This window comes from Dendrobates tinctorius, unplaced genomic scaffold, assembly GCF_039654945.1.
Source record: "Dendrobates tinctorius isolate UK_male_01 unplaced genomic scaffold, ASM3965494v1 ptg000065l, whole genome shotgun sequence".
Classification (NCBI taxonomy): domain Eukaryota; kingdom Metazoa; phylum Chordata; class Amphibia; order Anura; family Dendrobatidae; genus Dendrobates; species Dendrobates tinctorius.
This window is the reverse complement of record NW_027361733.1, coordinates 4,671,179-4,815,357: the sequence shown is the minus strand read 5'-3', so window position 1 is coordinate 4,815,357 and position 144,179 is coordinate 4,671,179. Positions and strand designations below refer to the sequence as shown.

The 144,179-nt window shown below is 44.1% G+C and overlaps 1 protein-coding gene across 1 annotated transcript; it reads left to right on the top strand.

The window, feature by feature from the left end:
- Window positions 1–30,419: 30,419 nt before the first annotated feature.
- Window positions 30,420–97,812, top strand: NCOA3 (nuclear receptor coactivator 3). Its single transcript, XM_073580544.1, has 22 exons — window positions 30,420–30,819; window positions 85,370–85,477; window positions 85,870–86,042; window positions 86,243–86,343; window positions 86,690–86,864; window positions 87,049–87,237; window positions 87,355–87,456; window positions 87,534–87,674; window positions 87,877–88,024; window positions 88,162–88,550; window positions 88,803–89,677; window positions 89,853–89,988; window positions 90,737–90,925; window positions 91,011–91,244; window positions 91,584–91,707; window positions 91,823–91,994; window positions 92,084–92,386; window positions 92,668–92,772; window positions 92,970–93,198; window positions 93,308–93,473; window positions 93,923–94,061; window positions 95,818–97,812. Exons 2-22 carry the CDS (start codon window positions 85,389–85,391, stop codon window positions 95,827–95,829), a joined length of 4,191 nt encoding a protein of 1,396 aa, XP_073436645.1. The 5' UTR covers window positions 30,420–30,819; window positions 85,370–85,388; the 3' UTR covers window positions 95,830–97,812.
- The last annotated feature ends 46,367 nt before the right edge of the window (window positions 97,813–144,179 follow it).

Genomic DNA, 144,179 nt, shown 5'->3' with positions numbered 1-144,179 from the left:
TAGGTTACGTCTCCCAGCTTCATTCAAGATTTCCAATATGTTCCACAAGTCCCTTTTAAAATCCTTGCGGTCTGTTGAGGAGGGTTCGGTGTCAGCTGTTCCCCCGTTGTTGGTGGAGGGTCACATGGAATATGAGGTTGGACACATTGTAGATTCTCATCTTGTACACCGCACCTTGCATTATCTGGTACACTGGAAGGGGTATAGTCCAGAGGATCAATCTTGGGTCCCTGCCCAGTCTGTACACGCTGATCGTCTGGTTTGGGCATTTCATGCCAGGCATCCTGGGAAGCCTTGGGGTCCCGTGTACCCCCATTGAGAGGAGAGGTACAGTCATGGTCTGTATGGAAGTTCTTGTCTAGTGCTTCAGGCGTTAATGCTGTTGTCCTCTCTCTGGCTGTAGGAGGGCTTTAAATAGCCTCTTTTGGGCTCTGAGTTCCTGATCCTCGTGTATCTGAGGATACTGTCTGCTTGTGTGTGATTGCTTGTGTATGACCCAGTCTGTTCCTGTTTCTGCGTTTGCCCCCCGATTCTGTACTTTGTTAGGGTCCCGTTACACATAGTGACGCTCCAGCGATCCCGACAACGATATGACCTGGTAAGGATCGCTGGTATGTCGCTACATGGTCGCTAGTAAGCTGCCAAACAGGCAGATCTACTCAATAACGCAGCAACGATAAGGCGATCTGTATAACGACCTCGGCGGTCGTTGGGACCTTGTCACACAGCAGCTATTCTGACAACTCAGACCTCGTTAAGCGTGCTTCAGCGTTGCCTTCTCCACGCCCCTCTGCTCCGATTGGTGGCCACTACTGTGCTATCACTACATGCTTTGCTTCAGTGTCCCTGTCTGTGTGGCTAGTGCGCTATTTATTCGTTGATCCACAGAAACTGACACGGGGACACGTGATTATTATAACTATACATGTTAAATGTTATGATCGCATATAATTGATAGCTGACCTATAAAAGGAAACGCTACAAAGATCATAATTTGAGACCACCAATCGGAGCTGAGGGGGCGTTGAAAAGATAAAGCAAAATCACGCCTGCGTCCCTGAGTTCTGAGTCGCCAACGAGGTCGCTCATCGTTGTTATGGCGTTAAACACAGCGATGCATGCTGGCCAGCGGGACACCAACGATAAAACAATGGCCTAGGACATTTGAGTACGATCAGCGATATTGCAGCGGGGGGCCGGTCGCCGTTATGTGTCACACGTAGCGAGATCGCTGGTGAGGTCGCTGTTGCATCACAAAACCTGTGATGTTTCAGCAATCTCGCCAACGATCTCGCTATGTGTGAAGTACCCTTTAGTTTCTCAGTTTTGACCTTTGCTTGTCCCTGACATTCCGCTTTGTGTTTCCCGTGTGTTACCACCCTGCTACCTTCGGCTTTCTGACCTTGGATCGTTGTTGACCACGTCTCTGTCTGTTTCCGTCTGTACTGCGTCGTCTCCTTGTTGACCTGCATCTGTCTTGCATCCCCCTTGGCTTTTCTAGCCCGATCTCTGGTCCCCGGAGTCCGGGGCTTGTCTCTGCCCCCTGACACTCCCCTTGCGGTCACGTGCTTCAGGTCCTCTTTACCTGAAGCACGCTTCTCCACCGTGGTCTTCCCATTACTCTGGAATCTCTGGGCACCATTCGCTCCACTCAGGACGCACGCAGTGACTCGGTAAGCAAGGGCAGTGCGGTGTCCTTTACATGCTTCATCCAAAAGTCTGAGACTTTCTCAGGAGACTGACACGCAATGAATCTACTTCCTGGTTCTTAGAGAAACACTGCAGGTGCATGTAATGAAGCACTGCAGAGCCACAATTTAACCCTGTTCTTCTCAGCTATGCTACACGCCCTATAAACAGACTAGAGGACCCCCTAAATTACCACTCCCAACTATGCACCTTAAGGTACCACTCCCAACTACGCACCTTAAGGTAGTCTTGCTTCCAGTGCTTCCCCAATTACCTTCCAAGAAAGGTCCCTTTTTCTACCCTATTAAGTTTAGGTGACCCCACAAGGGCACTGTAGAAAAAAAGCTGCAAGAATAGATGGTGCAGTTGGTTATAGGTGCAGTATAGTTCTTTCTTTGCGCAACTCAGATCCATCTCCATTTCAATTTGTAGCTGCAGTATAACAATTCTTAGTAATAAAACTATGGTCATTTTACAGCTCCTACACTTAATGTGTTATATATACTGTATGTATATTTTTATCTATGCTCTGACTGCCTTTATTTGCAGCACATTTCTCCAGTGTTAGGGTGGTTTCACATTTGCGTTTCCAACAGCAGCGTCGGCCTGCGCACGGCCGCCGCTAAGTCCTGCCCCCTGCCGCGCCTCCTCCGGTAGCTCCGCCTAGGGGCGCATGACGTTGCATACGACCTGCGTCCCCTATCTTTTGCACTGGGGATGCAGGCTGTGCGCAGGTATGCGTTTGGCGGCGCATGCGCCCTTTTGACGGTGCGCTGACCGGCGCCAAACACAACCTGTTGCAATTTGGTGCGCTCAGAAAAACGCGTCTTTTTACATTTTGTATATAAAATAGTGGCGGTTTCTAAATGGAAGATGCCAGAAGAATGGAACGGCCACTTCTTTTAGCCGCTGCAAGGCTTTTGAAGCCGGAAGTGGTAGAAGCAACAAAAGACGGAACATTTGCACAAGTCGTCTTGACATTGCTGTGCATATTATGTTCATTCTTTTAGCGCTTTTTCAGGTGGATTCCAGACAAAATCTGCCTGAAAAAGTTGTGTGCACATACCCTAAGATGTGTTCCTTTCATCTAATTGGATCTTCCATAGGCTCACTTGCTACATCACTATGCCTCTATGTGCCACCTCTTGCCATTGGAAATCTTTTGTTAATACTCTCATTTTAAAAAGAAAAAAAAAACAGTTGAAAAAGAAAATCAGCTGAATTTGATGCTTTTGATTATCCCAAAATAGGTAAGAAGCCTCTGTGAGTGTTTTTGTTATATGGGCACTATTTAAAGAGTAACCATAGTTTTACATTTTTATTTCATACATCAATAGTAGACATGAAAATACATAAGTTTGTGATATATCTTATAAGAGATAGCTGCTTCTTTCTCGTCTTTATATTACATAGTTGCTTATATTCCTGTGTACTATTGAAATAAAAATTAAATTGACGATTACTCTTTAAGGAATCACTTAGATTGTCACTTAAGACATCCTTGAGAGAGCAGCCGCAGCTCTGACTTCCTCTAAATGTCAGCTACGTCTCTAGGAGAGTGAAACCAGTGCTTATTGGGTGCAGGGATCGTGTGACATAATGTCACGCAATCCCCAAGAGAGCCAGTGCCAACACCACTGGAACAGCGCCGGAGATGAATATAAGTGTGATTATTTTACTGGGGAAAAACTGATTCAGAAGGAGATGGGTTGTCCTAGTAGTCAACAACTCCTTTAAGATGTTAGTGAAACTGGTACCGTTATGTAGACATTATTGAAAAAGTCATTGAGGCTGGCACTAATAAGAGGCCACTATTTAAGATATTTGCTAAGACTGGCTCAACTATGGGGTTCCTATTTAAGGAGTCATTGGGACTATGGGGGCACTATGTGAGGAGCCACTGAGACTGGATTGGTAATGGGAGCACTATTTGAGGAGTCACTGGGATTGGCACTATTATGTAGGCACTTTTCATAGTGACTGAGATTGACAGTGTTATGGGGCATTATTTGAGGACTCACTGAGACCTACACTGTTATGGGGACATTTTTTCAAGAGTCACTCAGATAGAGAATGTTACAGGGACCCTTTTTAAGAATTCACTGAATAGTGCCACCATAACATTGCTAATTTCAGTGACTCTTTTACTTGTGTCCACATTACTGTGCCAGTGAATCTTTGAATAGTGCCCTCAAAACAGTTCCAATTTCAGTAACACCTTGAGTTGTGCCCCCAAAAAAGTGCCAGTTAATGTGAATCTATGAATTGTACCACCATAACAGTGCTAGTTTCAAAGATTCACTGTGACTGGCACTTATATTGGGGCACTTTTCAAGGTGTTACAGTAACTGGCATGGTTATGTGGACACTATCTGAGGAATCACTCAAACTTTTAGGAAGCACTAATTAAGAAGTCACCGAGACTAACTGTGTTATGGGAGCACTATTTATGGAGTCTGGCACTGTTATGGGGACCCTACTCAAGGGGTCACCGAAACTGGCACTGTAATATGAACAATTTTTAAGAAGTCACTGAGGCTGGCACTGTGATGGGGTATTATTTAAGGACTTACTAAAACTGGCACTGCTATGGGGGCATAATTTAAGATGCCACTGAAACCTGTTATAGGGCATTAATTTAGGAGTTGCTAAGACTCGCACTGTTATGGGTGGAAATATTCAAGGAATTGCTGAGGCAGGCACTGCTATGGGGGGTATTAGTATTACTCAGTGAATAAGTGCACCTCTCTCACTTGCTATGTTTTGTAGTCCTGACCTGACATCTATTATTTCAACCCTTATATTTAGTCATGTGAAGTAGGAGCGTGTCATGGAGATGTTTACTGAGCAAATAATCTGTGAGCCAGAACGTGCCTTATTCTTCTACTCTGCTGGAAGGTTATTAGCAGTCATCACAGCTCAGTCCCAGGCATTGGGGAGAATTGGGGGAGCCCTGCATTCCTCCCTGTCAGAACTCCACCCTGGTGATTGTATTGTTCCAGCAGGAAGTGGCCCCGCAGGGCTGTAGAGTGTACTGAGCTCTAATCCCCAGACACTCAGGTTATCTCCTGCATAGTCAGGGTCCAGGACCTCACAACCCATTAGTTATAGCAATTGTTTGCTTAGTTGCGAAATAATCTGCCATACTCTCAAGCAAGTGACCTGCTATTTCAGCTCGGTATCTGTTTGGAAACTACAATTCTCAGCATGTCCTGAAAGCCTGCATTAGATGAAAACTTTCTTTCACATCACAAAGTGCAGTGTCTTGACCACTGATTGACGGTATTCCCTCTTGTGATAAGCTCATACAAATATGGTTTAGAAGGTAAAAGGGGTTTTCTAGTCAAAACCAATACGTCTGCAGTCACTCTGTGTGACTGTAGACTTATGGTGATCCACCGATTAGAGATCGGGGATAGCAGGGTATGTATGAGTTATACATACCCTAGGCCAGTGGGCACTGCCTCGCTTCCATACACTTGTATGGAGCAAGGCCGTGCCCTCTAGTTGGCCTCGTCCACTGGCCGTCCAAGTCACTGGTCGGGGTGTAGCTTCGGATCAATACAAGGGTATGGAGCGAGGCCACCCTCACTGGTCGGGGGTTTGTATAACTCATACATGCCCTCTGTTCCCGGGTCAGAATCGGTGAATCACCACAGCTCACAGTTTTTGACTGCACAACCCCTTTAACGATCTTTTTTTTCCTTTATTTTTCATAAATCTATAATACCCCTGAAAATAGGAAACTTTACAATATAAACCATTGTAGAAATCCGTTTATTTCTCCTGGACTGATTTTTCATTCTGTAAAAATGTGTCTTCAGTGAATACAGATTTTCCAGAGATAAATGACAGTTGGTGCGCATAAAGTTCTGTGGAGAACTGTAACTGTCATTTCAGAAAAACCTGCAGCAGAATGTCTATGTCTAGCTCAGAGGTGGAACACCTGTGGCCCACGGGCTGTAATACCATTTTTTCTGACCCTCATGCAAATCAACAGGACCATAGTGCTTGGACCACTGGTCTTTAAATTCTTCCTTATACTGTGTACGCACGCAACATTCACTGCTCAACACCTCAGCGCACACAATGCACCAGAGCTAGTGTTAGGACTTTCTTTGTGGGCGGATATAGCACACTCCAGGCTCCTGACTCGCTCCTATGATGAGTGCAGCAGTCGCTGATGTATGCAGTAGTGCCACCTATGTAACGTATGCAACAATCACAGTGTCGCCAGCAAAAGGTCACTGGTTCGAATCAAAAAGCAGCCATGAAGGAGATTTCCCAAAAAAAGAGAAACGGCATCATCCAGGTCGTCGATGGTGGTCTCTCGGCCAAAAAAATTGCCAAACTACATCATGTGAGTGCCACCACAGTTGGAAGAATATGAAATGAAGTTTGTCAATTACTTCAAAAGCCAAGAGGTGGACATCCAGGCAAAATATTGGAGTCAACAAGTCATCTCATCACAAGGTCTATCAGTTCTGGTGCGACAAACCACAACAGTGGAGGTGGCTTGTTTGCTTCGATAATAGTGAGATCACAGATATCCATGAAAGTCTGGAATGGTGGCCCGAAAAAAGGTGAAGAAGCCTTGACTTCAATATTGTCATAAGAAGCGTTAGCTCGAGTTTGCAAAGAAGTAAGAAAAGTAGACAGTAGAATATTGGAAATCAGATTTGGAGCGATGAGCTGAAAGTCAATAGACTAGGCTCTGATGGTGCAAATGTGTCTGGAAGAAACAAGGGGAAAAGGGGCTAGCGGATCAAAAATTTGAAAGAACTATCAAGGTCGGTGGAGAAAGCCTAATGATATGGGATTGTTTTACAACCAAAGGCGTTGGACACGACCAGGATCGATGGTGATCTCAATGCTGAGCTATGTGTGAGGATCCTAAAGACGAGTTACTTCATACACTGGAGTACTATGGGTATGAAAAGGACAAAATAGTGTTCCAGTAGGACAACGACCTGAAGCATCTGTCGAGATTAGCAAAGAAATTGTTAAATGACAATGAAGTAGAGGTGCTGATTAGCCCCCACAGTCTCCAGACCTCAGCTCAGTCAAACATTTGAGGGTAGAGAAGAAAAAGCTGTATACATACCCAAGTGAATTAACCAGTATGCACCAACTTTGGAAACATGTAGAAGAGACCTAGGATCAGATTTCGGTCCAGACATGCTTGAATCTGATAGCATGCCCAGAAAGCATTCAAGCAATGTTTAAAGGCAAAGGTGGATTTACAAAATGCTAACAAAATAATACAAATTTTGATTTTTAGGAGCGGAAGAGGACTAGAATTCTAGCACCACCTATAGGAAGTAACAATCCTAAAAGTGAATATTGACTCTCTAACGAGCCCTGACACGACTTGGGATAAAAGCCAAAACCTCAATTTGCAGACGCTGTGTTTCGGAGTATTGCCCCTTATCAGTGCAAATTGTGAGATCTAGTCTGGCTGGGTGAGAGGCGTCTGACCAGGATCCAAGGGGTAACGTTAGGCTGTTTTCACACTAGCGTGTGTGTACGCAGTGTATGGCTGCGTACTTCTTTCCTTAGAATCCGCATAGATGCGCATGTGCCTTGCGTACCTATATTTAATATTGGGTATCAGGGACATGCGTTGTAAGTGGATGCGTCTCCTATGTGATGTATACAGCAGTTTTAGTGTCTCCTATGCAATGTATATACAGCAGTATCGGTGTCTCCTCTATGATGCATACAACAGTCTCAAAGTTTCAGTGTCATGATCCAGGCCGGGTTTTGTATCCTGTCTCTCTTTCGCGGTCTGATCATGTCAAGGGTTAACTTTTCTCTGCCTTGTTCTGGCTTCAGGCCAGCTATTTCTCTCCACTGCATCCTGCAGGCGGTGTCAGTTACATTTTCTGTCTACGGCGTGTGTAGCTGACTCTGCTTGCACTGATTTGTCTTGCTGCTTTTGCTGACTGTACCCATGTCTGTTTATTCCTCTCTTCCTGACCCGACTCTGTGTTCCCCTTCTTGTGTTTTGATTCTCTGGTATTTGACTTTGCTTGAACTCTGACCTGCTGTTTTGTCTCTTGTCTTTGGCATATCCGCTCCTGATCGGTACTGAACCTTTTAGCTTGTTTCCAACTCTGTGCTTGCTTATTCCTTTGGTACTGCGCTACAGACTAATATCGACAAGGCTTGTTTGACTATTCTGCTGCCACCTGGTGAAGGCCTCGCGGCTACGCTGCAGATGTGCTCTTGCTGTGTGCAGTCCTCCCTCCACTCCATTGCCATCTAGTGGAGCTTTTTTCTACCTGCATTGCAGCAGCGTGACATTCTTGGAACCAGGTCGAAAGGTGATGTAAAAATGAAAGCGTGCAAGAAAAGTGACCACCTCGCCTGTCTAGGAGTTAAACGTTTAGCAGACTCAATGTGGGACAAGTTCTTGTGGTTCGTAATCACCGTGTTCCCATGAACAGCCCCCTCCAAAAAGTGCCTCTATTCTTCAAAAGCCGGTTTTATGGCTAATAACTCCCGATTCCCGACATCGTAATTTCTCTCAGCAGGAGAAAATTTCTTAGAGAAAAAGGCACAAGGTCTTAAATTAGTTAAAGTGACGGGTCCTTGGGACAACACTACCCCAACTCCCACCTCCGATGCGTCCACTTTGTCAATGAATGGTTCAGACGGATTGGACTAAATCAACAAACTGTGGCAGACATAAAACATTCTTTTAATAAAGAAAAAGCCGCCACTGCTGGAGAAGACCAGTTTTTGAAATCAGCCCCCTACCGAGTGAGATCAGTGAGGGGCTTGACCACCTGAGAAAACCCCTTAATGAATTTACGGTAATAATTGGCAAACCCCCAAAAACGCTGAAGACCCCTAAGGTCTCTGGGTTGTACCCAATCAACAATGGCCTGTACCTTTCCAGGGTCCATACTAAACCCCTTGGCAGACAAGATGAACCCCAGAAAGGACAGCTCCTGGATGAAAAATTAGCACTTTTCAGGTTTAGCAAACAGAGTTCTCCCATAACCTCTGGAGAACTGCATGTAGATGTCCCATGTAAGCTTGTTTGTCAGATGAAAATACAAGAATATCATCTAAATAAACCACCATAAAGCACCCAATGAAGACATGGTTAATAAAATTCTGGAAAACTGCTGGCGCATTCGTGAAGACCAAAGGGCATGACATAATTTTCAAACAAACCCTCAAAGGTGAGAAATGCCGGTTTCCACTCATCCCCCTCCCGAATACGTATAAGGTTATATGGTCCCCTGAGGTCCAATTTAGAAAACCACTTGGCCCCAGATAATTTGTTGTACAGATCAGGAATGAGCGGGAGGGTATAGGTAATTTTAATTCCCGGAAATCGAGGCACGGCCACAAACCACCATCTTTTTTTTTTACCAAAAGGATCCAGCCACCACAGGAGAGACAGAAGGACGGATGTGACCTTTACTTGGGTTTTCTGAGATATACTCCTTCATAGTGGTTTGCTCTGGGCCGGAGAGGTTGTACAGACGGGCCTTAGGCAATTTAGCACTCGGAATCAGATTAATCGTACAATCAAAAGAGCGGTGTGGTGGGAAGACAGCCTCCTTTTCAGAAAATACATCCTCAAAATCCTTCAGGTACTCAGGAATACCCTCCAGATTAACGGATGACACAAGTACAGTAGAAAGGCAACCCTTAAAACAATTAGGACCCTATTTACAATATTCCGAGATTCCCAGTCTATAACAGGGTTGTGTAACTGTAACTTGTGTAACTGTAACTAAGGAAATCCCAACATCATTCCCGCTGGAAGATTGTCCAGGGCATAACATGAGATATGTTCCCGATGCAAGGAACCCACCTTGAGGAGGAACTCCTCAGACAAAATTAACAACATTCTTAACCAGCGGTGTTTTGTCAAAGGCAATAATATGAATTGGAGTCTCAAGCCTAACTGTCCCTAACTTACACTTGGTCATCAAGTTAGAGTCAATAAAGTTCATGGACGACCCACAATCCACAAAAGCTGAAGTGGGCATGTAGCAACTCCCACAACAAAGTTCCACCTCCAACAATATTTTTTGAAATGAGGAAAAAGGTACCTGAGAGTCTGGACACGAGAATGGGAACACAGAATCGGGACGGGAAGAAAAGAATAAACAGACATGGGTACAGTCAGCAAAAGCAGCAGGACAAATCAGAGCAAGCACAAAAAGGAAAAAAAAGTGGGCTATATAAGCCCTAGCCAGCTCACCAACCACAGCCGGAGCACGGAACCTCGTCTGGACCCAACGAATGTTGATTGTAGACAAAAAAAAGCAGAAGTGTTCCAGCTACTAAAAATGTAAACTTTATTACAAAATTAAAATTGAGTACATCGGCTTTCTCCTCACAAGCAAATGGAAGTACTGTCGGGCACTAGACCATCAGCTACGCGTTTCGATCCTGAACGGATCTTTTTCACAGCTGGTGCATCGCTAAATGTAATGGGACCTTAAGAGAAGAGAGCAGTAGTTTCTTAATTCCCACAACGCGTTTTGATGGTTTACTATTCTTCTCTTATTCCTGGCGCTCCTCTGACCATTTACTCACATCGTCCTAATTTTTACCATAAGTCTCATCAGTTTTTCTCGTATGAAAAAAAGAGTTCAAGGATATTTCTCCAACCTCTCATATCATTCTATGAAAAACGGACAGCATATGGATGGCATCTAAGTGCTGCAGATTTTTTTTTTACATACCAATAGACTTACATTGACAAGACTGATCTGAGACTCGGATCAAAAGTGGTCATGTCTATCTAACTTGTGTCTATAGCACTAACAAGCTATAAGGCAATGTGTGTATATATATATATATATATATATATATATATATATATATAGTGGTGTAGTGACCACTGTGTCCGCTAGGGGGCGCTGTGTGGGTGTCTCACGAGAGAGGATGAGTGGCAGGATGCTGAATGATCGTTATGTATCCCAAGGTAGGTGGCCTTGGGATAGAAGCTTGAATATGTGTGTTGATCAGCAGAGGTACTGCTGAGCTTTCGTTACACTGTGTCAGGGAGAGCTTTCCAGGTAGCTGGTGAGACGTGCGGGACCAGCTACCGACAAACCCACCTAGGAACGGGTATCTAGAATGCCATAGTAACGTATATGTGTGTGAATGATTGAAGGACCTGTGATGAGGTGATAGCCATGTGATCCAGTGGGCGTGGCTACGGACCATATAAGGTGGCCAGGGTAGGTCACATGAGTGAGTGCTGGGACCCGGTTGGTCTGTATGGAAGGTCTCGCCAGACCGACTGTGCTAGGAAGATGAGTCTGCCTTCCTGAGTGCCCGTGTGTATAATGGCTGCATGTGTCTGAGAGTTCCCAGGGGAAGCAACCATGAGGTAACCCGGCCACAGGGTGAGATAACTATGAGGCTAGAAAGCCTGCGTATTGGACATTGCATAACCTGTGTGACTACAGGGTTAACAGAGTGGAGCTCTGTCATGGATGCTATGCTGTTTGATATGAACTTTCTATTGCTTTGGGTTTATGATGCCTGAATAAACCGCATGGGCTGTTAGTGTTTTATGGAAAACCCGTGCCGCATCTGGTAATTTGGCTGCAAAGCGAGTATCCCTAACCTTAAAGACAAGCGCTACCTTACTATATGTATATATATATATATATATACACACAGTTGTGGCCAAAAGTATTGACACCCCTGCAATTCTGTCAGATAATTCTCAGTTTCTTCCTGAAAATGATTGCAAACACAAATTCTTTGGTATTATTATCTTCATTTAATTTGTCTTAAATGAAAAAACACAAAAGAGAATGAAGCAAAAAGCAAAACATTGATAATTTCACACAAAACTCCAAAAATGGGCCAGACAAAAGTATTGGCACCCTCAGTCTAATACTTGGTTGTACGACCTTTAGCCAAAATAACTGCGACCAACCATCAATGAGTTTCTTACAATGCTCTGCTGGAATTTTAGACCATTCTTCTTTGGCAAACTGCTCCAGGTCCCTGATATTTGAAGGGTGCCTTCTCCAAACTGCCATTTTTAGATCTCTCCACAGGTGTTCTATGGGATTCAGGTCTGGACTCATTGCTGGCCACCTTAGAAGTCTCCAGTGCTTTCTCACAAACCATTTTCTAGTGCTTTTTGAAGTGTGTTTTGGGTCATTGTCCTGCTGGTAGACCCATGACCTCTGAGGGAGACCCAGCTTTCTCACACTGGGCCCTACATTATGCTGCAAAATTTGTTGGTAGTCTTCAGACTTCATAATGCCATGCACACGGTCAAGCAGTCCAGTGCCAGAGGCAGCAAAGCAACCCCAAAACATCAGGGAACCTCCGCCATGTTTGACTGTAGGGACCGTGTTCTTTTCTTTGAATGCCTCTTTTTTTCTCCTGTAAACTCTATGTTGATGCCTTTGCCCAAAAAGCTCTACTTTTGTCTCATCTGACCAGAGAACATTCTTCCAAAACGTTTTAGGCTTTTTCAGGTAAGTTTTGGCAAACTCCAGCCTGGCTTTTTTATGTCTCGGGGTAAGAAGTGGGGTCTTCCTGGGTCTCCTACCATACAGTCCCTTTTCATTCAGACTTTTGTCCACCCTCTTTTTTATGTTTTGTGTTTTGAATTATATCCAATTTGGCTTTAGGACAATTCTTTTTGCGTTTTTTCATTTAATACAAATTAAATGAAGATAATAATACCAAAGAATTTGTGTTTGCAATCATTTTCAGGAAGAAACTGAGTATTATCTGACAGAATTGCAGGGGTGTCAATACTTTTGGCCACAACTATGTATATATATATATATATATATATATATATATATATATATATATAGTACCCTTAAATAAATATTCTTATTAAAAAAAATTTAAAAATAAATTTGGTAACGCCACGTCTGGAACGACCCGACCTATAAAATTTCCCCTCTAGTTAACCCCTTTAGTGAACAATGTAAAAAAAATTTATAAAAATGTGGCTTTATCATCATACTGCCGAACAAAAAGTGGAATAAAATGCCATCAAAAAGACATATGTAAATAGAAATGGTATAGCTGAAAACGTCATACAGCCATACAGCTCCATCAGCCCCCCCAAAAAAGTAATCGTTCCCAGAATAAAGCGATACAAAAATAATTACTTTTTCTATAAAATAGGTTTTATTGTGTAAAAGCGCCAAACCATAATAAAATGATATAAATGTAGTATCACTGTAATCGCACTGACCCGAAGAATAAAGCTGCCTTATCAATTTTACCATATGCAGAACGGCATTAAAAAAAAAAAAATTCCTGAATTATTGGCTTTTGTTTATACTGCCTCCCAAAAACGGGAATAGAAAGCGATCAAAAAATGTCACGAGCCTGAAAATAGCACCAATAAAAACATCAACTCGTCCAAGAAATAAGTCCTCACATGACTTTGTCAGCAGAAATATAGACAAATTATAGCTCTCAAAATATGGTGATGCAAAAATTAGTTTTTGGAAAAAAACGTCTTTTAGTGTGTGACAGCAGCCAGAAAAAAACTACAGGGTGGGCCAGTTATATGGATACACCTAAATAAAATGGGAATGGTTGGTGACCCAGATCGGCACGCTGATTTTGCAGAATGGGCAAAACAAAAATTGGAACAGGACCCTCAGTTTACACAGAACATTATGTTCAGAGATGAGGCAAACTTTTTTGGGTGGGCCATTTATATAGATACACCTAAATAAAATGGGAATGGTGAGTTTTCTTACGTAGGCTGTCTTGCATTGAAATCTGCGGTAATGGCCCAGATACTGCATTCACCAGACATCAACACAGTTTCTATCCGCTCCTCACGTGTTAACCTCTGTGATATGTCAATGGCTGTAAACAAAGGGAAACTTGTAAATAACTCATGAAAGAATAAAGTTACGTTAAAACCAAGCACAGCATTTTCTTGTGAAATTCTCATTAAGATTGATGTGTCACATGACCCTCTTCCCATTGAAAAAAATAAAGTTGGATCCAAAATGGCCGACTTCAAAATGGCCGCCATGGTCACCACCCATCTTGAAAAGTTTTCCCCCTCCCATATACTAATGTGCCACAAACAGGAAGTTAATATCACCAACCATTCCCATTTTATTTAGGTGTATCCATATAAATGGTCCACCCTGTATATAATTTTGATATCGCGGTAATCGCATCAACTCGGAGAATAAAGTCGTCTAATCAGTTATACCACACAAGGAATTGAGTAAAATATAAACAAAATCAATTCTTCACCTGCTGTTGATTTTATCATTCTGCCTCCCAAAGATCGCAGTAAGGCTCAGCATATCTTTATCCTATCCTCTACGCTGAGCATTTACATCGGGGATTCCATGTAAATCTCTGAAATACGTGATTCAGACGGAACCCCTGGTGGAAGATTCCCTACAATGAGGCAGATAGAGGCTCTGTGGACCCGTCTGACCTATGATCCGGCGGTGTCCTTCTTTTTAGGCTTCATAAAAGCGTGGAATGCCACAGTTTTGAGCACCTCTGAAAAAAATTACAAAGCTGAACAGAGGCCAGATAGAGTCCAGAGTATCTCTGCTGCCTCATTATAGTGAATGGATCCCCCAGCGGTTTCATCTGAATTATGTCACACAGAGATTTAAAGGGAAACACCAAAGTAAATGCTCAGTGTAGAGAGACGGATAAATGTTATACCAATATTTTCCCATTAAAAGCTTCAACTTAATCTACAAAAAAAGCAAGTCCCCACTCAGGTCTATCATCTGTTAATGGAAATATATGGGGCTTCCATGTTACTGATAGCACAAAGGCTCTGGAAAAGGGAAAATGCCCTCACCCCCAAAAGATATTCAGCAAATTCTGTGCTCCCAAAGCCCCCTCCCTTCTGAGCCCCACAGTGTGCCTAAACCACAGTTAGTATCCACATGTTTGGCATTTCTGTAGCATTGAGAGCCTGCCTAATGTACGGGTGCATGAGCTGGGCAGAACGTACTGATCACTACAGCGTAATGGTCACTACAACGGCAGTTTGTAATTTTCACTCAGCGACATCCACTGCTGCTTTTTTCTCAAAAACACCCATGGAGTTAAATTTTCTCTATACCTGTAGATAAATTCCCAAAGGGGTATTATTTCCTAAATGGGCTCACTTGCATGGGGATTCTGCTCTTCTAGCACTTAGGGACTCTGTATAAGGAGTCTGCAAACTATTATACAAAAATTGTACGCTCTAAGATGCCTACTGTTTAACAGTGTGGCTTATCCATATGGCGAGATTTGGGAGGGATGTCCCTCCTGAGTCTTGCCGTATGCCTAAGCAGTACTGTACAGCCACATATGGGGTATTTCTACATTCAACAGAAATTGTTGAACACATTTTGGTGCCATTCTTACCCATTTCCCAGTGTGAAAATGTAAAATCTGGGGCTAAAACAAAATTTTGGTGGTAACAATAATTATTTTTTTTCTTTGGTGTCAATATGATCACTGCACCCCTAGGTGAATTCATTAAGAGGTGGAGTTGTAAAATGGGGTCTCTTATGGGGTTGGGTTCTACTGTTCTGGAACCTCAAGGGGCTCTGCCAATATGACATACTCAAACCAACCCAGCAAAATGTGAACTCCAATATAGAGCTTCTTTCCTTCTGAGCTTTGCACTGTGCCTCAAAAGTAGTTTTCAACCACATATGGCGTATTGGCATACTCAGGAGAAATTGCACAACAAATTTTGGGGTCAATTTTCTCCTATTACCCTTATGAAAATAAAAAAAATTTGAGGCAAAAATAACATTTTTGTGGGAAAAATGTGATCTTTTTTTATTTTCAAGGCTTTACATTATATACTTCTGTGAGGCAGGTGGGGGTTCAAGGTGCTCACCACACATCTAGATACATTCCTTGAAGGGTCTCCCAAAATACACTAGTGTCACTTTTTTTTCACTGTTTAGGCACATCAAGGGCTCTCTAAACGAGACACCAGCAGACCATTACATCAAAGTCTGCGTTCCAAAACGTCACTCCTTTTCTGAGCCCCGCCGTGAGCCCAAACACTAGTTTACACCCACATATGGGGTATCGGCATACTCAGGAGAAATTGCACAACAAATTGCATGGTGCAATTTCTCCTATTATCCTTGTGAAAATGCAAAATTTGGGGCTAAATACATTTTTGTGGGGGAAATGTAATTTTTTGATTTTCACGGCTCAAAGTTATAAACTTCTGTGAAGCACCTGCGGGGTTCAAGGTGCGCACCACACATTTAGATAAGTTGCCTCAGGGGTTTAGTTTCCAAAATGGTGAGCGGTTTCCACTATTTAGGCACATCAAAGGCTATCCAAACGCAACATGGCGTCTGCTAATTATTCCAGCAAATTTTACATTAAAAAAGTAAAATGCACTCCTTCCCTTTCAAGCCCTGCAGTGTGCCCAAACAGTGGTTTTCCCCCACATATGGGGTATCGTTATGCTCATGATAAATCGCACAACAAATTTTGGGGTCCAGTAAAATTTTTGTGACGAAATGTTCATTTTTTCCTTCTGTTGAGGGAGGGCTAAAGTAACCCTTCACGGTTGATCCAGTGATTTCCAAATTAGTTCACAGGGCGTTGCTAGCAACTGGGAATGACCACACGGAAATGGGGGTCTCTTTACAGGAGGATCAAGACAGATCACTAAGCCCATTTATTTTAGTCACTTCTTTTATAATCTTTTGCTTAATTATGCAAAGTTCTCAACTACCAATAGCATCGTCGTAATACATTCACTTTATAGGCCAATAGTATTGCAAGAAAATTGGAATATGTCCCTAGTTACGTGACGTAGAGAATAGAATAGCACATTCTTCAGAATTTCATTTCTTATACCTTGTTCAAGCTGGAACAGTCTAGTTTCATAACAGCTGCGAACTTTCACCTAATTACAAAACTTATCTTGTAAACAACAAAATGGCATCGCAAGCACAAAAATGGATCCTGGAGAACGAGATGTCCCGTACATCTGAATACTGTACTTCACAATTTCACATTCCAAAAATTCCTGTGAAGCACAAATTTTGGGATCAATTTTTTCTTGTTACCCTTGTCAAAATAACAAAAAGGATCTGAAGTAATTTTTTTTGTGAAAAAAAGTTAAATGTTTCATATTCCAAAAATTCCCATGAAGCACCTGAAAGGTTAATAAACTTCTTGAATGTGGTTTTGAGTACCATGAGGGGTGCACTTTTTAGAATGGTGTCACTTTTAGGTATTTTCTGCCATATAGACCCCACAAAGTACCTTCAAATGTGATGTAGTACCCAAAAAAATGGTTTTGTAAATTTTGTTGGAAAAATGAGAAATCGATGGTTAACTTTTAACCCTTATAATTACCTAATAAAAAAAAAATATGTTTAAAAAATGTGCTGATGTAAAGTTGACGTGGAAAATGTATTTTGTGTGACATAGCTCTCTGATTTAAGGCCATAAGAAATAAAAGTTTGAAATTTGCTAAATTTTTGCCAAATTTCCATTTTTTTCACAAAAAAACGCAAGTCACATTGAAGATATCTTACCACCATCATGAAGTACAATATGTTACGAAAAAACAGTCTCAGAATCAGTGGGATCCGTTTGAAGCGTTCAAGTTATTACTTCATAAAGTGAGTGGTCAGAATTGTAAAAATTGGCATGGCCATTAACATGCAAACAGCCTTGTGGGGTAAAGGGGTTAATGTCGTTATTTTACATGACAGGTTCCCTTTAAGACTGGCATTTCATACACCAATCTTGAGCAAAAAGTCTACTGGAGTAAGATTTGCCAAATTTTTATAGAGGCACACAGCAGAGTTGGTGCGAATTGATTCCCATAACCCGGGCCATTGTCCACGTTAATAATCTATGACCGATGGACACAAGCTGTGAGAATATCACTATTGTTCTTCAACCTTTCACTTACAAATGATGTCTTTCCCTCATTCTTCAAACATGCCTCAATCACACCTATCCTCAAAAAGCCCTCCCTCGACCTATCCTCAGTGTCTAACTATCGCCCGATATCTCTTCTCCCTTACGCCTAAAAATTACTGGAACAGCATGTATATCTTGAACTGTCCTCCCACCTCTTCTCCTGTTCCCTCTTTGACCGGTTACAATTTGGCTTCTGACCGCATCACTCAACTGAAACGGCCCTAACTAAAGTCGCTAACGACCTACTAACCGCCAAGAGCAAGCAACACTACACTGTCCTCCTTCTTCTGGACCTGTCTTCTGCCTTCGACACCGTGGACCATTTCCTCCTGCTACAGATTCTCTCATCGCTTCGCATCACAGACTTGGCCCTATCCTGGATCTCATCATACCTAGCAGACCGAACATTTAGTGTCTCCCTCTCACACACCACCTCCTGACCTCGCCCCCTGTCTGTCAGTGTTCCTCAAGGCTCAGTCCTAGGACCCCTACTCTTCTCCATCTACACCTTCGGCCTGGGACAGCTCATAGAATTCAATGGTTTGCAGTATCACCTCTACGCTGATAACATGCAGTTCTACCTATCTGGATCTGACCTCACCTCCTTACTGACCAAAATTCCACAATATCTGTCCGCTATCTCAGCCTTATTTTCTGCTCGCTTTCTCAAACTGAACATGGACAAAACAGAATTCATGAACTTGCCCCATCTCACTCTACCCCTCCACCAGACCTATCCATCAAAATCAATGGCAGCTCGCTTTCCCCAGTCCTGCATGCTCGGTGCCTTGGGGTGATCCTCGACTCTGCCCTCTCTTTCAAACCACATATCCAAGCCCTTGCCTCCTCCTGCCGCCTATTTCCCGGATCCGCGCATTCCTCAACCATGAAACCACAAAAACACTAGTGCACGCCCTTATCATCTCCCACCTCGACTACTGCAACCTCCTACTCTCTGGCCTCCCCTCTAGCACCACTCCAGTCCATCCTACACTCTGCTGCCTGACTAATCCACCTGTCTCCCCGCTATTCCTTAGCCTCCCCCCTATGCCAGGCCCTTCACTGTCTTCCTATTGCCAAGAAGCTCCAGTTCAAAACCCTAACCATTACATACAAAGCCATCAACAGCCTGTCTCCTCCATACATCTGTGACATGGTCTCCCGGTACCTACCCGCACGCAATCTTCAATCCTCTCAAGATCTCCTTCTCTACTCACTCATCTCTTCTTCCCACAATCGCATACAAGACTTCTCCTACGCTTCCCCCATACTCTGGAATTGTTACGAGTCTGATTTCTTCCTTCCCTATGATGAAATCTAGACCCTTACATGCTGCAGTCTCCTGCGTTTCATCTGCGGTAGAGGAGATTGCAGAGGAGAGTGCCTTGCGGCAACTCTCTCCAGAGGCTAAGTCCTCTGTTCCCTCCACTGAGCATGCTCATGGGACGAGCTCCCATTGGAGGTCGGGAGTCACATGCTCAGGTCCTGTGTCTAATCCTATTGGTTCCTCCTGGAGCCTTGGAGACTTCCGGAAGGTCCTGTTTGGTATAAAAAGCGTGCATGGCTGTTCCACCATGCACTAGTATTTCTTACTTGCTGCTGTATGTAAGGTGATGGATTCTTGGACCAGTGACTGACTTATTAAGAAACCCCTTCCCTCTGATAATACGATTGTGTGTGTTTGGGTTCAGCCAGTAGCAGCGCTAGCACCAGCGCGCATATGCTCCATCTTGCGCAGCAGCTTAGCGTCTGCATTGCACCAGCGTTATTGCAGCGCCTTGCCAGCGGCTCAGTTCTTGCCACGCTGCAGTTGCAGCTTTTCCCTGCGTCCATGGTTGCGACGCATCGCACCTTATTTGACGGTAGGTCTAGATGGAGTAGTCCTGCTGTTTAAGGCTACTCCTGTGACTGCGAATACCGCGACTGTTTCGCTGTGGGTCTGTGACTCTGAACAGACTCAGCGTTTAATTTGAGCTTATTTGCCTGCAGCTCTGTGAGTATAACAGAGCTTGCTTTAGTGCACTGGGTGCCGTCTAACCCTTGTGCACATTACCGCGTTAGTGCTCTGCCTCTCTAGCAGCGGTTTTTCCATCCACCGCACGGTGGACACCGGGTGGCGAAGGCACTTTATTTTTTATTTAGTGTCTTCCGCCACTCCTAACAGGAACTCTCTGCCGCAACACATCAGACTCTCACCAACAATGGAAACCTTCAAGAAGAACCTGAAGACCCACCTGTTCCGCCAAGTCTACAGCCTTCAATGATCCTCAGTCTACTGAACCACCGCACAACCAGCTCTACCCTCTCCTAGTGTATCCTCACCCATCCCCTGTAGACTGTGAGCCCTCGCGGGTAGGGTCCTCTCTCCTTCTGTACTTGTGTGTCCCTTGTCTTATATGTTTATTGTATTTGTCTATATTTCCCCTTTTCACATGTAAAGCACCATGGAATAAATGGCGCTATATAAATGTATAATAAGAATAATAAAATGTATAATAATAATAATAGTTGTAGCGTGACGCACATGTGACATCATCCCAGACCTGCTAATCAAGAGCTATGGATGCCGTAAGGAAGAGGCGGTTTTCACGGCTCCCAACCAATTGTCACAAACCATTGTCATGGCTGATGGACTGGGTTGTCCAAATCAATTCACACAAACTCTAGGCACGTTATCTTTTTTTTTTAAGGTAGAAAACTGGCGAATAAAAAATGCTCATTTCCCCCAAAAGTTCTGACACATTTAAAAGAGTTTTCTTTTGTATTTTCAGCTAGTTGGAAAACTGTATTAAGATTCACTTAAGAATACCAAATATTTGTATCCTCCGAAAGTGGAAATTTTAAGCTACACCCATGATCCTCAAGAAGAGACGTCAATCAAACACAAGGAGGTGGCACTGGGCGTGATATGTGGAAGAATGGTGCACTAACTGGGAAATGGCCCGCCTTGGGAGCATTCATTGCCCTCGGTGAAGCATGGTGGATGATATAATTCTCAATACCAGAGCTGCTCCATATCTTCTGCCATTGGGCTGATGATGTTTGGCCGCTCCTCTCTTGTAATCGGCGTCATTTTACTTACCTTTCCTGCACATTGTAAATCTACCTCCCAGCGTCAGGTTTTGATTATCACTTAGTGAACATGGTGACAGTTTAGCAGCTGCCTTCATTAATATTTCAGACTTCTTCGGGAGATGAAATGAAGCGTTGCCTTAAACAATTGTCATGGATCATATCATTTTATCTGTAACCAAGTGGTAAAGAGACTGGCAATTCTGCAGTATTACAGGATGCAGACCAATAAGGAGGAAAACAAGAGGCAATTTAGACAAGGCATCATCACGATGATCCAATATAATATGCGGCCAGAGTCGTATAACTGGATCCTAGTCAGGAACCGGATACACAAACATGTCATTAATGTAATAGGACAGAGAAAGATGAGCAGCTCCTGGGTGACAATCAGAAGGAAAGGCTAATATCGTCTCACACACCAAGAAATGTCTTTAGTTCTTATTATATTGTATTACATGCCAGGTCTCGGCTGTAGATCTTATAATATTATAGTAAATGCCAGGTCTCATAATATATTACATGCCAGGTCTCGTTTTTAGATCCTATAATATATTACATGTCAGGTCTCACCTGTAGAACTTACCCTATATCATATTACATGTTAGGTCTCACCTGTAGATCTTATAATATTATATTACATACCAGGTCTTTTCTGTACATTTTAGAATATTATATTACATGCCAGTTCTCATCTGTAGGTCTTATAATGCATTACATTCCAGGTCTCGTCTTTAGATTTTATATTATATTACATACTAAGTCCCATCTGTAGATCCTATATTATATTACATGCCAGGTCCCATCTGTAGATCCTATAATATTATATTACATGCCAGGTCTCGCCTGTAGATCCTATAATTTTATATTATATGCCAGGTTTCGTCTTTAGATCTTGTATTATATTACATGTCAGGTCCCTTCTGTAGATCCTATAATATTATATTACATTTCAGGTTTCATCTGTAGATCCTATAATATTATATTGCATGCCAGGTCTCGTCTGTAGATATGGTAATATTATATTAAATAACAAGTCTCATCTATTGATCTTACATTACATGCCAGGTCTCGTCTATACATCCTATATTACACACCAGCTCCCATTTGTAGATGTTATGTTATATTACATGGTAGGTCCTGTCTGTACATCTTATATTGCATGCCAGGTCTCATCTGTAGATCCTACAATATTATATTACATATCAGGTCCCATCTGTAGATGCTATAATATTATATTACTTGCCAGGTCTCGTATGTAGATTGTATAATATTAGATTACACGACAGGTCTCATCTCTAGATCTGATATTATGTGCCAGGTCCCGTCTGTAGATCCTATAATATTATACTGTATTACACGCCAGGTCTCAGCTGTAGATAATATATTACACGCCAGGTCTCAGCTGTAGATTTTATATTATAATATTACACGCCAGGTCTAGTCTGTAGATCATATATTATTTTACACACCAGGTCTCATCTATAGATCTTATAATATTATATTACACACCAATTCTTGTCTGTAGAACCTATAATATTATATTACATGCCAGGTCATGTATGTAGATCCTATAATATTATATTACATGCCAGGTCTCACCTGTAGATCTTACAGTTGTGGCCAAAAGTATTGACACCCCAGCAATTCTGTCAGATAATACTCAGTTTCTTCCTGAAAATGATTGCAAACACAAATTCTTTGGTATTATTATCTTCATTTAATTTGTCTTAAATGAAAAAACACAAAAGAGAATGAAGCAAAAAGCAAAACATTGATCATTTCACACAAAACTCCAAAAATGGGCCAGACAAAAGTATTAGCACCCTCAGCCTAATACTTGGTTGCACAACCTTTAGCCAAAATAACTGCGACCAACCGCTTCCGGTAACCATCAATGAGTTTCTTGCAATGCTCTGCTGGAATTTTAGACCATTCTTCTTTGGCAAACTGCTCCAGGTCCCTGATATTTGAAGGGTGCCTTCTCCAAACTGCCATTTTTAGATCTCTCCACAGGTGTTCTATGGGATTCAGGTCTGGACTCATTGCTGGCCACCTTAGAAGTCTCCAGTGCTTTCTCACAAACCATTTTCTAGTGCTTTTTGAAGTGTGTTTTGGGTCATTGTCCTGCTGGAAGACCCATGACCTCTGAGGGAGACCCAGCTTTCTCACACTGGGCCCTACATTATGCTGCAAAATTTGTTGGTAGTCTTCAGACTTCATAATGCCATGCACACGGTCAAGCAGTCCAGTGCCAGAGGCAGCAAAGCAACCCCAAAACATCAGGGAACCGCCGCCATGTTTGACTGTAGGGACCGTGTTTTTTTCTTTATTTCTCCTGTAAACTCTATGTTGATGCCTTTGCCCAAAAAGCTCTACTTTTGTCTCATCTGACCAGAGAACATTCTTCCAAAACGTTTTAGGCTTTTTCAGGCAAGTTTTGGCAAACTCCAGCCTGGCTTTTTTATGTCTCGGGGTAAGAAGTGGGGTCTTCCTGGGTCTCCTACCATACAGTCCCTTTTCATTCAGACGCCGACGGATAGTACAGGTTGACACTGTTGTACCCTCGGACTGCAGGGCAGCTTGAACTTGTTTAGATGTTAGTCGAGGTTCTTTATCCAACATCAGCACAATCTTGCGTTGAAATCTCTTGTCAATTTTTCTTTTCCGTCCACATCTAGGGAGGTTAGCCACAGTGCCATGGGCTTTAAACTTCTTGATGACACTGCGCACGGTAGACACAGGAACATTCTGGTCTTTGGAGATGGACTTGTAGCCTTGAGATTGCTCATGCTTCCTCACAATTTGGTTTCTCAAGTCCTCAGACAGTTCTTTGGTCTTCTTTCTTTTCTCCATGCTCAATGTGGTACACACAAGGACACAGGACAGAGGTTGAGTCAACTTTAATCCATGTCAACTGGCTGCAAGTGTGATTTAGTTATTGCCAACACCTGTTAGGTGCCACAGGTGAGTTACAGGTGCTGTTAATTACACAATTAGAGAAGCATCACATGATTTTCCGAACAGTGCTAATACTTTTGTCCACCCTCTTTTTTATGTTTGCTTTGGAATTATATCCAATTTGGCTTTAGGACAATTCTTTTTGTGTTTTTTCATTTAAGACAAATTAAATGAAGATAATACCAAAGAATTTGTGTTTGCAATCATTTTCAGAAAGAAACTGAGTATTATCTGACAGAAATGCAGGGGTGTCAATACTTTTGGCCACAACTGTATATTACATTACATGTTAGGCCTTGTCTGTAGGTCTTATGATATTATATTACATACCAGGTCCTATCAGTAGATCCTATAATGTTATATTACATGTTAGGTCTCATCTATAGAGCTTATTTTCTATTACACACCAGGTCTCATCTGTAGATCTTATATTCTAATACATGCCAGGTCTTATTTGCAGATCTTATATTATATTACACCCCAAGTATTATGACATATCTTATATTATCACATACAGTAGGTAGGTGGATTGGGGGGGTATTCCTATAAATTTAGCATTTCTGATGCTGAAGTTGCAGTTCCTGACATATAACTAGAGATTAGAGGTCGGCTGTACTTGTTGCTGTCCTGTGATGGAAGAGATGTGAAGGTTTTAAAGCAGAACATTATCTACAATCAGAATGATCCCTCAGAAGAGGCCATAGACGGCTCAGCCCAATGTGATGTGAATAATATATGCAGTTATCTGAAGGGCACCGAGCAGATCTTTTATATTAGCGGACTAAATGATGAAGTCAGCTAAGGAGTAAGGAGAATATTGGATGAAATATAAGGATGCAGAAACTACCAGTCTCTTTATGCAATAAACTCTGTGATCTCACTGCCTAATATTTGATCCTATCCAGGTGTTGTCCATCTTCAATCCTGTCATCAGATCCACAACACTCACACACCCTAAAGTCATAGTTGCCAACTCTTGTAGGAATCATAGGGATATTGGTGGTGTAGGTGTTCCTCCTTATAAAAGTCAGTCCCCCCTCCCAAACACAGATTCTTCACCTCCTTCATAACTTGATCTCACTTCTTTGGGTCACAGGGCAGATAATATGTGTGTTTGCATATACAGTGTTAAACATGCAGTACAAGTCATCCAAACCCACTGATTTATGTGGGTCACCTGAACATCTAATATTATTTTGTCAAGCTCAGCCCACAGAAGGTTAATTTTCTAAGTAAATATATTTCTAAAGGTGCTATTGACATGAAATTCTCACCAGATGTCAGTGACAGCCCATCCAATCCACACAGGCAAAGAAATCAAACCATAGCTGTCCAGAAATTAAGCTATGTGTAATAATGAGAAATGATACAGGAAAAAGTATTGAACTCGCTTACTGAAATGTATTTAATACTTTGTACAAAAGCCTTTGTTGGGGATGACAGCTTCAAGACGCCTCCTGTATGGAGAAACTAGTCGTAGGCTTGGCTCAGTTGTGATTTTGGCCCATTCTTCCACACAAACACTCTTCCAATCCTGAAGGTTCTGTGGGCTCATTCTATGATCTCTGAGCTTCAGTTCCTTCCATAAATTTTCTATTAGATTCAAGTCAGGTGATTAGCTGGGCCATTGTAGCAGCTTTATTTTATTGCTCTAAAACCAGTTGAGTTTCCTTGGCTGTGTGTTTGGCATCATTGTCTTGCTGAAATGTCCACCCTTGTTTCATCTTCCTGGTAGATGGCAGCAGATTTTTATCAAGAATATATTGGTACATTTGTCCATCCATCCTTCCATGAAAGAAGTTTGTCAGTGCCGTATGCTAGAAAGCAGCCCCACACCCAATGTTCCCACCTTCAATCTTCACTGTTGGTGTTTTGGGATGATAGACAGTGCCTTTTAGCCTCTGTGCGTATTATGGCATCCAAAGGGTTCAATTTTGGTCTCACCTGACCAGACTATATTCTCTCAGTATATCACAGGCTTGTCTAAATGTTGTTAAGCGAACTGTAAACCCTCTTGAGCATGCTTTTTGTTCAGCAATGGAGTCTTCCGTGGTGAGCGTGCATACAGGCCATGGGGGTTGAATGCATTACTTAGTTTTCTTTGAAATAATTGTACAAGTGTCCGAACCGCCTCAATACCCGGCACTGCCGCTGGCGGTTCGGACCTGAACGTTCAGCTGTATAGAAAGATATGCAGCCACACACTCCAGTCCTGAGTGCCGGGTATTGAGGCAAGAGATTTGCGCAAGTTTCTCGCATTGCAATCGCAAGTGTGACCCCGGCCTTAGAAATATCTTTATCTAAAAAATTGGTGATGGTCAATACTTATTTCACCCACAAAGACCTTCAAGACCTTCAGTCTACGTCACAAGAGATGATGCTTAGGAAATAAGGATTGGGCCTGCTGGATGTAAATGCCCGATCCTATTGTCCTTCAAAAAGATAATCCCTATTCAGAAAACAGGCACGCTCAGCTAAACCAAGCACACATGTGTATGGGGCTGCGAGGAAGAGCTGTCGGATGAAAGAGGTGTATAGGCAGCTTTATTCTCTTGCCTTATCTATACAGCAACCAGTGCAATAAAGCATTAAAGGGGTATTCTCAAGTTTGGAAGTTTTCCCCAATCCACAGGATCGTAGACAATTTCACGGTCAATGGGGGTGCACCTGTTGGGACCCCACATACTGTATCTGAAGTGCCCTGTGTGATTGGAGCGGTACTCAATCATGCCCACTACCGCTCTATTCATTCTTATCAAAGTGTTGAAACCAGTTGACCTGGCACTCAGCTATCTCTGGCGGTTCCATTAAGAATGAATGGAGCAGCAGTGCGCATGATCGACCACCACTCCATTCACATGGGGGTCTTTGGAGTCTTGGTAACAGTAGGAGTCCCAGCAGTCAGACCTCAAGTGACCGGGAAGTTATCAGACTAACTTCCCAGTCACTGGATGTCTGACTGCTGGGGACCCCCTATCGATCCCAAGAACCAAGACTCCAAAGACCCCCATGTGAATGGAGTGGTGGTCGATCATGCGCACTGCTGCTCCATTCATTCTTAATGGGACTGCCAGAGATAGCTGAGTGCCGCGATCAATTGGTTTCAACACTGTGATAAGATTGAAGAGAGCAGCAGTGAGCATGATCGACCACTGTGAAAACGGAAATATTGGGGGTCTCAGCTTCTAGACCCCAAAGATGATATCCTATGATGTGGTTGCTTTATGTGAAAAGTTTACACAAAGACAACTTCCCTTGAAAATATGTGAATGATGGGTCGACAGCCTGACTCCTGGCTATAGTTTTCTACGGAGACTGCTGATAAGCGGCTGCCAGGCACCTATGTAGCTGCTTATTATAAGGTTACACAATAGGATGGGACAGATTTAATCCCTCGAGAAAGGTCCATATTATCCCAGCTGAGTATCTTGAACCTCATGGACAGTGGCCTCTTCTTATGTTTTGCAATTTTCTACATTTTTCTGGAGAACGATGACATAAGTAATCACGCCCCAGCAGGAAGGTCAGTGTGAGATACAGCTGTGTGGTGTACAGGGCCCCTGTATGGAGGGGATGACTCATGAACAGAACAGCTTCAGCACAAATGCTGTACATGAAGCCAATCGGATTGGCTGCTTTGAGGTCCATAAAGACCCCATAAAGTTGTTCCCATCTTATATAGGCTTATGGCCTCATAATTTGGTGTCCCCTAACCCCCGATGCCTCTACAGTCTCTCTTTGTATGAAAATGTCTTAAAGGTAAGGGCGGCATGCCCCACCGTGATGCATCGTTCTGTATATGGACGTGCCAACCCCGCTTGTTACCAGTGAATAGAAACATTCTTATTTAATGCTTTTCACAGCTGAGGGTTTGTTACAGTAGATGGATGTTTTTAGTGCTCTGCTCATCTCTCTGCTAGTCTGCAGACTCATTTTAAGTGTTGAGTTAGAGAGGAATATACAGGAGAGAGAATAGATGATAAGCTCTGGTGTACAGCGCTCAGTACAGTATAGTACATAGTGCGCGCTCTACAGGATGTAATACCCAGGACAGGAAGAGTTATCAGAGTATCATCGAGGGCTGCTCTCACAGGATGAAACACATGGCGGCAGCTCCCTCAGAACACCTTTGCTGGTAATATAGGGTATACGGTCATTATATATAAATACACAGTATAAGGCTGCAGCTGCCTCAGAACCTCTTTGCGGGAGCAGCTGTCTGCAGTCATGATTGTACCAATATATGGCTGCAGCTGCCTCAGAACCTCTTTGTAGAGAGAGAATTCAGTATAGGAACTGTAGTTATGATTATACATACAGTTTATGGCTGCAGCTGCCTCAACACCTCTTTACAGTGAGCAGCTCTAGGTCTATGATCTGCAGTCATTAAGTACATATACAGTATAAGGCTGCAGCTGCCTCAGAACCTCTTTGTAAGAAGCATGTCAGAATAGTATTATATAATCTAGTATATAAAGCTCAATGTGGGTGGGTGTGTATATATACAGTATATGTGTGTGTGTGTGTATGTCCGGGATTGGCATCTGCACCGTCGTAGCTACAGCCACAAAATTTTGCACAGTCACACGTCTGGACCCCGAGAGCGTCATAGGCTATGTTGTGAGGCGAAATTTTAACCCCGCGCGTTCCAATTCACCAAACAATTTTGCCCCTATCTACATAATGGGGAAAAAGTGAAAGGAAAAGTGTTGGAGGCAAATTGACAGCTGCCTGATGTGAACAAGGGGGACTGAAAGAATGAGAGCGATGGCGCCAAAGAGTATATACCGTACAGTTGCTAAGGTGGGGCCGTGACATGGGATAATCACCACACACGGGGATATGAACACACACAATGCGCCACACACTACCACGTGCTTCATCACATATACCACCCTCAGTACACATTTCACCACACATACACCAACCTCGCCACATAAAAGTCGAAACACAAAAGTCGCCACTCAAAACTCGACATGCTGTCCCAGAGCTGTTTAAAAGATGAAAAATGAGCTGTGATTGGTTACTATCAGCAACAGTTTTCTTTGTAGACAGCTGTGGAACTGAGGCCTATTGTTCTTATCACTTCTATGGTGTTATCGTCATTCTGTAAAGATGGAAATAACACAATTTACTACCGTGCCAACACAGACCACCCTCTGACACAAACTGCAGGGGGAGCCCAGTATCACACAGGATAGGATTAGATACACGGCTCAGCAGTCAGTATCACACAGGATAGGGTTAGATACACAGCTCAGCAGTCAGTATCACACAGGATAGGATTAGATACACGGCTCAGCAGTCAGTATCACACAGGAGAGGATTAGATACACAGCTCAGCAGTCAGTATCACACAGGAGAGGATTAGATACACAGCTCAGCAGTCAGTATCACACAGGAGAGGATTAGATACACAGCTCAGCAGTCAGTATCACACAGGAGAGGATTAGATACACAGCTCAGCAGTCAGTATCACACAGGAGAGGATTAGATACACAGCTCAGCAGTCAGTATCACACAGGAGAGGATTAGATACACAGCTCAGCAGTCAGTATCACACAGGAGAGGATTAGATACACAACTCAGCAGTCAGAATCACACAGGAGAGGATTAGATACACAGCTCAGCACATAGTATCACACAGAATAGTATTAGATACACGGCTCAGCAGACAGTATCACACAGAATAGTATTAGATACACGGCTGAGCAGTCAGTATCACACAGGATAGGATTAGATACACGGCACAGCAGTCAGTATCACACACGATAGGGTTAGATACACAGCTCAGCAGTCAGTATCACACAGGAGAGGATTAGATACACAACTCAGCAGTCAGTATCACACAGGAGAGGATTAGATACACAGCTCAGCACACAGTATCACACAGAATAGTATTAGATACACGGCTCAGCAGTCAGTATCACACAGGAGAGGATTAGATACACTGCTCAGCAGTCAGTATCACATAGGACAGGATTAGATACACGGCTCAGCAGTCAGTATCACACAGGATAGGATTAGATACACTGCTCAGCAGGCAGTATCACACAGGATAGGATTAGATACACAGCTCAGCAGTCAGTATCACAGAGGACAGGATTAGATACACGGCTGAGCAGTCAGTATCACACAGGATAGGGTTAGATACACAGCTCAGCAGACGGTATCACACGATAGGATTAGATACACAGCTCAGCAGAAAGTATCACACAGGAGAGGATACTTGGGTAATCATTTAGTTAATTTGTGTTGCAAATCTGTAGTGTTGAATATATGATGTGAAATGTTTTCATGTGCAATATAATCATTGTAATTTGTTATAACTAACCACAGTTGGTTACTGTGCCCAGGCAACGCCGGGCTCTTCAGCTAGTATGTATATATAGTATACGGAAGCAGCTGCCTCAGAACCTCTTTGCAGGGACAGGTTAATAGTATAAGGACTGTAGTTACTATACTGTATCTGGCTGCAGCTGCTTCAGAGACTCTTTCTAGGGGCAACTGTCAATATAAAGCCTGCAGCCATTATGTCTATACACAGTATTTGGCTGCTGCTACCGCAGAACCTCTTTGTGAGGAGCTACTTTCAGTATGGGGACTGTAGGTTATACTATATAGACACAGTTAATGGCTGCAGCTGCCTCAGAACCTCTTGCAGACAGCAGCTGTTAGTTGGAGGGGGTGGTAAAACACCAGAGAGAAGTAGCCCCTCTGTCCCTTGTGACCTGCAGTCAGCTGGTAATCCTCCTCCCTTCCCCCACCCTGCATTCTGCCAGCCCTGGCTGCGCCTTCATGTCCAGCTCGCAGCCTGTGCCACGGAGCCCGGAGTTCACCTGAGGGGAGCCGCCCGCACAGCAGCCCCGTCCTCCTCCCCCTCTATCCAGCCACCTACTATAAATAGCCCCCCAGTGCTGAGCACCAGGCTTCATTGTCCCCCTGGTGCTGCGGGCGGCGCCGCACGGCATGCCGGGGGATGTAGTCCACGACCTCGCCAGGAGGGGTTGGCTCTGTAGCTTGGCGAACTACAACTCCCAAGAATCTTCGCAGTAGGACGGAACTCTCCCTGCCCGGGGAGTGTTTGCCATTTAAATAAACAGCGAGGAAAATGGCGGAGTGTTCGGTGCTGGGATAAAGGAGCCGAAGACCAGAGGGAGCGGCGGCGGCTGAGTGAGTATAGTGTCCCCGGGGCTGCGCCTTCCAGACGGGTGTGCGTCCTATGGCCTAGGACGAGTGCGGGCAGGTGGGGAGGATGGGAACCGGAAAGTTCACGGCTTGTAACGGGGGTGAGCTGTCAGAGCGGCAGCTCCGGAGCAGTGTGCCAGCTTCATACACTGTGCTCATATACATCCGTATATAGAACTACCCCGATATCTATATTATTACACTCTGTATTATAACCACCCCATATAAAATATTATATACACTGTATATACAGCCACCATATATATACATACACTGTATATACCGCCACCATATATATATATACAGCCACCATATATATATATACACTGTATATACAGCCACCATATATATATATACACTGTATATACAGCCACCATATATATATATACACTGTATATACAGCCACCATATATATATACACTGTATATACAGCCACCATATATATATATATATATATATATACACTGTATATACAGCCACCATATATATATACACTGTATATACAGCCACCATATATATATACACTGTATATACAGCCACCATATATATACATACACTGTATATACAGCCACCATATATATACATACACTGTATATACAGCCACCATATATATACATACACTGTATATACAGCCACCATATATATACATACACTGTATATACAGCCACCATATATATACATACACTGTATATACAGCCACCATATATATACATACACTGTATATACAGCCACCATATATATACATACACTGTATATACAGCCACCATATATATACATACACTGTATATACAGCCACCATATATATACATACACTGTATATACAGCCACCATATATATATACATACACTGTATATACAGCCACCATATATATATACATTGTATATACAGCCACCATATATATACATACACTGTATATACAGCCACCATATATATACATACACTGTATATACAGCCACCATATATATACATACACTGTATATACAGCCACCATATATATACATACACTGTATATACAGCCACCATATATATACATACACTGTATATACAGCCACCATATATATATATATACACTGTATATACAGCCACCATATATATATACACTGTATATACAGCCACCATATATACACTGTATATACAGCCACCATATATACACTGTATATACAGCCACCATATATATATACACTGTATATACAGCCACCATATATATACACTGTATATACAGCCACCATATATACATACACTGTATATACAGCCACCATATATATATACACTGTATATACAGCCACCATATATATACATTATATACACTGTATATACAGCCACCATATATATATATACACTGTATATACAGCCACCATATATATACATACACTGTATATACAGCCACCATATATATATACACTGTATATACAGCCACCATATATATATACACTGTATATACAGCCACCATATATATATATATATATATATATACACTGTATATACAGCCACCATATATATACATACACTGTATATACAGCCACCATATATATATATACAGCCACCATATATATATATACAGCCACCATATATATATATACAGCCACCATATATATATATATACAGCCACCATATATATATACACTGTATATACAGCCACCATATATATATACACTGTATATACAGCCACCATATATATATACACTGTATATACAGCCACCATATATATATACACTGTATATACAGCCACCATATATATACATTATATACACTGTATATACAGCCACCATATATATACATACACTGTATATACAGCCACCATATATATATATACACTGTATATACAGCCACCATATATATACACTGTATATACAGCCACTATATATATATATATATATATATATATATATATATACTGTATATACAGCCACCATATATATACATACACTGTATATACAGCCACCATATATATACATACACTGTATATACAGCCACCATATATATACATACACTGTATATACAGCCACCATATATATATATACACTGTATATACAGCCACCATATATACATACACTGTATATACAGCCACCATATATATACATACACTGTATATACAGCCACCATATATATACATACACTGTATATACAGCCACCATATATATACATACACTGTATATACAGCCACCATATATATATATATATATATACACTGTATATACAGCCACCATATATATACATACACTGTATATACAGCCACCATATATATACATACACTGTATATACAGCCACCATATATATACATACACTGTATATACAGCCACCATATATATACATACACTGTATATACAGCCACCATATATATATACACACTGTATATACAGCCACCATATATATATACACTGTATATACAGCCACCATATATATATATACACTGTATATACAGCCACCATATATATATATACACTGTATATACAGCCACCATATATATATATACACTGTATATACAGCCACCATATATATATACACTGTATATACAGCCACCATATATATATACACTGTATATACAGCCACCATATATATACACTGTATATACAGCCACCATATATACATACACTGTATATACAGCCACCATATATATATATATACACTGTATATACAGCCACCATATATATACATTATATACACTGTATATACAGCCACCATATATATATATACACTGTATATACAGCCACCATATATATACATACACTGTATATACAGCCACCATATATATATACACTGTATATACAGCCACCATATATATATACACTGTATATACAGCCACCATATATATATATATATATATATACACTGTATATACAGCCACCATATATATACATACACTGTATATACAGCCACCATATATATATATACAGCCACCATATATATATACACTGTATATACAGCCACCATATATATATACACTGTATATACAGCCACCATATATATACACTGTATATACAGCCACCATATATATATATACACTGTATATACAGCCACCATATATACACTGTATATACAGCCACCATATATATACATTATATACACTGTATATACAGCCACCATATATATATACATACACTGTATATACAGCCACCATATATATATACACTGTATATACAGCCACCATATATATACACTGTATATACAGCCACTATATATATATATATATATACTGTATATACAGCCACCATATATACATACACTGTATATACAGCCACCATATATATACATACACTGTATATACAGCCACCATATATATACATACACTGTATATACAGCCACCATATATATACATACACTGTATATACAGCCACCATATATATATATACACTGTATATACAGCCACCATATATATATATACACTGTATATACAGCCACCATATATACATACACTGTATATACAGCCACCATATATATACATACACTGTATATACAGCCACCATATATATACATATATATACACTGTATATACAGCCACCATATATATACATATATATATACTGTATATACAGCCACCATATATATATATATACACTGTATATACAGCCACCATATATATATATATATATATATATATATATATATATATACACACTGCATATACAGCCACCATATATATACACTGTATATACAGCCACCATATATATACACTGTATATACAGCCACCATATATATATACACTGTATATACAGCCACCATATATATATACATATATACACTGTATATACAGCCACCATATATATACATATATACACTGTATATACAGCCACCATATATATACATATATACACTGTATATACAGCCACCATATATATACACTGTATATACAGCCACCATATAGATACATTATATACACTGTATATACAGCCACCATATATATATATATACACTGTATATATATACACTGTATATACAGCCACCATATATACACTGTATATACAGCCACCATATATACACTGTATATACAGCCACCATATATACACTGTATATACAGCCACCATATATATACACTGTATATACAGCCACCATATATATATACACTGTATATACAGCCACCATATATATATACACTGTATATACAGCCACCATATATATATACACTGTATATACAGCCACCATATATATATACACTGTATATACAGCCACCATATATATATACACTGTATATACAGCCACCATATATATATACACTGTATATACAGCCACCATATATATATACACTGTATATACAGCCACCATATATATATATACACTGTATATACAGCCACCATATATATATATATATATATACACTGTATATACAGCCACCATATATATATATACACTGTATATACAGCCACCATATATATATATACACTGTATATACAGCCACCATATATATATATACACTGTATATACAGCCACCATATATATATATACACTGTATATACAGCCACCATATATATATACACTGTATATACAGCCACCATATATATATACACTGTATATACAGCCACCATATATATACACTGTATATACAGCCACCATATATATACACTGTATATACAGCCACCATATATATACATTATATATACAGCCACCATATATATATACACTGTATATACAGCCACCATATATATATACACTGTATATACAGCCACCATATATATATACACTGTATATACAGCCACCATATATATATACACTGTATATACAGCCACCATATATATACACTGTATATACAGCCACCATATATATATACACTGTATATACAGCCACCATATATATATACACTGTATATACAGCCACCATATATATATACACTGTATATACAGCCACCATATATATATACACTGTATATACAGCCACCATATATATATATATACACTGTATATACAGCCACCATATATATATATATACACTGTATATACAGCCACCATATATATATATATACACTGTATATACAGCCACCATATATATATATATATACACTGTATATACAGCCACCATATATATATACACTGTATATACAGCCACCATATATATATATACACTATATATACACTGTATATACAGCCACCATATATACATTATATACACTGTATATACAGCCACTATATATATATACTGTATATACAGCCACCATATATACATACACTGTATATACAGCCACCATATATACATACACTGTATATACAGCCACCATATATACATACACTGTATATACAGCCACCATATATACATACACTGTATATACAGCCACCATATATACATACACTGTATATACAGCCACCATATATACATACACTGTATATACAGCCACCATATATATATATATATATATATATATAATATACAGCCACCATATATATATACACTGTATATACAGCCACCATATATATATATATACACTGTATATACAGCCACCATATATATATATATACACTGTATATACAGCCACCATATATATATATATATACACTGTATATACAGCCACCATATATATATATATATATATATACACTGTATATACAGCCACCATATATATATATATATATATATACACTGTATATACAGCCACCATATATATATATATATATACAGCCACCATATATATATACACTGTATATACAGCCACCATATATATATATATATATATACAGCCACCATATATATATATATACACTGTATATACAGCCACCATATATATATATATACACACTGTATATACAGCCACCATATATATATATATATACTGTATATACAGCCACCATATAGATACATTATATACACTGTATATACAGCCACTATATATATATATACACTGTATATACAGCCACTATATATATATATATACAGCCACCATATATATACACTGTATATACAGCCACCATATATATACATTATATACACTGTATATACAGCCACCATATATATACATTATATACTGTATATACAGCCACTATATATATATATACACTGTGTATATACAGCCACCATATATATATATACACTGTATATATACAGCCACCATATATATACACTGTATATACAGCCACCATATATATATACACTGTATATACAGCCACTATATATATATATATATATATATATATATACTGTATATACAGCCACCATATATATATATATATATATATATATATATACACTGTATATACAGCCACCATATATATATATATACTGTATATACAGCCACCATATATACAATATACACTCACTGGCCACTTTATTAGGTACACCATGCTAGTAACGGGTTGGACCCCCTTTTGCCTTCAGAACTGCCTCAATTCTTCGTGGCAGAGATTCAACAAGGTGCTGGAAGCATTCCTCAGAGATTTTGGACCATATTGACATGATGGCATCACACAGTTGGCGCAGATTTGTCGGCTGCACATCCCTGATGCGAATCTCCCGTTCCACCACATCCCAAAGATGCTCTATTGGATTGAGATCTGGTGACTGAGGAGGCCATTTGAGTACAGTGAACTCATTGTCATGTTCAAGAAACCAATCTGAGATGATTCGAGCTTTATGACATGGCGCATTATCCTGCTGAAAGTAGCCATCAGATGTTGGGTACATTGTGGTCATAAAGGGATGGACATGGTCAGCAACAATACTCAGGTAGGCTGTGGCGTTGCAACGATGCTCAATTGGTACCAAGGGGCCCAAAGAGTGCCCAGAAAAAATTCCCCACACCATGACACCACCACCACCAGCCTGAACCGTTGATACAAGGCAGGATGGATCCATGCTTTCATGTTGTTTACGCCAAATTCTGACCCTACCATCCGAATGTCGCAGCAGAAATCGAGACTCATCAGACCAGGCAACGTTTTTCCAATCTTCTACTGTCCAATTTCGATGAGCTTGTGCAAATTGTAGCCTCAGTTTCCTGTTCTTAGCTGAGAGGAGTGGTACCCAGTGTGGTCTTCTGCTGCTGTAGCCCATCTGCCTCAAAGTTCGACGCACTGTGCGTTCAGAGATGCTCTTCTGCCTACCTTGGTTGTAACGGGTGGCAATTTGAGTCACCTCGAACCAGTCTGCCCATTCTCCTCTGACCTCTGGCATCAACATGGCATTTCCGGCCACAGAACTGCCGCTCACTGGATTTTTTTTCTTTTTCGGACCATTCTCTGTAAACCCTAGAGATGGTTGTGCGTGAAAATCCCAGTAGATCAGCAGTTTCTGAAATTCTCAGACCAGCCCTTCTGGCACCAACAATCATGCCACGTTCAAAGGCACTCAAATCACCTTTCTTCCCCATACTGATGCTCGGTTTGAACTGCAGGAGATTGTCTTGACCATGTCTACATGCCTAAATGCACTGAGTTGCCGCCATGTGATTGGCTGATTAGAAATTAAGTCTTAACACACAGTTGGACAGGTGTACCTAATAAAGTGGCCAGTGAGTGTATATACACTGTATATACAGCCACCATATATACATTATATACACTGTATATACCGCCACCATATATATATATATATACAGCCACCATATATATATATATATATATATATATATATATATATATACACTGTATATACAGCCACCATATATATATATATATATACACTGTATATACAGCCACCATATATATATATATATATACACTGTATATACAGCCACCATATATATATATATACTGTATATACAGCCACCATATATATATATATATACTGTATATACAGCCACCATATATATATATATACACTGTATATACAGCCACCATATATATATACACTGTATATACAGCCACCATATATATATATATATATATATATATATACACACTGTATATACAGCCACCATATATATATATATATATATATATATATATATACACTGTATATACAGCCACCATATATATATATATATATATACATACACTGTATATACAGCCACCATATATATATATATATACACTGTATATACAGCCACCATATATATACATACACTGTATATACAGCCACCATATATATATATACAGCCACCATATATATATATACAGCCACCATATATATATATACAGCCACCATATATATATATATACAGCCACCATATATATATACACTGTATATACAGCCACCATATATATATACACTGTATATACAGCCACCATATATATACACTGTATATACAGCCACCATATATATATACACTGTATATACAGCCACCATATATATATACACTGTATATACAGCCACCATATATATATACACTGTATATACAGCCACCATATATATATACACTGTATATACAGCCACCATATATATACATTATATACACTGTATATACAGCCACCATATATATACATACACTGTATATACAGCCACCATATATATATATACACTGTATATACAGCCACCATATATATACACTGTATATACAGCCACTATATATATATATATATATATATATATACTGTATATACAGCCACCATATATATACATACACTGTATATACAGCCACCATATATATACATACACTGTATATACAGCCACCATATATATACATACACTGTATATACAGCCACCATATATATATATACACTGTATATACAGCCACCATATATACATACACTGTATATACAGCCACCATATATATACATACACTGTATATACAGCCACCATATATATACATACACTGTATATACAGCCACCATATATATACATACACTGTATATACAGCCACCATATATATATATATATATATATATACACTGTATATACAGCCACCATATATATACATACACTGTATATACAGCCACCATATATATACATACACTGTATATACAGCCACCATATATATACATACACTGTATATACAGCCACCATATATATACATACACTGTATATACAGCCACCATATATATACATACACTGTATATACAGCCACCATATATATATATACACACTGTATATACAGCCACCATATATATATACACTGTATATACAGCCACCATATATATATATACACTGTATATACAGCCACCATATATATATATACACTGTATATACAGCCACCATATATATATATACACTGTATATACAGCCACCATATATATATATACACTGTATATACAGCCACCATATATATATATACACTGTATATACAGCCACCATATATATATATACACTGTATATACAGCCACCATATATATATATATACACTGTATATACAGCCACCATATATACATACACTGTATATACAGCCACCATATATACATACACTGTATATACAGCCACCATATATATATATATATATATACACTGTATATACAGCCACCATATATATACATTATATACACTGTATATACAGCCACCATATATATATATACACTGTATATACAGCCACCATATATATATACACTGTATATACAGCCACCATATATATATATATATATATATATACACTGTATATACAGCCACCATATATATACATACACTGTATATACAGCCACCATATATATATATACAGCCACCATATATATATATACACTGTATATACAGCCACCATATATATATACACTGTATATACAGCCACCATATATATATACACTGTATATACAGCCACCATATATACACTGTATATACAGCCACCATATATACACTGTATATACAGCCACCATATATATACATTATATACACTGTATATACAGCCACCATATATATATATATACACTGTATATACAGCCACCATATATATATACACTGTATATACAGCCACCATATATATACACTGTATATACAGCCACTATATATATATATATATATATATATATATATATATATATATACTGTATATACAGCCACCATATATACATACACTGTATATACAGCCACCATATATATACATACACTGTATATACAGCCACCATATATATACATACACTGTATATACAGCCACCATATATATACATACACTGTATATACAGCCACCATATATATATATACACTGTATATACAGCCACCATATATATATATACACTGTATATACAGCCACCATATATACATACACTGTATATACAGCCACCATATATATACATACACTGTATATACAGCCACCATATATATACATATATATACACTGTATATACAGCCACCATATATATACATATATATATACTGTATATACAGCCACCATATATATATATATACACTGTATATACAGCCACCATATATATATATATATATATATATATACACACTGCATATACAGCCACCATATATATACACTGTATATACAGCCACCATATATATACACTGTATATACAGCCACCATATATATATACACTGTATATACAGCCACCATATATATATACATATATACACTGTATATACAGCCACCATATATATACATATATACACTGTATATACAGCCACCATATATATATATATATACACTGTATATACAGCCACCATATATATACACTGTATATACAGCCACCATATAGATACATTATATACACTGTATATACAGCCACCATATATATATATATACACTGTATATATATACACTGTATATACAGCCACCATATATACACTGTATATACAGCCACCATATATACACTGTATATACAGCCACCATATATATACACTGTATATACAGCCACCATATATATATACACTGTATATACAGCCACCATATATATATACACTGTATATACAGCCACCATATATATATACACTGTATATACAGCCACCATATATATATACACTGTATATACAGCCACCATATATATATACACTGTATATACAGCCACCATATATATATACACTGTATATACAGCCACCATATATATATATACACTGTATATACAGCCACCATATATATATATATATATATACACTGTATATACAGCCACCATATATATATATACACTGTATATACAGCCACCATATATATATATACACTGTATATACAGCCACCATATATATATATACACTGTATATACAGCCACCATATATATATATACACTGTATATACAGCCACCATATATATATACACTGTATATACAGCCACCATATATATATATACTGTATATACAGCCACCATATATATATATATATATATATACACTGTATATACAGCCACCATATATATACACTGTATATACAGCCACCATATATATACATTATATATACAGCCACCATATATATATACACTGTATATACAGCCACCATATATATATACACTGTATATACAGCCACCATATATATATACACTGTATATACAGCCACCATATATATACACTGTATATACAGCCACCATATATATATACACTGTATATACAGCCACCATATATATATACACTGTATATACAGCCACCATATATATATACACTGTATATACAGCCACCATATATATATACACTGTATATACAGCCACCATATATATATATACACTGTATATACAGCCACCATATATATATATATACACTGTATATACAGCCACCATATATATATATATACACTGTATATACAGCCACCATATATATATATATATATATACACTGTATATACAGCCACCATATATATATACACTGTATATACAGCCACCATATATATATATACACTATATATACACTGTATATACAGCCACCATATATACATTATATACACTGTATATACAGCCACTATATATATATACTGTATATACAGCCACCATATATACATACACTGTATATACAGCCACCATATATACATACACTGTATATACAGCCACCATATATACATACACTGTATATACAGCCACCATATATACATACACTGTATATACAGCCACCATATATACATACACTGTATATACAGCCACCATATATACATACACTGTATATACAGCCACCATATATATATATATATATATATATATAATATACAGCCACCATATATATATACACTGTATATACAGCCACCATATATATATATATATACACTGTATATACAGCCACCATATATATATATATACACTGTATATACAGCCACCATATATATATATATATACACTGTATATACAGCCACCATATATATATATATATACACTGTATATACAGCCACCATATATATATATATATATACACTGTATATACAGCCACCATATATATATATATATATACAGCCACCATATATATATACACTGTATATACAGCCACCATATATATATATATATATATATATATATATATATACAGCCACCATATATATATATATACACACTGTATATACAGCCACCATATATATATATATACACACTGTATATACAGCCACCATATATATATATATACTGTATATACAGCCACCATATAGATACATTATATACACTGTATATACAGCCACTATATATATATATACACTGTATATACAGCCACTATATATATATATATACAGCCACCATATATATACACTGTATATACAGCCACCATATATATACATTATATACACTGTATATACAGCCACCATATATATACATTATATACTGTATATACAGCCACTATATATATATATACACTGTGTATATACAGCCACCATATATATATATACACTGTATATATACAGCCACCATATATATACACTGTATATACAGCCACCATATATATATACACTGTATATACAGCCACCATATATATATATATATATATATATATATATATATATATATATATACTGTATATACAGCCACCATATATATATATATATATATATATATACACTGTATATACAGCCACCATATATATATATATACTGTATATACAGCCACCATATATACAATATACACTCACTGGCCACTTTATTAGGTACACCATGCTAGTAACGGGTTGGACCCCCTTTTGCCTTCAGAACTGCCTCAATTCTTCGTGGCAGAGATTCAACAAGGTGCTGGAAGCATTCCTCAGAGATTTTGGACCATATTGACATGATGGCATCACACAGTTGGCGCAGATTTGTCGGCTGCACATCCCTGATGCGAATCTCCCGTTCCACCACATCCCAAAGATGCTCTATTGGATTGAGATCTGGTGACTGAGGAGGCCATTTGAGTACAGTGAACTCATTGTCATGTTCAAGAAACCAATCTGAGATGATTCGAGCTTTATGACATGGCGCATTATCCTGCTGAAAGTAGCCATCAGATGTTGGGTACATTGTGGTCATAAAGGGATGGACATGGTCAGCAACAATACTCAGGTAGGCTGTGGCGTTGCAACGATGCTCAATTGGTACCAAGGGGCCCAAAGAGTGCCCAGAAAAAATTCCCCACACCATGACACCACCACCACCAGCCTGAACCGTTGATACAAGGCAGGATGGATCCATGCTTTCATGTTGTTTACGCCAAATTCTGACCCTACCATCCGAATGTCGCAGCAGAAATCGAGACTCATCAGACCAGGCAACGTTTTTCCAATCTTCTACTGTCCAATTTCGATGAGCTTGTGCAAATTGTAGCCTCAGTTTCCTGTTCTTAGCTGAGAGGAGTGGTACCCAGTGTGGTCTTCTGCTGCTGTAGCCCATCTGCCTCAAAGTTCGACGCACTGTGCGTTCAGAGATGCTCTTCTGCCTACCTTGGTTGTAACGGGTGGCAATTTGAGTCACCTCGAACCAGTCTGCCCATTCTCCTCTGACCTCTGGCATCAACATGGCATTTCCGGCCACAGAACTGCCGCTCACTGGATTTTTTTTCTTTTTCGGACCATTCTCTGTAAACCCTAGAGATGGTTGTGCGTGAAAATCCCAGTAGATCAGCAGTTTCTGAAATTCTCAGACCAGCCCTTCTGGCACCAACAATCATGCCACGTTCAAAGGCACTCAAATCACCTTTCTTCCCCATACTGATGCTCGGTTTGAACTGCAGGAGATTGTCTTGACCATGTCTACATGCCTAAATGCACTGAGTTGCCGCCATGTGATTGGCTGATTAGAAATTAAGTCTTAACACACAGTTGGACAGGTGTACCTAATAAAGTGGCCAGTGAGTGTATATACACTGTATATACAGCCACCATATATACATTATATACACTGTATATACCGCCACCATATATATATATATATATACAGCCACCATATATATATATATATATATATATATATATATATATATATACACTGTATATACAGCCACCATATATATATATATACACTGTATATACAGCCACCATATATATATATATATATATACACTGTATATACAGCCACCATATATATATATATACTGTATATACAGCCACCATATATATATATATATACTGTATATACAGCCACCATATATATATATATACACTGTATATACAGCCACCATATATATATACACTGTATATACAGCCACCATATATATATATATATATATATATATATACACTGTATATACAGCCACCATATATATATATATATATATATATATATATATATATACACTGTATATACAGCCACCATATATATATATATATATATATATACACTGTATATACAGCCACCATATATATATATATACACTGTATATACAGCCACCATATATATATATACACTGTATATACAGCCACTATATATATATATATATACACTGTATATACAGCCACCATATATATATATATATATATACACTGTATATACAGCCACCATATATACACATATATACAGCCACTATATATATATATATATATATATATATATATATATATACACACACAGCCACCATATATACATACACTGTATATACGGCCACCATATATACATGCACTGTATATACGGCCACCATATATACATGCACTGTATATACGGCCACCATATATACATGCACTGTATATACGGCCACTATATATATATATATATATATATATATATATACTGTATATATAACTACCCAATATATTATGTAAGCTGTGCATATGACTAAGATATATCGATCTATATCAGACTGTTTTAGGCAATTACAAGATAAAATTATCTCTAAAAGGCCTAAAGTTGTTAACTCCCTTTTGTAATATATATTTTTTTTTTTGCTTATAAATCTCCACCATATTAATTTTTTACTTTTTAAAAATTGCAAAAAGGAAAATGGGCCAATGCAAAAGTTTGGGCACCCTCGAGATTTGTGCGCTCAGATAACTCTGACCAAGGTTTCAGACCTTAAGGCCGGAGTCACACTAGCGAATAAATCGGATGAATGCAATGTGATAAAAAATTGCATTGCATTCGTCCCAATGTTATTCTATGGTGCAGCTCCGATCATCCGATTTCCCCCCCCCCCCCGCATGCTGCGATTGTCACCGATTTTCGGATCGGACTCGGCAATGCAAGTCTATGGGTGCAATTAAAAATCGGATTACAAATGGGCCACAAGTGAGACTTGCGATAAAATCGCAAGACTTCTCCTGGTCAACAGGAAAGATCATCAGGCATTGGCATTGGATGTCAATTTGATGCTTAGATGCGAATAAAATCGGTTCATCACCAGAAATTCGGGTGACAGACGGATCCCTGGACAAGAAACCTTTGTGCAATTTCGTACCGTAAAAATCGGACTGATTTTTTTTTTTTTTTTATCATTGTGTGTGACTCCAGCCTAATTGTTCTGTTGGTGTTCCAACTTGTTTATTATCATTGTTAGGAAAGACCAGGTGATGCAAATTTCCCAGCTTTATAAAAACTCAGCCTTTTCTAACCTTGTGCCAAAAATCATCAGCCATGGGTTCTTCTAAGCAGCTGCCTAGCACTCTGAAAATGGTGGAGTCCCACTAAGCAGGAGAAGGCTATAAGAAGATAGCAAAGCGTTTTCAAGTTGTCATCTCAGTTTGAAATGTAATTGAGAAATGGCAGTTAACAGGAACAGTGGTGGTCAAGATAAGGTCTGGAAGACCAAGCAAAATTTCAGTGAGAACTGCTTGTAGAATTGCTAGATATGCAAATCATGGCTTGACTGCAAAAGCCTTTCAGAAAGATTTAGCAGACTCTGTAGTTGTGGTACATTGTTGTACTGTTCAGAGACACCTGCACAAATATGGCCTTCGTGGAAGTCATCAAAAGAAAACCTCTCCTGCGTCCTTGCAATAAAATTCAGTGTCACAAGTATGCAAAAGAACATCTAAACAAGCCTGAAGCATTTTGGAAACAAGTCCTGTGGAGCGATAAGGTTAAAATAGAACTCTTCGGCCAAAATGATCAAAGGTAAGTGTGGAGAAAAAAGGGCACAGAATTTCAGGAAAAGAACGTCTCGCCAACAATTAAGCATGGGGGGTGGATCAATCATGCTTTGGGTTTGTGTTGCAGCCAATGGCACGGGGAACATTTCAGGGGTAAAGTTAGGAATGCGTTCAATTAAATTTCAACAAATTCTTGATGCAAACATAACGCCAACTGTAAAAAAAAAAAAAAAAGCTGAAGTTGAAAAGGATGGCTTCTACAAATGGACAATGATCCTAAACACGTCAAAAGGCACATGATGAGGGTTTTACAATGGCCCTCACAGTCCCCTGATCTGGACATTATTGAAAAATCTGTGGCTAGAGCTCAAAATAGCAGTGCATACAAGACGACCCAGGAATCTCAGAACTGGAAGAATTTTCCAAGGAAGTAGTGATACTTATAAAAGGGAGTGCTTCTAGGTACTAACCATGCAGGGTGCCTAAACTTTTGCGTCGGCCGATTCTTTTTTTTTTTTTTTTTTTTTTTTCCTTTTTGTAATATGTAAAAGATAAAAATATATTTTTTGTCTAAAATACAAAGGAAATGTTCTCAAAACTGTGCCGCCTGCGCAGTAGCATCTACCGGCGATCCCATAGATGCTGCTGCGCAGGTGCTATTTTGAGGGGTTTTTTTTCTGAATAAATTTTATATCGCCAAATAAAACATTTAAATAGATATTATAGATGCGATCATGCTGCAACACCAGCGCCTGCCTGTCGAATGTGAAATTTTTACTTTTTTTCAAACATATTGTCCCTCAGGTGACATAAGCCATACAGATGAATGCCTAGCAGAGCACCACATGCGCGCACACACACAGGCCACCCCGGAGCACGAGCATATCATTACCTGAAAACTACAAAGATTAAACAACAACCACAAGACATTTCATCACCCAAGGTATCATATTAATCAGTATGGGTGGTTTCACATTAGCGCTTTTAAGCGCACGCACGGCCGGGGGTAGCTCCGCCCCCGAGCCGGCTCTCTGCCCGGCGTGCCCGCCCCTTGCTTGTAGCGCCGCCTCCTAGCGCACAGCGGCGCCTGCGATCGGCGCACCCTATATTTAGCATAGGGTGCGCAGATCGTGCGCAGGCCGTGCGCTAGTTGCGCTTTGACCTGCGCTGCGCACTTTTGATGGTGCGCCGTGCGCGCCAAAATCCGAAAAGTTTGATTTTGGCACGCACGGCGCACCGTCAAAAGTGCGCAGCGCAGGTCAAAGCGCAACTAGCGCACGGCCTGCACACGATCTGCGCACCCTATGCTAAAGATAGGGTGCGCCGATCGCAGGCGCCGCTGTGCGCTAGGAGGCGGCGCTACAAGCAAGGGGCGGGCACGCCGGGCAGAGAGCCGGCTCGGGGGCGGAGCTACCCCCGTCCGTGCGTGCGCTTAAAAAGCGCTAATGTGAAACCACCCTATAACCGCACCAACCGGACACTGCATGTAGGTTACTGAGCACAATCCTGCTGACTGGTTCGCTTTTCCTTTAGGCCTTTTAGAGATCATTTCATCTCCAGCTTGCTTAACTGTTAACAATAACAGTAATTTTGACCAGGGGTGCCCAAACTTCTATGTGTGTGTATATTGATATATATTGTGTATATATAACTAGCCCAATATTTGTTATATACACTGTATCTATAACTACGTGTGTTTATTAGTGTTGAGCATTCCGATACCGCAAGTATCGGGTATCGGCCGATACTTGCTGTATCGGAATTCCGATACCGACTTCCGATATTTTTTCAATATCGGAAGTTGGCATCGGAATCGGAAGTTCAAAGTTGATTGACAGCCTGACGTCATCATGATGCGCGGTGTGTGCGCATCATGATGCGCCGTCATTTCGGGCCTTCCGGGGGTCTCTGCCGGCCTGCCGGGGGGCTGTGTGGACTGCCCGGGGTCTGTACCGGCCTGCCGAGGGGCTGTGCTGGCCTGCCGGTGGTCTGTGCACCCTGTGGGGGTCTGTACCGGCCTGCCGGGGGGCTGTGCCGGCCTGCCGGTGGTCTGTGCACCCTGTTGGGGGTCTGTACCGGCCTGCCGGGGGGCTGTGCTGATGTCCGGGGGTCTGTGCAAGCATCGTCCGATGGGACTATAAGTCCCATCTGGCGATGCCTGCTACCATGACAGTGATTGACACATTAGCCAATGATAGGACAGTAGTAGTCCCATCATCCGGCTAATGTGTTAAATGTTAAAAAAAAAAAAAAAAAATACTACATACATACTACATGCATACTACATGCATGCTACATATATACTACATGCATGCTACATATATACTACATGCATGCTACATACATACTACATGCATGCTACATACATACTACATGCATGCTACATACATACTACATGCATGCTACATACATACTACATGCATGCTACATACATACTACATGCATGCTACATACATACTACATGCATGCTACATACATACTACATGCATGCTACATACATACTACATGCATGCTACATACATACTACATGCATGCTACATGCATAACACATGCATGCTACATACAGTGCCTACAAGTAGTATTCAACCCCCTGCAGATTTAGCAGGTTTGATAAGATGCAAATAAGTTAGAGCCTTCAAACTTCAAACAAGAGCAGGATTTATTAACAGATGCATAAATCTTGAAAAACAAAAAATTATGTTGCTCAGTTAAATTTTAATAAATTGTAAACATAAAAGTGTGGTTCAATTATTATTCAACCCCTAGGTTTAATATTTTGTGGAATAACCCTTGTTTGCAATTACAGCTAATAATCGTCTTTTATAAGACCTGATCAGGCCGGCACAGGTCTCTGGAGTTATCTTGGCCCACTCCTCCATGCAGATCTTCTCCAAGTTATCTAGGTTCTTTGGGTGTCTCATGTGGACTTTAATCTTGAGCTCCTTCCACAAGTTTTCAATTGGGTTAAGGTCAGGAGACTGACTAGGCCACTGCAACACCTTGATTTTTTCCCTCTTGAACCAGGCCTTGGTTTTCTTGGCTGTGTGCTTTGGGTCGTTGTCTTGTTGGAAGATGAAATGACGACCCATCTTAAGATTCTTGATGGAGGAGCGGAGGTTCTTGGCCAAAATCTCCAGGTAGGCCGTGCTATCCATCTTCCCATGGATGCGGACCAGATGGCCAGGCCCCTTGGCTGAGAAACGGCCCCACAGCATGATGCTGCCACCACCATGCTTGACTGTAGGGATGGTATTCTTGGGGTCGTATGCAGTGCCATCCAGTCTCCAAACGTCACGTGTGTGGTTGGCACCAAAGATCTCGATCTTGGTCTCATCAGACCAGAGAACCTTGAACCAGTCTGTCTCAGAGTCCTCCAAATGATCATGAGCAAACTGTAGACGAGCCTTGACATGACGCTTTGAAAGTAAAGGTACCTTACGGGCTCGTCTGGAGCGGAGACCATTGCGGTGGAGTACGTTACTTATGGTATTGACTGAAACCAATGTCCCCACTGCCATGAGATCTTCCCAGAGCTCCTTCCTTGTTGTCCTTGGGTTAGCCTTGACTCTTCGGACAAGCCTGGCCTCTGCACGGGAGGAAACTTTCAAAGGCTGTCCAGGCCGTGGAAGGCTAACAGTATTCCATAAGCCTTCCACTTCCGGATGATGCTCCCAACAGTGGAGACAGGTAGGCCCAACTCCTTGGAAAGGGTTTTGTACCACTTGCCAGCCTTGTGACCCTCCACGATCTTGTCTCTGATGGCCTTGGAATGCTCCTTTGTCTTTCCCATGTTGACCATGTATGAGTGCTGTTCACAAGTTTGGGGAGGGTCTTAAATAGTCAGAAAAGGCTGGAAAAAGAGATAATTAATCCAAACATGTGAAGCTCATTGTTGTTTGTGCCTGAAATACTTCCTAATACTTTAGGGGAACCAAACAGAACTCTGGTGGTTTGAGGGGTTGAATAATAAATGACCCTCTGAATAAACTTTTCACAATTTAAAAAAAAATTAAGCAAAGAAATAACATTCTTTTTTGCTGCAGTGCATTTCACACTTCCAGGCTGATCTACAGTCCAAATGTCACAATGCCAAGTTAATTCCGAATGTGTAAACCTGCTAAATCTGCAGGGGGTTGAATACTACTTGTAGGCACTGTATATACTACATACATACTACATGCATGCCACATACATACTACATATATACTACATGCATGCTACATATATACTACATACATACTACATACATACTACATGCATGCTACATACATACTACATACATACTACATGCATGCTACATACATACTACATGCTACATATATACTACATACATACTACATGCTACATATATACTACATGCATGCTACATACATACTACATACATGCTACATATATACTACATATATACTACATACATACTACATGCATGCTACATACATACTACATATATACTACATGCATGCTACATACATGCTACATACATGCTACATACATGCTACATACATGCTACATACATGCTACATACATGCTACATACATGCTACATACATGCTACATACATGCTACATACATGCTACATACATGCTACATACATGCTACATACATGCTACATACATGCTACATACATGCTACATACATGCCACATACATGCCACATATATACTACATACATACTACATGCATGCTACATACATGCTACATACATAACACATATATACTACATGCATGCTACATACATACTACATGCTACATACATACTACATATATACTACATGCATGCTACATACATACCACATATACTACATACATACTACATACATACTACATGCATGCTACATACATAACACATACATACTACATGCTACATACATACTACATGCTACATACATACTACATATATACTACATGCATGCTACATACATACTACATGCTACATATATACTACATACATACTACATACATGCTACATACATACTGCATGCTACATACATACTACATACATACCACATATATACTACATACATACTACATACATACTACATGCATGCTACATACATACTACATGCATGCTACATACATACTACATGCATGCTACATACATACTACATGCTACATATATACTACATACATACTACATACATGCTACATACATACTGCATGCTACATACATACTACATACATACCACATATATACTACATACATACTACATGCATGCTACATACATACTACATGCATGCTACATACATACTACATGCATGCTACATACATACTACATGCATGCTACATACATACTACATGCATGCTACATACATACTACATGCATGCTACATACATACTACATGCATGCTACATACATACTACATGCATGCTACATACATACTACATGCATGCTACATACATACTACATGCATGCTACATACATACTACATGCATGCTACATACATACTACATGCATGCTACATACATACTACATGCATGCTACATACATACTACATGCATGCTACATACATACTACATGCATGCTACATACATACTACATGCATGCTACATACATACTACATGCATGCTACATACATACTACATGCATGCTACATACATACTACATGCATGCTACATACATACTACATGCATGCTACATACATACTACATGCATGCTACATACATACTACATGCATGCTACATACATACTACATGCATGCTACATACATACATACTACATGCATGCTACATACATACTACATGCTACATACATACTACATATATACTACATGCATGCTACATACATACTGCATGCTACATACATACTACATACATACTACATGCATACTACATGCTACATACATGCTACATACATACCACATACATACCACATACATACCACATACATACCACATACATACTACATACATACTACATACATACTACATACATACTACATACATACTACATACATACTACATACATACTACATACATACTACATACATACTACATACATGCTACATACATGCTACATACATGCTACATACATGCTACATACATGCTACATACATGCTACATACATGCTACATATATACTACATGCATGCTACATACATACTGCATGCTACATATATACTACATACATACTACATGCATACTACATGCTACATACATACCACATACATACTACATATATACTACATATATACTACATGCATGCTACATACATACTGCATGCTACATACATGCTACATACATACCATATATATACTACATACATACTACATACAATACATTCATACAATACATACATAGACATACAGTACATATAACATAGAGTAACATACTTACCAATACTTGTCACATTGTTCCCCGAAGCCATTGTCTTTTACGGAATAAATATTAACATAACAAACCACAAAAATACTCACCCACGATCCGAAGCAGTCCACGAGTGTGTCCCACGACGATCTTGGGTAGAGAACTGCAGCATCAGCTGTTGCTGCCGTTCTCTACGGGCTGCAGGAATCCAATGACGGAAGGTAGGTATCCTTCCGCACTGTATTCCTCCGCCACTTAAAAAAAAAAAAAGTCCCTAGTCTCACTTTATGCCATTGCTGCGTGGGAAATTCCCACACAGCAATGGCATAAAGTGTCTCTTCATGAGACAAATCTGATCTTTGGAAGCCATTCCAGGTGATAACTGATGAAGGTGTAAATGCCAATGGGGTGTAAAGATGTCATCCAAGTAAAAGGGAAAACTCTGAGGAATCTAAGATTGAACACACGTTCTGGTCTGTTTCACACATGTCTCTTTACTCCTTGTTTCCATATGTGCTTCTTCCTTATTTTTGTGCCTTCATTCTGAATCCACAATGTGCACATTCCAATAAGAATAATGAAGCATTGCATGAACAAATGTGTCCAAATTTGGGACTGGCACTATGGATGTGTTTATTTAACCCATGAGACACACACACACACTTTGACCTACATTATATGCCCCCTCAATGTTCTTATATATACATGAAATATGCCATGTAATCCTTTCTTAGGGTATGTGCACACTTTGCGGTTTCTGCAGCGTTTTTGGCTCTGCAGAAACGCAGCAGATTCTGCTGCGTTGTACAGTACCTTTATTTCCTATGGAAATAAAAAAAAAAGCTGTGCACATGCTGCTTTTTTTCCGCGCGGTTTTGCTGCGGTTTTCAAAACGCAGCATGTCAATTGTTTGGTGCAGAAACGCTGCAGTTTTACACCTCATCCATTATGAGGTGTAAAACCGCAGGGCAAAACCGCAGAAAAATGTCCTGTGGATTTCCTGCAGTTTTCTCTACAAAATCCGCAGAGACAAAAAACTATGTGTGCACTTACCCTTAAGCCTCCCTGAACTCGGCACTAATTTCCTCCTCACTTTCCTGAAGGTAGTAATGTCTGGTGTGATATTATATTTTATGCATTTGGGGTAATTCTCTGGCTGGATTGGGGGAGGAGGAGGGGTGACCACCGTTTGGCTGGATTGGTAGGGGGGTGCTGACAGCCAGCTCTCCGGCTGGATCGGGGGGCCTGGCCATCACTATCCTGTGGCTCAGCCATTATATTAACAGATTGCCCCATCTCCCTTGCTGGGGTCAGTGACATTTTGGTGGGGTAGAGTTGACACTTTTTTTTTTTTTTTAAATCTACTGATAATGGGGACTACTGTGGGTGCAGTGTCTTGACACGGTAAGGTGAAAATGTGTCATCGTCCTCCTTATGTGGTGACTCCCCCTTCCCCCTGTGCCAGTATTGCTGCTCAGGGTCTTGGCACTGCCGCAGATCATGATCTCTATTCACGGGTCGCCTGGTTAACCACGATTGGCTTGTATCTGGCCTTCTCATTAAATCAATAATGTTCTTGAGCGCTGGTCCTGCTGAAGAAGGGGATACAAAGATTATGCTCTTTGTTTGTGTAAGCTGAGCCTTTTAGCAAGAAAAGTGTTAAGGCCCTTTTACATTTAGCGATGCACCAGCGATCCCGACAACGATACGACCCGGTCAGGATCTCTGGTGCATCGCTAAATGGTCGCTAGTGAGCTGCCAAACAGGCAGATCTCACCAGCGATGCAGCAGCGATACAGCAGCGGTCGTTACTTACCTTTCAGACGCGGCGATCCTGACGTCCTCCCGCCCGCGTCCACGCGTCGCTCGTCAGCACCAGCAGGAAGCCCAGCAGAAAGCTGACGACGAGAAACTGAGCTGCGCGATCAGCGATAGACAGCGGGGGAGCGGTCGGAGGTAAGTATCACACATAGCGATATCGCTAGCAATATCGCTGCTGTGTCACCAAATCGGTGATGCTTTAGCGATATTGCTAGCGATATCTCTGTGTAAAACCCCCTTTAGTGGCCGATGCTGGTGCTCAGGTTGCCTCAGGTCTCACATGTGAGTTCCACTCTGGGTTGATATTTACCCAAATGGCTGGGAGAACGGCCACGGCTCCTGCTCTGTTCTCTGACTGATTACCAGGTGCTCACAGCATAGCCAGTCTTCGTAACAAAGTCCAAGAACGTAGAAGAGAGATTTGACTACTGGTCTTGGGGTAGGGGAGAAGTGAAGTGTGCCAGGATTGGAGGGTTTCTTGCGAGTTTTATGCTTTATAAGGCTGTGTTCACACACAGCGTTTTTTTAGCGGTATTTTTAGCGGTTTTGCCAATAAAACCGCTAAAAATAAGCTTCCCATAAATTTCTATGCATTTTGCACTTTTTGTGCATATTGATGCGTTTTTTACCGCGAAAAAACGCATCGCGGTAAAAAACGCAGCATGCTCATTAATTTCCCGGATTTTTCCTTGTTTCTGGCTAGCTCAATGCGTTTTGAAAAAACGCATCAAAACCGCGCGGAAAACGCGAAGACAAAAAAAGGCGCGGTTTCTGGGAAGGGAGTCAAGTTTTTGAGCAGAAATTTTCTGCTACGTGTGCACTTAGCCTAAGTCCAGGAATCCTTGTCCATTTTGACATTGGGTTTTCTTGACTCGAGTGAATGTGATGATGCTGATGAAGTTTTAAGCAGGTGCGGCAAAAATGCAGCAATGTAATCGAAAACAAAACACGTTTTGTTTTTATCAATTACCAAAAGATGCAAAATGGGGGAAACCAACCTGAATCAATTTAATATTTGGTGTGACTACTTTTTTTTTTTGCCTTCAAAAACTGCATCAATTCAACATCTTGGAGACCCAATCGCAGACATGTTGTGGATGTGTCTTGTGCAAACCCTTCATGTAGCCCCAGACAGACTCTGATAAGATCAGAAGATCTGTGGTTAGTTCTCTGAGGTGTTTGGAACAATCTCTCTGCCCATTTCCTTCAAATGCTTTGTGTGTGTATAATGTTCTTCCTATCTAGACAGCCCCTTCTTAGGCTGGATGCGCACGATCTGGAATTAGCAGCGTTTTGGACCCAGCGCATGGTGGCTGTGTCCAAAGCGCTGCCGTTTATTGAACGCAGGTGTTCACTGAACCGTGCGGATTCACCGCGTCCAATACATTGTATTGGTGAAATTTCTCTTGCAGAGACTCGTGTCTCCGCAAGAGAGATTGACATGCTGTGGTGTGGAGAGACGTGCCAAATGTCCGTCTGCGCAGGTGATCCGCAGGCGTCTATGGACATAGAAGGCATGGGATTTCTTGAAATCCCATCCACTATGCTGTAACATCTGCCCGCTGTGGGTTGGACGCGCAACTCGCAGGGATTACTGATCGTGTGCACATTCCCTGAAATGTTCCTCAGTGTAAAATGCCTCTCACATCGGCACTGTTCAATGTTGGATCTCACAGGGCTTGCATGACATTGGTTACAACACTGATATGTTAAAATAATGTTGCGTGAGCTGCTCTGAGAGACCCTTTGTGGTAGTGTTTTTTTTAACTTTTACATATGGTAATAGAGTAGTGGACAACCCCTTAGCACCTCTCAGGGTATGTGCACACGGAGTTTTTTGGCTCTGTGTATTTTGTAGTGAAAACCGCAGATAAATCCTGCCCTGCGGTTTTACACCTCATAATGGATTTCTGCACTAAAGAATTGACATGCTGTGGATTGTAAACTGCGCGGAAAAATCCGCAGCGTGAGCACAGCGTTTTTTATTCCCATAGGAAATAAAGGTACTGTACAACGCAGCAAAACCTGCTGCGTTTCCGCAGGGCCAAAAGCGCTGCGGAAACGCAGCAGAATTCACAGCATGTGCACATGCCCTCAGTTTAGCATCAAGAGGTATTGCTGATGGTTCTTCCCTCTGGCAGCTTGTATCCCCTTCTGGCAGGTATTGTGCAGCTCTCGTAATATTTAGTGGCGATGCTTGTACAATACCTGCCAAGTGGCTGGTAAATGCCACATCTGCAGCACCTCTTGTTCCAGCACCTAAAGTTTGAGGCGATGCTAGGAAACCTTAGCTCTTTACCAAATTTCTTATTCCTATAAAGTAAAACAACTTTGTCTTCATTGACAAGTTTCCTCTTGTTTTGTACCTCCATGGTTAGTCTACAAACAGCCCTGTATGTAGTCTGATCTTTGATCTTGCACTGATGTTTTGCCACCTTCTCTCTTCCTCCTTTTCTTGGTAACGTTTGTTTTTTCTTCATCAGGATTTGCTATAGCAAACTCTATTACATTTTCCAGGAGGCAATGCTCTCCTCAAACTATGGACTTCATGACAAAATACCATAATTCAAGCGCTTATACTGTGACTGACCACTGCCACATGCCTAATCGGCAGAAGGGGAAGCACTAATACATTGCTGCAGTATTAAACTATGCAAGAAGAGTTTTCTCTGTAAAGGCCCCGTCTCACTAAGCGATCTCGGTAGCGAGATCGCTGCTGAGTCACAACTTTTGTGACGTAACAGCGATCTCACCAGCGAGATCGCTGTGTGTGACAGCGATCAGCGAGCGGCCCCCCTGCCGGTATCGCTGATCGCTGCAAGAAACCTCTGGACATTTCTTTGGTCGCTGGTCTCCCGCTGGCCAGCACGCATCGCTGTGTGTGACAGGCAGGAGACCAGCGATCAGGTGTAAAAAATATAGTTATTCTCACCTTCCGACGTCCCGTTCAGCCATCCTGCCTCTCTCCACTCTCCGGTCACAGTGATCCTTTGCACGAATGACCGCGAGACTTTGTTATCCCGCGAGACCGTGACATCTCGCGGTCATTCATGCAAAGGATCTCTGGGACCGGAGCGTGGAGAGAGGCAAGATGGCTGAACGGGACGTCGGATGGTGAGAATAACTATATTTTTTTTATTTTGATTCTATTTTTTTACAGGATGGCCAGTGATGCCGGGCGCTCAGCATCGCTGTGCTGATCGCTGGTGAAGCTGTCTGTGTGACAGCTCACCAGCGATCACATAGCGACTTACCAGCGATCCTGACACCTTGATATCGGTGTCGGGATCGCTGGTAAGTCGCTTAGTGAGACGGGGCCTTAACCTTGGTCATGCATAGCTCTGCATAGGGGCTGTAATCAAAAAAAAAAAAAAAAAAAAAACCCTGAAAGAAATGAATGGTACCCTGTCACATCCAGAAACGTTGTTAATGGCATTCAGATCCTGTGTAGTTTATTGGAACAGCAGCTACAGGAAGAAGCTTTATTCTCTCTGTAGCCTCTCTTCCAGGTTATTGGGCAAAAGATCGGTTTATTCTTCTCCTATGTTGCAGCTTGACTCAGATGAATGGAGTGGCATTGTGACCTGCAAGGTATAACACTGTCCAAGCCCTCAGTGTTTTACCTGTTGGGAGATTTGCTTCTCACGGTTGCAGTATTTTGTGGATTTGAAATGTGACCCCATGCCTCTGCTTTATGCTGCGTTGTAGTAATGTAGTAGCGGCACAGGGCTTTCTTTGGACACTCTACCTATGTCGCGTCCAGAGTCTTCATGCAACCGTAATCCTATTCTGGCTTAACGCGTGAGGCTGCAACAGTGGACATCGAGAAGGAAGAAATTCTATTTTTATTTTTTTTAAACTCTCCTGGGGTATTTGCTTTTCTTTTGTTTTCTCGACTCCTCTTATTCTTCACTGCATATTGGGAAATGACTTAAGATTTCTCAATGCTGGCGCAATAGTGACCAGCTCGCTGTCTGCCTGCAGTCACCATTGAGCTTCAACAATCCACACTCCACGTGGCTGCTTGTCCCCAACCTGCTCGTACTACTGCTGCTAGGTCTCATTGGCTAATCCCTTAAAGCATGACCTGTTGAGATCTACTTATGTTGTTGTTAACACCCCATGATGGCTTATTTAAGCCAGTAGAGCGGTGTCTCCCAAACTCAATATTTTGGCAATGAATGCCTTTGTAGACACCATCATATAGGACCCTGGAGCCATCTTGACTTGTTTAGTGGCTCGGCAGAAATTGACACATTTTGAGTCATCCCTACTCTGTCTACACTGTCTGACGCAGTCCTATGTAATGTGTATGGCCAGCTTTACAGATGAAGGATATATTTGTATTAATCTCTGTAACTAGCCCACAGGTCGTCATCCATCCTGTACCATCCTATTGTTTTACATCAGATGAGCGACACCATTGGCATCTGTAGACCGCTTATCCTGCTAATCGCCTGGCCTGGCTGTGTGACTGACCTGCTCCGGTCTGGGTCATAATTATATCAGTAATCTTGTCTTCACGTTGTGGCACGGAGGTCGGTTATCGGGCAGCCACTCTCCCGACTGTCTGCTCTCACCGGGGCTTTGTAGGAAGACCCATGGAATTTTCCACTGATGCTTTCCGTAGCTTCTTTGAATATTTGACATGGCAAAAATGCAGCGTTTCTCCAAATGAGTCATCTGCTTATATATAACCTCATGCGAGGGTTTCGGTAAATGACAAGGTGCTGCTATTTATACACGAGCAGATAGCGTACGAGCCTGCTGTATCTGGAGGCTTTGCAGATGGGGAAGAGTAAAACACTGGAGTCAAATTTGTGAGGGAGTGATGGAATTAAAACCTGTTTTAGAAGATGAAGATTCACAAAGAACCCTGAGGTCTTCTTCGGCCAAGAGAGATCTCGACTGCTCTGCTTGGCGTCATTATTGTAGTTGCAGTGTGTCAATTATGGTGCTTTAGTGTAGAATACATCAATGATAACCGTAGTGTTGTATGGGATGCATGAACTTTAACTTCACCGGTGATGTCGTAATCTTGCCTCCAGTTAGCACCTCCGTTTTTAGTTGTGGAAGAACCTTTCTCAAAGGTAAAGGGGGTTATCCAGCAATGTCAAGAGCCACTACTTTCCACATCAAAAATGAGTTGTGCCGATGACGTCACGACCCGCACACCTGCTGAAACGCGTGCTCAATTCAACAGGTATGGTGCGCATGTGAAGACACCTGCATAATGCTTACCAACGCAATTTTGCATGTGTTTGTGTGGGTCGTATCAAAAGTGAATGTCACCGGATAAACTCCTTAAGTCTATTGGTAAGATCTTGAAATAAAACTCGTTTAGACCACTAGTGTAATTGTCCATTAGAACAGTAAGATGGGAGTTAGATTGTATTCTTTTCTTGGGATATATACCGTACACGGTCAACACATCTCCATTTCAATCAGGTTGCGCAGAACATTTTGCCCAATTATACCCCGGTTTAAAGAACTCGCATTGTCCTGTCCGATCCTCTATTACTAATGCTTATCAGTGGCAAAGTCCCAAGGAGTCTTTGAAGATTCATTGTGATGTTGTGCACACTACACGACACCTCAGTGTGCATGTTTTGTAACCCACCCCCTCTGCAGGCAATTCTTGAGCGCCCCTTGTTTTCACAAACCCAACTAATTGCCCCACCTCGATTGCACAGAGAGACCCTGTATCTTTTACTTCAAGCTATGCTGCTGATTTCACATTCTCGATCCTTTTACATTATAATTCGAGCTTGTCTGTTTCTTCGCCTCACAAAATCTTTTCGTCTGAGGTTTTTCGTGCAGGCCTGACCTTGAGGCAGGATGGTAGAAGCAGTTCCTATGACAACCCGGCACAAATACGGCTCTTCCTCAGGAAAGAGCATCCCGTCAGCGACTGATGCAGGAATTCTATTTAACCAGTTCCAGCAGAATCTGGTCTGTCCTCTGATTTCGGCATCTTCTGCGGCTACGGGTTATTGAAGTGAATGTGCCGTGATCGGAGTTAATGACGGATGTATGTGATTTATCCGTAGGAGCTCACGTTGCATGTGACCCGATTTTCTCCAGCTTGGGCACATAGAGTGTGTGTCACACAACCTGTCTGGCCGGAATCGTGCATCTGATATGTCGTCACGGAGTGTTTCCTGCATCTGCGCAGGTATGGTGACCACTACTGATACACCGGCACCTGGCCCAGTGTTCATCACTGCCCCTTCGTGCTCAAGGATCTGGACAATTTCCTGCCAACACTCAGGGGTTTTGCTGCAGAAAAAAAACTTTGCACTAACGATGCAAAATATACATTAATGTCCCGTATATGTTAATTGCCCCCCCCCCTCAAAATCATGGCTTCGACAGAAGAATCTTTTGGCAATGACCTGTGTAGATTAATGGTATCTTTTCATGAGGCTTTATTCAGACCTTTGAATTCTCACATGTGCAAAACAGTCCATGTTTCGCCAGTTTTTGGTCAGTGTCCGTTTTAGCCATCAATCCCTTCGTCTGATAAAATAAATGACAAAGACACCCCCCCCCCCCCCCTGTTACATTGTTAATGATGGAAACAAAAACAGGCAGAGATCCGGCCTACAATCAGGGATTGGCCGTGTGGCACACCAGTGCAAAATAATAAACCGTATGTGGCAATGTTCACACAGGGTATGCAGAGCATATGGTTCACAGCCTCTTAGTAACACCAATGCTCTGCATTCCCTGTGGCTGGCTGTTTCATTAGGTATTATTGCACCTGTGCAGTTGCCATTTTACTTGGGTCCGCTGCACCCTGATAGTGCATTTGTATTGAGGCCTGTCTATACAGGTAAGCATCTCTGCCTGTTTTTTTTTTTTTTTTCTCTCTCAATTATTGGAGGATTTTTTCCTCTGTTCTGTGGTTCTCATGTTAGAGTAGAACTGGCAAGTGTAAGGCTGGGTTCACACGTAGCGGAACTCTCGCGGAAATTACCACGAGAATTCTGGAATTCCATTCTGCGGGAAAATCGCATCTTAAATTCCCACGATTATCCCGCGGAAAAACTAGCATTTTGCAAGCGTAATTAACTTGCAGAATTGATTGACAGGTTGGTCACACTCGTCAAACAGTGTTTGACGAGTGTGACCAACTTTATACTATTGAGGCCTCAATATTAAAAGATATAATGTAAATAATAAAAAAAAAAAAATATTATTCTGACCTTCCGACGTCCCACGCAGCCTTCCCGCCTCTCTCCACGCTCCCAGTAATCCTTTGCGACAATTACCGCGATGACGTCCATTCTCGCGGGATCGCGACGACTCGCGGTCTTTCGCGATGACGTCGCGAGACTTCGCGATCCCGCGAGAACGGACGTCATCGCTCGCAACCGGGAGCGTGGAGAGAGGCGGGAAGGCTGTGCGGGACGTCGGAAGGTGAGAATAACAATATTTTTTTTATTTTAAATTCTATTTTTTACAGGGATATGTTTCCCAAAGCCCGGAGGACTGTCTCCTCTCCTCCGAACCGTGGGTACCATCCGCAAATGTTCTGCTTACTTTTCGCATGGTGTGCACAGCCACATGCGGAAAGTAAGCAGAACAATGCATTCCTATGGGTGCGGGATTTCCGCGAAATTAATGAGCATGCTGCGTTTTTTACCGTGAAGCAATTCCGCCGCGGTAAAAACCGCAGCATTAGCACGGCATTGCGGAATGCATGGGATGCTTATTTTTCGAGTTTTCGCTGCAAAATTGCGTGGTTAAAACCGCCTGGGGAACTTTGATGTTAGTTTGGCAGCTTACGTATTATGGCCATAATATTATCCAATACCTTACATATATTGATATGTTTTTGTGCACTTTTTATCTTTTCAGGGTGCAGTTAGGCCCAAATGGTTCTGTAAACTGTGGCCTCTGTTCACACGGGATGCATTATAGTTAGCACTGGGCAGCCCTCCTATATGGTGTTACTAAGAGGCTGTGAACCATATGCTCTGCATTCCCTGTGTGAACATTGTATTGAGGCCTGTCTATACAGGTAAGCATTGTTAATGATGGACAGCACACGGATTGTACACTGATGCGGTCTGTGATTTTTCACGGATCCATAGATTTGCATGAATAATTTTTCTCTGTGGAAAAATTGACGTTTCAACAAAAAAAGGGGAAAAACAAGTCTGCGAAAAATACAAACATAAACAGACCCAAAAACTTTGTATACGATAAATGGGTATGTGTTCTATCCTTAAAAATAACAAATGGCTGAATGAGGCCTGGGGGGGGTATGTCCCAGTATTATCCAGTGCATGTTAGCTGACTTTCCATAAGGCCTTATTCAGACCATCAGAACATGTACATAAAAATCTGTGGTATTTTTGCAGACAATCTGTCATGGAGACACATTCGTATTTGATTCTCTCTATTCTATATCATGGCACTTTATATGTTTTAAATTCCTTTTCCATAAAACGACTTAATGATAAATACCTTTGAAGGGTCAAAACGTTGATCCAGTTTTGATTTGTGTTCAACATAACACTGCATCATTGAAGAGGTTGTCCACTACTTTTTTTGATGACCTAATATTATTATAGCACAATTCCATGGCTTTTTTTTACCTGTGAAAAGCGGTATGCATAATAATACAAGTACAATAATCTTGTGCCAGTCGGTGACTCATTTTGTTCAAGAAGAGAGAGGACCCTGCCCGTGAGGGATGGGTGAGGATACAGTAGGCGAGGGTAGAGCAGGTCGTGCAGCGGGTTGGTCGATCGGTGGTTACTACAGTAGGCGAGGATAGAGCTGGTCGTGCAGCGGTTTGGTCGGTGGTTACTGCAGGTTGTAGGCTTGTCGGAAGAGGTAGATCTTCAGGTTCCTTTTGAAGGCTTCAGCTGTGTGCACACGCTGCGGATTTTGCTGCGGTTCCGCAGCGGTTTTGGCCGTGTTCGTGCTCTATAGATTGGGGTCTCTAAATAAGGGGCAGTTCGGATGGCCATACTTCATGGATGGGACTAGATGGACTGGCCTCAAGTCTCTGAACGTACAGCTTCATAGGCATATAAAGAAAAAAAAAAACAAAACGAAGGTCAGTCTGTATTTTATGGTCCGTATTTGCTTCGCAATGGACATTATCAGAACCTTGCCTAATGTGTTGTGTAAAGCTGCATTCTGTGAAGGTGGCTCTTCTGTTTCTGACCCCTAGTAACGCCGAAATATCGACTTTTATGAAAAGGTCCTCATACCTGTAATGCGTCCCATTGGTATGGTGCGTCCCCCCTGTATCAGCCGTCTACCATCCGTCCATCATGCCTCTGCCCTGTGTCTGGGCGCCGCCTCCTCCTGTGTAGTATTCCTGTGCTGTGACAACTCTAGCTGCGCCTTCCCCCATCCCCCTCCTCCTCTTACTTTTTCCTCTCTTGGCACACAAGCAGGTCAGCTCATCAGACACTGCGTGCTGAGGGAGGAAAATAGAGGGGGATGGGGGAAGCTGCAGCTAGAGTTGTCACAGCACAGGCATACTACAGGAGGAGGCGATGCCCAGACACAGGACAGAGGCATGATGGACAGCTGGCAGACGGCTGATACAGGGGGACACACCATACCTATGGGACGCATTACAGGTATGAGGACCTATTTATAAAAGTCAATATTTCTGCGTTACTAGGGGTCAGAAACAGAATGCAGCCTTAGTGCTGCTGAAGGTGACTTTTACTTAAAAACGCCCTGGGGGGTGACAGGTTCCCTTTAAGTTTATGGGTGCACAGAAAAAAAAATGGATCGTATACGGGTCAACCCTATATCTCCTCTGTTTTTACAGATACATTGCAATTCTTAAGCGTAAATGATATTTGGTCTTGTAAAGGTTAAATACTCATGCCACATAGATTGTATAATAACCACTATACAGCTTAAATCTGTTATTTTCTGGGTGATTTAATTTTTTTTTTTTTTTTTCATATACCGTACGTTTGTGTGAACCTGTCCGAAGACTGACAGGAGTAACATCCAGTGTACGTAACTAGGTTTACTGACCCTCTTCATTAAATTGATAGGTGGGATCTCCTAGTAATGTGCTTTGTAGATTAGAATGTCTTCCATTGGATTAATCTCTTAAACAGGTTTCCCACAATTTTTATTTTGTGTCTCTAGCAAGCCTAAGGAGTAAGAGAATAGTTATTGGAAAACCCTTTTAATGTCCAGTGTAGATCAAGATTTTCTCCTTAAATTTGTTGCGTTCAAGATTCGATAATGTGTGTTCAGGGTGAGCTCTGTGGTTCCAGCTGGCAAGTTCTGTTCCGTGGCTGTCCTGGTGAAGCCATGTCATTGGTGTCTACTGCCAGTGTGTCTAGATTACTTCTGATGCTGTACCTGCTCATTATAATGTTTACCTCTGACCTGATGCTTGGGCTGGGTTTTGAGTTTTCTGCTGGTTTTGAGAGAAGACATTTTGTCACGGCTGGCTTCAGGTGGCGTATTTAGCCATTATAGAAATCTTCATTTACTGCTCTGCTGACCACGAAAATACCAAAACGTAAAGGTCATATAAAAAAACAAAACAAAACTTTTTGACAAATTGAATGTCTCAATAACTTTGGAAACTTTGAGCAGCCATTTCTAACCTGATGCTTTTCAGGTCCAAGATCCACCATAATGAGAAGGGCCCCAAATCCTCACCTAAAATTCAGAATCATTGAAGTTTGCCTCTTTCACATTGATTTAAGGCAGTGGAGTCAGTTCTTCTGGGCTCCCTCTAATCAGTGGTTCAATCCATAGCGTTTGTGTCTTGTACCGGGGAATAAGGGGCGATTGTGTGCAGACGTCTTGGATTGTGACCTCCCGTTAGACAAACTACTTCTCTTTCAGACTCTTGTTCGGCAGCTAGTTCTCAGCTACGGCTAAAACAAACACTTCTCCCCCTCCCCTGCCACAATGAACACGGGTCTCATAATGCCAAGTTTGTTGGATGCACTTTTATAATCCCACTAAGCGGTCTGATCTCTCTCGCTACCCTCCCTGTTGGCTGGGGGTTAGGCAGTGTGGGTGACCTGTAGGTCAGAGGTAACTGCTTTTTATGCTTTCTTCTCTGAATTTTCATTATATTAAATCTTTAGATCTAAAACTCTTTTGTTTTTTTTCCAGTGCAGATTACGTCTATTTCCATTGATCGCATTGGCTTGGCCTTCGATATTTCCACTGATCGCGTTGGCTTGACCTCTGATATTTCCACTGACTGCGTTGGCTTGGCCTTCTGATATTTCCAGTGCTCATGTTCGCTTGATTTTCTGATATTTCCAGTGCTCACTTCCGCTGGTCTTTTCAGGTGCAGAGGTCCTTATCTTCTGTAAATTATCACCATAAGGACCATTGTTGCCACCAATGCTGCTGTTTTAACCAGCTAATCTCAGCCTTTAGTTTTTGGAATGAATTGTTGGTGGATTTTATGAACTCACAGCTGCAGTTGTGCGTACACAATGTGTGGAAACATTTTGAGGACGTTCTACTTTCTGGTCAGTGTTGGTTGTTTTCCTAAAATGATGCTCCCATGTCTGGCATCCTTTTGTGCATCTTGTTGAGACCACGTTGATGTGAGATTTGCTTGTCTTCAGAAATGTTTTTTCCACAGCAGATGAGTTCAAGAAGCTCCTCAATGAACAGTTTCCACTAATTCTAGAGCCGCCTACCGGACGAGATGCCGACAGCTTTTATGTGGGACCTATGGGTATCTGTGGCAACAGTCTACAAATAAACCTTGTGTAGTCTGACTCGGTTTCCTTCATACACCCTTTTCCTTCTCACTAATTTTTAGGGGGTATTTGGTACCTTTTCATGTCTGCATCGTAAGGTCAATGGCACTGCTTATGTTACAATAACTGCTGTCTGCCATGTCTCCTACATGAGTCCTTTTTCGTATCCGATGTACCTGGTGGCCGACCATTGAAGTGGTGCAAGCGGCACCACTTGCCACCTGCTATAGAAGTGGTTAACCAAGGAGGCAACAGATTGGAATGTGACTGTGGGATCAGACTACACAAGGTTTGTTTGTAGTCTGTTACCATGGAAACAAGTTAGTATAGGCGCGCCAGCGACTCTGTGTATAGGGCTTATATGTATATGTGATGGCGATAAGTGTTAATAATTGGCTTTTGGGCTGACTCCTCTTTTTTTTTCTTTTTTTTTTTTTTTTTTCCCCTGCTTTGTGTATCTAGCTTTATGGATGAGGAGTCTGTAGTTAGTGCTGGGGTGTGTTGTTTGGGTGAGGGACAGGTCAGTGGGCAGAGAGCTGATGGTGATCTCATTGGTGTCCTGTCTGTTGAAATGTTGTGATTTTAGGGATCAGGAGTGATGAGACTCCACTAGACTGATGTTCCCTGGCGGTTGTCTCTGTCTCGTCTCTGGGGCTTTATGTAATCTCAGCGGATTTTTATCTGGTTTGAATGGTTGACATCGGTCAGCTGATCCTGATCTTCATTTTCACCCAAGTGACCCCTCCATGTGCCCCTATCTAGCTCTGCGTACCACCGTCTGCTATTGGACATTGTTGCATGGATCACTACTAATGTCCTAAAAATGCTTAAGGGGTAGTGTTGAGCATTCCGATACTGCAAATATCGGGTATTGGCCGATATTCGCTGTATCGGAATTCCGATACCGAGTACCGATATTTTTACAATATCGAACACCGGAATTGGAAGTTCCCATAATGCAATGAGCCAGTGTTGTGGCTGTGATTGGCTGCTGAAATGATGTCATCATGATGCGCGGTCTGTACGGGCCTGCCGGGGGTTGTGTGTGTGTGCAGGCATCGTCCGATGGGACTACAGGTCCCATCGGGCTATGCCTGCTACAATGACAGTGATTGACACATTAGCCAATGATGGGACAGTAGTAGTCCCATCATCCGGCTAATGTGTTTGAATGTAAAAAAAAAAAACATGCATACTTCATATATACAACATTCATACTACATACATACTACATATATACATACAATACATTCAGTACATATAACATAGAGTACATACTCACCATCACTTGTCACTTTGATCCCCGAAGCCAGTGTCATCTCACTGTAAAAAATATTAAAATAAACAACCGATATACTCCCTGATCCGCAGAAATCCACGAGTGTCCCACGACGATCTCCTGCAGTGCATCACTGAGAGGTTACTATAGTTCATTGGTCTCACTTTATGGCAAAAGCTGCGTGGGAACTTTCTCACACAGCAATGCCAAAAGTGAGACTAGGGACTATTTTTTTACAGTGGCGGAGGAATACAGTGTGGAAGGATACCTGCCTCCCGTCATTGTATTCCTGGGGCCCCTAGGGAGCGGTGGCATCAGCTGATGCTGCTGTTCTCCACGGGAGATCGTCATGGGACACTCGTGGATTTCTGCGGATCAGGGAGTATATCTGTTGTTGTTTTAATATTTTTGACAGATGACACTGGCTTCGGGGATCAAAGTGACAAGTGATGGTGAGTATGTACTCTGTTATATGTATTGTATGTCTATATGTATCTATTGTATGTTGTATGTCTGTGTAGCATGTTTTATGTAGGTTGTATGAATGTAGTATGTGTTGTGTTGTTTTTTTTTTTTTTTTTTTTACATTCAACACATTAGCCGGATGATGGGACTACTACTGTCCCATCATTGGCTAATGTGTCATTCACTGTCATTGTAGCAGGCATAGCCCAGTGGGACTTGTAGCCCCATCGGACGATGCCTGCACACACACACAGACCCCCCCGGCAAACAGACACGCACAGTTTCCGCCCACGCACCGCCTATACTCCCCCCCCCCCCCCCCCCCCCCCCTCCCGAACTGGATGTGCAAGTAAAGAAAGGGTTTTTTTTTTTTTAATTCTGATATTTCTGTCCCATTGACTTGCATGGGTTTCCGGTATCTGAATCGGCGATACCCGATACTTTTTGGGTATCGGTCTGATCCGATATTTCCCAATATCGGAAAGTATCGCTCAACACTATTAAGGGGGTTATCCAAAACTGGACAACCTCAGACTAATACAGGGTGGATGGGAAACAAAATAAAATGTATGCACACTCCCTCTGCAGTGCAGCTATTCTTAGTAGGTGTCGGGACATTGATGTTTCATGTGACCGCTGCTGCCAATCCACTGTGCTCTGACTGAATATTGGTGAGCTGCAGCTGACTAGTGGTCAATGATTGGTGGCTGCTGTGGTCGCATAAAACAGAATTGTATCATTGATTACCATGACGGCTGGGGTGTACTGTTGCAGAAACGTAAGGGTATGTGCACACATGGTGAAATCTGCTGCGTTGTACAGTACCTTTATTTTCAATGGAAAAAAAACACAGTGCACATGCTGCGGATTTTTCCGCGCGGTTTACAATCCGCAGCATGTCAATTGTTTGGTGCAGAAACGCTGCAGTTTTACCCCTCATCCATTATGAGGTGTAAAACCGCAGGCAAATCCGCAGATAAACAGCAGGACTTTTGTCCTGCGGATTTACCTGTGGTTTTCTCTCCAAAATCTGCACACCCAAAAAACTACATGTGCACATAGCCTAAGGACGAAAATGATTTCCTTTTTGGACTAAAGTTTCAAAATGTGACAGTTGTAAAGGATTAAAATAGTATGTAAGCCTTTTTATTCCTTTCCTCAGTGTTGGCATGTACATACGGTCCAGTCTCTGCGTGTCGTGGTGGCATGTATGGGGTAGCGCTTCGGAGTGCGCGCTTAGTGTTGTGTCTGGGCAGAAAGCAGATTGCAGACACTCAGCTTTTGCAGCAGGTTTTCGGGCCGGCGCAGCGTGGGTTAAGGCCTCCTTGGCAGCAGGCAGACTTGCTGCAGCTCCTGCCTTGCCTCCCATTGGCTGCTGAGAGGTGAAATGGAAACCACACTAAACTTTTGACCCTGTAGCATTTTCTTGGGAGCTGCCTGTAGCTGGTGGAGCGGCCTCTCCTTTCCTGCAGCCTCTGCTGTTGTGTGCAGCCGTACATTTGCCATCTTTTGCATGTTGCTTCTTGTTTGTTTTTTATTTTTTTTCGTTTCATCTTACTGAATAGCGTTTTCTTGTTTCACGGCAGCAGTCGGACATTTAGTAAGCGCCCGAGCGTTGGATCAAGTCCCAAATGGGACAAAACTAAATTGTTTTTTTTATTTTATTTTTTTTTTTTATTTTACACTTTTTTTTTTTTATAACGCCTAATTATACCACAACGCTGTACATAAATGGTCTTCACTCTGGTTTTCATTAAGGGTCACCATCTTTGTGTGGATCTTCCCCAGATACTGTGTCCTCCCCGCACGCCAGATGCCGGTAGAACATACAAACTCCATGGTCTGTTTTGGACCTCTGACCCCATTGAGCCACTGTCTCCTCTAAAATATTGGGAGAAAAGGCGATGGTGACCATACCGGGGGGTGTACACCAGGCATCTGCTGTTGGGGTTCTGTGGCCTGGAGCAAAGCCTTTTTTTAGTGGCCAGTGTGACCGCTGTCGCTCGTGGCTCTACACAGACCAGCGTCTCTCAGATCAGTAACAGGACACGCTGCAGTCACTGGAGCCATGTGTTTTTTTTTTTTTTTTCCTAGGTCATTATTTATTGCCATTGGATCAGTGCGCAGATTACTAACTCTGGTTGCCTTTTGGCCGCCGTTCTGTACTGCTCCAGTCACCAGATTTGTTGGCCCGGCATGGACACACCTTTGGCACTTGCCACCGGTATTTTCTCCTTCCACTCGGTATTGAGGAGCCTTCGTGTGCCGCCCGCAGCTTCTGTCTGCCGAACTCATCCGATTGAATGATGACTGGCATGAGGTTAATGGCTGATCCCTTGTCCCCCTCTTGTGTGCCTACAGGATAAAGGACCCCCATAATTGTACATGTCTGGCTCCTGTTTACTGCATCATCTGTTGCCATGGACTCGCTGCTTTGCCCAGTAACGCCGCTGTCTGCACGCGGCAATTAATTATACATTTAGTGAGCAGATATCTAATGTCTGTCACTTTTTAAGATCTCTGGTGATCTCCTGCGCTTGTGTCATCTGGGCCATTAAACTTTTAAGAGGAACATGAGTGATCCCCAAAGAACTTACAATTGTGTATTTATTAAAAAAAAAAGTAGCTGGGGAAAGTGGGCAATTTTGACACTTCTCCCTCTAAAATACGTCAATATTGGAGACTATTAAAGGGGTCGTCCACAAAGGTGTGTGGGTTGTGCGTTTTTTAAAAAGCCACCTACCAGTTTCCGCCAATTCTCCCACTGTTGGAGGTGTCCCCTGATGGTCTCTTGGCGCCACTGGATGTGTCCCTGATGGTCTTCACTTTTGTCTTCCTGCTCAGATGTGGGAGAGGAGTCGCCCATCTTTTCGGAGAACTGCTTTGTTGAGCAGTATAAGAGGGGGCTGTATTAAGCAGCTCGGCCACCTCTCATTGATCTGGTGTATGTGACCCATAAGACTGAGCTTTTGGAATAATTCTGCTTTATGATCTCTAAACTCGTCCCTGTCTCGGCCAGAGCCCTCGGCGATGAGCTATCGCTACTCTTATAACTTTATATTCCAGCCTACAATACAGTGCCTGCTGTCCACACTACGTCTGTCACAATGCAGCACAGCAGAGCAAACTCTGCAGCCTCAAGAGGCAACGGTACAATTAATGCCTGCAGCTCTGGTTGGAAGTGGCGTATAAAACGGTCTGTTTTGAACCAGGTGCTGACTCAGGCGATATCATGTTATCCGGAAATAAACGTCAGTGTCTAATACACCAGAACGTCTGACCGAGCAATTTCACATAGGTCTGTAGATGCCAGATTAGTGGGACGACACTGACTTTTTATTCTAGGTGACCTGTAAGGGGTTAACGCTGATCGGGAGCGCAGACTGCTCTGGCGTCGTCGAACCGAAATGGCGGCAGAGCCGTGCGGAGCACAGCGATGTCTAGATTTGGGGCGGGGGGCTTGCACTCCTTAGTTTAATAGTAGAAATGTGTAAACTTCTGACCCTCCTGGATTTTACCATCTATAATCCAGTACATGCGAGCGGTAGAACTGCGCCGCGTCCCTCTCCCTTCTCTCTGGTTTATTCTGTTTGGCGTCGTCTTCTGACAGCTGACATCCATCAGCGCCAACGAGCCCAGCACACGTCCTCGCCGTGCTGTGTAGTTGGTCACACATGTACAGCACATGTCTGCAGACGCCGCCACGCTCGTCGTGCGTGATCTCTACCTCCTTGTCGCCAAAAAAAAAAACCTTTCCTGTTGAAAATCCAAGAGGAACCTTCCTTTGAAATCTCATAACTGAGACCTCTCGTGGCTGCTATTAGCGCCTGACTTTCCACAGAGCCTGAAGGGTATATGCGTAAGATTACATTCCTCTGTCAGTCCTTACTGCTTTTCTGGCATTCCCTTCACCAACCAAGGAGCTCTGCCTGAGCAAAATCAGTCGCAAAGTTATGTCAAGGATTGACTTGTCTAAAGCTCAATCTTTAATTTTTTTTTATTTTCCGTGTGTATAATTTCAGGGTGCTGCAGAGCGACACTGAACGGTTGTTTTTTGGGGAGGGGGCCTCTCCTCTCGTTAATTATCCACAGCCTGTCCCTTCCTACCATGGGGCTGGGGCCGGAGCTCCTCTTCTTTTGGCTCTGGGCCTCTGGTAATTATGACTGAACCACAAGAATGCAAATCCCTGACTGGCTGCAAGCGAGGGGAATTTTACACAAACTCTGACTAAATATGGAGGTTTCCAGCTTCCTGTCATCAGAGCGGAGTTAACCACTTTAGTGCTGCCTCGGGTGGAGCAACGGCCATTGTGAACCCAAGGGCCATCGGCGGCTTTATCCAAGTCCCTACCGTGGTGCCCTTGTCGTCTTTTTGTTGTGTGCTCGTCACGTTACTTTAGTGTAGTCGGCGTAAATGGATTTTTTTTTTTTTATTATTAGAATTAGGTAACCTTTTTTATTTTGCACTAATGCTCTGATCGTGACGCTCTTGTCAATATTAAGGGCCGCGGATACCAATCTCCAGGGCGGCAATGAAAACCTCAGCCCGTGGCGAGTTCTGTTCTAGCCATTGGCTCGCTCTGTCCTTACATCTGTGGTGGCTTTGGTCTCCTTGTGTTGTCAGACTTATCTTGGCACTCAGCCTCTTGTTATGAGCACGCCCAGGACAAGAATCTCACTACTGCTGACACCTCACGCTGCTCTGCTGCGTCCTGATACTGTGTATGGGATGCAGCCACCTCCCTGGGCGGTGACTGAAACTAGCATTTATACTGAAACCGTTGCCAAGACATCGTGACCGGGGTCATGTCACGTGCTGCGTTTTCGCCACCACGCCTTTTCTTCTATTGTGGATCTCAAAAAATCGGACATTTTAATGTTTCCAACCACAGCGAAAGGTATACGATAAAACGTTTGCGTTGCCCAAAATGGGGAAATTTGGAGCAGGTTACCAGCGACATCAAATTTAATCAGTCTCTAGGGTAAAATATGGCTGCTGCTGTATACGATCAGTCGCATGCAGCGACTTGTGCAATGACAGAACCATGCACCGACTCTCCACCGCCTGGATTTGTGCAGTTTACCAATCAGCGTGCAGTAATATGTAAAGATTCCGAAGTTTCTTGTCACCAGGGCCGGTGATGCCTACAGAGCACTGCATCCATGTTCCAAGATTCGCGTGTTGGAACATGACGTGAAATACCCGCGCAACTGCTCAGGATTGTAAGGGGAGCCACAACAAGACCCAACATCTACATGGCCTCAGGACAGAGCAGTAGGTGCAGTTCGTCTCCGGTGCTAGAATGGGAGTTTTTATTTCCAGGCAGGTAGATTTACCTTCCAACCTGGCAGTCGTCCTATACAGTACAGGTCGCCTTTGCTTGTAGTAACTGGTTGAAGGGTTCACTGCCCTATAGGGAGCAATGTAACGATGAATGGTGCCGGATGAGTCGCATCATCACAAATCGGATATCGATCACGTGATGGTGTACTTGATAACGAAGTGGCAACAGTGGAATGCCAAATTGGGCATGAAAGCTGCAAAAATGTAGAAATTCCCGGCTGTGTCCGGCACTGCGATGGGCTCAATTATCTCCAAACTATGTACACATGGCAAAGTAAGGTTACTTTCATGCAGGACTGGTATCTGCAGCAGCAAAAAAGACTACATATTGTCAAATCCCATGCACCATGTAATATTCAGTAAATTTCTGTGTATAAGTTGTGCAGCATGTATTACAAAACGTATCGGCCTCCCATGCAGCCATGTTTTCATGATCTTGTCCCCATAAAGGCAAAAATTGGTTGGAAAATTTGAGATCATCCCTTGTATATCGCAGTGGTCATCTTGGACCAGGACATGACATATCCCGGAGATGTCCTCTCGCTCACCCTATAGATCATAGAGGCAGCTGCGGTGTCATTGGATTAATTAGGTCGCCGCTCATCACAGATGATCCTGAGAATAAGAGGATTTCAGGAGAATGAACAGAAGGTCAGTGCAGAGTCAGCGTCCATTACTGTATATAACTCAAAGCTCTCCCTCTACACAACATGTTATTTTATAATATATCCCCCTCCTTATGTAATTGCTCTGGATATAGTGTTAGATTATATAGTAACCATCTCCTTCCACCGCTCGCTCTGTATAAAGCTGTGGCTGCTGTATAACCTATCCCCTTTGTGGCCACTTGCTCTGGGTGTAGGATTAGTAAGGCTACTTTCACACATCAGTTTTTTGCCGTCAGGCAGGATCCGGCTTTTTTTTAGAAAAAACGGATCCGGCATAAATTTTGGAGAACTGTAGAAACGGATCCGTTTTTTTGCTGGATCCGTCTCTGTTCCTGGCGGCTGGCCAATTGGATCTGAGCATGCGCAGACTTAAAAAAACCGGATCCGGTTGCTGGATCCGTCTTTTTCTGGATCCGGCGCATTCCGGCGCCCATAGACTTTCATTGTAGCAAAAAGCTGGAAGCGCCGGATCCGGCGCTTCCGGCTTTTTCGCCGGAGACAAAAAACGTTACAGTAGACGTTTTTTCAAGACGCCGGAATGAGACAAGTTGCCGGATCCGGCAAAAAACGGATGAAACGCAATGCCATCCGGCGCTAATGCAAGTCAATGGGGAAAAAACGGATCCGGCATTGCATTTTGCCGGATCCGTTTTTTCCAAAAAAAGCCGGATCGCGCCTGAAGGCAAAAAACTGATGTGTGAAAGAGGCCTTACTGTATAATATAGAACTCTCATATTGGCTCACTCTAGCAATAGCATTGGTTACTATATAATATATGCCCCTCATGGCTGCGCACTCTAGATATAGCATTGGTTATTACCGTTGTGGCCAAAAGTATTGACACCCCTGCAATTCTGTCAGATAATACTCAGTTTCTTCCTGAAAATGATTGCAAACACAAATTCTTTGTTATTATTATCTTCATTTAATTTGTCTTAAATGAAAAAACACAAGAAGAATTGTCCTAAAGCCAAATTGGATATAATTCCACACCAAACATAAAAAAGAGGGTGGACAAAAGTATTGACACTGTTCGAAAAATCATGTGATGCTTCTCTAATTTGTGTAATTAACAGCACCTGTAACGTACCTGTGGCACCTAACAGGTGTTGGCAATAACTAAATCACACTTGCAGCCAGTTGACATGGATTAAAGTTGACAACCTCTGTCCTGTGTCCTTGTGTGTACCACATTGAGCATGGAGAAAAGAAAGAAGACCAAAGAACTGTCTGAGGACTTGAGAAACCAAATTGTGAGGAAGCATGAGCAATCTCAAGGCTACAAGTCCATCTCCAAAGACCTGAATGTTCCTTTGTCTACCGTGCGCAGTGTCAAGAAGTTTAAAGCCCATGGCACTGTGGCTAACCTCCCTAGATTTGGACGGAAAAGAAAAATTGACAAGAGATTTCAACGCAAGATTGTTTAGATGTTGGATAAAGAACCTCGACTAACATCCAAACAAGTTCAAGCTGCCCTGCAGTCCGAGGGTACAACAGTGTCAACCCGTACTATCCGTCTGCGTCTGAATGAAAAGGGACTGTATGGTATGAGACCCAGGAAGACCCCACTTCTTACCCCGAGACATAAAGAAAAAAGCCAGGCTGGAGTTTGCCAAAACTTACCTGAAAAAGCCTAAAACGTTTTTGAAGAATGTTCTCTGGTCAGATGAGACAAAAGTAGAGCTTTTTGGGCAAAGGCATCAACATAGAGTCTACAGGAGAAAAAAAAAGGCATTCAAAGAAAAAACACGGTCCCTACAGTCAAACATGGCGGAGGTTCCCTGATGTTTTGGGATTGCTTTGCTGCCTCTGGCACTGGACTGCTTGACTGTGTGTCTGAAGACTACCAGCAAATTTTGCAGCATAATGTAGGGCCCAGTGTGAGAAAGCTGGGTCTCCCTCAGAGGTCATTGGTCTTCCAGCAGGACAATGACCCAAAACACACTTCAAAAAGCACTAGAAAATGGTTTGAGATAAAGCACTGGAGACTTCTAAGGTGGCCAGCAATGAGTCCAGACCTTGAATCCCATAGAACACCTGTGGAGAGATCTAAAAATGGCAGTTTGGAGAAGGCACCCTTCAACTATCAGGGACCTGGAGCAGTTTGCCAGAGAAGAATGGTCTAAAATTCCAGCAGAGCATTGTAAGAAACTCATTGATGGTTACCGGAAGCGGTTGGTCGCAGTTATTTTGGCTAAAGGTTGTGCAACCAAGTATTGGGCTGAGGGTGCCAATACTTTTGTCAGGCCCATTTTTGGAGTTTTGTGTGAAATGATCAATGTTTTGCTTCATTCTCTTGTGTTTTTTCATTTAAGACAAATTAAATGAAGATAATACCAAAGAATTTGTGTTTGCAATCATTTTCAGGAAGAAAATGAGTATTATCTGACAAAATTGCATGGGTGTCAATACTTTTGGCCACAACTGTATATAATATATTCCACACCTCCATGGCCGTTGGCTCTAGATACAGCATTGGTTACTATGTAATATATCCCCCTCATCTGCTCATGCCGGATATAACACAAGAAAACACAAAATGACAAATTTGCAAAAAATACTCTGCAGTAAAAAACATGACAGTAATCAGCAAGTGCTGTATAACGAATACAGGGTATTTAGTCGATACGTTTTTTGCAATAAATGTATACCAAGCCGCTTCACCACGTCACGGTAACCCTTCATGAAGCAGTCCCTATCTAATGTATTTAAAACCTGAACATGTGAACAGTGTCTAAATGTTTTTAATCCGTTTTTTCCTTGCTCAGCATGGTTTGGGAGACCCCACCCCTCTCCTGTGTGACATGCACATAAATGAGCTGTCTTACACCACAAGCCCATATGCTAGGAGGCGCCTGTCTAACCTGTTCATTTAGACACTGTTCACATGTTCAGGTTTTAAATACGTTAGATAGGGACTGCTTCGTGAAGGGTTACCGTGACGTGGTGAAGCGGCTTGGTATACATTTATTGCAAAAAACGTATCGACTAAATACCCTGTATTCGTTATACAGCACTTGCTGATTACTGTCATGTTTTTTACTGCAGAGTATTTTTTGCAAATTTGTCATTTTGTGTTTTCTTGTGTTTCAGCCATTGGGTGGTGTGAGCATTGTCTGACCGACTTGTTCACACTTGTGCATGTCACATGTTTTTAATCACGCTGGATATAGCATGTTATTGTATAATATATTCACCTCATGGACCGCTTTCTCTGTATATGGCGTTACTGTTTAATATATATCCCTGCCTTATGACCTCTCATTCTGGATATTACATTGGTAACTAGATAATATATCCTCCTCATGGTCGCTTGCGCTGAATATAGGGTTGATTACTGTATAATGCCTCTCAAAAGTATTTCACCCCCAACCCCATGGCAAGTTTCCTGTTTTGCTGCCTCACAACCTGGAGAATCATAATTTTTTTTTTTTTTTTGGTTTTGGGGGGGGGGGGGGGGAGGGGTCTGCATCAGTTCATGTAAACAGGCATACAACTGTTAAATTTTTTTTTTTTTTTTTTTACACAGCAAATAGGACAAAATAGTAACCGAAAACCTCAGTTTGCATAATTATTCCCCCCCCACGGTCAGCACTTTGTAGAGTCTCCTTTTGCAACAATCTCTCCCAGTCTCAAATCTCTGATAAACTGAAAGAGGTTTTGCTCAAGAATATGTATGTATTTCGCACTATCCATCTTCCCCCTCATATCGGACCATTTTCTCTGTTCCTGCTGCCGAGAAACATCCCCCCCCCCCCCCCCCCACAGCATGAAGCTGCCATCACCATGTTTCACTGTGGGGATGGTGTTCTTGGGATGATGAGCCGTGTTGGTTTGATGCCAGATCTAGCGTTTACCTTGGCAGCCAAAAAGTTCAATTTTGGTCTCTTTGGCAAAAATTCAAAACTGTGACACTTGGATTGCACACAGGTGAACTTTCGTTCACAAAGTTTGACTTATGCAGGTAATCGCTTGCACCATTAATTTTTAGGGGCTTCATAGCAAATGGGCTGAATACATATGCACATGCCAATATTTAGCTATTTGATCCCATAAAATTAATTTGTGCCTATATTTTTCTCACTTCACTTCACCAACTACTTATTGCAGATTCATCACACACAAATCTGATTACAAAAAATGTTTAAATACAGGCTGTAATGTAACAAAATACGTAAAAAGCCAAGGGGGTGAATATGTTCTGTAGCCACTGTATATCCTTCTCATGGCCGCTCGCTCTGGATATAGTGATGGTTACTGTATAATATATCCCCCTAATGGCCACTCGCTTTGGGTATAGTGATGGTTACTCTATCCCTGATTATCCCAGGTTATCCTCTATCCCTATATCCCTGAGTGGCCGCTCGCTTTGGATATAGTGAGACTTGCTGTATAATTTATCCCCCTTATCAGGGCTATGGAGTCGGTAAGCCAAACCTCCTCCCTCAATTCCATGACACTGATTCCACCAAAATAGGCTCCGACTCCACAGCCCTGCCCCTTATGGTCGCTCACTGGATATAGTACTGTATAATACATATCGCTCTGGGTATAGTGATGCTTACTGTACAATATATCCACCTCATGGCCGCTCGCTCTGGGTATAGTGATGCTTACTGTATATCCCCCTCATGGCCGCTCGCTCTGGGTATGCTGATGCTTACTGTATAATATATCCACCTCATGGCCGCTCGCTCTAGGTATGCTGATGCTTACTGTATAATATATCCCCCCTCATGGCCGCTCGCTCTGGGTATGCTGATGCTTACTGTGTAATATATCCCCCTCATGGCCGCTCGCTCTGGGTATGCTGATGCTTACTGTATAATATATCCCCCCTCATGGCCGCTCGCTCTGGGTATGCTGATGCTTACTGTATAATATATCCCCCCTCATGGCCGCTCGCTCTGGGTATGCTGATGCTTACTGTGTAATATATCCCCCTCATGGCCGCTCGCTCTGGGTATAGTGATGCTTACTGTATAATATATCCCCCTCATGGCCGCTCGCTCTGGGTATGCTGATGCTTACTGTATAATATATCCACCTCATGGCCGCTCGCTCTGGGTATGCTGATGCTTACTTTGTAATATATCCCCCTCATGGCCGCTCGCTCTGGGTATAGTGATGCTTACTGTATAATATATCCCCCTCATGGCCGCTCGCTCTGGGTATAGTGATGCTTACTGTATAATATATCCCCCTCATGGCCGCTCGCTCTGGGTATGCTGATGCTTACTGTATAATATATCCACCTCATGGCCGCTCGCTCTGGGTATGCTGATGCTTACTGTATAATATATCCCCCTCATGGCCGCTCGCTCTGGGTATGCTGATGCTTACTGTGTAATATATCCCCCTCATGGCCGCTCGCTCTGGGTATGCTGATGCTTACTGTATAATATATCCCCCTCATGGCCGCTCGCTCTGGGTATACTGATGCTTACTGTATAATATATCCCCCTCATGGCCGCTCGCTCTGGGTATACTGATGCTTGCTGTATAATATATCCCCCTCATGGCCGCTCGCTCTGGGTAATAGTGATGCTTACTGTATAATATATCCCCCCTCATGGCTGCTCGCTCTGGGTATACTGATGCTTACTGTATAATATATCCCCCTCATGGCCGCTCGCTCTGGGTATACTGATGCTTACTGTACAATATATCCACCTCATGGCCGCTCGCTCTGGGTATAGTGATGCTTACTGTATAATATATCCCCCCTCATGGCTGCTCGCTCTGGGTATAGTGATGCTTACTGTATAATATATCCCCCTCATGGCCGCTCGCTCTGGGTATAGTGATGCTTACTGTACAATATATCCACCTCATGGCCGCTCGCTCTGGGTATAGTGATGCTTACTGTACAATATATCCCCCCTCATGGCTGCTCGCTCTGGGTATAGTGATGCTTACTGTATAATATATCCCCCTCATGGCCGCTCGCTCTGGGTATAGTGATGCTTACTGTACAATATATCCACCTCATGGCCGCTCGCTCTGGGTATAGTGATGCTTACTGTATAATATATCCACCTCATGGCTGCTCGCTCTGGGTATAGTGATGCTTACTGTACAATATATCCACCTCATGGCCGCTCGCTCTGGGTATAGTGATGCTTACTGTACAATATATCCACCTCATGGCCGCTCGCTCTGGGTATAGTGATGCTTACTGTACAATATATCCACCTCATGGCCGCTCGCTCTGGGTATAGTGATGCTTACTGTATAATATATCCACCTCATGGCCGCTCGCTCTGGGTATAGTGATGCTTACTGTATAATATATCCACCTCATGGCCGCTCGCTCTGGGTATAGTGATGCTTACTGTATAATATATCCACCTCATGGCCGCTCGCTCTGGGTATATTGATGCAACACGAGTTCAGTTTTTGACAGGTTCAGTTTCGATAGAGGACATGATGTTAGAGACGGGTGAGACAATCACTGGTGTTTTCTAGAAAGGCTGGCGTGATGTCAGGAGAAGCGTATAATTGGGTGTCATCAGCATAGAGGAACCCAAATCTACTGATTGCTTGACCAATAGGGGCAGTGTACAAGGAGAAGAGGAGGGGGCCTAGAACCGATCCTTGAGGAACCCCAACAGTAAGGGGAAGGTGAGAGGAGGAGCCAGCAAAAGATACAGTAAAGGAGCGGTCAGAGATATAGGAGGAAAACCAGGAGAGAACGGTGTCCTTGAGGCCAATGGAACGGAGCATAGTGAGGAGGAGCTGGTGATCCACAGTGTCGAATGCTTCAGAGAGATCCAAGAGAATTAGCATGGAGTAATGACCATTAGAGACATTAGTTTAAACCCCCCTCATGGCCGCTCGCTCTGGATATAGAGTGAAAAAAGGGAAAAAGCAGCACAAAAAATAAACCGACAATGCGGGTGCAAGCCTTCCAGGCATATACCAAACCTCAAAAATAGTCCTCAAGATGAAAGCAGCACACCAAAAGAAATCCAGTCAAAGTGCTATTTATTAGCCCATCTGGCTAGTTGCCCATACAGCAACGTTTTGGTCCAAAGGGTGAGAAGCTTGAGAAAGGTCCACAACTCCCAGGACCGAAACGTCGCTGTATGGGCAACCAGCCAGATGGGCTAATAGCACTTTGACTGAATTTCTTTTGGTGTGTGTCCCCCTCTCCCCCTCGAAACATAAACTCCCAGCCATTGTCTGCCCCCCAGAAAGGAGCAGAGAGCACATGACAGAAATGAATAACTCCCTCCCTGCCCATATACCCATCACGCATCCTCCATCTCATAGGCACATCTTCCCTCTTAAAGGGATCTCCGGTAGGGAAGTCAGGGCAAATCCCTCAGCGCTTTTGGTTCTGACCCCAGGCCTAAAGGGATCCCTGGTATGGAAGTTAGGATCGTTCCACTCAGCGCTGTGGTTCTGACCCCAGGGTCCCTTAAAGTGATCATTGGTATGGAAGTGAGGGCAAATCCACTCTGCGCTTTGGTACTGACCCCAGGCTTCTCTTAAAGGGATCCCCGGTATGGAAATTAGGGTAAATCCCTCAGCACTAAGATTGTCACCCCAGGCTTCTATTAAAGGGATCATTGGTACGGAAGTCAGGGCAAATCCACTCAGCGCTCTTGGTTCTGACGCCAGGCCTCTCTTAAAGGATCCCCAGTATGGAAGTTAGGACCGTTCCACTCAGAGCTCTGATTCTGACTCCAGGCTGACGGGACGATGTGGGATATTAGGGGTAGTAGTCCGGTGGCTCTGATGGGATGATGTGGGATATTAGGGGTAGTAGTCCGGTAGCTGTGACGGGATGATGTGGGATATTAGTGGTAGTTGTCCGGTGGCTCTGGCTGACGGGATGATGTGGGATATTAGGGGTAGTAGTCCGGTGGCTCTGGCTGACGGGATGATGTGGGATATTAGGGGTAGTAGTCCGGTGGCTCTGGCTGACGGGATGATGTGGGATATTAGGGGTAGTAGTCCGGTGGCTCTGGCTGACGGGATGATGTGGGATATTAGGGGTAGTAGTCCGGTGGCTCTGGCTGACGGGATGATGTGGGATATTAGGGCTATTAGTCCGGTGGCTCTGGCTGACGGGATGATGTGGGATATTAGTGGTAGTTGTCCGATGGCTCTGGCTGACGGGATGATGTGGGATATTATAGTGAATGTGGCTATGTGGAGTGGGCGGGGCTATACACACAGAGAGGTAGAGATATATAATATATAATTTATTTACTGTGTGTATATACACTCACTGGCCACTTTATTAGGTACACCTGTCCAACTGTGTGTTAAGACTTAATTTCTAATCAGCCAATCACATGGCGGCAACTCAGTGCATTTAGGCATGTAGACATGGTCAAGACAATCTCCTGCAGTTCAAACCGAGCATCAGTATGGGGAAGAAAGGTGATTTGAGTGCCTTTGAACGTGGCATGATTGTTGGTGCCAGAAGGGCTGGTCTGAGAATTTCAGAAACTGCTGATCTACGGTGATTTTCACGCACAACCATCTCTAGGGTTTACAGAGAATGGTCCGAAAAAGAAAAAAAATCCAGTGAGCGGCAGTTCTGTGGCCGGAAATGCCATGTTGATGCCAGAGATCAGAGGAGAATGGGCAGACTGGTTCGAGCTGATAGAAAGGCAACAGTGACTCAAATTGCCACCCGTTACAACCAAGGTAGGCAGAAGAGCATCTCTGAACGCACAGTGCGTCGAACTTTGAGGCAGATGGGCTACAGCAGCAGAAGACCACACTGGGTACCACTCCTCTCAGCTAAGAACAGGAAACTGAGGCTACAATTTGCACAAGCTCATCGAAATTGGACAGTAGAAGATTGGAAAAACGTTGCCTGGTCTGATGAGTCTCGATTTCTGCTGCGACATTCGGATGGTAGGGTCAGAATTTGGCGAAAACAACATGAAAGCATGGATCCATCCTGCCTTGTATCAACGGTTCAGGCTGGTGGTGGTGGTGTCATGGTGTGGGGAATTTTTTCTGGGCACTCTTTGGGCCCCTTGGTACCAATTGAGCATCGTTGCAACGCCACAGCCTACCTGAGTATTGTTGCTGACCATGTCCATCCCTTTATGACCACAATGTACCCAACATCTGATGGCTACTTTCAGCAGGATAATGCGCCATGTCATAAAGCTCGAATCATCTCAGATTGGTTTCTTGAACATGACAATGAGTTCACTGTACTCAAATGGCCTCCTCAGTCACCAGATCTCAATCCAATAGAGCATCTTTGGGATGTGGTGGAACGGGAGATTCGCATCAGGGATGTGCAGCCGACAAATCTGCGCCAACTGTGTGATGCCATCATGTCAATATGGTCCAAAATCTCTGAGGAATGCTTCCAGCACCTTGTTGAATCTCTGCCACGAAGAATTGAGGCAGTTCTGAAGGCAAAAGGGGGTCCAACCCCTTACTAGCATGGTGTACCTAATAAAGTGGCCAGTGAGTGTACGTGTGTGTGTGTGTGTGTAATATATTCTGTATTCCCCCCCCCCCCCCCCCATGGCCGCTCGCTCTGGATATAGTGATAGTTACTATATAGTATATCCATCTTATTGACTGGGGTCCCTGAGGCTGCGTATTGTCCTGGGCCACGTCTGTGGCAAATGATATGGGAAGCTGCGCTCGGCACATCCTGGTTCCGTCTCGCTCTATTTGCGCTCTTCTCTGTCTACTTCAGCTAGTAGTGATATATTCTACAGTAACTATCACTATAGCTGTATAATGCTCTTATATCACTCTGGATATAGTGACGGTTACTGTATAATGTCACCCCCCCCCCCCCCCCCCCCATGGCCGCTCACTTTGGATATAGTGATGCTTGCTGTATAATATATCCCCCTCATGGCCGCTCGCTTTGGATATAGTGATAGTTACTATAGAGTATATCCATCTTATTGACTGGGGTCCCTGAGGCTGCGTACTGTCCGGGGCCACGTCTGTGGCAAATGATATGGGAAGCTGCGCTCGGCACATCCTGGTTCCGTCTCGCTCTATTTGCGCTCTTCTGTCTGTCTTTCTCCTGTTTGTTCTCTCTGTTTGTATTTGGATTTTGGTTTTATTGCCTTCTTTGTGGTTTCTGTGCCTGGGGTGATGGGACATTGGCATCTCGGGGCAGTGAGACCACCACCAGAACTGTACATGTAAGCCCACCTTTGCATTTGTATGTGACCTTATTCTTCCCTTTCCCCCGGTGCAATAATGCAGAAATACTAAATGGATCCCTTGCCCATAAAGCAGACCTTGTACCCCCTGAATATTTGTGTGCCGTTATCACTGCCTGCACTGGGCTGCATGCACCTCATTCACTCGCTTAGTAGTAAAGGGCTGGAGCAGCAGACTGAGTCAGATGATTTTCTTTGAATAACCTTGGGGATGGCGGGATGCCGGCTGTTTACTGATGATCTGAGCGACTCCAACTGGACGCGGGGCAGCGGCACCATCTGCTGGAGACAGGATGAGGCGCATGCAGCCTGCCGCCCCTAACGCCGATCATAGACACAAATGCAAGAAAAATTCAGAGCAGTGAAGATGTCTACAATTTTCATTTATTATATGCTTCTAAGCGAATAATGTCCGGGGGTCTGTAGCGCTGCGCATTCACTCCATTGCCATGTCTGTCCACAGCTGTAATGAGGGCATTGGGTTTATTACTGGGGTGTAAGCTCAGTTTACTGTGACTGTCTTCTTGGTTTTGGGTGTTCAGGTGCGTGTTCCTCCTGTAACTCACTGCTGATTTTTATTTTGTCTTTCAGCTTCTGATGTTTGGTCACAATGAGTGGATTAGGTGAAAACTCCTTGGATCCTTTGTCTTCAGACTCCAGGAAGAGGAAGCCCTCGCTGTGTGACACCCCAGGTCCCGGGTAAGGTTTCTTCTATAGAGGCCAGGTACACATATAGCGACGTGTTCGACCATCAGTCTGCGTATGCAGACCACCGGACACTTCCCAGACAATAGGGAAGACAAGGATCCAGTGTCTTATTGTTCTCAGCGACATAAGCCGCCACGGTCATCTTTCGTCAGAGCGGTCGCTCCTGCGTATGCGAGATTCGACTGAGATGGCTAACTGCTGTGTAAAGTCTATAGGAGACTTTGCTATTATTATGCATTACACTCTAATTAGTAGGAGGTTTTGTCATCTGTATTTCTCAGTAGAGCTGCCCCAAGAATTTCTTTTTGGCCTAGATCACGTATACGACCATCAGTCTGTCTAACCTGAGAAGTGATCAATACCACCGTTTCCCTCTCTTCTAGTCTGACCTGTAGTGGTGAGAAGAGGCGACGTGAGCAGGAGAGCAAATACATTGAGGAGCTGGCTGAGCTGATCTCGGCAAACCTCAGCGACATCGACAACTTTAACGTGAAACCCGATAAATGTGCGATCCTAAAGGAGACAGTCAGGCAGATCCGCCAGATCAAGGAGCAAGGTAACGTCCCGATCCTATGACTACTGGCCATCCCGGGGTGTTTCTACCAGACAGCGCTGCGCTCTGTCTGATCCCTCCTGGGGTGCTGAGCCTCTGTTGCAGGACACCACTCACTAGACATTCTCTGGCTGGGGTGGGGTGCATCAGGCGAACTTTTATATTTGTAAATCTGCTCTGTGACTAATACTCAACTCTTACAGGAAAAGCCTCCTCCAACGACGACGACGTGCAGAAGGCTGATGTGTCATCTACAGGACAGGGGGTTATTGATAAGGATTCTTTGGGGCCTCTCCTCTTACAGGTAAGCAGTGTCTGAAGGGTCTCGCTCCATGACTAGGTCTAGATTATTCTGTACTTGGTGAAATTGTCATATTAATTCAGACCGGAAATCCTATTCACCTCTTTGATATACGTTGTGCAAGGTTTAGGATGAGCCTCGACCCATGTTTATTCTGCAAACAAAAATCCTGTGACCCGAAGCGATCAGTGCTGGTTTTCATGTTCTTGTTGCTCATCTTTGCACTGGTTTATTATAATAACTTCATTACGATGACAGTGAGGACTGGAAAGAGGAAAATTTTGGTCACTGAGGGTACAGGGGTCATCAAAGGCATCATCTCCACTGTCTCATCATTTCTGCGTTCCAGGCTCTGGACGGCTTCCTCTTTGTGGTGAATCGGGACGGAAACATTGTGTTCGTGTCAGAAAACGTCACCCAATACTTACAGTACAAGCAGGAAGATCTTGTCAACACTAGCGTCTACAGCATCCTGCACGATGACGACCGCAAAGACTTCCTCAAGAACCTGCCCAAGTCTACAGGTAGGGCGACCATTCCTTTATCTGCCTGCATATGACTGAGGGAGGTATTTGCATGATGCTGAAAGGTGTTAGTGCACCCCCCATTATATTATAAGATTGGATTATTTAGGTGGCGCTATGGCAGTGCACACCTGTACACATGCCCCTTTTAAGAGGTTTCTAAATTCTGTCTGTTTTTACAAAGTTAATGGGGTACCCTGGTCTAACGAAGCACCCCGGCAAAAAAGCCACACTTTCAATTGCCGCATGCTGGTGAAGACTGTGTTGGATCACTTAGACGATGGCAACGCAGGGATGGACCCCCGACAGAGATACGAGACCATGCAGTGCTTTGCACTCTCTCAACCTCGTGCTATCATGGAGGAAGGTGAAGGTGAGTGATATCTGACAGTCAGATGCCACACTCCTACCAGATGGATGTATTGTATGACATTTTTCCGCCAGTCTGACTGCTGGTTTTTTGTTTTTTGTTTTTTTTTTTATTTCTCAGACCTTCAGTCCTGCATGATCTGCGTCGCCCGGCGAATTACAAATTTGGAGAGGGCATTCTCGTCCAATCCTGAGAGCTTCATCACCAGGCACGACCTCTCCGGTGAGGACGCTGCACCACTCACAATCTATTGTAAAGTTGTTCCGTACTTTTTTAACTCTTCCAATACCTTATAACAGGCAAAGTGGTGAATATTGACCCCAACTCTTTACGTAACTCCATGAGGCCGGGATTCGAGGACACGATTCGCCGCTGTATCCAGAGGTTTTTATGCCACAGTGATGGACAACCGTGGACCTATAAACGCCATTACCAGGAAGGCAAGTGCTAAAAACTCTAGACACTTGCACTTTATGGCAGAGCTGTGCCTCCAAATATGCACACAAATTATAAAATACTGCATTACTATCGTCATACAGTAGGAGCAGATATGTGGAAGTCTTTGCTTTCCGGAAGCAGCACCCTGTTGGTGTATTAAAACGGGAAGCAAATTTTTGTCAGCTTTGATCTTTTCCCTTGCAGCGTATATGCATGGTCACTCTGAGACGCCACTCTACCGGTTCTCTCTAGCGGACGGCACCATGGTCACAGCACAGACCAAGAGTAAATTATTCCGCAACCCTGTTACAAATGATCCTCACGGCTTTGTGTCAACCCACTTTTTGCAGAGGTAAGTCTTGATTGACATCATTAAACCTTTCCTTCTAAATTCAGCTATCTGTCAGAGCACAATATATATAGTTCATTCTTATGCCTACTTACTTTTTTCATGCTATATATCACCGCAATCTTTTGTTTCTGTTTCAGGGAGCAGAATGGATACCGGCCTAACCCCAATCCTATGGCACAAGGAGGTCGTCCGCCTTTACAATCAAATCCTCCTCCCGGCAATGCTATAAATGTCACCTCTGCCCAGGCTGTTCCGCCACAGAACCGCAGCTATGGCATGGGAGAGGCCAACAACATGACGTCAATGTCTGGCATGAGATACGGCTCAACTGGCAACATGGGACCAGTATCCCAAGCTCCAGGAATGCAGCAGCCCCCTTATCAGAACAACAACAACTATGGACTTAATATGAGCAGCCCCCCACATGGGAGCCCGGGCATGAGTAGTAACCAACCCAACCTGATGATGTCACCCCGCAATCTAAGGAGCCCCAAAATGGCATCCAGCCAGTTCTCCCCTATTCCAGGTATCTCCATACACCCATGACGCCATTAATTACATAGCACCGGCAACTGGTGGTGCTGTAAACTATGGCATGGTGAATACACATTATGTCAATGGCCTAGCAATAGGATATGCCACCGCCAAGACCCCAGTCTGTTTCTAAACTGTCAGTAATGTGTGCATGGCTGTCTCCTTTCATTTTGTAGATACTCTTGTATTTTACACCACGTGATAGCAAAAATGATCTGTTTGACTAATTTGCTTTTTTATGCAGGGATGAATTCTCCCATGGGATCCTCTGGGAACGCCGGAGGAGGCAGCTTCTCTAGCAGCTCGCTCAGCGCCCTCCACGCCATAAGTGAAGGAGTCGGCAGTTCCCTTCTGTCATCCTTGTCTTCCCCAGGTCAAAAAGCGGAGAGTGCCTCCAATATTAACCTGCCCCAGCAAAGTAAGATGGGGAACCAGGATTGCAAGAGTCCATCTGGTTTATTCTGTGATCAAGCTCAGGTAGAGAGTTCTGTGTGCCAGTCCAGCGGGAGAGACCATCTTAGTGAGAAGGACGTCAAAGAGCACATCATAGAAGGCTCCGATGGGCAGCGAGCACAGGCAGAAAGTAAAGGACACAAAAAGCTTCTGCAGCTGCTGACCTGCTCCTCCGAGGAGCGTGGCCACAACACCATGAGCAGCTCCAGCTTAGACTCCAGCTGTAAAGATTCCTCCACCAATGTCACCAGTCCCTCAGGAGTGTCTTCCTCCACCTCTTCTGGTGTCAGCTCCACCTCTAACCTGCACGGCTCCATGCTCCAGGAGAAACACCGTATCCTTCATAAGCTTCTGCAGAATGGAAACTCTCCAGCCGAGGTCGCAAAAATTACCGCCGAAGCCACCGGCAAGGACAGCTTCCAGGAGACTGTCGGCTCAGCTCCTTGTACAGAAGCAACAGTGAAGCAGGAACAGCTGAGCCCCAAAAAAAAGGAGAACAATGCGCTGCTCCGGTACCTGCTGGACGAGGGCAAGGAGCCGCTCACCAAGGACGTGAAGCCCAAAGTGGAGCCCATGGACAATAAACTTAGCCAGTGCAGCAGCTCCACTGTCCCGAGCTCCAGCCAAGAGAAAGATGTAAAGATAAAGACTGAACCTGCGGAGGAGGTAGTAGATGTCTCTAGATCTAATCATAATTCAACTTTGTATTATTTGCATTCACCCCTCCAGGTCTCCTTTTTCTATTGTTTTGGGTACTGGGATCAACGCACCCACTTGACCCTTTAAATCTGAGTATATTAAAGTCTGGGACAACAAGTTTTGCATTTTGTCTTGTTTTCAGGTGACTGGAGACCTGGATCATTTGGATGCTATTCTCGGTGACCTCGCAGGCTCCGACTTCTACAGCAATTCTATGAGTTCAAGTACTGGAAACATGGCACCCAAACCACCTGTGTTCCAGGACAATCGGCCACTAGGTATGCAAGCTGCTTTCTCTAAAAGGGGTCTGTCTTCTGTAAATGAAGCTTAATCGCTGTGTATTGGAAACTTTGCAGCTTTCGAATAGACAACTTTCAAGAGGTGTGCTTTCTGCCTGCCTGTGAACGCTAACCTTTTGTTTCACATCTGGAGGCTGACACATGCACTTCCGGAAAGTCCAGGACAGGGGAGAGATTTGTGCTGCTGTGTTGAGCATAGGAAGAAACTTAGTCTGAGATACATTGTAACAAACCTGCAGCTGTAGATCAAGACATCATTTATCATATCACTGATATGTTGAAAACACTAAGTTTATTACGTCAATGGGGGTTCTCTGGTGAAAACAGATAATCACTTATCAATAGGACAGGTAATAATGTATCGATTGTTGAGTTCTGGGATACTTTATGGAGCAGCAGTGCATATGTTTAACCTTCGCTCTACTTATTCCCTATGGGGCTGCGCTCGTCTTTTTTCGGCAGTTCAGTAGTGTATGAGTGGAGCAGCGTGCATGCATACTTCCCATTTCGAATGGAGATGCACTCACCCCATTCTGCCGATTTGGAGTGGGTTCCTATGGTCGGACCCAAGTTATATAGGTTTTTTTTTTTTTTTTTTCCACTGAACAACTCACTTTTTTAAGTAACTTTTTTCCAAATGATTAAGCTTCACCTACGGGACACGCACTTTCATCCGCTTACGTCGTTATTTTGATTTTTGTGGTCTTAACTGATTTTGCTATTTTAGGTATGAGGAGTCCACAGAATGTGCAGGTCACTCGGCCTCCTTTTAATCGGGCAATGTCACTGGACAGCACGATTCCAGGAAATGCCACCCCACCGGTCAGGAATGTCAGTAACTTTCCAATGATGCCAAAGCAGAGTATGATGGGAAGTCCCAGAATGATGGATGCACAAGAAGGCTTTGGGCTGATGGGTATGATGCCAATTACACTGGTCATTATGGTTGGCTGATGATTCGTCTCCCTCTCATATTTTATCTCCTCTCTGTATACGTCTAGGTAACGGTCCCAGCAGGAGTATGGGGCAGCACCCGGCAGGGGAGTGGGCTATGCAGAACTCTGCCGTCAGCCATATGGAGCCCTCCAGCACTGGACCAGTTGGGCGGCAGGGGCCGGAGTACAGTACAACCATGCCTAGGCCAGCAATGAGTGGAAACATGGCAGGGCTTCCGGGACGATCCAACAGTATTCCAGCGACTCGGACGGTTTTACCACAGCAGATGATGGCAATGAGTGAGTGTGACCTCTTCTCTGGATCCGTTCGCAGTGTGACTGCTGCAACAGATTGCAACAGTGCAATCCAAGTAATGCGATCATCCTCTGTACATGTTGAGGGTGGTTGTGTCCCATAGAATAATTGGATGCCATCTCCTGATTGAAGCACAAAAAACAAAATTCGATCAACCTACTGAGTGGAAATGAACCTCCACATAAAACTTGAAACCGAGGTGCAGTATTATGTTCTCCATGGAACACGCATCTGTGTGATTTCTGTGTCTGAGGCCTGACCTGATTCTCACCATTTTTGTTCCTCATTGCCATAATATTAAGATTTGTACATTTACATTCTAGGATCTAATGAACTGGGGATGGCTATGGGCTCCAACCCGTATGGGCAAGCTCCTTCTAACCATGCAGGTTCCTGGCCGGACAGCATGATGTCCATGGAGCAGGGACCTAATGGACCTCAGAGCAGGTGGGAGCAGATCTTTGTGTCCTGATCATGCGCCTCACCCAAAATATTATGGCGACCTGTTTTTACATTGTATCTTGGCCTTGGTTGACTGGGTGTTTTGCTCTCCATCTTGTAGGCAGCTTGGCCGGAATACCTTGGATGATCTCCTTTGTCCTCCGTCAACTGTAGAAGGACAGACGGATGAGATTGCTCTGCTGGACCAGCTACACACCCTTCTCAGCAACACTGACCCCAATGGGCTGGAAGAAATAGACCGGGCCTTGGGTATCCCTGAGCTTGTAAATCAGGTGAGTTAATGTGCATTTCATGAAGGTTGGGGGGGTCTACAAGAAACCCTGAAGATAGTTGCTCATACTCAGTTCTTTCGCCTCTACAGGGCCAGGCCTTAGAGCCCCAACCGGACACTTTCCAACGGCAAGATTCCCCGGTGCTAATGGACCAGAAGCCTCCAATGTACGGGCAGCCTTATCCTGGGCAAGGGTCTACTATGCAAGCTGGAGGCTTCAGTAACATGCAGGGGCAGCATGCACCCTTCAATTCAATGATGGGACAAATGGGGCAACAACAAGGCAATTTTCCCCTGCAGGGAATGCACCCGAGGGCTAATCTCATGAGACCAAGGACAAACATCCCAAAACAGCTGAGGATGCAACTTCAGCAGAGGCTCCAAGGCCAGCAGGTAAGCGCACCCCCTCAAAGCTACTGTCTCCTGAGGAGTCCGGCAGGTGACCTGCATACAGATTGTCCTCATTGCGTCTTTTTGTCTGAGAACCATCTCCGTCTTGCTAAATTAAATATTTGACAAGTATAGAGAATTTGCTGTACTGTTCCCATATAATTGGTCTTGGGTCGTGTCGGCTGCCGCCACTAGACGACATGGAGCTAGAATTGCGAGAAAATACAGTCATGAATTGTTTTAAAGGATAGGACAAGCTGCTGACACGTTTTGTATATTTTCAGTTCCTGAACCAAAGCCGACAAGCACTAGAAATGAAAGCTGAGAGTATGAACCCTAGTGCAGCGGGGGTTATGAGACCAGTGATGCAGACGCCAGTAGCATCCCAGGTGAGGACACGGTTACTTTATTTACAACATGCAGAAAGTCCACATCCAATCATGTCAGTTTGACATTCGTCATGGATCGCTTTGCATGCTCAGACTGTTTGATCTAATATATTGGGGGTCCATGTATTTGCATATGGTGGATTGAAGCACCGCTGCTAACTGCAGTCTGCTTGAACTTATCCTACTGCTTTTTGCAGCAAGGATTTCTGAATGCTCAGATGGTTGCCCAGCGGAATCGGGAATTGATCAATCATCAAATCCGCCAGCAGCGAATGGCCATGATTATCCAGCAACAGCAGCAAGGACAGTCCCAGGGGTTCAGTCCTCCACCCAATGTCACCACAACAGGTGGTATGGAGAATGCTATGGGTGGACCTCCCATGCCTCAAGCCCCTCCTCAGCAGTTCCCTTACCCACCTAGTTACGGTAAGCCATATGGGAAGATATGTAGTGATGACTTGGGAAGCACTGACCCCTTTCGGTGGGTTGGTTAATGTTCCTGCATTGTACTCATTTTGATGGTCTGTCCTTAAAGGAATGAATCAGCAGGCTGATCCCACGTTTGGAAGAGTCTCCAGTCCCCCCAACCCCATGATGGCATCTAGGATGGCTTCTTCTCAAAACCCGCACTCGCAAGGCACACAATTGTACCAGTCCCCAGACATGAAGGGTTGGCCATCAGGAACCATGGCGAGGCCCGGGTAGGTTCTGGATGTAATCGTACCTCTCTTTCTGTGACACTTTCCATAAGTAGATTGCACTGGCCCCACAAGTATTGTCGAGATCCCAGTTATACTCCTCTACCTAGTTCACATCCAAATGTAATCTCCATATCAGTAACTATGCAAATCCTCTATTCAAGTCATATCCAGAGCTGCAATCGTAATTCTGTACATCTCAAAATCGGTCTGTAGGATCTCTCTTTTCTACTGCCTCCTGCTGGTTCCGCACCAGTACTTTACTTTGTAAGCGGATGCAGACAAGTTACACCTTTCACAGTTGTCATTCATAAGCTCCGAAAATCTGGTGGTTTCTAATGAACCAGCAGAATTGTGAATGCAGCTCAGGATATGTGCAAAATCGATGCCATATCTGCACTGGCATAAATTAACAATACGAATATCACCCTTTTTTGATTGTTTTGTTGCAGCACTTTCCCCCAGCAGTACGGGCACCAGGCCAGCCCTGGCACATACAACATGATGCACATGAACAGTAACGGCAGTCACATGAGCCAGATGCAGATGAACACTTTACCAATGTCTGGGATGCCGATGGGGCCGGATCAGGTGACTATCCTCTCGGCAGCCTTCAATAAATGCCAAACTTATCTTGAGGTCATTTATAAATTAGTGCAGGTATCAGGGCACACAGCAGATTGAAAGTGAGGCATGTGACTCTTCCCCCCCCTCCCCTGGTTGCTTAATTTCATCTCCTTCTGATTTAACATCCTGTGCTCAATGTTTAATTTTTTTCTTTACAAATTAGTGTGTAGTCAGTTGCAGAGACAATGAGCTGCCACTAGGGGGAGATTACTGAATGATGTGCAATGGAGAAGTGGTCAAAGCGCTCCCCCTTGTGGTGTTTCTTGTAACATTAGTAGTACTAAGTATGGTAATGCTCTAACTTTAAAGGGATCTTCTCAAGTTTTTAAATTCTTCTCTATCCATGGGATGGGGAATAACATCCTGATAGCTGGGAGTCTGACCACTGGCACTAGCACCACCGATTCTGGGTGTGAAAAGAGTAGAGATCTCTCATGTGCATCTACACTCAATTCATTTTTAATGGAACTGCTGGAGATGATCATTCTCTGTGGTTGGCTGGTCTTTAGCACTCCCATAAGAATGAATGGAGTGGTTTACCCAATCAATTTTTCCTCCATTCACACTGGGCTTTTCAGATCTTCAGGTCTTGAGATTGATAGGGGTCCCTCTCAGTCAGCCCCCAGCAGTGGGGCTTTACTGGACTATTAGGATCCTAATTGGGAGGCACATTGTGCTGGTAGCAGTTTAAGGGCTGGAAACCTAGTGATGACCGGTTCCCTTAAGGCTATGTTCACACGTGGCCGTTTTTTCGCGGCTGTTTTAACCGCAAAAAATAAGCATCCCATGCATTTCTATGGGATTCCGCAATGCTGTGCTAATGCTGCGGTTTTTACCGCTGCGGAATCGCTTTGCGGTAAAAAAAAAACGCAGCATGCTCATTAATTTTGTGGAATTGTGGCGATCCAGCACCCATAGGAATGCATTGTTCTGCTTACTTTCCGCATGTGGCTGTGCACACCATGTGAAGAGTAAGCAGAACATTTGCGGATGGTACCCACGGTCCGGAGGAGAGGAGACTGTCCTCCGGCCTTTGGGTACCATATCCCTGTAAAAAATAGAATTTAAAATATAAAATATTGTTGTTCTCACCTTCTGACGTCCCGCGCAGCCTTCCCGCCTCTCTCCACGCTCCCGGTCCCAGTAATCCTTTGCGAGCGATGACGTCCATTCTCGCGGGATCGCGAAGTCTCGCGGTCATTCGCGCGACGTCATCGCGAATGACCGCGAGACGTCGCGATCCCGCGAGAACGGACGTCATCGCGGTAATTCTCGCAAAGGATTACTGGGACCGGGAGCGTGGAGAGAGGCAGGAAGGCTGCACGGGACGCCGGAAGGTAAGAATAACAAGTTTTTTACATCCCAAGAAAAAAAAAAAAACTATTGATGCCGCATAGGCAGCCTCAATAGTAAAAAAGTTGGTCACCCTCGTCAAACACTATCAGTCAGTTCTCCAAGCGATGCTACAGATCACTTGGAAAACGCTAGCAATTCTGCAAGCTAATAACGCTTGCAAAATGCTAGTTTGTCCGCGGGAAAATCGCGGGAATTTAAAATGCGATTGTCCCGCAGAATGGAATTTGGAATTCTCTCGGTAATTTTCACGAGACTTCCGCTACGTGTGAACGTAGCCTAACTGGCTCTCTCCAGTCCTGCTCACATTGTAATGTCCGTTACCAGTTTTGGTTTTTCCTTTTTTACATTTTTTTTTCTCTTCTAGAAATACTGTTGACGCTGCCCTGTCCTCACCCGAGGCTGAACTAGAGATGACTGACTGTATGAATGGATATACTCCTGCTTCAGCCTTACCAAGGACTCTATGTTCCGGACGGTCCAGACTTTGAGTCCGGAATTTACATGACGAAATCTTGCGGTTGTGCTGGAGAATTCACTCCATTTGACTTTGGCGATGATGTTCCCACAGGAGCCTCTGCGGTCGTTTCATTATTTTATTTTTTGCGGTTCTGATTTTTATTTTTTAAATCCCAAAAGATCTGGACCGTTCTCTAAAATTTCTGCGACTTTTCATTTGTCTGTAGAGTCCTAGAAACCCTTGTGACTTTGGGTAACGTAGGAGGATGACCGTGTTAATCTCGCCGTGCAGTAGATTTGCACTTTACGACTGTTGAAATTCCCAAGATGTTACTTTTTTTTTTTTTTCTTCCTTTTTTTTTTAGTATTGAGAATGCAATAGCTCTGTGGTCCGTATCGCGTGTAAGGAGCGCCGCCGGGAATTCCGCTCGTCTCTCCCTCCCCCTTATGTAAACTTTTTGTATATACGAAGATGAGACCTTATTGTATATTATTAATTTTTTTTGTTTTGTTTTTTTAAGGTCAGTCTGTTTTTTATTTTTTTTATTTTTTTTTTTCGGTTCTGAGCTTCTGAAAAGCTGCATATTTAACCCTGTGACTGCCATAGGTATAGAGCGTCTCATGAGATAATTAGCGGCTGCCGTCAGATAAGGACTTTTATTTGGGGGGAGGGGATAATTTCCGGTCCCTTCTGATGAATACAGCGACATCCTTGTGTTTCGTATGTTACAGGTTTAAGCTATGTTACATGTCCCTCATCTGCTCCATTTCCACAGTATATTCCCTGCGGCCACAGCTTTAGATGGAGATGCAGAAGTCAATTCCCTGAGGAAACCCCCCTGTGATCCTGTGACTTTTTAGCCGAGAGGAGCAATGGAGCCTTTTCCTATGGGATTGAATTGGCATCCTCAGTCTAAACATGATCCAGGGTGCAGTGAATGGATACCAAGGTGTTAGGGGAGTTTTCTATTAAAATTTTCTATTTTCTATCCACAGTTGGCATTAGTAAATCCAGACATGAGTTTGCAGAAAAGGGGTTAAATAAGTATATTGTCAGTGAATATACAGCTGTGAACGAGATCCTGCGCACAGTGATACAATAAACCCTTCTAGAACTGCGTTAAGGTAATACATTTTCATTCATTGGCAGCAAGCAGGAGCTGATGACCCAGTCATATTCACAATCCTGCCAGTGTGACAGCTGTCTAGTAAGGAGCCTGTTGCCTATGGAAAGAGTTTGTCTTCGTTCATCACCATCTTCAAAATCTGCTTGCTGCCAATTAGAAAGTTGCAGAACGTTCTCTATTCTACTTTGACATAGAAGAACTGATGAGAGTTACATTGGATCTAGCAGTGAGGCTGCCATGTCCCCATGAAATCTTACAGTCCGGTGCTACCAATGTCAGCTGTCTGTCCTGTTTCTCCTGCTGGAAGAGAGTGTCACTGCCTTGGAATATCCCACTGTACATTCCTCAGTTTAATCACCGCCACTGATGTTCTCCAGTAAGAGAATTCCTGTTTTTGCTGTGCCGTGATCATGGCTGCTCCTTGGGAGTCGCTTAGTCTTCCTTCAGCTCATGTTTTTTTGTAGAGATCTCATTCATGTGGCCGCTTTGTGCTGCTTTTATTATTCCTCATGTTTTTGGGGGGCACTTGTTTATTGAGCAATAATTAATCCGTTCCTCCCGTGCCTTCCCCGACGGACTCTACTCTGCCCCTTCCCCTCCTATTCTGTCCCGTATGTGCGGCCAGAGTGACCGGTCAGGGTATTGTACTGTCAGTAGAAATGAGCTGCTGGCTAAGGGTCTCCCTGAACTCTCTGTAGAATGAGCCTACTACATGTAATAATCTGTACAATTGTATATTTTACATTTCTGTGTAATAAAAGGCTTTGTGTCTGGTTTTTCAGTCTACAACATGTCGTAGCTGCTGTTTACGGCATCATCGAAGAGGCAAAGCTGGGCTCATGGCCATTATTGAGGGGAGGGTGGAAGATTTGGGCAAATGTTGCAGTGTCTGGATATAATGAGGATCAGTCCTTTTCATCGTGTTAATGGTTTTGACAATAACTCCTTTCATAGCACTTCTCAGTAATTGCATTTTTGAACACCAGTCGCTTGGAGACCTTCGTGTTTTTTCTAATATTTGGTCATAACTGAGGTTTACCACCCAGAGGCGCTGCAGCCTTGGATAATCCAGTTTATAAACCCAGTTCTGTATAACTGTGGTTAGACAGCCATTTCCATAACAGGCAGCTCACTTAAAGGGAACCTGTCACCCCCCCCCACCCCCCCAGGTCGTTTTTCAGTTAAAGAGCCATCATCAGCAGCACTAAGGCTGCATTTTGTGAAGGTGGCTCTTCTTTTTCTGACCCCCAGTAATGCCAAAATATTGACTTTTATAATTAGCTCCTCATACCTGTAATGTGTCCCACAGGTATGTTGTGTCCCCCAGTATCAGCCGCCTACCATCCGTCAGTCATGCCTGTCCGAGGCCTCGGCACCGCCCACGATCTGTCCATCATGATGCCCCGTTTGTCGCTGCCTCCTCTTGATTTGAATCCCCGATCCTGCACTGTAACAAGTGTTCTCGGGCATGCGCAGTGCGCGCTGCCCAAGAACCGACATCAGGCTATTGCGCCTGCGTGTTGCAGAGGCCCCAGCCCCGCAGTGTGAATACATCATAACACACTGCGGGGTGGGATCTGGGGCCTCCAGATTAAATACAAATAGAATTGGCAGATATATAGATGTGAGTGACAAATACAACTAGTACAGTGTGTGTGCAATGTATTTAATTAATAAAGATTATTTTTCAGAAAAAAATGGCGTGGCCTCCCGTGCAATTTTCATAACCAGCAGAGGGAAAGCCGACGGCTGGGGGCCAATGTTTATAGCCTGGAAAGGGGATAATACCCATGGATCTTCCCAGGCTATTAATATCTGCGCTCACGACTGTATAGTTAGCCTTTACTGGCTATTAAAATGTGGACCCCCCAAAAAAGACATGGGGTCCCTCTATAGTAACGAGCAAAGGCTATGCAGACAGCTGCCGGCTTGATAAAAAATAGCCAAATAGCCTAGGAAGGGGCCATGGATACTACCCCCCCCCTCCTGCTAAGAACAGCAGCTCTCAGCCGTCCCAAGAAAGGCGCATCTCCAAGATGCGCCAATTCTGGCACTTAGCCTCGCTCTTCCCACTTGCCCTGTAGCGGTGGCAAATGGGGTGATAGTTGGGGGGTGGTGTTTGATGTCACCTTTGTATTGTCTCGTGACATAAAGCGCTGAGGTTAGTAATGGTGAGGCGTCAAAGAGATGGCCCCCATTACTAACCCCTTATTCACACTGTAAGAAAACAGACACCCAGAAAAAAGTCCTTTAATTGAAAGAGACACAGACTCCTTTTAATAATTTCAGTTAAACCATGCTTACCTCGCCTAATTCCACCGAAGCCCTCAATCTCCTGTAATAAAAGTAAAATAAAAAAAAATACCATATCTGTCTATCGTTCTGTCCCATGCCGTAATACATGTCTGGGAGATAAACAGTTTTCTTATACGCCTCTTTCGGGGACACAGTTAACTCCTCCTCTGCAGTATACACCCGCCCACCGGCTGAGGATGAACCAGTTCTTGCTTAGTGTCTGTAGGAGGCACTTGGGTCTAGCTTCAGACCCCAACGTTTTATTTTCATTTTTAATTTTTTCTGTAAATTTTTATTTAACACACTGAAGGGGGCGACGGCCCCTTTCTAGGGTCCGATCTACCTCGAACCATCAACAGGCGCGAACGTGGAGTATACCTCCCTGTACCCTCTCGTGCGACGAAGGGGTCCGGCTCTGCTACACCACCTCTGTGAGTATGACAGGGAGCGCTGATCACAGACGGCAGGTCTCCGTGCCGACAGCAAGAGGCAGTGGTTCCTGGGGATGAGATGGAGCGATGATGATCCTGTGCCCAGTGGCGCCTGTTCCGGCATGTGGCCGCGGTTACCCCCTCAGCCGACACGCATCGCCGACGGCCGTCAGAAATTTAGCTCCCGGCTTCTAGACGGGCTAGGCCGCAGTTACTTAGCTTCGCCTACTGCGAGTGTGCCGGCCCACGTTTCTGGTGCTTCTCGTCCTGAACGAGAAGTGCTCTCCTATTGTCGGGGGCCATGATTCTCTCAGCCTGCTTCCTGACGACTGAGGATGGCATAATTGGCAGTAACGCTGGAAGGAGTCAACAAGTTTGGAGCAGGGATCGCGAAGGAACTCTGTAAGGAATTTGTATTTCTTCTTCCCTAGGTACACTAGAACAGGACCTGGGTAACCTGTGCTGCGCCTCAGGAGGTGACATTAACTCCTTCTAGGCAAGTGCTATACATCTGCAATATGTGGCAACATTCTGCCTACAGCCGCTATGGATACACTATGTCTCAAGTCCAAAAAGGCTAACACAGACACACTTTTTTACTACAGCCTTGCCCCGGGCTCACAATATTCCATTATACATGAATTGTGAAACAGAATCTGCCAAATGTTGCCCGCTGCCGCCACCACAGAGTCTGCTGAGTCTAGTCCCCCTGAGTGGTCTGCATACCTGTTAAAGTCTATGGATTCCATGACCGAACCAATACCCCCGCTCCGGGGATTCTTTTTAAGTCAGGGAACCGCAGAAGGCTCTGACGATAGTCGGGACAGTCCGTCAGCAGGGGTTGTACCCGGCAAAGAGACGCTCAGGTTTTTTTCTAGAAAAGAGGACACCTGACGTGTCCCCCTGATCATGCTCACGCTTCGGCGTATGCAAGTATCCCTCGTTCTCCCTCTCCTCCTGACTGAATACCAGGCTGACACGTCATTGGCCCATGGGGCAACACGGTGGCTCAGTGGCTAGTACTGCAGCACTGGGGTCCTGGGTTCAGATCCCACCAACATCTGTAAGGAATTTGTATTTATAATCCCCCGAATTATCAAGAGACACTTGATTCTTTTATAGGGTCGGTCAACAAGGCACTGAGGGTGGACGAGGAAAATATTTCCACTACGGAACACGTGGTGGCCTTTAACAAGACTGCACATGTTCACAAGGTAGTTGCCATTCATCCTGAGTCTGAGGACATTGTCCAGAGACATAGGGACCGGCCAGATTCGAGGTTAACAGCCTATTGAGGCTAAGTAGCCTTTTGCTCCAGATCTAATGAATGATTGGCTGCAGTTCCCTTCAGTGATTCCTGCCTTGCATCCATACCCCTATAATAATTTCTATTTCTATAGCGCCGACATATTCCGCAGCACTTTACATTTCAGAGGGGACATGTACAGACGATAGACATTGCAGCATAACAATAATCACATAGATCATAACATACCAAGAGGAATGAGGGAGCTGCTCGCAAGCTTACAATCTATGTGGAAAAAGGTAGACACGAAAGGTGGGTGGTAACAATTTCCCTGATTGTATGGACCAGTCATAATGTTAAGTGTGTAACAGTACAGACACAGAGGGCTAATGGATGCATAAAGCATGTGGGAACATGATGCGGGGAACCTGGTTATGGTAAAACTTTTGGCTGTGCCACAGGGATAGATTAGGTTAATGTGTTGAGGCGGTAGGCCAGTCTGAATAAATGCATTTTCAGGGCACGCTTAAAATTGTGGGGATTGGGGACTAATTGTATTGACCTGGGAAGTGCATTCCAAAGAATTGGCGCAGCACGTGTAAAGTCTTGGAGACGGGAGTGGGAGGTTCCGATTATTGAGGATGCTAACCTCAGGTCATCAGCAGAACAGAGGGCGTGGGTAGGGTGGTATACTGAAACAAGGGAGGAGATGTAGGGTGGTGCTGAGCCATGGAGGACTTTGTGGGTGAGGGTAATAAGTTTATACTGAATTCTGGAGTGGATGGGTAGCCAGTGTAGTGACTGGCACAAGGTAGAGGCATCGGTATAACGATTGGTGAGGAATATGATCCTGGCTGCAGCATTCAAGACAGATTGGAGGGGGGAGAGTTTGGTAAGAGGGAGACCGATTAGAAGAGAGTTACAATAGTTGAAACGAGAATGAATATGAGAAACGGTAAGAGTTTTTGCGGAGTCAAAAGTAAAGGGCCTGTCACACTAAGCGATATCGCTAGAAACATTGCTATAATGTCACTGTTTTTTGTGACGTTATAGCGATATTGCTAGCGATATCGCTATGTGTGATACTTACCTCTGACGGCTCCCCCGCTGGTTATAGCTGATCGCGCGAGAACGTCCTGGGCTGTTTCTCGTCGTCAGCTTCCTGCTGGGCTTCCTGTGGTGCCGACGAGCGATGCGTGGACGCGGGCGGGAGAACGTCAGGATCGCCTCGTCTGACAGGTAAGTAGCGACCCCCGACCCCTGTTATGTCGCTGGTGAGATTTGCCTGTGTGGCAGCTCACTAGCGACCACTTAGCGATGCACCAGCGATCCTGACCGCGTCATATCGCTGGTCGGGATTGCTGGTGCATCGCTAAGTGTGACACTACCTTAAGAAAAGGTCAAATCCTAGAAATGTTTTTGAGGTGCAGATAACAAGAGCCAGCCAGTGATCGGATGTGGGGGGCAAAGGAAAGCTCGGAGTCAAGTATGACCCCAAGACAGCGGGTGTGGTGCTGGGGAGTAATAGTGGAACCACACACGGAAATGGCAATGTTGGGTATAGGTACATTAGTAGCGGGAGAAAACACAAGGAGTTCTGTCTTTGACAGGTTCAGTTTCAGATGTAGTAAGGACATGATGTTAGACACAACGTTTAGACAATCGCTGGTGTTTTCTAGAAAGGCAGTCGTGATGTCCGGAGAAGAAGCGTATAATTGGGTGTCATCAGCATAGAGATGGTACTGGAAACCAAATCTACTGATTGTTTGACCAATAGGGGCAGTGTACAAAGAGAAGAGGAGGGGGCCTAGGACTGATCCTTGCAGAACCCCAACAGTAAGGCTGGAGTCACACTAACCTGCGCAAAATACGGTCCATAGTTTACAGGCGTAATACGGATGAATGACCCCTAAATAGTGCTCCGTAGGTCATCCGTAAGCAAGGTGCGGTCGCGTATTTTGCGCATGTCAGCATCCGTATGTAATCCGTATGGCATCCGTATGTAATCCATATGGCATCCGTATGGCGAAATTTTCTCGCAGCCTTGCAAAATGGACATTTAACGGTTTTGAGGCCTACTAACTATTTAAATCATTAGCCTGCACTGTATTTATTGGCTCAGGAACAGGTGGCAGCCTCCATTCTGTCCATTTGTCACCTTGCCTTCACTAGGTGTGTTGCTGTGGTATGTGCAACATTCAGACAGTCTGACTTTCAACACAACTGAGCAGGTTCTCTTCAACTGGCTTTTGTCATGGTGCTTTGGCCAACCATACCCAGTGATAGTGGATCCGCGGAGGAGAAGACACATGTGGGTCCATCCACTTTTGAGGCAACGACTGACAAGAGGTCATTTTCACCGCCTCTATTATTCTCTGTGGGAGCATCCTGTCAAATTCTACCAATACTGTCGCATGAGCCTTGCAACCTTTTCTACACTCTTGGAGACAGTGCGCCCTTTCAGGATACAAGGATGCGCAAAGCTATATCTGCAGAGGATCGAATTGTACTCACAATACGGTATGTACTACACAACCTCATTCTCTATGTTCATGATGTGTTGGGCAAAGTTTGAATTTTTGCCTTCTTGGAGTAAGTTTTAGGCCCTCATCTTAGTCCACATATGTTTCAACTTACAGACACGAATGTTGTGTGGAATATGTACTGAATATCACTTACTCATTGTGCAAAGCAAGATGTGTGTGTTATTTGCTCTGAAATCTTACCAAGTTTGGTATGTATGGACCTGTTTGTTTTGTAAATATGTGCATTCGACAATCATCCTTTTCTGTTGTTCTTCAGCTTCCTGGCCACTGGCCTGTCTTATGCTGCCCTCCACCATGAGTTTCTGATTGTAAGATCAACCATATCTGGCATAGTCAGGTCAACATGTATTGAAATATGGACAAGACTATATCAAGTCGTCATGCCCGAGGCCAGGATGGAAGACTGGTTGAGGATATCAAGGGACTTTGAGGAAGAATGCCAGTTTCCAAATTGTATTGGGGCCCTTGATGGCAAACCTATCCGGGGGCGTAATCCGCCGAACTCTGGCTCCCAAGTCTTCTATTATAAACAATACTTTTCTGTTGAATTGTTGGCTCTGGCCGACCCTCAATACAAGTTTATAATTGTTGACATTGGGGCCTATGGAAGGACGGGAGACGCTAGAGTCTTCAATACTTCCATTATGGCTCGGCAGCTACGCACCAACCAGTTGGATCTACCACCACCACGACAGCTACCAGGCTCCACTCAAGAATCTGTCCCTTATGTTCTTGTGGCAGATGAGGCCTTTCAGTTAACGAGCAATGTCATGAGGCCATATCCCCGGCGCAACCTTCACCACAGGCGCAGGATATGTAACTTGCGCCCATCACGTGCTCGGCGACTGGTGGAGTGTTCCTTTGGCATTCTTTGTGCCAAATGCCGGGTACTCCAGTCTGCCATTCAGATGAGTGAACAAAATGTTAATGAAGTAGTGAAAGCCTGTGTGGTACTTCATAACTCCACCAGGATACATGATTGTTCCTACTCTGCTGGTGTTGTGCGCAGGCCGGAGAATGTGTGTAGGGTGAGACCACCTATCAACCATCAACTTAGACCGATCTCTGGCCTCAATGTGTGTGATCATTTCACTAATTACTTTATGGCACCTCAGGGGGAACCTTCTTGGCAAGAGCATGCTGGATCTATGTTGGCAATGTTGGTTTGATGTGTGTCAAAATATATATATTTCTACCCCTTCTGAATCTGACTGTTGCTTTGATTTGTTAAGCGTATTTTGATATGGGTTCGAACAATTAAAACAGAGACGTAAAGTGTAGTTGGCCAATTTTTACTTTTGGCTTTTTTGTGGGGTTTTTAAGTTTGTAAGGCAAACATATTCTTGCCCTATGAAAAACTTGGGCAATGGCCCAAATTGGGCTTTTGGCATATTTCAACATTGTTGTTCAAACAAAATTACAAACATATCCTACAACATACATAGTGCAATAACAACATTGCAACTGTACACATTTGGAATCCAAAGTAAAAAAAGAGGAGTTATCCATCATCAAAATGAGCTACACAAGATAATACTAACATTTATTATGAATGTTTTCAAATCATATTAATAAGCCACCATGACAGGCAAGGCTACGCGTTTCTGACACATATTACATGTCTGTAATAAACACAATATTTCACCGCACTATACGGGGCAAGTCAAAGGATCAAATTAGAAGACTGACTTGATAATACATAGAGAGCGTGATGGTCTTGAGGCTGTTTGCCTTGATTTTGGAATATAGTTAGCTGGCCTAAATTGGACTAAGAGAATATGGACAGCACGCCTTTTCTATGCATTATCAAGTGAGTACTCTATTTGGTCCTTTGACTTTGCCAGTATAGCCCCGTGAAATATTGTATTTTTTACAGACATGTAATATGTCTCAAACGCATAAGGTAGCCTTGCCTGTCATGGTGTCTTAATCATATGATTTGAAAACCGTCATAAGAAATGATAGTATTATCTGTTTTAGCTCATGTTGCTGCTGGATAAAACCTCTTTTTGACTTTGCCTTGGGATTTTAAACACCAGTTCAAACACACTGGACATCTCCTCCCATCAGACCAATTAAGAACAGTCATGTACAGTATGGGTTTACTAATTCCATGTTTTAAGCCAGTTATAAATTGTGGAATGTTGGGGAAGGAGAAGGCGGAGGAGCAGCCTGTGGTTGCTGCTGACTACTTTGAGCAACATCGCCCTGTGTGGGTGCATACTGTTGCCAATGCTGTTGGTACTGACCTTCCTCCTGTGATTGTTGGGGGTAGTGGCCATAGTAATACTGCTGAGGGGCATCTTGTTGGGGCGGGTAGGCCCGTGTCTCATACCCACCAATATAGCCATGTCGTCCCCAACCAGGTTGGGACCAGCCTCCAACACTGGGTGGGACTAAGTGGCCATATTGGTGGGGTTGGCTAGAGCCAGAAATCTGTTGCTGGTGTTGGGAAGGTTGGGTAGGGGGAGGAAGGGGGTGAGGTGTAGGCCCACGTATTAGAGGATGTTCAGACCCTGCTTGAGCAAGCATCTGTGTGGGTGGTCTCATGCGCATTAGATTTCGGGGGGAAAGCTGCCACCTCTCCAGATATTCGAAAAGCTCATATGGGGTATTGGGGGGGGGTGCTTGCATCAAGCAGGATCTGAAAACATCCCCTAATACGGAGCCTGACCTCATGAGTAAGGATACGGAGATAAAGGGTCAGGCTATGTGAGTAGGCCTCCTCCACGTCATCTGTAGTGACTCTAGATAAATAATTTAGCACCCCCTGTGTCCACATTGGTCCTGCTCTCTTGAACAGTGACCTGGCGCCTTCTTTGGCCTCACCGGGATGTAACAGCAGCCTGTGGGGATCCCCTGATCTGGCCAGTTGGGCTGCTGCTCAAGTTGCCCAGCTCTTCCAGGATGGGTGATGGGGCAGCAGCAGACCGTCCTGGTGGTGTGGTTTGTTGGGCAGCCAATGGGTTCTCCTGTGATGACTCATCTTCTGCCATGCTTCTTGTAGGGGGAGAAGATGGGCCAGCCACCTCATCCCCTACAGGATCAATTATGGGCTGTCTCTGAGCCCGTTCCTCGATCCGTAAGGTTGGACTGAGTTCTGTTATGAAATAGAACAGAGGCAAAAATACATCAATATTTTTGGCCCTGTAAAGTATTTGTGTAATGTGGTGTAAGGTATCTACTTACGGTCTCAGATCCAGAATTGGGGCGAGGAAGGAGAGCCGGTCGTAATATATATATATTTTCGTTTTACGTATCCCGCATCCCCAGTCCTGGACCGCTGCTGGCGTTCCCGGCGGTATTGGTCCCGGATGCTTCGCCAGCGTTTCATCACATCTTCCACTGCAATGTGACAGGAAATATTGTCAAATTCACATATTTGATAGGTCACATTTGCTACCAGTAGTCTAGGCATGGGGCCTTCTAGGGTGTGCTTTCTACCCATGGTGGCATATCTAATTGGGAAGATACACAGGGTCTCTTTAGCTACACTTAATAATTGGTTTGTCTAGGAGGATGAGGAGCTTGTGGCATAAACCCAAATTATTGCTGTGTGAATCCACGTGTCACATCCAAATCTAACGGTCTCATGAGGCAAAAAGTACATGCACAGGAAGGGGGGTGCTGATTCTATATTCCTTTTTTGTTGTGCGCTAAGGTTACTCATGTTTTGGCTTGTACTTACGAATTTTATGCTGCTCCTCACGTGGTCGATCACCAAAGTCATGGTACATCTGGCGACAGATGCGCCTCCATGACGCCTACTTTCTTGCCCGGTTTGAATAATTGGCATCGCGTTGGTCCCAGACTTCGGGACGCTCCTGCACCAGGACTATTAACATCTCCACATTTATGTAAGTGGACGCCATTATGCTGCTGTACTCCGTGGAGGCGTACTTCCTGGATGTCTGGAGCGCTTTTTGCGCTCATTTGCATGTCTAGGCTTCCTGATGATGGATTGGCCCGTTTCCTGTCACCAGCCAAAAGACCTGCGTATTGTTCGCAGGTCACAAGTGTGGTCCGTGTGTAATCCGTATTTTTTGCGCACCCATAGACTTGCATTGGCGTACTACGGCCGTAGTACGCTGACAATCTCAGCATGCTGCGATTGGCACGGAGCGTTGAATACGGATGAGAAATATACGGCTGGTGCGTGTGACCCCATAGAGAATCATTGGTCCGTGTCTAATGCGTGCTTTTAGCGCCTCTTACTCGGCCGTATTCCTCGCCAGTGTGACCCCGGCCTAAGGGAAGATGAGAGGAGGAGGAACCAGCAAAAGATACAGTAAAGGAGCGGTCAGAGAGATAGGAGAACCAGGAGAGAACGGTGTTCTTGAGGCCAATGGAGCAGAGCATAGTGAGGAGGAGCTGATGATCCACAGTGTCGAATGCTGCAGAGAGATCCAAGAGAACTAGCATGGATTAATGACCATTTGATTTAGCTGTTAGTAGATCATTAGAGACTTTAGTAAGGGCAGTTTCAGTTGAATGTAAAGAGCGGAAACCAGATTGGAGAGGGTCGAGAAGAGAGTTATCAAAGAGATAGCGGATAAGACTGGAGTGGACCAGGCGTTCCAGGAGTTTAGAGATGAAGGGAAGATTAGAGACAGGTCTATAGTTAGCGGCACAGTTTTGGTCGAAGGATGTTTTTTTTGAGTAGTGGATGCATGATGGCATGCTTAAATGAGGAGGGAAAGATACCAGAAGAGAAAGAGAGGCTAAATATTTTAGTTAGGTGAGGGGTGATAGCATGGGAAAGGGACTGGAAGAGATGTGACAGAAATGGGTCACTGGTGCAAGTGGTAGGGCGAGAAGATGCAAGGAGCCTGCTTACTTCTTCTGTGACTGGTTCAAAATCAGAGCATGAGCTAGATGCAGTGGGGAGGATAGTGCATGGTATGAGGTGATTGGGAGATAATTTCCTGTCGGATCTGGTCAATTTTTTCTTTGAAGTAATTGGCCAGATCGTCAGCTCGAAGCTCTGTGGTTGGGGTCTGTACTCTTGGGTTGAGTAGAGAATGAAAAGTGTCAAAGAGACGTTATTGGACAGTGAGGTGATGAGGGTGTTGAAATAGGTTTGTTTTGAGAGGTGAAGGGCAGTGTTGTATGTTCTTAGCATAAACTTATAATGGATGAAATCTTTGTGTAGATTGGATTTTCTCCACAGGCGTTCGGCGCACCTGGAGCACCGCTGCAGGAAACGTGTTTGCAGGGTGTGCCAGGGTTGTTGCCATCTGTGTTGTGGTGTTCTATGTATAGGAGGTGAAAATTCATCCAGGGCACTTTGAAGTGTTTCATTGTAAGGCCGGGGTCACACTAGAGAGTAATACGGATGAGTGAGATGCGTTAAAAGCACACATTACACACGGACAAATGATTCTCTATGGGGAGGCTCCCAACAGCCGTATAATTCTCGTCCGTATTCTACGGTCCGTGCCAATCGCAGCATGCTGCGATTGTCAGCGTACTACGCCCGTAGTACGCCAATGCAAGTAATGGGTGCGCAAAAAATACGGATTGCACACGGACCACACGTGTGACTTGCGAGAAATACGCACCCGGTGTCTTTTAGAGAAGCCGGCAATTCTGTGCGCTATACAGTAAATTCACACTGACAGGTTTAATAAAGAAATGAAAGAATAGATATATACACATAGAATATATATATATATATATACATGTCATTGAGACACTTATATTTCACAGAGTTCTTCATAGCAGAATAGCCGCTAATTCAATTGCCGGCTTCTGTCAAATCATTCCCCAATCCGACATGAAATGACACATGGTTTACATACAGTAAACCATTTAATTTCATGGTTTTTTTTTTTTATATGTCCCTGACTAATAATTAGATGTTGGTTTGTGTGCAAAATTTGGGGGGTGTAGGTGTTATTTTAAGGGGTCAATCCGTTGTAAAAAAAATGCGTGGGCTTCCGCTGTAATTTGTCAACCAGAGAGGTTAAACAGGTGAGTGAGGGCAGATTTTAATAGCCATGAGAGGGACCATTGTTTTTTGCCCCCCCCCCGGCTACAAAAATCTGCCCCCAGACACCCCAGAAATGGCGCATCTATAAGGTGTGCCAATTCTGGCACTTAAACTCTCTATTCCCATTGCAATGTAGCGGTGGCGAATGGGTTAATATAACAAAGGTTTAATGTCACCATTCGATTGTAAGGTGACATTAAGCCGATCAATAATGGAGAGGTGTCAATGAGACACCTATCCATTATTAACCCTATACTAAGAAAGGGTTAAAAACCACACACAGACATTAATTAAAAAGTCATTTAATGGTGATTTTTTGTTATTTTTTTTGCAGGTCATGGTTTTTTTTGGGATTACCAAACTAAATAAAAATTTGTAAAAAACTTGGTGTATTTATTTCATTAAATGACTTTTTAATTAATGTCTGTGTGTGGTTTTTAACTCTTTCTTCGTATAGGGTTAATAATGGATCGGTGTCTTATTGACACCTCTCCATTATTAATCGGCTTAATGTCACCTTACAATCGAATGGTGACATTAACCCTTTGTTATATTAACCCATTCGCCACCGCTACAGGGCAATGGGAATAGAGAGGATAAGTGCCAGAATTGGCACATCTTATAGATGCGCCATTTCTGGGGTGTCTGGGGGGCAGATTTTTGTAGCCGGGGGGGGGGGGGGGGGGCAAAAACAATGGTCCCTCTCATGGCTATTAAAATCTGCCCTCGCTCACCTGCCTCTCTGGTTGACAAATTACAGCGGAAGCCCACACATTTTTTTACAACTAATTAACCCCTGAAAATAACACCTACACCTCCCAAATATTTTGCACACAAACCCTCATCTAATTATTAGTCAGGGACATATAAAGAAAACATGAAATGAAATGGTTTACTGTATGTAAACCATGTGTCATTTCAAGTCGGGTTGGGGAATGATTTGACAGAAGCCGGCAATTGAATTAGCGGCTATTCTGCTATGAAGAGCTCTATGAAATATATATATATATGTTTGTCTCTGACACGTGTGTGTGTGTGTGTGTGTGTGTGTATATATATATATATATACACATATATGCATTCTATGTGTCTATATCTATTCTTTCATTTCTGTTAGAAACCCTGTCATAGGGCTCCATTATATGTCCATTTTGCAAGCTGGCGAGAAAATCTCGGCATACGGATGCTGACTTGCGCAAAATATGCGACCACACCTTGCTTACGGATCACTATTTAGAGGTCATTCATCCGTATTACGCATGTAAAATACGGACCGTATTTTGCGTCGGTTAGTGTGACTCCGGCCTAATGCTTCAATGCAGAATCAGGACATGAAAGGGAGGAGATAGGGGCCAATGAAGACTGCAAGTTCTTCATAAGTTTCTGGGTGTTAATGGCCTGTATGTTTCTATAAGTATGGACAGTGGGGGTGACCTGAGCGGCCTGGCAGTTCTTGATAGAGAATGAAAGAAGGTTGTGGTCCGAGAGCGGGAGTGGGGAGTTTGCAAAATCATCCACTGTACAAAGCCGAGAGAAGACCAAGTCGAGGGAGTTTCCGTCTTCAAGCGTTGGAGAATTAGTAAGCTGCGAAAGGCCAAATGAGGAGGTTAGAGATAAAAGGTGAGTAGCAGATGGGGAGAGGGGAAGAGCAATGGAGATGTTGAAATCGCCCATGATGAGGGTAGGGATGTCACAGGAGAGAAAATATGGAAGCCAAGTGGCAAAATGATTCAGGAACTGATGGGAGTGGCCGGGAGGACGATACACCACCGCCACTCGCATGGAGAAGGGGGTGTAGAGTCTGACGGCATAGACCTCAAGGGAAGACAAGTGAGGGTAGTTGAGGGATAACCTGAAATGTACATTTTGGTGATGGCAGCAGACCAACACCTCCACCTGCTCTATTGTCTGATCTTGGGGTATGAGAGAAGTGTAGTCCACCATATGAAAGAGCAGCAGCAGTGGTAGTGTCTGACTGCTGGATCCAGGTTTCAGTAAGAGCCAGGAGGTTAAGAGAATTAGAAAGGAAAAAGTCATGAATGAAGGAGAGTTTGTTACACACTGAGCAAGAATTCCAAAGGGCACAATTGAGAGACAGATGGCATGCAGGGGAATATTAATAAGATTAGAGGGGTTTCTGAGTGTAGCAGTTGGGGGGTTTGACTTACTATAACATGGGGGACCGGGGTTGGGAGCAATGTCTCCAGCGACTAGGAGAAGGAGGATAGAAAGAGTGAGCAGGTGGTTAAGAGATTTCTGAGAGCGTCTCTGATGTTGAATGGTGGAACTGAATGGATCTGTGCAATTTAGCAATGTGAAAAGAGTGTGAGTGCTATACATAGGAGAGGAAAGGAGTGAGGGGCCAATATGGATGGAGTGTAGAGAGTTAATGCCAGGGTGGTGCATGTGTGTGAATGCCAGGATATAAATTACACAAATGCATATGGTATATATTTGTTGTAATCCAAATGTACAGGGAATAGATTTATGTAATTGTCTTACCTGTCTCCTGCCCAACTGCCATGTTATAACTGCCTCATACTTTGATTAAATGTGCATAAATGCCTTCCCCAAGCGATGTCTGAACATATAGGAGGCTAAGGCTTAGATCTCCTTTTTTCCTTCTCGTTAATCAATCAAACTAAATTGTGACAGCAGGACCCAATAAATGTTGTGGTCAGATAAACAAATGTCCATCACTAAATGAATCATAAAGCACTTTTAAAAGTTTCTTGACCTCACAACATAAGGGGACAAGCAGAGTAAGTTGAAATAACTATATACCAGATATAAGCATGCATAGTTGAAAACACATATATAGCATTCAGGATTAACTGCTTTCTGACATTGAATGGAGTGGAGACACACAGGAGTTGATTCAGAGCAGAGATTGAAAGAGCTGGTTGCCCCTATCTGATGGTTCCTTAGTGAGAGACCCACTGACTGTCAAATTGACTACCCTGCTCGCTCAGATCTTCCCCCAGAGGCTGCCAACCTCGCTAGTCAGATCGATCAGGCTGGGGACTTCTTAGTTAACGCCTCTTTAGAGGTTGCCAATTACGCTCCACAGGTAGCTGCAATGCAGTCTCCATCGGGTGACCCCTATGGCTCCGAGAGTGGCGAGCAGCTTCCGCTTCCAAGTGATCGTAAACTTCTCTGCCTTACCACATGGGTCGCATGGCTGATGCTACCGGAGGAAACAGGCTATGTGCACACGGTGCAGATTCTGCTGTGGAATTTTCCTTGCAGATTTTGCTACATCTGCAGGTAAAATGACCTGCGTTTTACCTACAGTTTTAGTGCAGATTTAGTGCGGATTTCCCCTGCAGATTTCTATAATGGAGCAGATAAAAAACTGCTGCAGAACTGCACAAGAGAAGTGACATGCTGCAGTTTTAAATCTGTAACAAATCTGCGTGGAAAAATCTGCAGCATGTGCACAGCGTTTTTTGTTTTACATAGCCTTAAATGGTTCTGTACATTACTTGCAGTTCTGCAGGGCCAAATCTGCTGCAGAATCTGCACCATGTGCACATACCCTAAATTCCTTCCTCAACAAAGGCCGCACAGCCCCTTTTTTGTTTTGGACTCAACAACAGACCTCTTGACAATTCCAGTTGGTCTTCTGCAACTTTCTTTTCTGGGTCAGGACGGTCCCGGCATGGGAACAGAGGTTCACAGATCTCATACAGTCCCGACCGCAAGTAGAAATCCAGGCCAGGGACGTCTGGGTCTAAGGGAGCCAGATCCCTTAAATTCTCTACACAATGACCCATTGCGGCATCCGGGGGCACCGACTAATTAGGAGGTGGACATTTACGTTCGTTTTCGTCATGTCTCGCTCTCGGTCATCCACAACGAGTGGGTCAAAGAGCTAGGGTCCTCCGGATACTAACTAGAAATTTTCTTTTTCTTTCTCTTTCCCGACAGCGATCCATACTGGACCTAATGCTGTTAAACACGTTTACCAAGCCTAAAGCTGCTAAACACGTTTTGCCAAGGTACAGCGCCTCAGAATGGATTCTCTCCGTCGCCTTCATAGAAAAAGGGGGGAGTTTTCCAACGTCCATCGACATCACGGATGCTTATCTTCACATCCCAATCTTTGCTCCCCATCAACAGTTTTCCTACGTTTCGTAGTTTACGGGGGGACATTTCCAGTTAGTTGATTTGCCCTTTGGCCTCGCCACCACCACCAGAATCTTCACCAGGGTCATGGCAGCTGTCACAGCCATTCTTCACGCTTAGGGAGTGGTGGTACTTCCGTATCCGGATGACCTATTGATCAAGGGGCGTCCCTTCCAGCCTTTGAGGAGTCCGTCAGTATCACGGTGGATACACTTGCTCGCCTGGGCTGGAAAAATAGACCTCTCCATCATCGGCTCGGCAGATTTCCTTCTTGGAAATAGTCCAGGACACTTCCTGTGGATTGGTCATTCTCCCTCCAGAAAAGGCCTTTCGCCTTACAACAAGGAGCACGATTTATTTACGTTCGATTCCTCACTCCATATGGTTCTTCATGGGGATTCGCGGGTAAATGGTATCGGCGATGTATGCGGTTCTGTTTGCACAATTCCATTTCCGCCCTTTTGCATCCTGCGCCGCTGTTGGCTTGAGACAGGAACCCGTTCTCGACCGTTGGTTCTGTCTGTCTCTGCGGGTCAGGCAGACCCTCAGGTGGTGGACTTTGTAGTCCTCTTTGAACCAAGGGAAGTCTTTTTCTCCCAGTGCGTGGTTAGGGGATCCCCGACGCCAGTCCTCTTGGCTGGGGTATAGTTTTTTCGCCATGACACGGCACAGGGGCGTTGGTCCATTTGAATGTCGCGACTCTCCATCAGGCCCTACTGAGATTTTTTTTTTATCATCTCCTCGCAGGTCACCCCATCAGGATCCAAACCGATAACGCCCCAGCTATGGCGTATATCTTCCGTCAAGGGGGTACCCGCATCTAGTCGGCCAGACACAAAAGGGTCAAGTCCTCTGTTGGGCCGAGAGCAAACATTTGGCCATCTTGGCGATTCACATCCCGAGGGTAGTGAATTGAGCAGCGAACCTTTTTTTCTCAGTCGCCAGAGCCCCGCCTTGGGAGGAGGATGGTCTCTTCATCCGGAAGTCTTTCAGCAGATTTGTCGTCGCTGGAGGACTCTGGTTCGGGATCTCATGGCCTTAAAGCTAAACAACAAGGTGCCCCAATGCATTGCCCTGTCGCATATTCCATGCGCCATCGGAGCAGACGCTCTGGTTCTGCCGTGACACCGGTTTCGGTTCCCGTACTTTTTTCCCCCTCTTTATATGGTCCTCAAGACCATTGGAACAGAGGGCGATACCAGTGTTCTTAGTTGCGCTGGACTAACCGTGCCGCGCATGGTACTCGTAACTAGTTCAACTTGTCTCTGAGGTTCCCTGGTGTCTACTAAATCGTATGGACCTACTCTTGCAGGGTTACCACCAGAACTCCTGGGCCTTGTCTTTGTTGGCGGGGCCATTGAATCCTGTCCTGGGTTTTTAGCCCAAGCTGGATTCTCTCATTCAGCGATCTCCACCATGATTAGTCCTAGGCAACGCACGTCCATGTGCAGTTCTCATCGCACCTGGAGAACTTTTCTTTTCTTGGAGCAAACGCCCAAAGATCTCCTCTGGTGTTCTCCATCCCTTCCACCTTGGAATTCCTGCAATTTGAATTAGAGTCGGGTTTTTTCGCACTTAGTTCGCTCAAAGGACAATTTACAGCCTTGTCAGTTCTATTCCAACATACAATTACCACTGGGTTACAGGTGAAGCCGTTCTTTCAGGTAGTTTGCAGCGTGGCACCTCCCTATAAAGTACTGTTGGAATTATGGGACCTTTACTTTGGGCCTCGGAGTTCTATAGGAACTTCCTTTCCAACCACTACAGGATGTGCCACTAACTTTTATTCCTCTGGAAAGTGGTTTCCTCTTAGTGGCATTTTCTTCATTCAGACGAGTCTCTGAGTTGGCGGTTCTATCCTGCCAACCTCCGTTCCTGATTTTTCAGCAAGACAAGGCAATTTTGAGGACGTCGCCATCTTTTCTGTCAAAGTTGTTTCCTTTTCATCTTCACGAGGACATAGTTTTTTGCCTTTATTCTGTCCGGCACCAGTCCATCGTATCGAGGGAGCTCTACACACTCTGGATGTGGTTAGGGCTCTTAGACAGTACATCTCACGGGTATCTTGCCTGCACAAGTCAATGTCCTGTTCGGGCTCTCAGAGGGGCATAGGACGGCCCTAGACGCTTCAGATGCCTCACTAGCCGAATGGAGAAATAGGGATTTTTGTGTACTCACCATAAAATCCTTTTCTCCGAGCCAATCATTGGGGGACACAGCACCCACCCTGATAGCCTATTGGCTTATTGTTTTGTCTTAGTTTTGACATAATTTATTGTTATTGTTACTATTACTTGTTTGAAACTCCTACTGCTTTGCTACTGAACTGGTTCAGCCTCAGCCGGTGGGTGGGTGTATACTGCAGAGGAGGAGTTAACTTTTCTGTGTTTTCACTTAGTGTCCTCCTAGTGGCCAGCAGCATAACACCCATGGTCCTGTGCCCCCAATGATTGGCTTGGAGAAAGGGATTTTATGGTGAGTACACAAAAATCCCTATTTCAATCTGGACGGTGCCAATAGGGCTAAGTGACAGCACATGTGAAAAAGACTTGGGTATACTAATAGATCACAGACTGAATATGAGTCAACAGTGTGATGCAGCAGCAAAAAAGGCAAATGCAATTCTAGGATGTATTAACAGAAGAATACAGTCTAGATCACGTGAAGTCATTATTTCCCTCTACTCCTCTTTGGTCAGACCTCATCTAGAATATTGTGTCCAGTTTTGGGCACCACATTTTAAAAAAGACATCAACAAACTGGAGCAAGTTCAGAAAAGAGCGACCAGAATGGTGACCGGTCTGCAAACCCTGTCTTATGAGGAAAGGTTGCAGGATTTGGGAATGTTTAGTTTGCAAAAGAGAAGACTGAGAGGAGACTTAATAGCTGTCTACAAATATCTAAAGGGCTGTCACATTGTAGAAGGATCAACTTTATTCTCATTTGCACAAGGAAAGACTAGAAGCAATGGGATGAAACTGAATGGGAAGAGACACAGATTAGATATTAGAAAAAACTTTTTGACAGAGTGATCAATGAGTGGAACAGGCTGCCACGAGAAGTGGTGAGTTCTCCTTCAATGGAAGTCTTCAAACAGAGGCTGGACAGACATCTGACTGGGATGATTTAGCGAATCCTGCTTTGAGCAGGGGGTTGGACCAGATGGCCCAGGAGGTCCCTTCCAACTCTACGATTCTATGATTCAAAGATGCGACTGTTCTGGCTGAAAAACACTGGTGAATGAGCGGCTGGGAGCGGAGCTTCAGTGAATAGCGGTGACTTCACTGAAGCTGTGCTGCCAGCCGGCCTGAGCGGCGGTGACCTCTGGACCGTGGGAAAATGTCAGTGATGAGGTCACCGCAGTTCAAACTCAGTGTCTTCACAGCAGATCACCGTGAGAATTTTTCTAAGTCAATGCTTTAGCCTAGGGGGAACATTGGAGCCCTCAACCCTGATGAACCCTTACATTTACTAGATGGGGAAACGCGTCAGAAATTAGGGGGAATCTAGTAACGATAAGTACCACAAACAAGTGTGATTTTTCTTTTATGGCTACTGACTATTGGTTATGTACCCACTGAATAGATAGTTCTTGGAGATCATTTGAGATTGTATGGGCATTGTGCAATGCTCTACAAAACACTGTTTCTGCCAAGCTGTACCCCCAAAAAAGCTGGGATATCACTTTATTATTGGTGGTTTCTCAGTTGCAAAACTATCTATATTACAGAATACATTTGATTATTTTTGCTGTTTAGCTGCGACCAGGAAAGGTTGTAGTATAACCATTGTGATTTATAGGTGGCTTATAGTATTAAAAAGCACCTAGCTTTGGGTTGGCAAGGGCAGTGTGCAATAGTTTACTTTGCTTTTTTTTTTTTTTTATCTGCAGCCAGGAATGACAGAAATACCATTTGATGTGACCATACACCCTACCCCATTGTTTCAATTTTTAGGGGGTTATTGATACGACTATGAATCTGGGCTTGATATCTCCTCTAACATAGAGTATCACGAGATATTTATCTTTACCAGACCTTGAGTCTGTAAGTCTGGGTACTGCCTTGAATTGATTTGTGTATGTGTGTTTTTTTGTAATTTTAGTGTATAGTATGTGGAGGGTCCAATAGAGTTTTCTAGGACTACCGACGCTGAGAGGGGGTGCCATCACGTCTACAACCAGTGTGCAAACATCCGCTGGCAGGTAGGGCGATTCTACAGTGCTTCTCTAGGGACAGATTAGTCGCTGATAAGTTATTATACTGTTTTTTGACCCCCCCACTTTGCAATTTTTTCATATTTTTTGCACCTTTCAAATTTTTTGATCTTTTAACCAAGCTAATAAAAGTCAATATTTAGAGATCTTTATTTTTGGTGCTTAATAAATTTTGAGACCCTACTATTTTCTAAAAGGTTTTGTCAGTAGGAGGCAGACCTGGATCTGATCCCAGATATGTCTTTTCCTTTTCAGGTCCCCCTGCTGTGTTTTTTTTAATCTTTTCCCCCTTTCTCTTTCAAGTTCTTCCCTACAGGGTAAAAATGGTGTAGTTTCTCACCTTCTTTTCCCATACTAGAGCGACTGAGAGAACAGTTTGGTGTCACCCATATTGTCCTGCTTTATGGTCGCCTAGGCGGGATCTTTAACCCCTGTCACTTCACAGTGATTCAGGGTGTTTTGTGGTGGTCGGTCCTTCCCTGTTCCCCACCTTCTCCTTGGAGTGGGCCGGGAGCAAGACGGTGGTTATTGTACAGCTGCCTTCCCTCCACTTGTGGGCGACTGTCCTCTGCACCATCTAGGACCCCATGACTGTGCGGGAAGGTGGATGCCTTGCTTTTCCAGTGACCCCCATTTCTCAACTGGGGGCTCCTGATGCTATTCTTGAAAGCAAGAAGGCTTCGGGACTCAGACAGGTACTGTCCCCTGTCTCCACGGTCCCTTATCTTGGCAGTGGGGGAGCATTGATGGAGTTGGACCACCTATCCAGCTACTCCTGATGCACCAGGACAGAGCCATTGTCACAGGTTAATTTAGGTGGATTCATAACTGGCTTAGTGATCGGACCCAAAGAGTGGTCGTAAATGGCTGCACATCCAGTTGGAAGAATGTCTCAAGTGGGGTACCACAGGGCTCTGTCCTGGGCCCTGTATTGTTCAACATCTTTATCAACGATTTAGATGAAGGAATTGAGGGTAAACTGATTAAATTTGCTGATGACACAAAGCTAGGAGGGATAGCTAATACTAGAGAAGAGAGAGAGAGGATTCAAAAAGATATAAATAAACTGGAGAAGTGGGCAGCAACTAACAGAATGGTTTTTAACAGGGAAAAATGCAAAGTACTACATCTGGGCAATAAAAATGAAAAAAGCATATACAGAATGGGAGGAATAGGCCTAAGCAACAGCACATGTGAAAAAGACTTGGGTATACCAATAGATCACAGACTGAATGAGTCAACAGTGTGATGCAGCAGCAAAAAAGGCAAATGCAATTCTAGGATGTATTAACAGAAGCATACAGTCTAGATCACGTGAAGTCATTATTTCCCTCTACTCCTCTTTGGTCAGACCTCATCTGGAATATTGTGTCCAGTTTTGGGCACCACATTTTAAAAAAGACATCAACAAACTGGAGCAAGTTCAGAAAAGAGCAACCAGAATGGTGACCGGTCTGCAAACCCTGTCTTATGAAGAAAGGTTGCAGGATTTGGAATTGTTTAGTTTGCAAAAGAGAAGACTGAGAGGAGACTTAATAGCTGTCTACAAATATCTAAAGGGCTGTCACATTGTAGAAGGATCAACTTTATTCTCATTTGCACAAGGAAAGACTAGAAGCAATGGGATGAAACAATGGGAGGAGACACAGATTAGATATTAGAAAAAACTTTTTGACAGTTAGAGGGATCAACGAGTGGAACAAGCTGCCACGAGAAGTGGTGAGTTCTCCTTCAATGCAAGTCTTCAAACAGAGGCTGGACAGACCTCTGACTGGGATGATTTAGCGAATCCTGCTTTGAGCAGGACCAGATGGCCAAGGAGGTCCCTTCAAATGCTACGATTCTATGATTCTAGTTCCTGGTCTTTCATAGGCCCTTCGTTCCTGGCCAGGAACAGCCTCTGTGTTTCCTGCGCCTTATTCAATGAGTGTGCACTCTGCTCATGCATCCCTCCCCCCCAACAAGAGCGGCTGTCTAATTTTCCTGTAGATGGTCACGTCCCCTCCAGTACGCTTTCCAGCCTGTAACAGTACTTTCTGCCATCCAGTACATGCGGCCTGGTTCGATGTAGCAGTGCCGTAAGGGAAGGAAGCAGACAAGACACAGCGGGGTGCAATTTCTGTACCTTTACTTGATAACTGCAGTCCAGGGTCCTGATTACAGATGGTAACGGAGCAGGCTAGCCTGGAAGCAATTCAGGGATTCTCTGTCAGCAGATGGGCTGTGCAGTCTCCTTCCCTAGCGCTTATTTGAATGAAGTACTCCAAGTACTGAGTTACACTGAAGTTCCTTCTGTCAGATGTTCCCAAGAACCTCACTTGCACGGCAGACAGCTGTAGCCTCTCTCGGGGACTCCTCTCTCTTGAGTCCTGGCTCACTATCCAAGCTGCTGTTGTGCCCTCAAGTCTTAGATGGGAGCAGGGCATTTACAGCCTCCTACTCCTCTGGTGTCTGTTGCAGGACCGTGAGTATCCGTACAACCGTGGAGACCAGGCTCCAGCTCATGCGCTCACTGTGAGGGAGCTCTCCTTTCCCAGCTCAACCTCCAGCTTCTCTCTACACGTCTGCACACTTCACCCTCCGCAGACTAACTGACTACTCCTTCCTCTTGGCCCTCAGAGAGCACCCCTCCCCTTAATCCCGGTTCAGAGTTCCCCCTGCTGGCCTGGAGTGGAACTGTGTTGCATGTATGGATTGACTGCAAGAGAGACCCATCATTGCCTCCAAGCCTGGCATTACCCTCCTCTGGAGGAAGGCAAAGCCACTGTGGCGACCATACTCCTGGGGGCACCACATTCCCCCCCTAGTGCAAGTCAGAACTCCTGGGATGAGCAAAAACATGAAACATGTAAACAGACAATAACAATTGCACAAGATTTAAAAAGAAAAATGTACAAAAACAAAGTGCTTCAAAAATGGTCCTATGATGGCAAGTCCAAGCATCAATGTCCATGGTCCATTCCTGGGTAAATGGTTAAATATTTACAAGGAAAGTTTTTGACCACACACAAATCCTGTGGTTCAGTGTCCATAAAACAAATTCCAAAGGAAACTCTTACAGGTTACCTGTAGGCACAATGTCAGGGATTTTTTATGTTCCAATTAGAAATCGTCCAGACCTGAATAAGTAAGATGCTTCTTTATTGGACATGCCGGCATGGAGAGAGAATGACGGCCACACCAGCTGTGGGCCGTCCTCTGTCTAACTCAATACATATTCTTAAGAGTTTAAATAGCAAAGCCGAAAGGGTGTTGAAACATATTGCGTTTGCAGAAATAGCACATACAATTTGCTTAGCTGTAAGCTATCCTTATCTGCGCTACCAGAGAAGTCACGCAAGACAAGGAAAACCAGCTAACGTTCACAAAAAGTAATACCCAGGTAACACCCATATGTTCACAATACGTAAGCTAAATAGAGTTTCAAAGTCTAGGCAAAATAAATGGCATATGCAATCCTGTGTGTATACCATATATACTCACACACATACACATATGTATATAGATATATATATATATATATATATATATATACAGTACATATATATGCACATAAAAGGAAGGACTTTATTACAATTATTATAACATTCCCTTATCTTGTAATAAAATCATTTATCTGTACACATTGGGGACAGATTTATTTGTCAGATTTCACAGAAGATCTTCATATAATCTAGAGGGAGAGTAATATGTTCAGTATATTTATTATTAAGTCCCAAAATTTTCATTCTTTCATTGGATTCCAAGGTCTCCACTCCTTGATAACATAGTTTTTGTTATGGCAGAGTCAATCAGTCTTTGAACAAGTCTTCTAATGCATAGAATAGCACAGCATCCACAAAGAATCAGCACTCCGGCAGCGATGGTAAGAGATGTCAACGCAGAAGTGAATAATCCGGACCATTTCCCAAACCATCCTTCAGTCCAGGAAGTGAATATGTCATCACATCCAGAGTTCTCTGCTAATTCATTAGACAGGGCAGTCAGTCCATCAAGAGCTTTGGAGATACTTCCATCAGGATCCGTATTAGGGATAATCGTGCAACAAAATCCTCCAAACATTTTATATACACCTCCCTTTTCTGCTAAGAACTTGTCTAATGCCATCCTATTCTACCAAGCCATGAGAGGAGTTGGTCCTAATTGCTCAGCTGTCCCTTTAACTGCATCTCGGGTATAATTAGCAAATCTCTGCTGATTATAGTATAAGTAGTTTATCCAATCTACATTCTTTTTTATAATCGCCCACCAAATTATGGATTCCCACCAGGCTGCTACCTGGATCCTAGTCTTGTACTCTGTGGACACTCCTCTGGGAACTCCAATGTCAACTCTGTAGATACTAGAATGGAAGGATCCATGCGGAGTTTCACGCTTCTGTCTCTTCCCACTACGTACCTTTGGCCATATCCCTGTTGACAACAGGTGGAACGGCATGATTGGCTGGACCACCGCACAATCCCCTCGGGAACCATCTGGTAGTCTGGCTTTTATCATTTTATCACCGCATAACCACCATATATCCGCTCTCAGGGTAGTGTGGTCTGACCATATGGCTGAGTACTTGGTCCTGTGGGAGACAATGATCCATTCTCTACAAGAGTCGCCTTGGAGCTCTCCGAAGTCGTGCCCATGCCCTGGAAGACTAAAACAAGTATAGTTACCAGGATTAGCAATCACCTGTGGTGGGATATTCGGTTTCTCAAGTGGAGGATATAAAAATGATAACATTTTACATTATCCTTCACTTTCTGAGCAGACATAAGGTTTATTATAGAACTTAATTTTTTAAACCTTTTTGCAATGTATTTAAGCCATTCTAACCATTCATTCTTCTCACAGCCTCTCTCTAGAGCTAGTTTATCTTCAAAATTTAGGTTAGACAATCTATCTATGAACCCTATAGACTCTGTTATGGTTCTCTCTGGCATACCTTCCTATGCTATTATTCTGAACTTCTATGTAGAAATGTCCTATTGGGTCTGCTCCTGATATATCAGCTCCTATAACCTTTGATCCCTCATCTTAGGGTTTTTTAAAAGTTCTCAGTAGCTGATTACAATTATTCTTATTTGTGTAAGGGGATCTCCTTTTTCCTAATGGAGAATCAGGCTTTAAAATCTATGTAGCCATAAGGCTTATACCTATAGTCTCGGGCTACAGTTGTCCATGCTGCTTTACTCTAGTCACACACATCCATCCCCTCTGCTATTAGAGCTCATAACACAAACATACTTATCAGACTCTGCTAGTTTCACAGCTTGTTCCCTGTCTCTGTATCATTTATACAACAGACAGAAATCCACTAACATGGCGGCCTCCTGCCCGATTTCAAAAGTAAGATTTAAAGTCTTAAATCTGAAACCATTCTACCACCCTGGACTTTCCTCTCCTGCTGGGTCTATTACTCTCCAATCTCCCATCACTATGGTCACGAAGAATATACATGTGACTAACCCTGATGTACACATCCTAGATCTGACCGTCTTGTCCGGGTAGGGGGATGAATGGGAGACTTCACCAGTTTGAGACAAGCTTTCCCTTGTGGAAAACCTCCCTTTGTAGCTGGACTATGACAAGCAAGTCAGATCCTACTCTGTCCCTACCTGTCTGACAAGTTTACAGTATGAGAGATGGACCCAAGAATCTTGACCGCAGTAGAAGTCTACAGGACTTGGTAAGGACCTTCCCACTTAGGATGGTGCTGGTGTTTCTTCTTTATCACCTTCACAAGGACCCAGTCTGCAGGTTTCACGATCTCAGGTTTTGTTAGTGGGTTTCCTGGAACAAAACTACGAGTAGAAACTTCTTTGTAAGTTAATATCTTAGCCATATATTCTGCTAATGTGCAATCAATTTCCTCATCTATCCTTCTAAAGGGTTTTAGCTGAGGTAACAGAAAAGGTCTCCCATATACAGTGGGGAAAAAAAGTATTTAGTCAGTCAGCAATAATGCAAGTTCCACCACTTAAAAAGATGAGAGGCGTCTGTAATTTACATCAAAGGTAGACCTCAACTATGGGAGACAAACTGAGAAAAAAAAATCCAGAAAATCACATTGTCTGTTTTTTTTTCATTTTATTTGCATATTATGGTGGAAAATAAGTATTTGGTCAGAAACAAAATTTCATCTCAATACTTTGTGATATATCCTTTGTTGGCAATGACAGAGGTCAAACATTTTCTGTAAGTCTTCACAAGGTTGCCACACACTGTTGTTGGTATGTTGGCCCATTCCTCCATGCAGATCTCCTCTAGAGCAGTGATGTTTTTGGCTTTTCGCTTGGCAACACGGACTTTCAACTCCCTCCAAAGGTTTTCTATAGGGTTGAGATCTGGAGACTGGCTAGGCCACTCCAGGACCTTGAAATGCTTCTTACGAAGCCACTCCTTCGTTGCCCTGGCGGTGTGCTTTGGATCATTGTCATGTTGAAAGACCCAGCCACGTTTCATCTTCAATGCCCTTGCTGATGGAAGGAGGTTTGCACTCAAAATCTCACGATACATGGCCCCATTCATTCTTTCATGTACCCAAATCAGTCGTCCTGGCCCCTTTGCAGATAAACAGCCCCAAAGCATGATGTTTCCACCACCATGCTTTACAGTAGGTATGGTGTTTGATGGATGCAACTCAGTATTCTTTTTCCTCCAAACACGACAAGTTGTGTTTCTACCAAACAGTTCCAGTTTGGTTTCATCAGACCATAGGACATTCTCCCAAAACTCCTCTGGATCATCCAAATGCTCTCTAGCAAACTTCAGACGGGCCCGGACATGTACAGGCTTAAGCAGTGGGACACGTCTGGCACTGCAGGATCTGAGTCCATGGTGGCGTAGTGTGTTACTTATGGTAGGCCTTGTTACATTGGTCCCAGCTCTCTGCAGTTCATTCACTAGGTCCCCCCGCGTGGTTCTGGGATTTTTGCTCACCGTTCTTGTGATCATTCTGACCCCACGGGGTGGGATTTTGCGTGGAGCACCAGATCGAGGGAGATTATCAGTGGTCTTGTATGTCTTCCATTTTCTAATTATTGCTCCCACTGTTGATTTCTTCACTCCAAGCTGGTTGGCTATTGCAGATTCAGTCTTCCCAGCCTGGTGCAGGGCTACAATTTTGTTTCTGGTGTCCTTTGACAGCTCTTTGGTCTTCACCATAGTGGAGTTTGGAGTCAGACTGTTTGAGGGTGTGCACAGGTGTCTTTTTATACTGATAACAAGTTTAAACAGGTGCCATTACTACAGGTAATGAGTGGAGGAAAGAGGAGACTCTTAAAGAAGAAGTTACAGGTCTGTGAGAGTCAGAAATCTTGATTGCTTGTTTCTGACCAAATACTTATTTTCCACCATAATATGCAAATAAAATGAAAAAAAAACAGACAATGTGATTTTCTGGATTTTTTTTTCTCAGTTTGTCTCCCATAGTTGAGGTCTACCTATGATGTAAATTACAGACGCCTCTCATCTTTTTAAGTGGTGGAACTTGCACTATTGCTGACTGACTAAATACTTTTTTTCCCCACTGTATGACTTCAAAGGTCTCCCATATATGACTTCAAAGGTCTCCCATATATGACTTCAGCACTACAGATGTCCGTGTGACATACATATTTAGTACAACCATTAGGAGACAGTACAACCAATTTTTCCTGTTTCCTGCATGGTCTTTGTCAACCTATTTTTCAAGATCCCACTGTGTCTCTCAACCAGTCCGGCTGACTGAGGATGACAGGCACAGTGGTTTCCCAACTCAATTGACAATGTTTTAGGTGGTAATAACATTACTTAGTTTACTATATATTTTCTGGAACCCCAAATCTGGGTATGATTTCCTTTAGAAGGGCCTTCGGTACCATTAATGCATCAGGGTGGACAGCTTCAATCCACCTGCTGAAAGCATCCATAATAACAAGGCCGGACTTTTTCCCTCACACTTGTTCAATAAAATCCATACAAATGTGTTGGAATAAGTATTCAGGGTGAGGACATTGTCCTCTCTCTAGTCTCAGATTCCCTTAAGAATTATTTTTGCACAAGTAATGCAGATTAAAAAAATTTTTAATAGTTAGTAAAGCCATACATCATAAATACGTAAGATATGATCTCTACCATCCCTCCTGTTGAGACATAGCTTATGCCATGGCTCAATACTGTGACATATCTTAGGAGGTCACTGGGCAGTTTATACATATAGGTCATCTTTAAAGATAACCCCTTTTGTTACCATTTTTTTTTTTTAATGCCAATAGCATGTCATTTACATATAAGAGCATCTGGCTACCTTCTGGTGACTCACATTGAGCTAGGTTAGCCGATTTTACCTGGAAAACAATAGTAGGTAGTTCACAGTACCCCTGTGGGATTCTAGTGAATGTATACCTGCTCCCCTTATATGTGAATACAAACCAAACCTGGCTATCTGGATGTACCAGGATGCTGAAGAAGACATTACTGATATCACTGTAAAGACCTTATGTTCCGGCCTCCAGTCATTCAGCAGAGTATGGGGGTCTGGCACTGTGGGGGCTCTTGTTATCACAGCCTCGTTTACAGATGGGGGCGCCCTCCTTACTGGAAACAAGGTTGTGTTACAAGGTGAGCTGGACAGGGTATAATCGCCCCTTTTATCAATCCCACATCTGCAGGTCATGAGGACCACAAAGATTCTGGGTATGTGGTCAATTCTTCCTCTAATTCTAGGAAAGAATCAGCATTTCTCACTCATTCCCCTGCCTCGCTGCAGGTGGACACTGGGTTTAGAAATGGTGTTCCACTTTAGTACTTGTGATTATGCCTGCAGTCTGGCATTGTAAAATGAGCCATCACCCAAATTCCTCCCATCGTTACTTTCCTTACACTCTTCAACAAAATCTCCAAGGAATTTCCATGATCTACCTTTAATACCAGTATATGGTGTGCAAAGAACAATCTAGAGCATGAAAATTCTCATATTTTACATCAGGACCCCTAAAATACCTGTAGTACATGGTGCAGTGTAGTTCTTCAGGTGTGTGAACATCTACATTTGTATACCTTTATCTCTTGCTTCCTTGATGAAGGACTCAGTAACTGAGGATGGTCCTGCAGTTATTAGATCTAGACTGTAATAATATCTAGATTCTCCATACCCCTGGAGCACCATTGTCTCAGCCATGGATTTCACCTATAGTCCAGCAGCAATAAGAATTATTCCCAGGCTCAGGGCTTGCATCATATCCCTCCCACACACTTGACATTATAATTTGTATAATTACACTTTTACCGGTGCTGAGGGCCCGGTGTCTCCACAGGCGTAGACAAGGGTTCTCTGTGTCTTACCACTTGCTCCTTTTACCACTATGCAGGCAGCAGACAGTCCAATAGTAGGTATCTCTTCTGGATGGACTAAGGTTCTAGTGGCTCCTGAATCAACAAGAAAAGTGACCTCATGGCTTCCCACAAGGAGAGTTACTTCTGGAAATACAGTGTTTTTTATAAATGTATTTCTACTTTAGCCAAATTAAATATTTCCTCTCATGACACATTTCGTGTACCAAATTTTCACATTTTATGAAACTAAGTTTATCATAAAATACAAGCCATCTGTCAAAAGACACATTCAGGGTCTCCTAGTGGCCCCTTCTTATCTCAAAACCACAACCACATTCCACAACAATCCTCATGCTCACAGCTTATCTCCCCACCTCAGGACTGTTTGCTCTGGGTGGTGCCTACTCCTAGTTTGTCAAGACTAAAAAGACAATGTCAGCGATATAGAATTTTCACTCTCTATTTGTTATAATATATAAGAGTTAGGCCTATAAGTTACCAATAAGGACACATTGCACATCTGATCTGAAGACTGTTATCTCTGGGTACCTGATGAGAAAGGACCATATCCAGTCTCATCCCAGGGATACCTTCTTGATACAATCTTAATAACTTTCCAGCCATCAGATGAAATGGTCAATAGCAATCCTGCCTTACAATGAGGACAAGATCTTAAAATATATATATCTGTATCTATGAGATAAAGTCCCATAATGATGTTACATAAAATTCTTAAACACAAAAAAACAAACAAGATGAGGACTATACACAATATAAACCCTGGAGAACAATGGATTTTTACCCACTTATAAGAAGTTTGATAAATATCAGTGAAATTCATATGTCAACAAGAAGATAAAAACCAATAGCAACAATTCAATTACTGTTACTAATATCCAGGTGTCACAGCCGCCGCTGAGACTTACCCGCAGGGTCCTGTGCGCACCTCCTGGCGCGCCGGGGAGCTGACCTCCGGCCTCCCCGACGTCGCTCACACACTCCTCTGGCCGGAGCTCTGACGGCGTCATGTGACGCGGTGGCTCCGCCCCCAACATGGCGGCGCCCATCGCCTATTTCTGCCAGGCGTCTCCCCAGGTAAGACGCCTGTGTATCGTTCCCGGGCTGCTGTCCTTCTGGCCAGCACTCTGTTCGTTCTCAGGCCTTTCTGCGCTGCATCTCCTAGCTCCGCTTACTTTAGGTTCTTCTGCTGCTCTCTTCCTGGCTGCGCTCCTCTGGCTGTCCTGTTTTCCCTGCCTTCTTCCCAGTTGTGCTACCTCCCTGTGTACTCCTCGTCCGTGCCTTCTCTTACCCTCTTTCTCTTTTACAGCCTCCAGCCACTACCTGCTTCGTACCCCTCCAGGTCCCTGCGTCCTTCAGGCTCCTATCACTGTACTTCCGTTCCGCTGCTCCGCTGACTCTCCCCCATAGTTCCCTGGTGCTCACCCAGTCGTCCCTTTGGCTCCGGCTGTCGCGGTTCCATCCCTTGTGGGCCTGCCCCTAACACTCCCTGTATAGGGGGTGGCTCCACCTGGTCCAGCTCGTCCGCAGGGGCTCTGGAGCCGCGACCCAGAGGGTCCACTCCGTGTTGCCATCCGTAACACACTCCGTAACAGATACACAGGCCATGGACCCCGCTGGAGTCACGGCTACTCAGAAGGAGTTACTTTTCTTACGCGAGAATCAAACGCGCATAATGTCCTTCATGAAATCGATGGACGCGTGTCTCTCCGCTCTCCAAACTGCCGATCCTGGTAATGCGGCCCAGCTGGCTGGCTTACAGCAAGAGTTAGCGCAGCAGCGGGACGCACAAAGTCACATCCTCAGCTACATGGCTTCAGTTGATGGCCGCTTACTTGCGCTCCAGGCTGCCGCAGCCGCTCCTCCTCCCGTTGCTGGCCCCCATCCCCTTCCACGGTTGGCCAAACCACCCTGCTATAACGGTGACGCAAAACTATGCCGAGGCTTCCTGAATCAGTGTCGCCTCCACTTCGAGTTACAGCCTCAAGCATACCCCACGGATCGCTCTAGAGTGGCCTTCATAATCTCCCACCTCGAGGGGGACGCCTTGGCGTGGGTGAACCCCCTCTGGGAGCGTGAAGACCCCCTGGTTGCCCATTTGTCAAATTTTTTGGACACGTTTCGCCGCGTATTCGACGAGCCAGGTCGTCTCGCCTCCACCACCGAATCTCTGTTCAGTTTATGTCAGGGGTCCCTAACCGTGGGGCAGTATGCCATCCAATTCCGGACACTATCGTCCGATTTGGGTTGGAACAATGAGGCTTTGGTAGGAGCCTTCTGGAGGGGACTTTCGGGTCGGATAAAGGAAGAGTTGGCAGGCTGCGACACTCCCACGGCTCTTGAGGATCTAATCTCGTTGGCTACCCGAATTGATCTGCGGTTCCAGGAACAAGCTAGGGAGAGAAGACTCACGTGCCCATTGCCATCTCCTCGCAGACCACACAGTCCTCGGTCTAGGCCTTTTCCCTCCGCGTCTGGACCCGAGCCTATGCAAGTAGATCGCTTGAGACTCTCCGAGCAACGGCGCAAGGAGAGAAGTTCTCAGGGCTTATGTTTCTACTGCGGTAGTGGGTCTCATTTGCTCCGTGCCTGCCCGGATCGTCCGGAAAACTTCTCCGCCTAGGTCAGGTAAGAGAGGCCTCCCTAGGTGTGCATGATTCCTCTCAACCCCTTTCTCTATCTGTCCTATTGCATGTGGGTGACAAGCGGGTCTCCTTGGCGGCCTACGTGGATTCTGGCGCCGCTGGGAATTTTATTAGACTTGATGTCTCCAAATTTTCGGTTCCTGTAAAGGCTCTCGAGAGCCCCCAAGTCCTTGCATCCGTAGACGGTAATCCCTTGCTAGAGACCATCAAGTTAGTTACACACGAGGTCGAGCTTCAGATTGGCGCCTTGCACAAGGAGAGAATCTCGTTTTTTGTTTTAGCCGGTATCTCTCATCCTATTCTCCTTGGTCTTCCCTGGTTGCGACTCCATGAACCCACTTTGGATTGGCATAATGGTAATGTTTTGTGCTGGGGGGACTCTTGTCGGTCTTACATCCCGTAGGTGTTCCCCGTCTTCCCCCTGGTCCCTCTAGTTTGCCGCCCGCATATCGGGCCTACGTGGATGTCTTCGACAAGAAAGAGGCTGAAGTTCTTCCACCTCACCGACCGTATGACTGCCCTATCGAGCTCATTCCTGGTGCCACTCCTCCCCGCGGCAGAATTTTTCCTCTTTCTTTAGCCGAGACGCAGGCTATGTCGGAGTACATCCAAGAGAACTTAGCCAAAGGCTTCATTCGAAAATCGTCCTCGCCTGCTGGTGCCGGCTTCTTTTTTGTGAAGAAGAAAGATGGGACTTTTCGTCCGTGTATTGATTATCGAGGCCTTAACCGCATCACGGTGAAAAACAAGTACCCACTCCCATTGATTCCTGAGCTCTTCGATCGCTTGAGAGGAGCACGGGTCTTCACCAAGCTGGATCTGCGAGGAGCCTACAATCTGGTTCGTATACGGTCCGGGGATGAATGGAAGACCGCATTCAACACGCGGGACGGACATTACGAATACTTAGTGATGCCATTTGGACTCTGCAACGCTCCGGCAGTTTTCCAAGAACTCGTCAACGACATCTTTCGAGATCTCCTCTACGTCTGTGTAGTAGTCTATTTGGACGACATCTTGATCTTCTCTCCCGACTTGTCTACCCACCGCCGAGATGTCCGTCAGGTTCTACATCTTCTCAGGGAGAATTACCTGTTCGCTAAGTTGGAGAAGTGCCTTTTTGAGCAGTCCTCGCTACCGTTCCTTGGCTACATCGTTTTGAGCACTGGCTTGGAGATGGATCCTGAAAAGGTCTCGGCCGTTCTCAAGTGGCCACGTCCCCAAGGAGTGAAGGCAATCCAGCGTTTTTTGGGCTTCGCCAATTTTTACAGGCAATTCGTTCCACACTTTTCCTCCCTAGTCAAGCCTATCTCAGCTCTCACTCGCAAAGGGGTAAATCCCCACTCCTGGCCGCGGGAGGCTGAAGCCGCTTTTAAAGAGTTAAAGCGAGAATTCACTAAAGCCCCAGTACTCCACCGTCCAGACGCCAGTCGGCCATTTCTTCTGGAGGTTGATGCCTCGTCTGTGGGTGCAGGAGCCGTTCTTCTACAAAAAACCTCCTCTGGACGCATGGTCACTTGTGGGTTCTTCTCCAAGGTTTTCCCCCCTCCAGAACGTAATTACGCTATCGGAGACAGAGAACTACTGGCCATTAAACTCGCCCTTGAGGAGTGGCGCCACCTTCTGGAAGGAGCTGTCCATCCGTTTACCATATTCACGGATCATAAGAACTTGGCTTATGTTCAGACCGCCCAAAGGCTCAACCCGCGTCAAGCTAGATGGTCCTTGTTCTTCGGGCTCTTTGATTTCCAACTCCACTTCCGGCCAGGAAATAGGAACGTCAAGGCTGACGCCCTGTCTCGATCCTTTTCGCCTGTGGACAGTGAAGATGACCCAGCACACATCATCAATCCAGCTAAGATTATCGCTGTGGCTCCCCTAAGCGTACTTTCTCCACCACCCGGTAAGACCTTCGTTCCGGGTAGGGACAAGGCTAGGGTCTTACACTGGGGGCACTCATCTAAATTTTCCGGACACGCTGGAATAAAGAAGACTCTCTATCTCGTCTCTCAACATTATTGGTGGCCATCGCCTCGCCAAGACGTCCTGGACTTCATCGCCTCCTGTCCTTCGTGTGCCACGAACAAGGTTCCTCGATCCCGACCTTATGGGCTCCTACACCCATTACCCATACCCACGACTCCTTGGACCCACATAGCTATGGACTTCATCACTGATCTGCCAGAGTCCTCGAGGTGTTCGGTTATCTTAGTGGTCGTGGATCGGTTTTCTAAAATGGCTCACTTTGTTCCCTTGTCTGGTCTGCCTTCTGCCCCCGAGTTGGCGAAGATTTTCTTGCTCCACGTCTTCCGTCTCCATGGCTTTCCCCAGCACATTGTCTCGGACAGAGGTGTCCAATTCACCTCTCCATTCTGGCGAGCTCTCTGCAGATTGATGGGGATTACTCTGGATTTTTCTTCGGCCTATCATCCCCAGTCCAACGGACAAGTGGAACGGGTCAATCAAGTTCTAACTTCGTACCTCCGGCATTTTTCTAACGCGCACCAAGATGACTGGGTTTCTCTTCTTCCTTGGGCCGAATTCGCGTACAATAATCACCCCAGTGAAGCCTCTACCAAGTCCCCTTTTTTTGTGGTTTTTGGTCAACATCCCGGCATTCCCCTTCCCGTTTCCCCCACCTCGGGTGTACCGGCAGCGGATGCTGTGTCGCAAGATTTCTCCCAGATTTGGAGGGACACCAGGGAGGCCCTTGAGAAGGCCGGTCGCAAAATGAAGGATTACGCCGATAAGAGACGTTTAGATGCTCCCCCGTACTCCCCTGGGGAGAGGGTCTGGCTTTCCTCACGGCATATCAGATTAAAGGTTCCTTCTTATAAGTTGGGTCCACGTTTCATCGGTCCTTTTGAGATTCTAAGGCGCGTCAATGACGTGGCCTACAAACTAAAGTTGCCTGCCTCACTAAGAATTCCCAATGTTTTTCATGTATCCCTCCTCAAGCCTGCGGTATTTAATCACTACCACTCAACCGCTTCGCAAAATTTCCAACCCAGCAGTTCTGATAATATCTTTGAGGTTAAGGATATACTCGCCACTAAGACGGTTAGAGGTCGAACTTTGTTTCTGGTCGATTGGAAGGGATTCGGTCCTGAGGAGAGATCCTGGGAACCTCGGGAAAACATTAATGCTCCTCGGATCATGAAACGTTTTCTCGACAACCTTAGGAGAGGAGGGAGTAGAGGGAGGGGTACTGTCACAGCCGCCGCTGAGACTTACCCGCAGGGTCCTGTGCGCACCTCCCGGCGCGCACCCGCTCCCCGGCGCGTCCCCGCTGCTGACCTCCGGCCTCCCCGATGTCGCTCACACACTCCTCTGGCCGGAGCTCTGACGGCATCATGTGACGCGGTGGCTCCGCCCCCAACATTGCGGCGCCCATCGCCTATTTCTGCCAGGCATCTCCCCAGGTAAGACGCCTGTGTATCGTTCCCGGGCTGCTGTCCTTCTGGCCAGCACTCTGTTCGTTCTCAGGCCTTTCTGCGCTGCATCTCCTAGCTCCGCTTACTTTAGGTTCTTCTGCTGCTCTCTTCCTGGGTGCGCTCCTCTGGCTGTCCTGTTTTCCCTGCCTTCTTCCCAGTTGTGCTACCTCCCTGTGTACTCCTCGTCCGTGCCTTCTCTTACCCTCTTTCTCTTTTACAGCCTCCAGCCACTACCTGCTTCGTACCCCTCCAGGTCCCTGCGTCCTTCAGGCTCCTATCACTGTACTTCCGTTCCGCTGCTCCGCTGACTCTACCCCATAGTTCCCTGGTGCTCACCCAGTCGTCCCTTTGGCTCCGGCTGTCGCGGTTCCATCCCTTGTGGGCCTGCCCCTAACACTCCCTGTATAGGGGTGGCTCCACCTGGTCCAGCTCGTCCCTAGGGGCTCTGGAGCCGCGACCCAGAGGGTCCACTCCGTGTTGCCATCCGTAACACACTCCGTAACACCAGGATCTAAGTAATCCTCACTGATTATACTATGTCCGAGGTATTTACCAGCTTGTATCTCTATATCTTGCCATCTCCATCCAATGAAGGCCTGTAAGGATGTGTGACAAACATGAAAGTCCCCAAGGGCTATGGTCACTGATATAACAGATACACTGGTCAAAAGTCCTTGTGAGTATATGTAACAGTACAAACACACAACGTACAACAGCTTCCACAGTTAGAGACTGGACATGCACACATACACAGAGACATATAAGACAAGAGATTATTAAAGTTCCCTCATACTCCTATTCCTGAAGTCCAATGACACCGCCTCTTTATATACAGAGACGTTCCCGTTCTTAATATCAGGTATTCAGAGCACCACAGGTGCAGACTCTCCTCAGTGATCATTATAAGATCTTAATCTGACTTTGTGTCCAGTTTTTAAACGAGGAGGGTTCAGTCACTCTGTGTTATTAAAAGAAAAACATAACAAAACAACATAGAATATTCTCTATGGGGATCAGGTGACGTGTACCTAGGTGATTTATACCACTATAATAACCTATGATTTGTCTCCAGTCCACACATGACTGTTGACCACGCCTACTGGACTCCCTTATTTACATTCACTCAAGATAACATTCAAGGAGTCTCATGTGTAACATAAAACATATATTTATGGCGTTTTAGTTCTATGTAATTTTAAAAGACAGACAAAACAGCACACTTAACAGAAAACAACATTCAACAAAGTACAGAAGACAAGACAGAATACCGGCAAAAATTAATCTTATACTGGGTTCTATTTTAGGTTAATCCAGCGGATTCCTTAATCCGACGAGAATCTCCCTCGATTCTCCCATCTAGATCAATTTAACGTGCACACGGAGTTTTTTATTCCACAGTAGCCTTCTCACACTGGCTTTGTACCCATTCAAAAATAAAAATAAATAAAAAAATAAAGATTACTATTATTCTTCGGAATATTTTACAAGAACAACAAACCCCATTCCTATGGAGCTTAGCAACTTACAGGAGTTCTTATAACTCCAATTGCATGTAAACTTCCAACTTACAGGAGCCTCTCACAAACCCCAATTGGAAAAGTCTACCATCACAGTCCCCATTCAATTTCAAGAATAACAGTCATAAAATAAAATTAAATTCAAAATTAAAAAACAAAGATTATTATTATTCTACGGAATATCTTACAAGAACAAACAAACCCCATACACTATGGAGCTTAGCAACTTACAGGAGTTCTTATAACTCCAATTGCATGTAAACTTCCAACTTACAGAAGCCTCTCACAAACCCCAATTGGAAAAGTCTACAATCACAGTCCCCATTCAATTCCTAGAATAACAGTCATACTGGATTAACAAGGTTACCGAATATAATGAAAATTATTAAATGTTCTTACCTGTATTCATGTACAGACGATTCCCAGAGATCCTTAAACTATACAAAATCCGTCACTTTCCCTCAGACCGGGATAACTGATAATGCCCCTGGTGATGCCTAATGTCAAGGCGGAGGACTTACTTAAGGAGTCCCAGACTCCCCCATGCACGGTTTACAGTACTCACCGGTGAGGGAAAGGTGTTGGATTCCTGGCCAACGCACCAAAATGTCAGGGATTTTTTATGTTCCAATTAGAAATCGTCCAGACCTGAATAAGTAAGATGCTTCTTTATTGGACATGCCGGCATGGAGAGAATGACGGCCACACCAGGTGTGGGCCGTCCTCTGTCTAACTCAATACATATTCTTAAGAGTTTAAATAGCAAAGCCGAAAGGGTGTTGAAACATATTGCGTTTGCAGAAATAGCACACACAATTTGCTTAGCTGTTAGCTATCCTTATCTGCACTACCAGAGAAGTCACGCAAGACAAGGAAAACCAGCTAACGTTCACAAAAAGTAACACCCAGGTAACACCTATATGTTCACAATACGCAAGCTAAAAAGAGTTTCAAAGTCTAGGCAAAATAAATGGCATATGCAATCCTGTGTGTATACCGTATATATATACTCACACACATACACATATGTATATAGATATAGATATATATATGCACATAAAAGGAAGGACTTTATTACAATTATTATAACACACAAAACTTGAGAACAGTTACATATTTACAGGTACAGGTGAACTATACTTTAACTTATTTATATGCGATATCTAAGGCCTGTTTCACACATCAGTTTTTTTGTTCAGTCAAAATCCGCTAAAATGGCGGAGAGCGGATCTGTTCCTGTACTGACCACAACGTTTGTCACCGAACCGTTATTTTAACGGATCCGTCAAAGGAAAAATCTTAAAGGAACCGCTGCCTGTGGGGGGGGGGGGAACAGAGAACAGAGTTTAGGGTTAAATTTCCGGCTGAGTGAAGTCTTTCGGGCATGTGCAGTGAGAAGTGCGGATCCTGCCGCCCGAAAAAACGTTGCATGGTCCATTCGGGCATGTCGGCGGACGTCAACATTTTGGTGGATCCGCAAAAAAAAGGATCCAACGGATGGCCATCTGTCAAGATCCGCCGGTAATGCAACTCAATGGGAAAAAAACGGATCCGCTAAGAAAAATGGCGGATCTGTTTTTTTTGCAAAATGGCGGATTTTGACTGATGGACACAAACGGATGTGTGAAACAGGCCTAAGGGGTGGTATACCTTGTGTAGTGCGTGTAGACCTGCGTAAGACTGGTGTAGTGGGTAATGTACTAGATACACTACTGGGGGTTCTAAGTAACACAGGGATACTAGACTGACAGTGAACTCAGACTCACCAGGGGCATAGCAGTTTCACCACTGGCAGGGCGAGGGTTCTCTGGCTCCACTGCTGGTGTGGCTTCTGCGACCCGATTTTCCTGATTCTCTTGAGTCACATCTTCCTGTGCTCCCAATTGGGGAAACAGTAACACTGGCACCACTATAGCATCGTTCACTCTAGTCCAATTCGCAGGGAATTCTCCAAGCACTGTGCTGACCTTCTCTTCTTCCACCATGGGTTGGATGTTATATGGTTCTTCTTTCCTTTCTTTCAACTGGTCAGGACACAGCTTCAAGTGATCTCTTGATACCGCTGCCGAGGTCTCCCCTCCATCTCTACTCACAAGGCACACCTTAGTATTATCAAAGTTCGAGGGCAGGATGGTATAAGGTTCAGCTTCCCACTGATCATCCAAATTGTGCAATCTTCTCCTTCTTTTCAAGACTTGATCCCCCTGCGACAAAGGAACGGCAGGTGCAGTTTGATTGTAAAGCTTCTCCTGCTTTTGTCTTGCCTGGGTCAAACTCTTCTCCACACATTCTTGAACTCTTCTGTACTGTTGCTGCCTCTCCGTGTCCCAATCAGCATCTGGGGATGCCACTTCAGGTGTCAGGACTCCCATGTCCAAGTCAATAGGCACCTTACCAGGTCTGGCTCTCATCAGGTATGCTGGAGTACAGTTGGTGGAGTTCATGGGAATATGGTTGTAGAGGTCTACCAGATCTGGCAACTTTTTGGGCCACAGATTTCTCTCCTCCAAGGGCAATGTCTTCAGCAGGTCAATCACCACCTGGTTCATCTTCTCGCACATGCCATTGGTCTGTGGGTGATATGGTGTCGTCCGCATCTTCTTACAACCATACAGGTTACAGAATTCATGAAACACTTCTGCCTTGAAAGCCAGTCCTTGATCAGTAAGCACTCTCTCAGGGTACCCATGTGGTCTACAGAAGTGCAGTTGGAACGCTCTGGCCACTGTTCTGGCAGTTTGTTCTTTGACAGGCACAACCACCAGGAATCTTGAATAGTGGTCCACAATGGTAAGGGCATAGAGGTAACCCGACTGGCTAGGAACCAGCTTCACATGGTCCAGGGCAACCAACTCAAGTGGCTGTCTGGTGATGATGGGCTGCAGAGGAGCTCTCTGGCTGTCTCTATCCTTTCTGCGCAGGTTACACTGTCCACACTCTCAGCACCACCTCTCAATGGCTTTCCTCATGCCAGTCCAGTAGAACCTCTCTCGGAGCAACGTTTCCAACTTCTTCCATCCGAAGTGTTCAGCTCCATTGTGGTATGCTTCCAGGACCATTGATGTATCTCTCTTTGGGACCACCACCTGCCAGACTAGCTCATGAGTGCGGGCATTGATACTCCTCCGACATAGCTTCCCTTCATATATGAACAGCCGGCCTTTCTCCTTCCACAACTGCTGGGTTTCTTCAGGAGCACTCAGACCTGGGCGCGAGTCAGCTTGTAGCAGTAGCTCCTAAACCAGGCGGACTGCCGGGTCATTATCTTGTGCTTTGGCCCAGTCATGATGGGGCAATGGATTCAGGGTGACTTCCTTCAAGCCAAACCGCCTGTCTCTCACCCCCTGAGCACGCTGGGCTGCCAGTAGTCGGTGGAAAGAAGGCAACTCTATCTCCTCCAGAGCCTCTGGGTCTTCTCCTGCATCTGGCAAATTAGGCATCCTGGATAGCGCATCCGCATTGGCATTCTTGTGCCCTGCTTGGTACTTGATAGTAAACTCGTAGTTAGACAGCCGAGCCATCCACCGCTGCTCCAGGGCACCCAGTTTTGCAGTGTCCAAGTGGGTCAACGGATTGTTGTCCATGAAGATTGTAAACTTGGCAGAAGCTAGGTAATGCTTGAACCTTTCGGTGACTGCCCAGACTATGGCAAGGAATTCCAGCTTGAAAGAACTGTAATTATCTGGGTTCCTCTCAGTGGGACGCAGCTTCCTGCTGGCGTAGGAGATCACTCTCTCTTTTCCGTTCTGTACGTGCGACAGTACTGCTCCTAATCCCACGTTGCTGGCATCCGTGTACAGCACAAAGGGTTTGTCATAATCTGGGTAAGCCAGAACTTCGTCACCGGTGAGGGCCATCTTCAATCTGGTGAAGGACTTCTCCAATTCTTCAGTCCATTCAAACGTGGAATTCTTCTGCTTGCCCTTCTTGGACTGCCCAACCAGAAGGTTTTGTATCGGGGTAGCTATTTCAGTAAAGCCTTTGATGAATCTCCGGTAGTAGCCTACCAGTCCAAGGAATTGGCATACCTCATGGAGGTTGCTGGGCTTCTCCCAATCCCGGATGACCGTGACCTTGTCAGGATCTGGTGCCACAACTTCTGCACTGACCACGTGACCAAGGTACTGTACCTTAGGCTTCAGGAGGTGGCATTTGGAAAGCTTCACCTTCAAGCCAAAATTGGACAAAGCTTCAAATACTTCAGCCAGGTGTTCCTGATGTTCTTTATAGGTCTTGGAGAAAACAATGATATCATCCAGGTATAACAGGACTGTCTCAAAGTTCATGTGTCCCAGGCAACACTCCATCAGCCGTTGAAATGTTCCTGGAGCAGTGCAGAGCCCGAATGGCATGTACTGTAATTGAACTCACAGAGACCCATTGGAGTAGTAAATGCTGTTTTCTCCTTGTCTGCCTCTGCCACAGAAACCTGCCAATACCCACTGGTGAGATCCAAGGTGGAAAAGTAATTAGCGGTTTTAAGTGCAGCTAAGGATTCCTCAATCCTAGGTAATGGGTAGGCATCTTTATGTGTAATGCTGTTAATTTTCCTGTAATCAACACACATTCTCATGGTACCATCCTTTTTCTTTACAAAAACTATGGTAGCTGCCCATGGGCTACAACTGTCCCTGATAACCCTAGCTTCCTTCATCTCTTTCAGCATACTCTTAGCACATTGGTACTGTGTTGGGGGTATAGGTCTGTACCTCTCCTTTATGGGTGGATGGTCTCCCGTGGGGATATGATGTTGAACCCCTTTTGCCTGCCCAAAATCTAGTGGGTGTTTGATGAATACCCGCTCATACTCTTGTGTCACTCTGTAGACCCCATTTCTCTGGTATGAAGGTGTAGAGTCAGTTCCCACCTGCAGTTGCTGGCACCACTCTTCTAGCTGCCTCCCAGAGCTGTTGTCCTCCACCTGGCCGGATGAGACCAAGGGCTCTGCCGCCTGCAATGAGTTATTATTAACAGTGAGCAGCTTGGCAACTGTGGCGTACCAAGGTATTGTGGCTTCCTCCTCCCCAAAATTCAAAAGGCGTACAGGTACTCTCCCCTTTTGTACATCAACCACCCCTCTGGCTGTTAGGACAGTGGGTCTGCCTTCGGAGTATACTGGTTCCACCAATGCCTGGTAATCCCTCCCTCTAAGGCCTATAGCTGCCCGACACCATATCAACATTTCACTCCTGGGGGGTATTACAGTGGGAAAAGCATCACTCACTCTGACGCTGCCAATCTCTCTGCCAGAGAGTTCCACCTGTTGCCTTTGCATCAGGGCTCGGATCTCCTTCTGCAGGACCCGTTCTCCGGAACCAGAAGTCTCAGCCACCTGTTGCAACAAGACAATAACCTTGGACAGACAGTTTTCAATTACATTTGTACCAAGTGTCATCATGGGATTACATTCACGTCGATCAATATCAACAACTATTAGACCTTGAGACTTTAGCTCTACCCGCCCCACTTTAACAGTAATTTCTTTACATCCTATCTGCGGCAAAGACTGACCATTACTCAGTGGCGTAGCAACTGTTTGTGGCGCCCGGGGCGGTCGAAAAATTTGCCGCCCCTTTGGTCGCTGATAATCCGGAAGAATCCGAAGAGCCCACACTACACTCAAAGATCTAATTTTTAGTCTACTACTAACTCTGCTGTTATTATTTCTAAATTTCTAGACTTTCATCTTCTTGCAGTTCTCTCTCTCTATATATATATGTGTATGTATTAGCGTGATGACCCTACTGAACCTCCATCACTGCCCTGCCGAGAGCTGCACCATAAAACAGTGTAAGGAGACCCACGTGTCTTCCCCCTGCACAGACCCACAGTACACCCCCTACAGAGCCCTCATGTTCTCCCCTTGCACAGCCCCCCTCCCCCAAGTACCCCCTGCACAGCCCCTCCATGTCCTCCCCTACACAGCCTCCCCATGTACCCCCCAGCACAGCCCCCCATGTCCTCCCCTGCACAGCCCCCCATGTACCCCCCTGCACAGTCCCCCATGTCCCTCCTACAGAGCCCCCCCATGTCCTCCCCTGCACAGCCCCCCCATGTCCTCCCCCTACAGAGCCCCCTCATGTCCTCTCCCTACAGAGCCCCCCCATGTCCTCCCCCTACAGAGCCCCCTCATGTCCTCTCCCTACAGAGCCCCCCCATGTCCTCCTCTGCACAGCCCCCCATGTCCTCTCCCTACAGAGCCCCCCCATGTCCTCCTCTGCACAGCCCCCCATGTCCTCTCCCTACCGAGCCCCCCATGTCCTCCTCTGCACAGCCCCCCATGTCCTCTCCCTACAGAGCCCCCCCATGTCCTCCTCTGCACAGCCCCCCATGTCCTCTCCCTACAGAGCCCCCCCATGTCCTCCTCTGCACAGCCCCCCATGTCCTCTCCCTACAGAGCCCCCCATGTCCTCCTCTGCACAGCCCCCCATGTCCTCTCCCTACAGAGCCCCCCATGTCCTCCTCTGCACAGCCCCCCATGTCCTCTCCCTACAGAGCCCCCATGTCCTCCTCTGCACAGCCCCCCATGTCCTCTCCCTACAGAGCCCCCCCATGTCCTCCTCTGCACAGCCCCCCATGTCCTCTCCCTACAGAGCCCCCATGTCCTCCTCTGCACAGCCCCCCATGTCCTCTCCCTACAGAGCCCCCCATGTCCTCCTCTGCACAGCCCCCATGTCCTCTCCCTACAGAGCCCCCCCATGTCCTCCTCTGCACAGCCCCCATGTCCTCTCCCTACAGAGCCCCCCCATGTCCTCCTCTGCACAGCCCCCATGTCCTCTCCCTACAGAGCCCCCCCATGTCCTCCTCTGCACAGCCCCCATGTCCTCTCCCTACAGAGCCCCCCCATGTCCTCCTCTGCACAGCCCCCATGTCCTCTCCCTACAGAGCCCCCCCATGTCCTCCTCTGCACAGCCCCCATGTCCTCTCCCTACAGAGCCCAACTCTTTTGCATAATATCAGCTATATGAAGATGTAGGCAATCCAACTCCAAGGATTAGGGAGCCTCAACTTTAGAATTAGTAAATGGGGGAGAGGGAGTAATTACCTAGATGCCGCCCCCTGTAGCATAACATTACATGATGGAATGAAATTCAAGGGGCAATCACATACCGCGGTGTCTCCCTCCCCTCACAGACATCATGGGCAGGCTGGGCAGCGCTTCCCGCCGTCCCCCTCACTCACCGGCTCCTGTGTCCCGGGATCCGCTCCTCCTGCGTCACCTCAGCCACACGCCACGTGTTCTTCTGGCAGCTCTGACCGAACAACCAGCCCCGAGCGGCCAACACCTCCGCCCAGCACCAGCTCAGGAGCGGAAAGCAGCCGGGGCTCCGAGTCCGAGTCCAGCAAGGCAGTGGCGTAGAAGGTAGAAAGCGCCTGCACTGTGCCTCCGCGGAGTCCGCGCTGTTCTCCCAGTCAGAGGAGAGGAATTGAATTGCTGCTGCCGCGCCGCCCCCACACACGTGCCGCCTGGGGCGGACCGCCCCCCCCCCACGCTACGCCACTGCCATTACTGGCAACTACTGTTAGTTCATCAGTTGGGCCACGGGTGAGTTCAGAATCAGCCCAGTACCTCTTGTACAGAATGTACGGCATAGTGGTCACCTGGGAACCAGTGTCCAGCAAAGCGTTCATGGGGATACCGTCAATCACCACAGGAAGGATCGGTCTCCCTCCCACATACTTGGCTCTCCAGTTCCTTGGGCCTGGGGATCCTACTCCTGGGGGTTGGCCCTCTGCCCCAGGGGTTGCTCGTTTAAAGGACAAAATCTTGCAAGATGACCTGCCTTGTAGCAGCGACGACAGATGGGACGTCCGTCCTGGTCATAGCGATCGTTGTTCCTTCCTCGAAGTGGCGGGGTTCTCCTCCTCCGGAGCCACGAGACATCCTCTGGACTGGAAGCAAGCTGGATCTTTTCTTTGGAGGACACTTGCAGGGACTGCACGGTTTTCGTAAGTGCAGCCATCCCTTTGGTCAACTCCTGGACCTGAAGACACAGCTCCTCAGTTGGATCTTTATCCAGAGTCTGTGCATCAGCCTCCTCAGGGATGGAAGGAAAAGATGTTGCTTCCTGATGGTAGGTGATCGCTGGGCGCCTAGGGGGCGCTGGACGGCTGTCAGTGGATTCCTGCAGTACCCGAATAGCCCTGTCCTTAAAATCAGCAAAGTCCAGATCAGGGTTTTGCAGGGTTATGATACGCTACTGTCCTCTGTGGGTACTGGATGGGAGTCCTTCAATGAACTGCTCCTTTAACAGTTTATCTTCCTCCTTCACACTGTCAGGATCAACTTGCTTAACTGCTCGCAGCGTCTCCTGCAGGTTGAGAGCATAGTCCCTGATACTGCCCTGCGCCTTCTGTTTACAGCCAAAGAACCTCATCTTGATTTCAGCGGCAGTACGGGTGTCAAAGGTGCTTCTCAGCTTGGCCAGGATCTTTGCAACAGTCTCTTTATCAGTATCCTGCCAGGCCTTCACTTCTCTCTGCGCTGCACCCGTTAGCTGTCCAATCAGGATATTCACTTTCTGGCTTTCAGACAGAGGGTATACTTTAAACAAACTGCACAGTCTCTCTTTAAATTCACTCGGTATGCGACTCACCCGAGTACTGCGGTAGCCCGGCCGCTCCCGGTATGTAGGGCATGGACAGCGGCATTATGGAGACCGCTGCGGCGGGTGCTCCTCCTTGCGGTGCTGCGGGGTTGGCAACGCCGCTGCATTGCCGTCTGGCGCGGACATCCTCTTCCCCCCTAGTTAACGTTAGCCAGGGCCGGGGTTTATGTGAGCTCACCGGCGGCCGCTTCACAGGCCCGATGCTCCGGGCTGTAGGCCTCAGCTCCTCCTCCTCTCGCGCGCTGTCCTCTCTTCCCGCGCGGCACTTCACTTCTTCGCGCTCTGTGGCAGGCTCCGCCCACGAAGGCCTGCCCCTTCTTCCCGCGCACGCCAAGCAGCGCGGCAATTGGCGCCAATTTTCACACACAGTCTATGGCACACAGGACCCGCGGGTACCAGGCTCCGTAATCCTGTTCGTGACGCTAAATTGGGTCGCCCTCCCAGGGCTGTGGGGTACTCAGTACCAGGCCGGTGTCAGGGGAATGTGTCACAGCAGCGGTGACCCGGTCCATGGCCCTGGGCGCCCAAATAATGGGGGAATGTAGTTAATGGAATGGAATAGTTCGTGACGCCACCTGTGGTGCTCGGCAAGGGAGGTGTTAAGCCGACGCTGCATGCAGATCCGCTGGGACTGATGGTAGGGTGCAGCAAGGATGTAAAAGCTCCCCACAGGTGAAGCTATTGTCCCAGGGCAGTGTAGAGGTGGTTGGCACGGGGATGTAGCAGTGTCGTAAGGGTAGGAAGCAGACAAGACACAGCG

What these genes read in the sequence shown, in the direction of transcription:
- NCOA3 (XM_073580544.1), top strand. Translation starts at nt 85,389, where the DNA reads ATGAGTGGATTAGGTGAAAACTCCTTGGATCCTTTGTCTTCAGACTCC. An exon ending in GAACCTGCCCAAGTCTACAG is followed by an intron (nt 86,865 to 87,048) that starts GTAGGGCGACCA and finishes GTTTTTACAAAG; the next exon opens with TTAATGGGGTACCCTGGTCT. An exon ending in AGACTGAACCTGCGGAGGAG is followed by an intron (nt 89,678 to 89,852) that starts GTAGTAGATGTC and finishes TCTTGTTTTCAG; the next exon opens with GTGACTGGAGACCTGGATCA.